The following is a 125,075-nucleotide window of genomic DNA, read 5'->3' as shown; positions in this document are numbered from 1 at the left end:
GTCGACCGGCGTTAAATCTCAATGTTGAGACAGTGATAAACCAATATATATATATATATATATATACATATATATAGAATATTCATTGTTAATAAGAATAGAGTTTTATTCTTATTATTTAAGATGCTAGATATATTTCCTAAAAATCATTTGTAATTATTCATTTGCTTTCATAAATCCATAGCTAAATATATAACATAGTCTAGAATTAATACATTCATAAAGACCTAATGTGATTATGTACAAATGAGCACTTTAGTATAAAGAAAACAAAACATTTTCACTGATATCAATTAAATAAAACAAAAAAAAAAAAATATATCAATTAAATTTTCTAGATTTAAAGTATAAAGAAGTGTCTAATGTACTGTACTGTACGTGCCAATCTTTAGCCGTGCTAAAGATGAACAGGGTCGAGTGTTTCCTCCGAATATTTCTACCGATAAAACGGTTATTATTGTTATTAGAGTTGAGTAACCCGACGTCCCCTCCCCCCGGTTTGGTAGAAGGACTCATTCGAAATATATCTCCACGGCACTCTTTATACATCGATACCGAAACGACCAGAGACGTAAACTCTGTCGCGTGGTACGAGTGTAGATTCCTGTAATACCCGTTTCTTCATTTTAGAAGAGACGGAATATCTCGAGCCACTTTGTATTGTTGATGTAATTAGAAGATTGGAATTGAATAAAAACAATAGCTATATATAAATATATATGTATAAAAAAAGGAAAAAAATAAAATTAATTGTTGTTTAATTGTTTCTTCTTCTTCTTACATTATTGCAAGTATCGAGCTGCCAATGATTTTCCGTCTTCCCGACCTATTTTCTTTTATCAATAATTGATCAATTATATAACTTTTCCAGTAACTGAATTATTTGGTTAATGTTACCCTAGGTATACAAAATGGCGGCTCGTCTCCGATCCCAGCAATCAGAAGACAGGGAACAATGGGAACGCACGTTCTAACCTAACCTAACCTATTCTAATAAATTACCATAATTATTAGTAACCAAATTATTAGAATAGGTTAGGTTACCTGGCTTCTGATTGCTGGGATCGGAGACGAGCCGCCATTTTGTATACCTAGAGTAACATTAACCTATTATTCTAACTGGCAAGAAATTTTATATTATGTAAGACGTTAATTATTAAAAAATAAATCAATACTTCTGTATTGTTTAGTATCTATCCACTGGTTTGTTCTAAAAGTTTTCTAATAAAGTATCAAAAATTCATCAGAGGTTTACTTTTTTACACAGATGATAAACTTCACTCTGTGCAGTTGAGATTTCTACAGAAAAATGATTAGGTGAACCATCTTTGTTACACACTATATAATGTGTATGGGACATTTCCGGCTTTAATTATTGTCGGTGACAAATAAATGGATAACCACACCTTTATACTAAATTCATAAATAATTTCTTCAAGTTAAAATTAATATTTCTTATAAAAGAAATCTATTCCTCATTATACTATTAATATGAGACATTATCATTGAATTTAAAGTCTTTTATGTAGAATTTTGATATCCTTATCTTGCTTTGTATGGATAATATGAGTGTGCTCAAACAGTTTTCGTTTAATCCAGTGATTTCTGCCATACTATTTTCGTGTCTTCAATTTTATTATCTTGCCAGATCTCCTTGGTCGAGAGCAGCATCGACTCTAATTTTATGTACAATCAAATTGTATGGATACATGGGACACCGAGAGAAAATAGGTGCAAAATTTTCACTATTTATCAAAATTTCTTGTACAAGATTCAGGTAAGGGCAAAGACAGTACTGGTCAAAAGAAAGTAAAGATGGTATCCAGTAACAGATAACAAAGCATGCTTTACAAAATACAATGGCACCTCGATCTAATGTTCTATCAATGATCATTTTCCACGTTTGTCATTTTTGGTCCCAAATGAAGTTCTGGCATATAAATAACGTTATTTATCCCCTTATCCATCATTCGACTGAACTGTTGTGTTACTGTATTGATCGTTTGTAAATTACAGTTCCAATGTATATTTCCCATGTGGATCATTTGAAAAAAATTGAAGCAAAGTATTTATTATTTATGTTACCTTCTCTTTAAACTATAAACACGGTAATGCGGTCCTGCTTTGCAAGTGGTGCTAAGCTCCCCGTCTGCATTATTAGCATCATTTCCTAACTTAGCTTTGTTGCGAGTGGTTTGGAGCTTTCTAGTATTCGGTTTATTTGTTTTCATTAGTTTACTCCCGTTCATTTATTCTTTAATTAGTTTTCTTTGGACCATGGCTCGGCCGAAGAAGCAAGTGAGAACTTTGCATAACTGGTTAAAAATAATAAAGTAGAAAGAATCCTAGTGAGAAACTTCAGAATATTGCAAAATGAATCCAAATGTACACATTAAACTCTATATTCATCAAGAAGGATGAGATCTGCAAACAAATAGAGAAATGTGGTAATGTGTGCAAGAAGAGAAAAACTGGCAAGGAGTCGACATTTGCCGAATTGGAAATGGTGCTCTTCACTTAGTATCGGCAGGCATGGGCAATCGATGTTCCGATCGATGGCACCACAATAAGGAAAAGAGCAAAAGTGATAGCCACTCAGATGAACGCAGATAATTTTAAGGTGTCCAATGGTTGAATAAGTAGATTCAAAGATTGGCCTGATCTGGTTTTCAAGAAGATAGCAGAAGACAATGCTGAACTAAGTGTACAGAATACTGATGCGTAGGTGGAAAGTCTGCCATCTTTAAATGAGATGGCTATTCTTCGATGTGCTTTCCGATAGAACCTTGGTACACAATGGAGAGTCTTGCCATGGTGGAGAACATTCCAAAGGACAGACTCATCATGCTATTATGCATTAACAGTGATGGGAATGACAAACAAGTGCCAATTGTGATTGGGAAATCCTTAAAATTAAGATGCTTTAAGAATGTCAAAAAAAATTGCCAACTAAATATTATGTGAACAGTAAAGCATGGATGAAGACAGATTTTTTTGTTTGTTTCTCCATTCTTTAGACATGCAAATAGAGATGCAAAACCGATAAATTATTCCTTTTGTAGACAATTCTGCAGCACAACCCAAAGATACATCCTTTTTTTTAGAAGTGTGAAAGTGGTACAGTACCCTGAAAACTGTACAAGTTCACTCCAGCCTTAGGACTCATTCACAGTTTAAAAGTGTGCTATAGAAAATGCCTTGTACAAACATCCATTTGCCTTATGGAGTCAGGAAAGGAAGTAAAGAAAAAATTAACATACTTAAAGCAATGTACTAAATAATGGTAGCATGGCAACAAGCAAACCATTCAAACTTGCTTCTGTAAAGCTGGGCACGAGATGGACGGTAACGAAATAGCAAACGACGACGACGATTTTGGCCGATACCGGAAAGAACTGCATAGAGTCCAGAAATACAATTTTCAAATCTATATTGTCATGTGGCAATAAGTGGCACTGAAATTGTTGAAGGATTATGCAAAGCATTGGGTCTACAAGGAGTGTGGAGGAAGGTGAAGACAAAAACGAACGAGAGACGGTGCCAAGCTTCGCCTAGACTTACAAAGCTTTACAAAAAATTAAAATGTTTTTCTAGGTGCAAAGTGGAAACAACGCAGACCATAATTGAGGCAAAATTCTTCCAAAAAGCAAAGAACAACGTAAGACTTTTTAATAAAAAGTATTTGTTTAATGCCGTATTATATTTGTGCCAAAAGTAATAAATGTTATTTATTTACAACTTACATTGGGCATGTTTCCTCATTCGTCATTTATTCTCTATCTCCTTGAAAAATGATGGGTCGATGTTCCACCGTACTGTAAACCGGAAGCAATAACACAAAGAGTAGCCAAGTAAACACTATGTGATCACACAAAAACACTTTTATATCATAGAAAATTGTTACAATTAAGTAATTTATTAAATCTTTTTGCTAGATTAATAATAATGCATACTCCACTGTTTATATTACACCATTTTGGATAAATTCAAGTAAAATATATGAACAATTTCCTTGACATTTTATTATTATTTTTATCATCATTAACAATAAAAAAATTATAAAATATGAAGAAATTTTAACAGATGACATTTAATCTTTAATGCGAGCAAACTTTTTGACACTTTCTTGTGGGCATTAGGATGGTTTTTTCTCGTACCCATAATCAATTTATCCGCACCCGAGTCGGGTGTTTGAACACTTTTATTTAAACTCCGAGGAAAACTGCAGACTCGCAAAAAGTGTTATTGCACTTTGGATGTTTTATGAAATGCAATAATACCTTTTGCACGTCTGCAGTTTTCCTTAGAGCTTAAATAAGGGCATTCAAACACCCAGCGTGGCTTCCAAAGGAAAGATGATATAGGATTGGATTGATGGGATAGGGCAATCTATCAAAGAGATCAAGATCACTTTCTATGAAAATTGCCTTTACTTAGGTGTTAGACGTGTGAAGAAAACCCAGAAAACTTGACGTGGCCGGCCCGTCAATCGAATACAAAGCCACTACCAACTTCGCGCATAATTGGTCATAGCTACTATCTAAGAGTAACTGAGAAAACTTTTGAGTATGTCTATATATATATATTTTTTAGAAGCCACATAGTATTACTTAAGTAAGCATTATATAAATGCAACGTATTATTTTAGCTCAATCTTCAAAACATATTATTACCTAGGAGTTTAATGAAGAACTTTCTACAAAGTAAAGTAGGCGTAAAGCCATCCGCAAGATTACATCCGATTTCTCCTAGTTCAAAAATATCTCGATAAAAAATTCGGCAACCGACAGTTTGGATACAGACCCGATACGGGATTACTCCCTAGAGCCTGACTTGACGCATTAATTTGTTTAGGGACTTTGCAAAAAAGAATAGTTTCTCACCCAAGGATTTTAAACTTTTGCAAAACAAAAGATGTTACAGATGCATCTCTGTAGCAGAGATTATAAATATCTTTATGCATTTTTATTGCATTTAATTATTAATCTATTTGTAACATATTTCAAACGTAAGACCTAAATTGAGTATGAAATTTTATCGTCGGAATCCGAGTTAGAAATTGCAAATGTAGAATCGAAAGCACGATAAAGAAATATACTCTGACTACCGTATTATCGGTTTCTCCAATTGTTAAGGTTTCCGACATTTTCAGAATTGTGAACAAACTTAAGATAGTTTACCTTTCGACACATGAAATTTGGCTAAGCCGCACCAGATATTGGTAAATAAGAATATAACAAATAAAAATACATAAAATTTTTAATCTAATATGTATTTTCATTCCTTATAAAATTGCAATGGATATAAATGCAAGCATTGTTTCACCTTTGAACCCAAACTAATTTTTGGAGATCGTGCAATTAGGAGCGAAAAGCTTTTACAGCAATTGAAATTTTGGCTTTATACTCTGTAGAAAAAGGTGAAATTCTAGTTGAAAAATTTCAGCAATTTCAATTACAAAATTCTAGAACGTACACAAAAAATAATGGTAAAAATTGAGAAATCTATACCTTATAAGATAGCAATGGTTGCAGATGGTATAATAAAACCATTAGATAATGCTTTGTTATTTTTAATGGATGCTAGGATGGAGTTTTGTAACAGGCAATTGCGAAAAATACGGCTGTATTCGTGGAACTCCGACATGTATACGTAACATTGAAAATATTAGATTTTACTAATTTAAGTTTCACTATTCTTTCCATTTGAACGTCTTATTTAAACAGGAAGAATGGTGTTTAAATGTTAAATCAAAACATATTTGTAGGTGTTCTAGTATAATTATTACCCAGAGCAGGTTAAAATCAAACTCTTGGTCATTCTCATCTTCCAGAATTTACGTTATTATTTAATTAGTTTCTGATTATTAATCTTACTACAAGATGTTCTCCCTGCCACACGTCTCTCGCACCAATTTTGTGACGTTATTCGTAAAAATCGCTTTACATACCTCGATCGATCGCCAACGGACATCTGTCGATGATCAAGCCCCAAAGAAATCGAGTAAGACTGTGGATTTCCTCCAAAAGGGTGCTTTATCATTTTTGACAGTTGTCATTGCACATCTTCCAGAACTGCGACGGAAGTCCTTTGACTAGCTTAGGTATAATTTTCAGTATAAAAATGTCATTTCGGTATAATGCATACTTCTCTTTGCAATATTCGCTACCAACGTTTACTTTCCGATCGATCTGTGTATTAATCTGAGCTAATTCTATTTACGATCATAAAAAATTTCCTAATTTAATATTATGTTGACTCGCATTCTCGCAATATTATATTATTGCGATATTAATAGAAGGGCTTCGTCTTCTCCGAAAGCTTCAATCCCTTATTTTCAATATAGATTATTCATAACAAAGCTTTTGTGACGATTCGTCAATGTCCGATGCCTCCGTTCTTTTTACGACAGGAAAACATTCACACAATTTAAAGCTAAGTATTTTATATATGGTATACAGTTTTCTTCTGATTATTAGTGAAAGTAATATCGTAATTTTATAATTTAAAAAATTCCTTTTTTATTGTAAGATTAACTTCCATTTAAATAAAAATTTAACATATACATATATATATACATACATACATATCACAATAGAAGTGAATATGTTAATTAGTCCACCAAGCTAATAATCCTAATCCCGACTCAGCAATGGTTCCCTAAAAAAATAACAATTACAAATAATTAAAGTAATTGTTTTTAGCTATCTTTAATTACAGATTCTCTTTTAGTATATTAGAGGGCAACAATGCTATGTGATAATGCAATTTGCAATTCACTTTACATCAGTTTACAATTTGCGTAAAAGAAAAAACCCACTAATTTAAATGAATAATTAAGTAATTTTTCTAAACGACAACTAAAAGACAATACTTACAGTTAAAGAATACGGTATTCTTTTCTCCTTTTCTTCGACTTCGTTCATGTCCGGTCCACTGGGAGAGGTGTCGACGAACGTCTCGTCCACTACGCGAAACCTGTTTAAAAAATTTAATCTTGTTTACTTTTAGGTTTTTATCGCATTTTAGTATTTATTTGTTTATTTAGCATTCTATATCAAACTATTATTTCAAATGTAGAAATCACCTTTTAGAGAGGACAACAGATTAATTCTACAGCAAACATTTCTACTTTCTCAAGGAACAGTGTATTATTGGTTTTGAATTACAATATTTAAATGATACGACATCATCTACGGAATGAATTATCATCGAAATGTGGGAGGCTTGCTATAATTTAATAAAAACTTTCGTAAGTAGTTAATGACGTAACTCTGTACGTGAATTATATGACGGAAATATTTGTCGATCAATTAAAGAGAGATCAAAGTTAAAATACCTGTCTTCGACACTGTCTGAAGGTACAACAGTCTAAACTCAACCAAATTTTCTACGTCAATGCTTGTAGTAGCGTGGGCTGATCCGATTTTTCTATTCTACTGCCGGAGGAATCTACTGTCAACTTTAACTTGCATTTTATCGTAATTATTTGCTTTTGTCCTATTTGTTTTAAATTAATAATTCTTAATAGCTACTTTTAAATTTGCTATGAATTTGGACTTGTCGTACCACAATTTTCAATCGGAAAGTTCACTGAGATTTTATTAAACCGATACGTACATTTTGGGCCTATTATTACCCTTTATTATCTATCTGTCTATTTGAAGGACCTATCATACCTGCTTATCACATGATAAGTCCTTCAAATTCATAAATCAAATTCAAGTCCTTCAGTGTCCTTTGCAGAAGCTTTGTAGATTTCTAGCCTTTCCAGACATTTAAGATGAGCCTAGTCTCTCTTGACGAGGCCTGCATTTTACGTCCCGTTATAGACCGGGCCCATCTTAAACATCCGGAAAGAGTAGAAATCTATAAAGCTCACCAAATCTTTCATTTTTGGTGAGTTTATTTCGACATTGTTGCATTCAGTTATATAAGTGGTACAGTGTTAATGTATGCTCAAAATTGTTTCTTGTGATGCCTAAAAGTTTAAGAAAATTATTGCGTTACCAATAGACAGCGTTAATAATTTTCTTTCTCTTTGTGTTTAAGTATTTTAATTTTATCTGATGTCACGAAATTCCAGAATGGGGAGTCATTGCGATGGTGTTAAATGCAGTACTGACAAATGTTCCAATACATGGTTTTGCTAGATCTATAATAATTGCATAAATGCCAGTCATGTGGTATGTGGCAGTTGATATTATATTGTCCAGCATTGGTTAATGATTTTTTTCTGGATAAAAGATCTAAATAAAACTAAATGATAAACAGTTCGGCAAAATGTCGGACAACTGATCGGCTACGTATACAAGATTTCTGAGAAGAAAAAACTCCAAACCACACATTACAGTTTGTAGTTCTGAAAATGGCAAAAAGCCCTGGTGCAACTTTGTAGGGTGTCGTAACTCTTGAAACCCACTCGTGGCATCGGCATTATTTTCATTTAACGGTTTCTCGAGAAAGACACATTTAGGCACTGCTCATCTGCTGTGATACAAATGGTATTTCACATGCTGTAGACAGTTTTATACCCAGAACTTGACCATAGCACATTTGCTATATATCTTTTTGTCACTTACAGTTCCATTAATTTCATAACTGACAAGTTCCTAAACTAAATTTTTCCCTGAGAAAATCTCTCTGTATTTCTAGAAATGTCACCATACAAAAGTTGATCGAGTTTCGACTGTTACGTATCTCTCCGGATGGTATCAAACGGGATTTATGTTAATCACGATCGCCCGGTATAAATAGTCGACCGATCAATTTGTCGACACAAGGCACCAGCAAATTATACACTATAAAAGCAGCTAATGGGATTGGCTAGATTAGTAACAAACAAGACCTAATATACCCAAATAAGACCCCGAGCACTTTTGGAAAATTATGAAAATTCCAGATTAAAGATACGATCTTCAGAGTAAGAAGATATTTTTATAGTCTGTTAAAACTATAAAAATCTCTTCTTACTCTAAACTGATATACAGCATTATTATTATATTATACTGATATAAAAAAACCTAGTTCAAAGGTTGGCAAAATAGGAATACAAAATTCAAAGGATGAGATAAGAGAAAAAGCCGTTTAAAAAGCTTAAAAGCTGTCAAAAAATACGATTATCATACACACAATACTTAATATTAATTAACACAAATATCTGCTAGTTCTGTTCTGAATTAATGTATATTTGCGCCGCGATTTGAAAAAATTATAGATGTATAAATTCTCGCTGTCGTTCGTCGACCGTCTTTCCTTAATCTCGAGAATGGCGTTAGATACACAAAATCCAAGACCGGATATGGAAACCTTCGGGGCGGGAGGTCCCGATTAAGTATATACAAACTGGAAGTCGTGTTATTTCAATTCAAAAGTCTTCCCCCGAAAGCAGTTAATAGATGACAGGCACGACTCCACTGCTAACAGGAAAAGTATAATGTACAGGGGCAAGACATTACTACTAATTTGAGATGAAGCACGTATATTTTAAATTCAAAAATTAAAAATATGATTAAAAATTGCAGCCTGGCATTGTGACCACGTCACAATAAATAATTGCTTATTTGATTTAAAAAATTATATACTTATGAAATTTTCATATTTACTTGGTAGTAGATCTATATAAAGACTAATACAGCTAAAGTCGGAGTCCGTAACATTTAGTGGGCACCGAGACACGATGCAAAGAATTTAATTGTTAAATAAGTAATAAAACGTAGAAATGTAAAACAATATTAATGTCGAAATTTCTTGTTAAAATTGAAAAAAAAAAAATAATAATAATAATAATAATAATAACAAGCAATTATTTATTGTGACATTATCACAATGCTGGAGTGCAATTTTTAATTATTTTTTAATTAAAAAAATCACGTGACTTCTGCTTCAGACTGTTAGTTCGTGTATAGTTAATCAGGGTATCCAACCACTAGCTTTATGTATCTATCAGAATTTTAGTAGTGTCTTCCCCTGTACATCACACTTCTCCTGATAACAATTGAGTCATGCCAGTCATTGTCAAGAAAATTTTGAACTGATATCATGTGACTTCCGGTCCAGACTGGAATTTCGTATATAGTTAATTGGGCCTCTGGCCCCTAAGTTTTCTGTATCTATTCTCAATTTTCATCTATCTAATTCCCTTCTTGAGATTAAAAAAATATAATAAACAGCCATAATAGTATAAATGTATTCATTTATAGAGATTAATGACTGAAGAGGACTGCTACAGACACTCAAAATGCATATTATTATTATAAAATCTTAATAAAGTCATTGTATTGGGTTATGCATTGGTTCTGTCTTACATTTCAGATGAATGAAGCAATTTCATTAATTTTTAATAATTAAACCATTCTTTTATTCATTGACTAAGCATATTCATTGACAAAAAGTTCGCACCCAGATAGAATTGTCCTATTATTCTCGGACAGCTATATAACGATTAATGGTTGTGATTCAACTGTATGCTGGATAATGCCACTAGAATGCCTTAAAATTGCTACCAGTATCCTATAAAAAAGCTTGCAGAAGTTCACTGTGAGCCAGAATCTTCAGTGTGCCTGTTATTTGGAATTCTTTAAATGCCAGGTATGCCCGTTTAAGAACATTATGCACAGCTGATGGAGTTTGAGAAATGCCACTTCATCTGACTGAAGATGGCTGTTTTACCGAATTGCCTACCATATGGCATTCTGGCCTGACTGTGAACAGGTGTTGGAGCTGCGGATACGTCAGAACAAACATACATGGCAGGCAAGCTCTGGATGCCCCAGACAGATCACCAGGAGAAATGACTGATTATGACACAAGAACAAACAGCTGAAATGACATCTTTGTCCAGATTCCAGAGACAAGTGAGAAGGCTTGCTATAAAATTCTCTCTCTTCTCATATCATTAGTAGGTGACCAGCAGAGACAAATTTGAATGCATAGCAACAATTATATATCCTACCGTTAGCTTCATTTGCAGTAGTGTCGTGATAGACAAACATGGACTTCTAAAATCAGGGAATGTATGTATGGGCATTAGCTACAAATCCTGTTCTGTTTAATAATGGTCACCACCATATTAGAGGGTAGAGGACCACTGATGAGCACTTAAATCCTGTCTTAACTGCTGAATGGTACACTGTTTCCACTGATGGCATGCTGATCTGGAAATCATCTTGTATGGAAATCACTCTTAGCAGTTGTACAAGAGACATTGATAACACAGTTGTGCATTCGGGAAATACTGCATCCTCATATGTTGCCTTTCGTGACATGACTGCAAACACTCATTTTCTGTCAAGATAACAACCATTAACAGCCAGGGATTCCGGGAATGTCTGTGTTACGTTGCCATATTTCCTAGTCCTGTCCATTCTCCGGATTTATCATCCATCGAGCATTTATGGAACCAGATGGGTTGCCAACTTTGGTTATCCATGAGCATGAAGTATCTGGAGTGGCGGTTATAATATCTGTGGGCAAATCTTCACAGGCTAGCATACAGTGCCAGTAAAACTCCATTACTGACTGTATCATTGCACGTATCCAGGCAAGAGAAGGCACTAATGATTCCATTGTTTCACAGATAATTGACTCTTTAAGGCTGTCCATAAATTACGTCTGCCATTTTTTGAAATTTCTACTCTTCTTTCCTCTCGTGTCCCAGTTTGTCAAAGTTTCCATAACCCTTTTCTCTTTGGATGTTCAACAAAACCTCATCCCCTTTAAAACCTTTATTACTTTACGAATGATAAATATCATAAGTAGAAATGAAACATATAAGAAATTTTGAAATAAATGTAATAAAATGTATAAAATTTAATGAAATAAATAGATGTCTACCAAAGCTCGACCCATCCCCTCCCCGTGTCCGACTTGTCTTAATTATTAAACTTATAATTATATTAAAACCTTCAATTCAATTACAAATTTGTTAGTTTGTGAGATGAAATTATCACTTAAAGTTTTTTTTTAATTATTCCAAGTAATAATTAAGACAGGAATCAACAGCTGAACTTCTAATATGAAAATCAAAAATTAAGTAGTGTACTAAATATATTGGGTTGTTTGGAAAGTTCGTAGCGATTTTTAAGAGAAATAAAAGAAATTGTTTTAATACTAAAAATATACTTTTATTCCATTATGTATGCGCCATTGTTTTTAATGACGTGTTGCTATCTACGGGGCAGCTTCATGATACCCTCTTCGTAGAACTTTCCAGTTTTTTCCGCGAAAAACTGATCCACGTGGTTTTTGCAAGCTTCCAAAGTATCAAAGTTTTTATCATGAAGGGAATTTTGTAGAGAACGGAACAAATGGTAGTCCGACGGGGCAAGATCGGGTGAGTAAGGGGGGTGGGGTAAAACATCCCAGCCTAGTTCCAATAATTTTTGGCGTGTTCGTAAAGACGTGTGAGGTCTGGCATTATCTTGGTGAAACACAATGCCTTTTCTATTGGCCAGTTCCGGACGTTTTTTTTTAATTGCCATGTTCAGCTTATCCAATTGGGAACAATACTTATCAGAATCAATTGTTTGATTCTGTGGAAGCAGCTCATAGTACAGGATTCCTTTCCAATCCCACCAGACAGTGAGCATGACCTTCTTTGGATGAAGACCGGCCTTTGGAGTTTTTAATGGTGATTCATTTTTCTTACCCCACGATCGTTTTCGGCTGATGTTGTTATAAATGATCCACTTTTCATCACCTGTCACTAAACGCTTCAGAAAAGGGTCATTTTCATTTCGTCTTTCAAGAGAATCACAAATGGAGATGTGATCCAGTAAGTTTTTTTCCGTTAAGTCGTGAGGTATCCAAATGTCATAACGATTCACGTATCCGAGCTTCTTTAGATGTTGAAATACAGTACTGTTTGATGACTTTACTATGTCTGCAATCTCTCGAGTTGTGTAATGAGGGTTTTCATCCAATAATGCTTTGATTTGGTCCTCTTCAATAACAGGAGGTCTTCCTGAGCGAGGAGCATCTTCAAGGCTGAAATTACCCGTTTTAAATTTTGCAAACCACTTTCGAACAGTTGATTCTGATACAGCACTCCCACCATAAACATCACATATCTTTTTTGCTGTTTGTACAGCATTTTTGCGTTTACGAAAAAAGAAAAGAAACAAGTGTCGATAATGCACGTTGTTCACATCCATTTTTGCAATAAGCCAAATTAAACGCTATTTGAATAATCTTAACGGTTTTTTTGTAACGGACGCGTCTCAAGGTCATTTATCGTAATATTCATTGGTTTGTACAATTTTAATCATTTTTGCGTCAATCGGTGTCTCAACTGTCGGCTATCAAAAATCGCTACGAACTTTCCAAACAACCCAATAGTTATAAGTAAAATTCTCTTTTCTTGTTACCTGACAATCGCATACACAAATGCCATGATTTTGCATTGACATTTGTTTTAAATAAAAAGACCGTTTGCTTTGGAATAAGCAACATTGGCAACGATCAAGGGAAGCTAAAAATGCTTTTAATCGGCAGATCAAAGCCAATAATGCGTTGTAAACTAATCGCAATTTTTTGTTTATAAGTTCACATTAATTTATAAAATGCTGAACTTCTTTTGTAGATAAATGTTAAAAATATACTTTTTTTCATAATCTTTTCACTTTGTGGGCATTAAGAGAGCCATTTTAACGAGTCCGTTACAAGTTTGGCCCGGTGTGGGGTGACCGGATGTTGGTGAATGGGCCCGACATACACGGAGGGACTGTCTCCTGAAAAATTCCCAAAGTTTTTTTTAGCCGTCCAGATTTGATCCTCAGTACCTAAGAACCGTAAACTGCCACCTTAACTGCTCGTAAACAATACAGTAGCATCTCTGGGAATCTACAAATCGTACAAAAATCGTAAGCAAGCATTTTAAAACAATTTTGGTCTGTGCACGGTGAAGCATTTTATACATTAGAAACAGTGTCGACATTCAATCCAAAATGGATTTTTTGACTTGTGATGAATAAGCGGGCCGGGGATTAAGCAACATTAATAAGAATAAACTGTATAAAACAAAATGAAATATGCGTCGTCTTTAAAAGAAAAAACTGTAATAAATAAATTTCACGTGAATAGTGTATTTCATTTAATATTAATTTTACTAGGATATAGTTATAAGCTTCATGCTCTATTGAATTACATACAGTAATTATCTCAAACTACCAATCGGTGGAGGTATACAAGGCTTATCAAACTTTATTGGAGTGTTAGAAAATTGAAGTCATGTCGATAACAGACTAATTTTACCCTGCGGGATGCATTTCGGTCTTCACTAAGACCCTCTTCGGTCACTGTAATATAAATACCGATACCTACGACAATTGCAAAAACTTATATTTAACATTCAAGTTTAACTTAATACATTAAAAATTACAAAAGTTGAATGTCAAATATAAGGGGCTGTCCATAAATTATCTGCATTTTTCTTGAAATTTTCACATCACCACATCTCCTTCCCTTTGTCCCAGTTTGTCCGTGTTTCCGTAACCCACCTTCTTCGGAGATCCAACAAAACTCGATCCCCCTTAAATCCTTTGTCGCTTTATAAAATAAGGATACCATGAGTAGAAACGAAACATACAAGAAATTTGAAATAAATATAATAAAATGCGTAAACTGTATAAAATTTCACAAAATAAACAGATGTCCACTGAAGTTCAACCCCTTGCCTGACTTTGTCCAACTTGTCTTAACCCCCTCTCTCCCTTCTGATGTGGACGTCATTTATGGACAGCCCCTAAGTTTTTGCAATTGTCGTAGGCATCGATATTTATGTAATAGTGGCTGAAGAGGTCTTACCGCAAATAAAATTAGTCTTTTATCGACGTGATCTTGATTTTCTAACGCTCCAATACAATTCGATAAGCTCCGTATACCTCCACCAATTGGTAGTTTGAGATAATTATTGTATGTAATTCATTTTACTATTTGTATTTTTCTACTTCATCAGTAGGTTGTAGCTTGCATTGAGACTAGTGCTCATTTTTTTTTTTTTTTATAAATTAGACAATTTTTTCATTATTTCTTTTCATTTGTATGTATTAACTTTCTATGTCTTAGTCTTTTTGTTTTTACTATTGTACTAGATTTAAAATTTTTACTTTATTTAAAGTATTTATCTTTTCATTCTTCTTCTACCAAGTGTGATCGGATGTCCAAAATTGTCCCACCCCATATACCATTTGTTTTGTACTGCCACATACAAAACAAATGCTTTCTAACATCCATATTAATGTTTTTGTGACTGAGATGTGATATTTGAAACATTTTGCATCCTAATATGATAATTTATTACATGTATACAGAGTTTTTACTGTGTTTTAGTTAGTTAAATGGGGCATACGTCTGTATACGTAACAACTTAATTTTTTCATCAGCCAATCGAAACACGATAATCCATATTTTACAAAAGCGTAAATAATATTTGAAAATAATTTAATAAAATAGTATAATGCAAGTTGTAGCCAATTTGCCCGACGATATATTCCGTGATCATTGCGTCAATAAAACCTTCTAGTGAATCTGAAGCGTAAGTTATTGTTTTCCTATTATGATAAAATAAACACTACATATTAACAAACTGTTTGACATTTTATTAATTTTATTGTTAGAAATCAAATAAAAACTTAAGAAAATTTAATAGAATAAAACGCACGTTTGTATTCGAAACCAAGGATCAATGGTTAGAGTTAAAACCAATAAGCATTTGTGCGCTAAAAGTAAGGTAATCAGTTAACTTCTAACTCTTAATCCTCGGTTTCGAATACAGTCGTTAAAGTAAAACTTATTAACTATATATATATAAATACCTGATTTGTTCGCCCGGATCCATGAATAATTTGTGTTTATTGTCTTCACTTTCGTATTCCCAGAACCAGACTTGTTCTACCTCATCGCTATTCTATTATTAAGAAGTATTTAATGTCTATTAGATTTAACTTTAAATTAAATAAACGATACCGTTGAACAGTCCACGAATTCTCGAAAATATAACTCGCGATTCCTTTCTGCAATCAAAATCTTACAATAAAATTTATTTATATTTCGGTATAACTTCATTTTGTAACATTTCAAATAACTATTACTATAAATTATGCTAACAAGTAAAAGAAATTACTTGTTAGCATAATTTATAGCATAAAAGTTATGTATACAATACTGCATGGGAAACCTGAAAGTCGTATGCAATAGTGTACGGTCAACTAGTACTGAATGGACTACTTATAGGTTTCCTATGCAACTTTGTATATATATATATAATTTATAACTTTGTTAACACTGTATCTCACTAAAATACTTTGAGAATGTTTTGACAACCCAAAATCTAGGACTTCAGCAAACTTATTTCATTTCTGACAAGAAATAAGTTTGACTTCTGTTGAAATTTCAAGGGGTTGATTTAAAACTGCATTGAAAGACTTTTAGTACACCATTTTGACTGTCAAAATGTATTACGACATTCGGAAAGAACTTTCTGTTTATCGTGTTATGTTAACAGCCGCATTAACGCATGAAAATTAGCAACCCGGAACAACAGAAAAGTCGAGACAGAGTCGACTCGAAGCGGCAGCATTTTTCCGTCGTGGAACGACACGAAAACCACTCTATTTTCTGCCATAATTCTGCACAAGTAGGAAATGGCCTTTATAGAGAATCAACTTTATATATATATTATAATTAAAATACAAATATAATCAAAATTTTAAATCAACAAAAACATAAAAATAAGGATACAATTGGGAAGGATGCTGCAGCGAGTCTGCAGGAATTAAGATATCATCGAAAAATCCAAGCGAAACTAAAAATAAAATTTACTATATTAATAATTTTTATAATATTTAATCTATAGAATAAAACATAAAATCTTTATTTACGATTAAAGTAGGCACCCGCAGTGCAAAAGTACACATTTTAATTCTTGCAAGAATAAATGAGTGCTAGCAAGTAATTCCACCCAACCATTCTGAATTGCATACTTTTTTAGATGTTTAAGAATTTAAATTAACACACAACCATCTACTACAACTGATTGATAACTAAATGTATGGTTTATTTTTCTTGAAAACATTATAATCCTAATGTGATATAAATATTACAAAAGCACCACCATGATTCTCAATTAGACATCATAAAACACATTGCTTTATTCAGAGAAACACTTCCAAATACATAAATTCCCATAATCCAAGCACTTTCGGAGCCGCGTTCCATCTTCGGAGTTTTACTACCCATAAAAAGTTACCAAATTCTTTATATCAAATCCTCTTTATTTGAGTTTTATTTTGGGAATAATAGTAATTGAGGGTTAAAAGAAAAAGGTTTTATATGAAATATTTGGTATTTTTAAGGATGGTAAATCCCAAGGATAAAGCACAGTGCTAAAATCACTTGATTTATTGGAAACAGCGTACTCAATCGACTACATACAATCTTGTACAGCAACAACTATGTTTATTAAACTAACTTTTCAATCATCTTTGTCAAGTTTTCTATTCGAAAAAGTAACTCTGATTTTAATTGATTGATCTACTGAATAACTCAGTGGTATACTAAAGTAATTATTTTATGTACCCAATGTATTTGGAAGTGTCTATTCGAATGAAGCAATGCGTTTTATGATTATATAAACATAATTACAGTAAAACTTCTCTAACTCAAACGTCTGGAATATTTTTTTAACTCGAAGAAAACTAAGCACTTGGTAGGTCTTGTACACATAATAGCAAGGTCAGAGCCAAAGTTTTAAACACGAAAACACGTACGTCGGACGTTCGGCACCGCTTTCCTGTAAGCCTAGAAGTTTGACAATGGCGTTTGGAATGTCGAGCATGATTTCACCGACTTTCCAAACGCCGTTGTCAAACTTCTAGGCTTATGGGAAAGTGGCGCCGAACGTCCCACTTACACGTTTTCGCGTTTAAAACTTCGGCCTCAACCTTGCTAATAATTTACATCTACATCTACATGTACTTAACTGAAAATTACATCTACATGTAATTTTCAGTTAAATTTATCTACATTTAACCTTAGTTATGGCTTTTAAAGAAGTCCAAGTGAAATCAGTAATATTAAACAATTCATATTTAATATAAGCTTAAGTTTCTAGAAAATTATAATACTTTAAAGGCATAAGAAGTATGTAATTAGTGATCCACAATGTATAGTCAAGTTTAAATTACATCACCTCTGTCAGTCTGATAAAACAAACCGACGGGCTTTGAAACCAAAAGTGCAAGAATATTATACACTAAATACTAAGTTTCACCTCTAAGCCTTTAGATTTCCGGTACAGTTCGAATATAATAGATGAACAGATGTTTTTGATTCTTCCTCCGGAATCTGCTTCGGGTTCACAATCGTTCTGAATGAGAAATGTCAAGAATTTTGAACATTTTTGAATGAAAATTGCTTGAACCAGTAATAAATTGATAATAAAGATTTGAACGAATGTATCCCAAGACTGTGTTTTAATGCTGTGGGAACCCACAAGGGAATAAAATATAATTATTGATGGGTATGGTGTTTGCAGGTGTATCTCCATGTGTACGATATCGCATTACTTTCCTTGTAGTTTACGCAATTCCTTGATTTGCTTGCCTTGTAAATTTCAAGTGTTTATAAGGCCCCAATGTGGTCTATCTGGAAGGTTTTCTTTACGATGCTGTTGTTGTCCAAGTCAACCATTACATCAGGGTTGGTGGAGTATCTATTATATTCGAACTGTACCAGAAATCGAAAGGCTTAGAGGAGATACTTATTTGTACCGGTATTTTCTCTAGAAAGTGGTACTAAATACTAATTCGGCATTAGTACAACATACATATTAATACCAAATTAATCAAATATTTTATTTATTTAGACATGGCTAATCAGTTGCTAAGATACTAAGTAACTTGTACTAGAGATAGATGGTAAGCTGCCATTTTGTGTCTAATTTAATCATTAGAAGTGAATTAATTTAGAGTCCAACTCAAACTCTTTACTTCTGCATACCAGTGTAGATGCGTTTCCAGTTATACTATCAGACCTCTGTTCAATATTTGCTTCTAGACAGACTAATTTGGAAGATATAACAATACCGGTCATTACCGGTATTGTTACATCTTTCAAATTAGTCCGTCTATGGTTGATTAAGCAAATTACAATTTGATAGAAGTCCGGCCGTAACGTGATCTGTGTTCATCAGAAACAGTTATAATGTTTTTTAACTGTTTCCGACGAAGGAAAAGGCACCATAAATCATAAGTTCGGTTCCAAAATAAAAACAAAACAAAATAAATATATTGTTTTCTGTAGGCAACAACATTAATACAGAAAATATTTTAAATGTTTACCGTGTACTCCATCCTGACTACAGTTTTTGATTTTTCCTACTAATATTTCGTCCAGAAACGGGCGGAAAACGATATATCTGAAATGAACTGAAATTAAAAATTTATGTAAAGAATTTCTTTGCAATTTAAAACGCTTGATATGTAACATTAAAAATTAAAAATAAAATACAAATATAAATTTTCAAATAATTAATAATTATAGAGACCATCCAAATTTACAAGTACAGTTTTTGAGTCACCTTTGACCCCTTCTTTCCCGTTGCATCAAGTGACGTATTTTTGGTAAACCTCTCCACTTTAATTATGTGTACGATAGTTTAAAGACTCCCCGACATTAAAAAGTTCTGCAAATATTTTCTAACTGATAATTTATTCACGACTTGTAAGCAATTATATAACTTAAGAACAAATTCGTATGACATTAATATCGCAGGGAAACCGGTTCCTATTTAGGCATTAAACCCACAAAAAAACACCCAGGGTGAATGTAATTATGCTAGCTTCTTCACAAGTTTAAATCATAAATTGTTTTAAGTTGGGGCTTGTTAAACTTTTCTATTCGCAACCCCTTTTTTATCCGAAAAAATTTTACGCAACCCCTGGTATATAGATATACGAGGTTATTCAGAACTCATGGGACAAACTTTAAGGGACAGTAGAGCACACAAAAACGTATTTTGTATAGGAAAGTATGGGTGAACGTGAATCATTAAGAACAAACATGAAAGAACACATGAAGGGAAACATAGACTGCATCGAACTTCTTACGAAGACATCCGAAGGCCCTCATTTACAAAAATCCGGTCGACTCTGTCAAGAACTTCGTCACTCGAATAACCGTTGCGGCTCACGTGGGCGAGAAATGCTCGGCATTTTTTAAACTATGCCAATCACTCCGTTGACACTGCCAAGCGTGTATTGCTGTTGGTGGATGCAATTTTGATCATTACTGTAAAGACACACTTGTCAATGATGCTGTAAGCCAGGGACGGGCAACGTTTTTCTATGTAAGGGTCGCATTTCAAAACTTTTGAACTGTCATGGGCCGCATACAAGAGAAAATATAAAAAAAATGCCAGTAAATCACAATTATTTATTCATGTATAATTATAAATTATCATAGGTATACTTAATTTAGCTTCTGGAACTGATGTAAACGTAATATATCGGAAATATTTGGTAAAATATTAGTCTCTGCTAGCTTTTGAATTTTTGCTGTAAACTTCCTTAAGCTGGGAAACTGATATATTTATTCATATTTTATGCGACACGGGCCGGAAAAAGTATTAATGCGAGCCGCAGGGTTGCCCATCCCTGCCGTAAGTAAACAATTTATGTTTCCTTTCATGTGCTATTTCTTGTGTTTGTGCTTCAATGCGTCACTTGCACCCATACTTTCCTATACAAAAAATGTTTTTGTCGTGTGCTCTACCACCCCTTAAAGTTTGTCCCACAACTTCTGAATCACCCCGTGTACTGTAATAAGTAATGACATACAAATAAAATCACTTACTAATAATAAATCATAATGATTTATTCCAAACCAATTCTTTGATATACGTAATATTTGACCATTCATTGCCGTCTATTAAAAAAAAGAGCAAATTTGCGTACTAATGAGATGGACCTGTTGTTTATTTTTACACAAAGAATTAAAAATCTTAGCTGAAAATTTGATACTGTGAGATAAAGGACATTTTCAATGTTTTTCAGAGTTGACCGATATTTGATTTGTATAATCATTGACGCCAAAAATGCCACTTCACATAAATACGTGGCACAAAATTTTACTGCTTTTTATCAGTTTTTAGACTAAACAGGTAACATACACTTACATATTATTATCTATAGTACAACAGACTTTCAATTTAACAGACAAAGAGGAAAAAAATGTCTATTAAAGCTGTGTCTCATCGCTATGAAAGTTTATTTATTTAAAAAATCCATAAAATAATCAAATATTTTCCCACTGCCTTTGAATATTATATTTACTCACTTTTCTGCAAGTCCAACGACAAACTACATACAGATAAAATTTATTTCACAGAATAAATACAGTGCTTCTTGCTATCAAGTTATAGAAAATACAGGATAATTTATACTTTAAAGATAAAAAATACCAAACCGTTCGTTAAAATCATAAAATTAAAAACAAACGATATTACCTCGTGTGTGAGATGCTCCGTCTCCGGGAAATATGTACGATTCTTCTAATTTTGTAATATCGAACAATGCAATGCATAAACCAACGTTCATCATCACCTAAAACACAAATTTTTCTAACATTAGCAAGGTCGAGGCCGAAGTTTTAAATGTGAAAACGTGTACGTCGGACGTTCGGTGCCGCTTTCCCGTAAGCCTAGAAGTTTGACAACGGTGTTTGGAAAGTCAGTGGAATCATGCTCGACATTCCAAACGCCATTGTCAAACTTCTAGGCTTACAGGAAAGCAGTGCCGAACGTCCGACGTACACGTTTTTGCGTTTAAAACTTCGGCCTCAACCTCTCTATTTATTGAATATTAAATCTTATAGAAATCATCAATGCCAAAATGTCACTTCACATAAATATACGGCACAAAAGTTTACTGTCAAACAAAAATTACAAAAAATATATGTTATAAATTATTTTAATTAGTGTTTTTTATGTATAGATGTTTATTGACTGCTTTTTGGACTATATTTCTCATTAGAAGACATTTAATGAACATCAAGATAATACTGAAGTTGATTTTTGTGTTAAGCTTCATATATACATATTAAAAAATAATTATTTTTAACACTTTTAAGCATATACGAGTATATGCTACTTAACAATGGGGATATGTATACAGGTATGTATACATATCCCCCATTGTTATGTATCAATGGGGATATGTATACAGGTAACAATGGGGATATGTATGCTACTTAACAATGGGGATAGGTATCTTAACATAAATATAGAAAAGGTACAGATGGTTGAAAATTCTTTAGCTCTACTTTAATCTTCACTGTACAGGGTCTGACAGAAAAAAAACAATTTTAAATAGAATTATTAACTTTTGATTATGTAAAAGCAAATTTTCATGTACAACAGTTTGCCATTTATGTTTTGAAGATGACACAAGTGATTCTCATTCGTGTGCAAACACTCTTCATGTCTGAAAAGTATGTGATACACAGAGTGGTGCAACATATGTTGATTACATGAAAGATTTTTACCTTGTAGATAAAGAATGGGGTACTATATAAGATCATAAGCAAAACATTGAAACTCTTATGGCAAAAATTCATTATGCAATCAACATACCCAAGAATACATTGCACTACTATAAGTTTGTATTTTTAACATGACATATGACATCGAGTCTTACATGACTTAACTGTAAGACTCGATGTCATAAAAAACATCAAAAATTATTAAGTAATAATTGATTTTTTAATACGTCATTGAGAAAAATGAGAAGAATAAAACCTCTAATGAGTTTAAGATCATCTTAATTCCTGTAAGTACAGTAGAACAACAAAATGTATTATGACCAATAAATACAAGTCTTGGCTAAATTTATTCTCTACATTCGTTTTTAAGATTAAGATATATTTTTCCACTTCTACATCTCGAGTAATGAAGATTTTTCTGTCTTTATTAAAGAGGCTGGGATGAAATTTCGATACGATTTCAATCAACATAATTTGATTAATTTGTAGTATGCAGTAATAAGTTGTAATATAAACATCAAATAAATGGACTTTCATAGTAAAATCTACTCTTAAATAAGATGCACAAATCATACGTCTTATCAAATAAGAGGTATTACTTACGTCAAACAGAAATTTTATTTCAACCATTATGTCGAGCCATTCGAGATTATATACAAAAACTAAGAGAGATACATATGCTTATACAGGTAAATTAACTAAATTATTATAGAAAGTTAGAGACAAAAGGAGAAAAATTAGTGACTACAGAATCACTATGCAGGAGACTGTATTCTAAACTAAATTAAGTATGCTTTTAACCCAAATACACATTAAAACAAATAGCTTATCAAAACACTGCTAAATGAGAAGGATTTATCGCATAAATTATTCAAATATAACTTCTATTAATAAGGGAATGCATTTAGGGTGCTCAGACCCCTTATCAGCCTATTTAAAGAATAGACACACAGCAAACACAGACACATGTATACAATTATATAAAATATTAAATTAACCATCAATTAGTTTTATTATTGTATTGTACAATTTTAATTAGTTTTAATTTAGTATTTTATGTAATCGTATACACAGTAAGCCAAGTTACTCTGATATCAGTCTATAAAGTTTTTGTTACAATATTTTAGATATGTATTGCATTTATCGCCACGAGTCTACTCTTTAGATGGCCCGACAAGGGATCCGAGCACCCTAAATGCATTCCCGTATTAATAGAAGTTATATTTGAATAATTTACGTGATAAGCCCTTAGTGTTTTGATAACCTGGTTAATGTTACCTATGGTAGCGAACATGGTGGCTCGTCTCTGAAACAGTGGGGACGCACATTCTAACCTAACCTAACCTATTGTAATAAATTACCCCTATCTAATAATTTGGTTGGCAATAATTATGGTAATTTATTAGAATAGGTTCGGTTAGGTTAGAACGTGCGTTCCCACTGTTTCAGAAACGAGCCGCCACGTTCGCTACCACAGGTAACATTGACCGATAAGCTATTTGTTTTAAAGTATTCTAGAGTCGTGTTTATTTGGTAAGGCATCAATATGATAGATACTAGCAATAACATCTCAGAGAAAAGACATATTACTGTATTTAAGCTTATAGTCTTTTGTCAGGAGTGATTGTAAATACATTTCTCAACTACACCAAGCAAAAATCTTAAAACAGCTAGACTTTTAATTCAAACCATCAAAATGAAAGATTTGTGCAGAGAATCGAAGAGTGCATACAAGTAACGTGTGTAAGAACTTCGTTGTTACTGTACATAAAAGATGGTCCCATACAAATACTAATAATAATAATCACGTGCACAAAATAACGTAAATTACCTTATTAGCTAATTTTCTATTTAGCTCCTTTTCGATAGCAATGTTTTGCTCTAAATGAAACAGCCAAGGGGGAATACGCACCGTGTCTTTCATTTCGGCTAACACAAACATTGTCAACACGATTTATACCGTAATTCCTTAACTACCAATTAAAAAAACATATATATATATTTATTTATTTATTTTTAGAACTTAAATTACTTCGTGTTCTTACTATTTACGAAATATTTCTAATTTTATGCATTTATTTCGTATTTTTTAAAAAATATTAAAGGTACAATTACTAGACATTTCAAAAAATTTTAAATAAAACACGTGGTGAGAATGAAAATGGTTTTCATTTTTCTCCAGCAGATGGCGCTTCGATATTCCTTATTTTCAAAATGGATACTTTATTTTTTTATTTTTTTTAAGGCTAAGAAATCAGTTAGAATAACTTCGACGAAAATAATGGAAATTCGGAAGAAAAATGAAATAAAATATGAACGGCGCGCTACAAAAGCAAAATAATATTAATTTTTGTTGCAATGAAAATTTAAAAAATCTACTAAACAATAATATAACTACTTTTTATAAATATATATTTTTATCGTCAACAGTTTTTAATGTAAAAATATAACGAATATTTAAAAAGTAAATTAAATTTTAATAAACTTTCAAATAAATTTCTAAAATCTTTTTCAAATAAAAGAAATAAAATCTGGCAACGTTGTCTCGTCGTCTTGTTAAAGCGCTGCGTGCTTATATTTAAATTGATTTTAATGGTTTTTAAAATCATCGCTTATATTATTAACGATAATTTTTTTTAAATTTTAGTTATTTCCCGAGTAGAAGTAATTTACGGAAATTCGATATTTTTTTTTTTTTTTCATTTTGTAAACTTTTGGCGCTTCTTCGGGCAGTGAAAACATTGTACCACGCTCATCATGGGTCGTCCAAGCCCAAGGTCCAAGCCCACAACGGAGCGACCACGTGGTACAGAGAAGGGACCGACGTATCCAGGGGAGTTTGTCCATAAAAATACGCCGTGTTTCCGCTCGGATTCGATGCCGTGTCCCCGAAAACCGACCTCGATAATCCGGCTTTCTATATTTCTACACTTCAAAAATTTTGTTAGCAAGCCCATTATGGTTCGGCCAGGTTTAGAATGGAGTGGCCGGTCTCGGGTATATCTGGGGGAGTCGGGGTCGAAAAATCCCCGGAAATTTTCGGGGGTGGTCCGTTCCTCACCGCCTGACCGCCCCATTGTAGGCGTGATCGAACCCATAACGGGCTTGCTAAGAGAGACCCTCCTAGCAAGTCCATTACGGTTTCCCACAGGGCGGAAAGAGTTTTAAAAAATAAGTCCCGCGGCATCTATCAGGAGTAATTTATTTTTTTATTTTTTTGCATCATTATAAAATTAAATATAGAAAATTTAACTAAGGATCAATTGTAACTTGTGTATAAATTTTAGTTTATCAAAACTTTTCGGCATTCCAATCTCTGCCATTTTCCAATTTGAATCTATTGTTATCATTATTACCACCGATTACAGATACATTGTCACATATTTGTGAAAAATATTAAAATCTGTGACGGGCCTGGAAAAGTCCCTCGTAGTTCCCACCGAGCAGAGTCGAAAAAAGTTATTTTTGGCTTTCTTTAGTGAATTTATCATATGTAAATCAATTTTTGTCGCCATTCCATTCTTCTTCGCAATTTTTAAAGTATATAAGCGGCTTACACGAATAAAATGTACTTAATATTCTCAAGTGTTTTTAATTATTCTTTTATAACCCGATAAAACTTTATTATAATATAAAACGGACATTGTAATTGACGCAAAGTTAGTGTTTAATTTAATTTTTGATTTTATTCGAGCCGAAAGCATTTATAATCGGTTTGTGAAATTAAATTTATGAAAAAAATAATTTTTATATAGTTTAAATAATATAAAAAAGCACTTTTATTGTCATGTTGTTTTTTCTATATTGGTATATTGGGGTATGTCCACACACCAACTAAATACATTGTCGTGATGTGTATGCACACACAGTGTTTATCGGGTTTCGGGTGAGAACGTGATTTTAATGATATTCGGGTGAGAACGTGATTTTAATGATATTCGGGTGAGAACGTGATTTTAATGATATTCGGGTGAGAACGTGATTTTAATGATATTTTAAGCTGAACCTTAAAATATCATTAAAATACATCATCAGATTTTGTAGGTCCTCAAGATAGAAGACCGGAACTTTAATTAGAAGTGGACGAAATTTGAGTTTGAAGATTTGAGATCATTTTATATAAACTATAAACTAATAAAATATAATAGATGGCACCACCAAATGTCGCCGGGAAAGTTAAGCAACTCGTTGCCGGATTTTTTCATTAGGTTTTTAAATTTTTTTCCGGTTTTCTCTTAGCGAATATTAAATGTAATCAATTTGTATAATTTAGTTTGTTTTGGTTGAAACTGGCCCCCATTTAGGTGTTAGACACGTGAACAATACCCGGAAAACCCGTCGATCGGGCTCAACCGGTTGTTTTATACGCTCGGCCACCTTCGTATAATTTAAGAATCTTCATCAGTTCGACATCAGACGCGATAACGTGTATATTAAGAGTAACGGTGGAATTTTTCTTGGGCGGCAAGACCCCGATACGCCGTCCTCCTTACGGGTCCGGCCGAACCCACGATTATACAGATCTTTTTAGTGTCCACAAGGTGGAAAAGTGTCACTTAATACCCCGGCTATAGAGTATAATGTACGCGAAAAATGTACTGTACAGTACATCGAGCACATCGTGTGACGTGCATAACTAATCGTTCGAGGTAGTCAATTTCTCGTGAAACTACGACCCTAAATGACGCGTCACACCACCCCCTTTCCATTTATCGTTTCGGAGTTGCATTCAATATGGCCGCCATAAGATGGTGGCGGTGCGAGTAACACACATCAATCTGTTTCCCACCTGGTCTAACGTGTCCCCGACACCAGGCAATTAACATCTCGAGTGCCGAATTTTATCAATGGAAAGATGACTTTTAAATACCGTTTATAGACGTTAACGACCCGACACCATCTTCCGTTTCCTCCCAATAAAAAGCTAATCTGCCCGCTGGTGTGACGTAGAGATGGGATTAAAAATTGTTTTTGTCCTCTCAATCCATATACAGTCAAACCTGTTTTTATGCGCTCTTTTTATGTGCGATTTTTATTTGTGCGATTTTTTTAATGCGAATTTTTAATTTGTGCGGTATAGTTGGCGACTAGTCTCGTGCGATTCGTCATGTCTCACGTTGACTTATTATAGCTAAATAAACTTATTATAGCATAAATGCACTTATTATAGTAATATTATTGCATGAATATGCGAAAAATGAAATAATTTACTTTTTAAGTCAACAAAACACCACCTGGACAAAAATATGTAAAACAGACGATAGACCAGACGATGCAGTCAAGTGCTGACATCTGTTGTCAATAAATTCTATTTCGTACGGTTTTGAGTTATTTTCTATGTGAGACTTTTTTATGCGGTCCCTGTTGACCGCATAAAAAAAATATTTTTTTAAATTGTGTTGCGAAAACTATTTTTTACAGCCATTCGTGAAGTTTCGTGCGATTTTTTTTAATGCGTCTTTTTTAATGCGGTCCCTATCCCCCCGCATAAAAACAGGTTTGACTGTACTATTAGTAGTAGTACTAGTCGGAGTGTACCGCTCGGTCGATTTTAATTAAATTTTATCCATAATGGCGGTTTTAATTACACGGCTAGTACTAGAGAGAGTTAATTTCCTTTTAAGATGCGTAAATATTGTAAACTGTAAAGAAATTACACAAGAAATGATAAAAAGGATATTTTATTTCGTTTCCAAATTTGTTTTTTTTTTTCCTTTCTTTTGTATATGAATAGCAAGAGTGAAAAACTGTTTGAATTCCAAAAACAGACACTAAGATTTGACCAACGGTGGAAAATCTCGTTTTGTTAGACTGAAAATCTCTTCCAATATAGACATTTTGTTTTTTTTTTGTTTAAATTCTTTTTTTGTTTGAAACGTTCGATGATAATCGCGATAAAAATATGAATGAAAACTGACCATTAACATTAGAAAAGATCGGATCGGTATAAACATACAGAAATTTGTTTGTTTTTTTTTCGAATAAATATATTTGGACGTCTGCGATTGGCAGACGAAATGCTTGATCCGTGATTGTTCATTGGCCGAATGGAATTGACGAATAGATTAACGAGTCGGAGGAGGAGCTCCGACTCTGGACAACTATTGGTTGAATGTAAAATTTGAATTTCAAAATAATCAACGCCTAATCCTATAAAGTGAAAAGTAGTGTTTTTTTTTTTTTTTTTTTTTTGTTTTGTTGTTTGGAACGTCCCCAAAAATTTTAATTTTAAAATAGTTTATTTTTATGGCTAAATATCGAAGTTCTAAAGATTAATTTTAACGACTGGAAAAATATTAAAAAGTGAATTTAAGAATATCAATTATAATACAACGATTTTCTTTTTTTTTCCGTTTTAAATGTCTACCACTAATCCTACTTAAAAAATTAATTTTTTTTTAAATATTCGAAAAAATTATATTATTTAGAAAGTTAATCATAGAAAAACTATTGTTTTTTTTATTTTTTTCATCTCTCCCCCGTTGGGTTTAGATTTATAAGATTTGTAAAAGTTGTTCCCTACGTATCCTTTTTTATTTATATTTGGAAAAGTTGTTTTTTTTTTTTTAGTTGTTAGGGACAGACGGGTAGAAAACTATTTTAAAACGTCCGGATTTTTCCGCTCTCTCCGTGTTTAAAATACACCAAACGACACTCGGCACCTCCGCCCAGCCGCCATTATTTTTTTCTTTGCGTGGAAACGTATGGCACTACCGAGACAGAAACGATCTGTTAGAAAGAAGCGTATTTACAGTGAATTGTTTCAAAGAAAAAAAATATATATATAAATATATTTTTAAAGTAGGGTAAAGTCTAAACCAATATGACAAACCACCGATCAAGCATTCTGCAGGTTCGACCGAGGTACCGATACATCGAATTTAGCAAAATTCAAAATACTGTGACGTATACGTTCGGGAAGGACAACTTTGTACAACTTGTTTCTTCTCACGTTTTGTTAGAAATATTAAGGGTTATTTTCTTTTGTTTTTTGTTTTGTTTTGTTTGTTTTTTATATGTATCTCTGGCTGTACAGTAAGAATTCATATGATGGATTCTTGGTTCCTTTCGTTTATGTCGGGGCTGTCGCTGCTGGTGGTGGTGGTGCCGCTGTTTCCGCCGCAGATGTGCATCTCGATTTCTGCCAGACGGTTCTCCACCTCCCACTGTTGTTGGTTCAGCTTCATGCTCATGGTCGCGTTCTCGGCTTCCAGTATGACCAATCTCTCTCTGAGTCGCTTGATCTCCGCCAGGAGAGCCTCTCGTGTGCCGTCGGTGGGGGTGGGAGAGGGGAAGGAGAAGCGCGTGTAAGACAACAAGTTCATCTGAGACAGCGACGTCACCGTGGTCTTGGGCTGTTCCGTCGACAGATCCGTGGCGTACGAGTGCAGACTGTCCGAATACGGCGTGTACATGACGTGCGGTGTGGCGGACAGGGGTTCGTGTTGATCGGTTTTGGTCTCCTGGTGGCTCTCCATGCTGCTCAGACTGGTCTGATCCCGGAGAGGGCTCGATTTGTCCCCTTCCGACATTCTGCTGCTCCTTCGTCCCGCCATTTCCATCTCTTCCAACGGAACTTTCCCTCTGGATTCTACTAATCCCGGGGTGCTGCGGCATCTTCCCATGGCGACTGTAAAACGTTCTGGTATGAGTATTACGCAAATTCCTTCTATTCTACTTAATAAGACTATCGTTAACATCAAAATATCAATAGAAACCCTCGTGCACGAATTTCCATCAAGTACTTCTTGGATTATAAAGTAAATAACTCGCCCTATAAAAGTCTGCAAGTCCATTCCCTTTTTCGTGGTTACGGGCAATTTTATTTTTTAAATTTTACATGTAGAAGGCAACGCATCTTCTGCATTAAATGCCATTGTTTAATTTGCCGTAACCCAAGTGAAGAGCCAATCTCTACGCTTCCCGTTTATACGAGATAAACGTCTTTTTATTCGTCGAATTGCTTAACAAAAGGAATGATAATTGGAGCTAAAATAATTCACAGAAAAAAAATATAAACCATTTATTAAATTGATGAAAGGAACGAGAAAGCCAAGAGGTCTACGAATGTAACAGAACATTCGGCGCTTCAAAGAAAGACAAACGAGTATTTTCGACTCGTTTGACGAAACACTACGAGAATTTTAACATTAAACAATGCCAGGCTGCAATTTTTAATCGTATTTTTTAAATTTATTTAATAAAAATAAACGTTCTCCATCCTAAACTAGTAGTGTCTTGTCCCCGTACGTAACACTTTTCCTGTTAGCGAGCGCCTGTACATCATACTTTTCCTGTTCGCAACAGAATTATGCCGTCATCTATCTAACCCCTTACGGGGGAAACATTTTGAATTGAAATAACGTCACTTCCGGTTCTGATCGAAAGTTCGTATATAATTATTCGGGGCCTCTTTCCTTATCTGTCTCGGATTTCATCTATCTAACATTGTTCTCGAGATTAAGAACTAAGTTATTAAGGCTACAATTAAAACATAGGAAATGCAATTACTAGTCGTGGACTTGCAGGGCAAGCTTCGAGAACGACGGAAAGGACAGAAGCGCGAATAAAACGAGTTGTGTAAAGAAAAGAAAGAGGGACTTACTCTTCCTGAGCGGTTCCTTTTTGTATTTCTCTAGTCTCTTGACGGCGATGGCTTCCAGTCGAACGCGTGCCGCCGGATAATACTTGAGAACTTCCCACATGTCGTGCTTGTAGAGACAAAACAAATCGGAATAGCCGACGGATCTGACAGAAGCGGTCCTTCTGTTACCGGCCGTGCCCATGTTGAGAATGCTAATCTCTCCAAAATAGCTTCCTGCTCGAAGAGTGGCGAGAACCGTCCTTCCGTTGTCTGCAACGACTTGGAGTCTCCCTCGGTTAACTATATACATCTCTTTGCCTACTTCTCCTGCGCCAACCGAACAATTAGCACGGACAATTAGTACAAAGGGCGGGGAGAGGGGAAAGAGTACTTACCCTTTCTGCAAATGTAATCCCCCGGACTGAACAGAACCGGTCTCAGTCTGAGTACGAGTTCGCAAAGAAAGCCCGCCTCTGTATTCTGGAAGATTTCTACCCTTCTTAGAGTGTCGAGATGGACGTGGATGGCAATTTCCGCCTTCAGCTTGTCGGGTAGACAACCCACGGACCTCTCTTCGTCGGAGCACTTCTGCGTCATCCACAGGTAGTCGAACCAACGAATCACCTTGTTCTGGATGCGATCGCTCACTCTTCTCATCCTCATGTAAGTCTTTACTGCATCTAACTTTGCTAAAGAACCAATCGGAATCCGCATCTCAGCCCTCGAGTAACGGCATTTAAACGCTAATCCTTCGTCTTAATGGCTAATCTCTGCCAGGAAACGTCGCCAAAAGCGAAGTTTCCCGGAAAATCGAACGGACGACGCCTTTCCGGAAATACCGGAGATAAGAATTTTGGCAGCCTTTCCGACAAGAATAAAGATATTTTCATTTTTCGCTTTCCCTCGGAGGGGGGAGGACTAGCGAAATTTTATTGCCGTAGTGGCGCAAAATAAAATTTTGCCCGCAATCGTCCGCACTGCACTCCCTTAACGTACCAAAATGTCGGAACGCCGCCCGAATTAATCTACTTCCTCTACGTCACTTCCGAACGCACCCGTATCCAGGTGTATTATTTTACCAAGCACCTTTATCTTCGGGTGACGTGACGTCGTTAATTCGAGAAGAAGAGAAATTTTGAGTTTTTAAAACGGCGTGTAGAAATCATCTTGGAGAATTCGAATCGATAAAAACGAAAACTTTAGAAGAAAAATAAAAAAAACCGCAGCATTAAAATTTCATTCCTTCCTTCTGGAAATTTGTTTATTTATAGAAGGGAGGAGGAGGAGCGATCCTCGATAAACTCGTTTTTCTGCCAACCTATTAAATTATTCTCTTCGTTTTAGAAAAAAATATTAAATGGCAGGGATTAAATTTCTCTTCGTTTCTCCAATTCTTCGAAATAACGCTTGTAATAATGTTATTGTTTTCGATATAACGGCTACGTTACTTCAGTTTTAAACTCGCTCGATAACTAAAATACGGTCCGATTTGGGGGTGGCTAAAAGCGCGAGGTGCTGTACCAAATCAGAATCTGGAAGTTACGTTTTTACGTAACGAACTGGTGGCGATATTATGTGACTCTAACGGAAGTGCGTGCCCAGTTTTCCGGAAAGGCGTCACTCGTTACTTACGCGCGTTTGTTACATAACGTTAACTTACGTAACGCGGAACGATATAAAACATTTCGTCCTCGAAACTCGTTTAGTAATTCCTTAACGTAACGTAACGTAACGTAACGTAACCCGAGTAAGACAGCCAATGACAACTTCGTTTCGTATAAGACGAACCGTCGTTGGCCCTCTAGCAACCTATTTAACCCACCCGTCGGCGACGTCTTTCTTTGTTAAACCGGTGTAGCAATTTCGAAACTTCTATTTTTTAAGTTGGATTTTCGGCAGAAAATTCGATATTCTCGAATACGAGAAGAGAAATACTCGCGGCGAATGGAAATGTCAAGAACCTCCTTATATATTGGATAACGTTACGGTCTAGGGCATTCTTACTCGGCTCGAGACGATTCGTTACTCGGAATTTCGAGAATAGACGCGTGGCACCCCCAATTAGATTAACTATCGTGTGTAGAGATCCGTTATTTTTGAACACGTGACATCTGACGGTGTGTAAACACGTCCTAATTGATGCTAATTAACTTGTCTAATAAAGAAAATCGATAGATACAATCGAAAGACTAAACCTTATCGATATACCGTTTTCAAAACACGGGTACTCTGTTTTTACGTCAGCTCCTCAATTTTACGATAAGAAATTCTAAATGAACAGACCAAATAATAATTGTAATTCTTACAGAGAGAATCGCGTCTTCGATTAATTTGGATATACTCCTGCGGTTTTGAGTAATTTTACGGACTGTGTTAAATTTCTCGTGTGTTTATTATAAGTAAAGATTATCGAACTGCCAATTGCGGCCGATGGGTGGAAAAAAAGGGATTGTTTGCCAATACACTGCGCTTACAACACGCTGACTTTCCACCGGCCACTATCGCCGGTAGCATCGAGTTGGTGTTTGGAGGAGGGCTCGATAACATGCCTGTGTTCATTCTGTATTGTTCGACTTAACCGACAAAGAACGAGCGAGTGTTAATCGGACGAAATCGATGTTGGCCAACGAAACATAACGCCAGCAGCGAATAATATAAATAATAAATAAATAGCCATTTGGACTCGGGCGCGATTTTGTGTAAAAATTGGCAAATATGGGAATCGTGACCGAAAATTTCGGGAAGCGTTCCAGGAACGAACACGGGAAACGGCCAGGCACGGTAAGGCGTGTTCAAAGACAGAGAGGCTCGAGCAAATCGGAACCTAAATTTAGTCTCGAAAGTACAACAATGGCCACTTAAATTTGGTTCGGGTTTTCTGACATGGAAGAGGATCTGTTGCGAAAAGTAAGACGTCAAGACATTTAAACTTATAGACTTGTTATTAGATCTATCGAATTCTCCAAAAATAAACCGAGAAAGTTAAACAGTGGAAGAACTCCCAACAGAAACATCATACTTGCTTCGTGTGACGTATCAACGACGTGGAGGCAAGAATTTGATCCCGTCTGCAGTAAAGAGGTAGAGCGAAAAAGGCGTGGAGACCATTACACTACCAAACTCGGAAATAGAGGTACGACAGAAACCTTCGCAAGGTGACACGAGGCAATTAATTCCCCCGCAGTTCGATTCTGCCACTTTTCTCGCATTTGTTAAATACGAATAGAAAGGTCTCGCGCGTTGCAGCATTCAAAGGTTACGTTTTAAATCAAACTCTCGAACACACTTCGAAGCGAACTTGGCTTAATCTGGCACAACGAAGAGCCAAGAATATTCTCTACTCTCTGCGAAAATGTAGAGATTCGTCTTAACCGATTTAGCGATTTCGATCGCCGATTAAATCGAGATATTATCGTAGATTTAATAAATTGAAGTCGTGTTTAGGAAACGAGAAAAGAACACGAGATAAGGCCAAAAGCAGTAATTAAAAATAAACTATAGAAAGAGAGAAGAAATAAAAGGAAAGTACGATTCATTTCTAGTGTCCGACTTTCCCGAATCGTAAGACACAAAGCAATCAATTCAGGTGTCATCGGCCGTGTTGCGACTGTTTTCGTAAGGATAAGGAGATCCATTCGCAGAGAATTCTGTGTCGACCGAATCGTCGTTTAGCACTGTCGAAATCGGACAATTGGCCGAAATTTTATGCGAAAAGATTATTTTTCGAAGAAAAAGCGGGTAGTAGTAGTTTGGGAAACACTACCTCTACCGTATTCTCGCGTTTAAAGGACAATGGAACGACACACGATGAAATCTCAATTACCCGACGCTACAGCACTAAGATTCGAATTTTTGAGGAGACGAAATAAGTTAAAAATCATATTTAAACGTCGAAAATAATTCGTAATTAGAACAGAGTAAAACTATTTTTTTTCTGTCTTTTTAAAAAACGAGTCGACCGACGGCAGGCGGCGCCACTCGTCGATTCCCGGTAACAATGGCTATGGTGACGGGTTCGGAATTACGTAACGAGTCTATTTTACTTATTATTAATTAAGAGAACGACCACCAAATGTCTCTGTCTCTCTTTCCTTATTTTAATTAGCGAATTTACTAGAATTCGTCTCCGGTATTATACTAAAGACGCGTTTTAGTGTTTACGAAACGGAAATAATGATAATTGTGGCGAGGGATTTTCGGGGGCGAAAAGAAAAAGGCGGCGGGAGACTGACCTTGAAACTCTTTCCTGGCGGCACTGACGTTGGTGACGATGTTGGCCACGTGTCCCAAAACGGCAGAGAACAATAGCAAACCGAGTATGAGTTCCAAGACGAGAAACACGTATTCACCTTTAGTCCTCGGTCCCGGTAAGTCACCTATGGTGGAGAGAGCTAAGGTGCTCCAGTAGAAGGCATGGAGGTATTCGCACGTGACGTCGGTACATCCGTCGTCACGAGGTCTAAACCAGTCGCGCGATCCGAACCCACCGTTCTTGGAAATTATTTGGAAGAAACAAGCATTCCAATGAAATATCACCAGGAGATAGTGAACGAGCGAAAGACCGCGAAAGACGTTGGGGTAATTGGTGTGTCGTTCGGTTCTGTCGAGGAAGGCCCAAAACTTGTAGATCTTGACCAGGCGAAAGCAGCGAAGGATCGAGTTGAATCCGATGGACAGATAGAGGAAGTCGAGAGGCAGAAGACACAGACAATCGATGTAGAAGGTGGTGGAGTTCATGTAGTGCTGTCTCAGTTTGACCGACTCGGTCTGCAGCACCCCCTCTTCCAAGTATCCGGTGCGGAAGTGAAAGACCACGTCCAGAACGTAGAGGAAGTCGGCGAAATAATCCAGGGTGAACCAACCCACCACGTTGTCCTCGTTGATCTCCCGAAAGGCGAACCTGTAGATCATAGCCCAGAAGTTGTACAGGAAAGCCACGCTGACCACCATCGACCAATAGTAACACAGGCGACCGGAAGGGTCGAAGACGAACGTCCAATTGCAGGCGGGCCCGTCGCTGCCGGACGTCGACGTCTCCCACTTCTCGAACTCCCGTTTGATCTCCTTCCTCCTCAACTCTCGCGTCTTTCGAGGGATCTCCAGGTCCGAGCCCACGTGGGCCCTGTTGACGTAGGCCATGGACTCCAGCGCCTGGGGCTTGGCCTCGCCGCCGTAGAACCTCTTGGTGATGGTCTCCAGCAGCGACTGTCTGGACCCCGACTTCTTGACGTTGTCTCCGCTCAGCGCCGAGTACAGCGACAGCGAGGTGTAGATCCTGGCATTGTTCTTGCCGTCCACCAGGCACGAGCGCTCGTCCCCCGACGAGGTGATGATGCCCGGCACCAGACGGGGCCCGTTGGCCGTCAACCCCCCGCTACCGTAAGTGACGTTTTCGGGCGCGGCGTTGCTGACCACGGCTATTTCGTCGCGGTCGTCGTCGCCCTGCGACTCCTGCTTGCTGCTGCACGGCGTGTACTTCACCAGCTTGCTGACGTCCCGCCCGTGTCTCAGCACCGGAATCTTCCTCATCCTTCCGTCGATTACCACGCGCCGTCCGGAAGCGGACGATTTTCACCCCAGAATTCGCATCCGTGTCGATGGAACGGCCTGGAAGACGACATTACGATGCGGCGGCGGCTGCTCCACCGGAAATCCATGCTCTGTCCGGCATCCTCCGCATCGCACCTACCTACTGCTTGCGCGTCATGGCGGACGATTCGCAGCGCCTCGTCGCGTCGCCCGACCACCGCCTCCTCCGCATCCCTCCTTAAATTCTAATTACGCTTAATACGTTAAATTCTTAATTAATTTAAACCTCTCGGCCCAATTCTCTAAATAATAATAATAAAATCATTTATTAAAAATCGTCTCTCTGCCGGGAAAAAAACCGGTGCAACAATTTTTTTTATTATTTCTTTTTTTTTCTTTATAAGAGAAATTCACTCGACAATTTTCTAATATTAACAAGAATAAATACAATTAAGTGTCGCTGCAACACTCATGATAACATCGATTCTTTTTGTCTCGTTTAATTATTTTAAGGGTGCAGAATGTTAATCAATCAGTCTCGTTATTTATTAAGAATATATGTGTGTGTCTGTGTGTATATATATATATATTTATTTATGCGATGAGTGTGTGTATACGATATACGGGTGTGATGTATCTACAGCAACCAGTGCGCATTTTTGTATAAAATCGCCTCCTACACGTTATATAAAATTCAATTTACACGGATTAATAATTTAAAACGTTGTACAAAAAAGTACGATTGCGTAAAAATAACGACGATGGGAACGGCAAACTCAAATGTATTTGGAAGAGGAAGGGCCCAGGGAGCTGCTCTTGATCTTGGCGCCGGCCTTGGGCACCTTGCCGGACACCGAGGGATCCTGAAAAACAGACGAAAAATTTTTAAAAAATATGCAACTCGGGGAGTGAGGGCGCCAAACGGAGGAGTTCTTACCGTCAGGTCGACCAGGGAGGGAAGATGGAGACGTCCGAGGGTAGAAGAGGGAGACTTGGTGGTCCGCAGGGGGCTGATGATGGTGGACATGGCCCTGCTGAGGCCCCGCTTGGTGGGAGTCTTCTTCATGGACAGGGCTCTTCCCAGCTTACTTTTTGTTTTTGAAGCTAGTCTTAAAGTAAAAGACAATCCTACTCTATCATATAATGTCGACTTTTACCGCGGGAATGCGAAAATTCGTCGGAAAGACGAAACGGTTCGGGTTTTAAACAATTATTTACGTTTTACTCACTTGATGGCTCTGCTGAACGTGTTGCCGTTTTCGCTGACGTTGGCGGGAAGCTGCTCCGGATTCAGTTTGACCACCAGATTTTCCTAAGAGATTTATTTTACGGGTTATTAATGGTAAATGCCTAAAATTAGAATGTTTTACCAACGATTCCGTTAAGATAATGTTAAGAAATACACCCCATTGTATCGTCTACCATACTCGTGCCGTAACGATGCCGCACTTATGTACAGTACGAACGGTCGGACTCTTCTACCAGTCTGGCAGATAATCTGGAATCGAAAACTATTTTCCTCTGTGATCCGTGCACTGCACGTAGTGTGACCGAGGAAGTTCGTGGGAAATTTTCGGCTTATTAAAAGTCGTTATAAACGACAGAGATGGACACCGACGGTTCCCAAAAGGTACTCTGTCGTTGCCTGGTTAAACGAATGTGGCCATAGGACGAAACATACGACCGACTCTGGCCCGACCCAATATTAAGCTCAATAGTAAGCCCTGACGTATATCCGAGGAACAGAGTCTGTAACGTTTTGTCCCATGGTCGAACTACGTATCATTTGTGGTTATTTAAATAACTAATATGAAAAATGAGTGTTATTTTTTAAAATCATTTCCTCACTTCTTTTTACCTCTATGTATTTAATGTTTTACTTTTTTATTTTTATACTGTCTACTTGGACCTTGTTTATAAACAGGACTTATTACACAGGCATAGTTTCTGTCTAGAAAGAGAGGAAGTTTTAGTCGAAAGGTAAAACAAAATACCTTTATTTTCTCCCCATATTTTGTTTTATCTTTTGACTAAGAATTCCTCTCATTGCTGGTCAGAAACTATACCGGTATAATAAGTCCCATTTATAAACAAGGTCCAAGTAGATAATATAAATACAAAAAAGTAAAACCATTTCTTTAAATTAAATATTTATATGGCACAAAATTAATTTTGTTATTGTTAAGCATCAGTTAGTTAACTATTAATTATATAATTTTACCAGACTATTTTATTTATCGACACAATTCCGACAAAGTAACGTTTAGTTTGGACGAGTGTCTATACTCTTTCTCTATCGAGATTATAATTTTGTTTCGTCTAAAAAAATATAGCTATTTTGCCAAAATATTGTATATTTAACTGACACTAAAGCCAAATTGTTTGACTAATAATAATAATAATAATAATAATAAAATCAAAATTGATAGGATTTCGTCTACAGATCCAAAAATATATTTCGAATGGGTTTGTTCTAACGACAAAGGGTTCGACTGCAGAATCTGACAAACTTCCGTTTCTTTACATTATTGATAGTCGAAATTTGGGTTTAAGCATTGTGTTAATATTTAATAAACTGCAGCTATTACAGTAAGAGAATTACAAGAACTGAAAATGAAAACCTTTCCTTCTTTTATTTTTCTCTTTAAACACAAAATGAAAGCCTTTCTAGTACAACAAATTCAGAAAAATAGAAATTTTAAAGCTAAATTAAACAAATATGACAAAGGAATATTTTATTATTTAATAAGTAGATTAGTAAAAATTGTGCTATATTTATTTTTAGATAATTTAAAATGCAACGGTCGATGCCGAACAATAGGTAATTAATAAAGTAACCATTTACGGGTAGACAGAAGGGGGGGGGAAAAATCACAAATTTAAAATCCAGATATGGAATAATTTAAAACACTAAAAAATTTTTTAAATACAAATTACTTCTTTTGATAACTCGGTAAAAAGAAAACCTTTCATATGGGAAATTTATTATCATTTCTACAGAGTAAATGGCAGATTCTTCCAATAAATGGACCGAATCGATCACGGCAGTAAGAACGAAGGCACAGGCCCGTCAATCAAAATGCTATTAACGTCGGGACCGTCACTCGCTCTTCTATTATTTGATTCCGACGTCGTCAATTTTATTTATTTTTGGAAAAATTAATGATCCCGCACTGTTGGGACAATACCGAAATATATAAAAAGTAGCAGGAGAGAATCTCCTGCTACTTTTTATATATTCTTGCATCCCTCTTGCATCTTGTTGCCTTATCCCGTCAATCTATCAATCAATCGTTCTAAATTCTGCAGTATGCAAATTTATGTATTCTAATCATTTCTATAATATATCATCATCATCATTCACATTCTGTTGGTTGTTTGACAACCAACTTATCGACACAACTTCAAAAGTAAAAAAAATGTTTTGATGCTTTGTATTAATTATTATTTAATTAATTGATTTTTGTGAACTTTATCTTAACCAAGGACATTAATATAAATGATAGGTGCAGTCGTATATGTTGGTATATCAATGCTTAAAAACAATAAATTTCACTTTAGAATTATCAGAATAACTTCTTAAGTGTAAGAAACAAATATAATATTACATTTGTGTTTCATTTTAAGGTAAACTAAGTTAAAAATAATACTTACGGAATCTGCCCGACAGTGTACGGTCGCCACGCAACGACATAATATGTATAAAAAATTATTTTTGTTCGTTTCCACCGACAATAATATAAATTTGCACACTCGTTCTTTCAGTTCGTCGTTCGTTCTTATGATCAGAGCAAATGCATTTTTACACTCTGAAAATACGAGTAATTTAAAATAATTAACTTAAATTTACAGATAGTCTTAATAACGATTTTATTCAAATGTCTACTTATTTTTAACCAAAATAAATAAATATCCAGTCTCGTAATATAACACTTAATGCAAAAATTAAAACACTATCGTTTTTTATTAGCAACCAAGATCAAGAGTTAGAGTTAGAAGCTAACCAATAAGTACTAAGAGCACTTATTGATTCGTGCAGTAAAAGTAAAACGAATGGTAATTGATTAACTTCTAACTCGGGCTCTCGATCCTCGGTCGCGAATACGACCATATAAAAATTCGAAAAAGCGATCGGATTTTATATATAGGTTATCTATTCGTAATGCATTAGAAGAATGAGCAAGCGAGCAAAAATCTTTTCATTTGGGAGGTCAACAATTACTTTTGTCTGAAAAAAAATTGGTTCTACATATTTTGGAATGCTGTAATAATAGTGTGGATTTCTGAATATTACAGCACTACTGAACATCATGTAGTGAGTGAGTATGGAATGTATGCCTAGGGGTATCAAAAGGTTCTTTCACATTATTATTAAATTTTTAATGAAAATTCCTACATTTTCCAAACTGGTAACTAGCTTTTGTAATGTCCCATACTCTCTCCTTAATTAAATTTTTAAAAAAATTAGGTTTTCACTGCTTCCACAAAACTAAAATATTTGATTATAAAGCAGAGTGATAGAAATTACTTTTGAATTAAATTGTTTAAAAAATTTTCTACAGTGTCAAGGGTGCAATTTTAAATTTGTCCAGCAACACTGGGCATCTCTTCTAGTAAGTAATTGTCATCTGGATCAAATTGTTAATGTAAAACTATCTCAAAATATTATAAGGACATGTCCTTAATGTCTAGGATTGATGATGAATCATAAAAATGTTTTGGTTTATTGTTTTCTAGCATTAAACAATAGTTTTAAATTATAAAAAAGGATATGAAAACAATTTGGAAAATTTTAAGAAATTGTAATAGAATCATCATACACATCCAATAATGATATAATTTATTCTAAGTTTATGTGTAGACACGACATTCATCAGATACAAATGGTGACAAACAACTACAAAATATTACGAATAAAATGTAAATTGCATTTCAAAAATAAGAATGTCCCTTTTTCCATTTTTAACTCATTCTGTACCGAGGCGGCTTTCTACTGAGCCCGTCGAGAATGCAGCAGAGTCTGCAACGTCAACCTGTGACCGGTGCAAATGGTCTGATTTATCAACATGGACCGCCCACGAAATAATCTGGGTTCACTTTGATTCTGGGTCCCTCCGAATGGTAGGCCAATGCCTCAACCACTAAGAATGCATTTTTATACAAATGCATTTTATTATTTTAGTATTTAATATTTAGCATTACAATATTAATTACTTGTTAATGATAAATTTTTTAATTTTGTTATTAAATTTCAATATCTAATTGCTGCAAATGCATTTTGATTTTTGTATATTTTGTTTTTTTTTGCTATATACAATAAAAAATGTTCATTGAAATCAATTTAAACATTATATCTATAAAATATAACTTATAAACGACACCCACGTGAACAACCTTTATATCATTTCCGACAAACTGCATCAATTGCAAAAACTCACCTTCCGTTTCTCTGACGTCTATTACTTTTTTGATGTGTGAGAGATGTAATAATTCTATGTGTTTGAAATTCTTGAACATGCTTCTGCTGTTTGCACTTAAATTAATCGTGCCGGGACTTTTTACTGTGCTCGATGTTTTATTTCTTCTCTTGCACATCTAGAATTGAGATTTGCAAAGTGTTAGATTATCGGTTTTTATTTTAATTATGGCAATTCTCCCATTTACGCAATTATAAACATAATAGATTCCAAAAACGTTTAAAAACAAATTAAAAATTATTTAATGGCTTATAAGGAAAAGAGATAATTAAGTGTTATCATCTCATTTCTTTATTCTCTTTAAGTATTCAAACTGTATAATTTCAATGTAGTCTTACATCTTAACAGTAAGCAATTTTCAACTTAGATTTATGCTCCAGAAAAGGCGCACACATTTATTTTTATACATTCAATGTTGTTTTGGTGAGCACCAAAACAATGTATTGAATGCATGAAAAAGTCATATTTGATTTATATGACTATGTAAAAAACTAAGACCGAATTATCACGTTGGCCCAAATATTAGTCGATGGATTTTTCTAGTTTTAAAAAAGGTGTTAAAAGTTGCTCTCGACCAATACTTGAACTCGATTAACAGTTTTCTTTGATTTAGATAACCATCTGTGATTACAGAGTCAATCAAATTCAAAACTCACTTATGCCAACTGTATTTACAAATGTCCGTGGTTCAAATTAATGAAATAGGAATGGGACGACAACAAATGTTCTAACAAAGAAAAAGGTGACAAAGTTTTGTTTCCAACTTTTTAAATGAAAATTGCTAATTTTTCACGGAGAAAAAAATTGAATAATAAAGCATTAACTTATACTTGGGCCCCAATTATCTTTCAAAAAGTAAAGAATTTCAAAACAGCAGTCGACTCGTATTCGGGCCAATGCGGTATATTAATCATCCAGCGATAAAGCTGGATTTATAATTGAGCCACAACTATAATTAATATTTGGAGCGATTTAAAAAATGTTAACACTTATAGGAAAAAGCATATGTCTGCCACAGTGGAGATATTAGAGCCATACTTTTGGAGAATTCCACAACTGTGTTATGACTTGCTGCACACGAAAGAACTACACAGATGATGCTACCCTAAATCTGGCATAACAAGTTACTTCATATTAATGTTAACATGTTTTTAAAGTATTCTGTATTAAATTATATAATAATTTAATATATTTAGGCTGAAATTTCCAAATTGCAACCTTTACAATCCCACTGTTGTCTGTCTGCCCTTTGTTGTTCTTAAGAATGAAATCAGATAAAAATTCAGACCAAAGCCTGGTAGTCAGAGGCCCCAATTTACTATATATGAAATTCTGGGCTGAACTGGAAGTCACATGATTTCAATTCAAAGATTTTCTTGAGAAAGGCGTTATATGCCCCTGTACATCATACTTCTCCTCGATAGCACTTGCTGTAAGGAGAAGTATGATGTACAGGTCAAGACATTATCATGTCTGGTCTCAATTTTAGTAAACTTAGTTTAAATTAAAGTATGATTACAAAATAGTAGTCTGGCATTGTGACAAAACCGCAATAAATTTGTCAATTTTTCTTACTGGAATGCCATTTTCGGATATGTTGAGTGAAGGCAGAGACTATTCTACATCAGTGGTTCTTAACCTTTTTATACATGCGGCCCACCAAATATTTCATAAATTTTTTGTGACCCCCCCCACTTTTTTTAATAATAAATAATTTATATTTGTTAAATTATCTATTATTATATAAAAAAATAAATTTATTAATGTAAATCATAACTTTATTATTTACATTTAAATAACATTCAAACTTCACAGTTAAACATAAAAACTCGTTGATTTTTAACAAAAAATAAAATAAAAAAACATGTCGATAAATCCGTCCAAAGTCGAAGCGAAAACTAAACTAAAACTCCCACAACTTGTCGTAAAGATTTTGCATATCTTTTGCAAAAATATTTAAATTTTCACAACCTACTACTAAGCCTACTATTTTTCCTAATTATTTTTAAAATTTCAAGCGTTAATAGTTTCTTAGAATTGCTTTGGAATAAAAGAAGTAAATATTGCGGTGTAAGTAGCATATTTGAATTTCTTTCTTCTGTACTAACAAAGTTGTATGTAGGAAGAAATAAAAAAAACTAAATAGGAAAACATTATCTTTCTTATTTCACTTTTCAATACAATATTCGGTTATACATCAATTTTCTTTTTATTATATTCTGAAGGAAATTTTGCATAATTTGGCGGGCTCCCGCAAACTTGTTATGGACCCCCAAGGGGCAGCGGCCCCCTGTTAAGAATCACTGTTCTATCCTATTTCCACAGTAATGTTCACATGTACCAAAACAAGGAACTGTTGCATCATCGAATTGGCAGTGTCTTGGCACATTAACTGGCTACTTGGGTCACCAGACTCGACCCCGTGCGACTTCTTGTGGGATTACGTAAGGAAAAGAATGTACATACTACCCTTACTACAGGATCTCCGGGATTATGACATTGCATCATAGCTGCCATTGCCACAATCAATCTCAGATATGCCAGGCTGGGTATAAAGCAAAATGAACTATAGGATGGATGGATGTGCATCATGTGACTAAAGATGGACACATTGAACATTTGTAACATGTTCAAACATATTTCGGCTGGAACATCTTTCATTTTGTGGGCATTTGACCACAAGCCTATGTCTCCTTGTGAAAATAAATCCATCTGTAATGCTTCATGATTTTGTGAACATCCCATATTACAAATAGCAGCAGTGACAAGCTAAGTATACTTTGTGAGCAACACTTAAAAAGCAAGAGAGAAGGAAAAATCCCAAAATATAGTAAAATTTAAAGTGAGACAATTTAGGACTGCAATGTTTTGTGATCTAACATTATTATTATTATTATTAAGGGCATACAGAAAATAAAGAACATTTGGCTATAAAAAAGGAAAAAACAGTAACGATAGGAAAAAATTTTAAATAATTAGTACAAGACCAGTTACTTTTCTACGTGGTCACCATTACGATTAAAGCGCTTGTCATAGCACAACACACATTTTTTTGATTCCTGCGTCATAGACTTCCACTGCCAGTTCTTTCAGCTAGTTAGTGATAGCTTCTTTCACCTCTCATCCATTCCAAAATGTTCCAAATCCATCCAAAAAATCTTTCAGCTTGGGAAAGAAATGGAAGTCACTGGGGACCAAGTCAGTATTGTATGGTGTGTGGTCGAAAACATCCCAGCCAAATTTCTGAAGCATAGCTTGAGTGGCTGCAGTAGAGTGCGATCACTCATTATCTTCTTTAATTAAATATTAAATATCAATTTCTCACTCTTGCTTCATTCATAATGTGATTGCCATTCACTTCCATGGTTTGTTTATGAATTTCTATAGGACAAACTTTCTTCACATTTAGAAAACTAACAACACTTCGCACTTGGTGGGATTTTCAATTTTTGTACACATTTTAACCCCTAAAAAAATGTAACAATAAATACTATGATACACTTCTTGTCTAGCCTTGGTATAAACTTGTGAGCACTATTTTGGCCTTTCTTTATTACTAGACTTATTACAAATGTCGTGATTTTACTGTACATTTTGTAAATGTGGTGGTATCATTTTCATAAATATTTATATTATAAAAAACTGATGAGGGACTTAAGGTTCAAAATGCATTCTTTTTCAAAAATAAAGTGATTTTTGAAGGCTGATCTTGTGTCGAGTTGTAAGGAACTGAGTCCGAGCGTTATTTTTATTTTATTGTTATTTTTATTTTATTATTATTTTTCCGTTTTATTATATTTTGTTTGGGGCTTATGTTTATTTAGGACGAAGGTTCCCCACCACCCTCTTGTTAGTAACAAAAAAAAAAAAAAAAAAGATAAAACAACTCACGGAGAAATAAGCGCCGTAGGAAAAATCTTGCGCACTTGTGCTGCCCAGCGGAAGTAAACGGTCCGCAGAAAAAAAATGGAGGGGGGAGTCTCCACACTCACTAGTAAAGAAATACTTGATAAACAGTCTTAACATCCCAGAAAATTATGATAAATACTTTGTAAACGGTTTATAAGCTTTGTCGGAAACTTAAAGCTGCCAGAAAAGAAAATTAATGTTAGCAACTAAGTATGTAAATAAGGGGAGTAACTTAGCGGAAGTGTGACGTCACCTCACAGTATAAAACCCGTACGTTAACCAAAGAAGAGGGAGGTGATTTCCAAATCGAGGCGACTTTGAGAGCGAGGTGAATTCGAAAGCGAAGTATTTTCTAATAGAAGTCCAGATTGATAATTGGACGATCCAAGGTGTTAAAGAGAAATTCGATTGACGATATCGAAAGGATTGAGGAAATAGGTTCTTCGTATAGTGAGGTGATGGATAGACGTTTAATTAGTAAGAGATTTTGTTCATAGTTTCTAAGTATTTGATTTGTCGAATTTTCAAAGGGGAATTAATATTAAGTTAAGCTAAGTAGCTGAGTTTATTGTCGGGTTGACTTGTTGAATTTCGTTAATAAATTTTGTTTGGATTATTGGCATTTTGTACGTAGTACATTCTAGTTGCTAATTAAATATATTTGAACTTTTTGATTTGACTTGATATTTATCTTATTGATTTGACTTGATATTTGATTTGACTTGATATTTATATTACTAATTTTTCGGTGCACGCTTAAAAGCCCAGGCCTGGCAAACTAATCTCGAATCCGCGTAAAGTACCCATTAGGTTAATGGAAGTTTTACCGACTGCAGTTAGTGTCGGTTTCCTAAGATACTAAAAATAGTACTTTACAGAGTGACTGTGTAATAAGTCTGGTAATAAGGAAAGGCAAACATAGTGCTCGCAAGTTTATACAGTAACAATAAGTCTGCCATTATGGAAAGTCTACACTTGCTAACACATCAGAGAACAAATTGACCTTGTATCAATGGCAGTAATTTACCCTCACAGAGTGCCACGTGCGAACGTTCTTTATTTTCTGAATGTCCCTTGTACATTTTTAAAATCATTTTTGCACGCATCCCGTAGTATAATACAGCTAAGCCACAATGCTTGTTCATGGACGAAAAAGTATCATTAATAAGTATTTTCTAATTTCTTTCTTTCCACAAACACATTCACACACATTAATTTCTATATATTGTATATTACAGTAATATTTGAATCTTTGCAATTTTTTGTTACAAGCTTACAAACACATTGTATTACAGTTATTGAAAAAAGAATTTAAGATTATCAATAGTTCATGCTATCATCTTGTTTTACAGATATAATAACATTTAAATTTCTTGCACTCTAGATGTTTTAAGATGTCAGAAAGTGTTTTAATATGAAAAAGAAATGTTTTTGGAACATTTACAATTTTGGCATCAATCTTAAAGTCGACTGATTCAACTTTCTTTTGACAGATGATAATATAATCTTTAATGAAAGCGACTTTAACATTTAATTATTAACAAAATGAGGGCTTGGTATTCTATATGACAAATTTTACAAACATAAGTGGCACAAGACAAAAAAATTTCTCGAAGTATCGTAGATATGCAAGAAATAGAATGGCCAATCGATCATTCGCCTAATCTGAACTACATGGATCATTTGTAGCAAGCTTAAAAAAATGTATATTTGAATAATCCATTAAACCCAGCAAAAACTAAAAAAATGCACTTCTTAATTAAAGAATGAATAACATTATCAATTATTGCCAATTTAGTCTCAGCACAAATCACCACATATATAGATGAAAAAGTACAAAAAAAATTAATAATATATTTATCATATTTGTTTCAATATTTTATTGTTTTTGAGCTGCAATTTGAAAAAATCATAGTCCTAAATTCCTGCTGTCATCAGTCTGCCCGTCCTTTAATCTTGAGAACAGAGTTAAATAAATGAAAGCCAAGATATAAAAAGCTTAGGAGCAAGAGCCTTGATTGACTATCGAGGCCTCTTGCTCCTCGATTGAATTGAAATCACGTGACTTCCGGTATGCAACATAAATCACGTGATTTCAATTAAAAAATTTCCCCCCGAGAGGAGTTACACGGATGACCAGCATGACTACTGCTAACAGGAAAAGTATGATGTGCAGGAGCAAGCCACTACTAGTTTGAAGTGAAAAGCATATATTTTAAATTAAATAAATTAAAATTATGATAAAAAATTGAAACCTGGCATTATGACGATGTCACAATAAATAAATGATTGTCGTATTATGTATAAAGGATAATCTTTTGGAACTACAGTATTTTGATGGTTAAGTTCATATCAATTTTTTACAAACAATATTGAATGAAATTTACTAGACTATATTTTTATATAATTATTTTATTTAAAAGCAAGCAATAATGTATTATTATAAGACAATAAATAAAATTCTTACCTCCAGCATATCTGTAAATAGGAACATGGTAATTATGTCACCTTTGTCATTAAAATTATCTTCCATTTCTTGAACTTCTACCTCCATGATAAAACTACGATGTGAAGATAACAAATGAGCCTAGAATTCAAACAAACAGTTCTGTTTTAAATTTGAAATTCAAATCTAATCAAAATAACAATATTTTAATGGGAGTATGATGAGAAACATTCAATTTAATTCTTTCACATAATGTTCAATACTGACTGGCACATACAAACCATCTGTTACTCCTAAGAATCCAAACAGATTCTTAGCATATACTTTCTTCAAAAGTAATCGATATTCATTACTTCAAAATTGACATGACAAAGGGAGAATAATGTAAACCTTAATAATTTGTCTATATCCATTTAAGTAATTTGTCACACTGAAGTTAAGATTGGTTAATAACAAAAATTAAAAATAGTTTTGTACTAAAAAGTTTTAAAGGATTAATATCAACTCTTGATATTTATAACAATAATTTATTATCTTGTGAACTTTCAGATGCTCACACACACGTGCAGATATTCCAAGCGTTTGGAAAATAATGCATCACAGGAGTGCCCGATAAAGCAAGAATGCCATCTGGCAAGGCACCGATGATGTCGGTACTGCATGGCATTCTTAATATCATTGGATGCTTGTACGGTGCACACGACAACATTAACCCGATGGGTGGTCGTACGTACCATCTGTCTGACGAGTTTGCAGAATATACGGTTGCAGAGTGCTTTCAAAAATTGCCGACGTAATTTCCAATGTCTATTTTCAATAATTAGCAATAAAGATGCACATTGCAAGCATCCATTGTTATAATAATCATTTATATCACATTCTTATATTTTTTTGAATGTTTAACAAAGCATAACATAAATACATAACATTTGATACTGTCAAACAATCTGCTAAATTAATTATTGGTTTACATCAGCGGTTTCCAACTTATTTTTATCGTGGAACCCTTTTCGTCTTAGTGAAATATGTTGAAATCCTGACAATTTTTGATGATTGTAGATAAAACAGCAAATAGAAACATCAAAATCAATTTATTGAAATTGACTTCAGCAAATTATTTTTTTTTTTCATTTTGTGACAAGAGTATCACACAAAAAAAAAAATAATAATAATAATAATAATAATAATAATAATAATAATAACTCTCCCGTGGTCACCACCTGGTCGTGGTGGGAGAGCCCAGTAATTTTACTGATCCATAGGGCAATGCAGGCTGGAGCACAAGCTCCTGGTAGGGACACCCATGCCAGTAAGGTCTATGGGGAGAAATGAAGCTAAGAGTGACCACACCCACATTCAGTGGAGATATTTACTATGGTGATAACTAGATCAAAGTGTGATACCGGCTCGGACGTCGCCCGGGTTAACAAGGTCCGCGTTCGTGGGTTAGGCAGAGGCTCACGTTCGAAAAATAGGTCACAGTCTCCCTTGGTTACCGGTGGCGAAAGCAGCACCGGCCCAAGCATGGCTACTGCAATGCCCTCAACAGATGTGAGAAACCAACCCAGCCTTGGTGTTTCTGTGGCAATGCATCCACAGACCACAAAGGCTGGAAAACCACGCCAACGGATGAAATGGACAGTAGAAATGAACGAGTTTATCATCCGTACTTATTACACCATCACAAAACTCGAAACAAACATGACAGCATACAGACAACAACTACACCATAGATTCACACAACAGTATCCTCATCTCACTGTCACCGAACAAAGGGTTGTTGATCAAAAAAGAACAATTATACACAACAACCTTATTCCACAAACAACACTTGAACTTATCAAACAACAGGTTGCTGATCAAATACATCAACAGACAGAAACATCTAACATTAATGAAGATCATGTAACCTGTCAGGATAATCCAGCAACAAGCATTGATAATAACACACATACAACAATTACCACTAATGATACTACAGACACTTCTTCATCCATCACTGATAACATAGACATGAATTTAGTTAATACGCTCTCACTTATATTTCAGGAAACACTCACTAAATATACAGGTACAGATCCCACACAACGACCACGAATACCAAAAATCAACACGTCAAAGGAAGTAGGAAAAACACTAAATTATGTAAACACTCACTTACTACCACACTACATTCATTCAATTTCTACACTCGCAGACATTCATACATTAGTTTATGCTGGGGCAGTCACAGTAGTGACACACCATGGACTGAAAATACAGTCACAGACAAATACACAGAAAACACAATACTATCACAAGCCTGCCTGGCAGAGAAGAATAGAAACACAAATAAATGACATTAGACAGCAATTAGGCAGGCTGACACAATACACTAAAAACAACATAACACCCAAATTAAGGAAACAGCTCAAAAACATTTTCAAGAAAATAAAAACACACACAAAACATGAACATCACAACACACGCATTACAGAATACATTGATACACTAAAACAAAAACTTGCTGCCAAAGCACATAGACTCAAACGATACAAAACATGTACACTACGAAAACAACAAAATAAATTATTTACAAACAATGAAAAACTTTTTTACAGACAAATTAATAACAAAGCAAACACTGATACACAGCACAGTGGCACACCAACAGAAGAAGAACTCACAACATATTGGTCTTCTCTTTGGTCCAGTGCTGTCACGCACAATGCTGATGCAGGCTGGATCGAGGAGGAGAACAGAAACTTGCACAACATACCAACTATGCCCTGTGTTGAAATAAACATACATGATTTCCAATACACTGTTAACAGAACACACAACTGGAAGACACCTGGTGTAGACAACATTCACAATTTCTGGTACAAAAAGTTTACATCACTGCACCAGGAACTAGCTAAACATCTAACACACATCATCATCAATCCACAAGACATGCCAAATTTTCTTACTCAGGGCATCACCTACATGAAACCTAAAAACAACAATACCACAGACCCCACACAATACAGACCAATTACATGTCTTCCAACACTCTACAAATTATTGACATCCTGTATTGCAAACAAAATATACAAACACGTTGAAGAACACAACATTCTAACAGAACAACAAAAAGGTTGTCGTAGAAACCACAGGGGATGCAAAGAACAGTTACTCATAGATTCAGTCATTCTACGGCAAGCACACAGACAACACAGAAACATACACATGGCATATATAGACTACAGAAAAGCATTCGACAGTGTTCCACACAGTTGGCTGCTACATATCCTACACATGTACAAAATACATCCATCACTCATTGCATTCTTTCAAAACACTATGCAGCATTGGAGAACAACACTACATCTCAGGGCCCATAACACTTCCATACAAACAAACCAAATTTTTATTAGGCGAGGAATTTTTCAAGGAGATTCCTTGAGTCCTCTCTGGTTCTGCTTAGCCCTGAACCCATTATCCAACATGTTAAACAACACGCAATATGGTTACAATATCAGACACAAAAAAACAACACAGTTTACACTGTCACATCTCATGTACATGGATGACATAAAACTTTATGCATCCACACAAAAACAACTTCATCAACTCCTACAAATCACACATTCATACACCAAGGACATACAAATGGAATTTGGCCTAGATAAATGCAAAACAGTTCACATAGAAAAAGGAATCCTGAAGAAAGAAGATTTTGCACTTGGAAATGGAGACGTTATTGAATCCATGGAAGAGGGCGAGTTCTACAAGTATTTAGGATTCCAACAGGCCAAACTAACAGAACATACACAAATAAAGCAAAGATTAATTAAAGAATACCAAAGTAGGTTAAATGCTATTCTCAGAACACAATTAAATGCAAAACACACAGTTAAAGCAATAAACACATATGTCATCCCAGTACTCACATATTCTTTTGGAGTTATACATTGGACTCACACTGATCTTGAGCAACTCCAAAGGAAAACAAGAACAACACTTACTAAGCATAAACAACATCATCCTAAATCCGCCACAGAAAGATTAACCCTTCCACGTAAAGATGGCGGACGTGGCCTGATTGACATAGTTAACCTTCACTACAAACAAATACAGTCACTGCGAGAGTTTTTCTACAAAAAACAAGAAACATCACAATTACATAAAGCAGTAACTCTAGCAGACTCGAATAACACACCATTAAACTTACACTCACATCATATGGACACAACACAACATATAAAAAGCATAGACACCATTAAGCAATCGTGGGCTCGAAAGGCACTCCATGGCAGGCATCCTTACGATCTGGCCCAGGATTCTGTTGACAAAACTGCGTCAAACAGCTGGTTAGCTCGGGGATGCCTCTTTGGGGAGACGGAAGGATTCATGATTGCCATACAGGATCAGGTCATAAATACTAAAAACTACAGAAAACACATACTCAAAGATGCAACACTCACAAATGACACATGCAGAAAATGTCACATCATGCCAGAAACTATACAACACATCACCTCTGGTTGCAAGCTCTTGGCACAGACAGATTATTTACACAGACATAACCAAGTAGCAAATATAATACACCAAGAGCTTGCAAAGAAACACAAATTAGTAGACATCCACGAACCATACTACAAATACATTCCACAGACAGTATTGGAAAACAACACGCACAAAATGTACTACGACAGAGCCATAATCACAGATAAAACAATTTACCACAACAGACCAGACATCACACTCATTGACAAACACAATAAAATCACATACGTTATAGACATATCCATTCCAAACACTCACAATATACAAAACGCATGCACTGAAAAAATTAGCAAGTACACAGAACTCGCCCAAGAAATAAGGCATCTGTGGAGGATGGATAGGGTGCTTATTGTACCTGTTGTTCTCTCCTCTACAGGTGTCATACCACACACACTACACAAAAGCCTGGGCACATTAGAATTGAATAGAAACACATATATCACTCTACAGAAGGCCACTATATTGAATACATGTCATATTGTGAGAAAATTCCTGAATACAGACACACACACTGATACACTTCTTTAATTTCTGTTTTGGTTACTATGCCTTGACTTTGGTCCGGCATAGTACTTAGCCACCGGTGTTAACCGAGTATATCTAACTTAACCCAACATAATAATAATAATGAATTTAAGCATATGTAGAGAATAAATCATAAAGTAAAGAATGAAAACAATGCATTTTGTTTTGTTTAGCAACATCTTCCATAATTTGCTTTAGTACAGAGTAACTACTAGTAATCAAACTACAAACAAGAGTATTTGAACACTGTTTCTTGATAAAATTTTTGTCGTTGACTGAAAAATTGCTATGCAGATTTTAACTGTTTAGGCTTTAGCTAGAGTTTTGTGTATCAATCGTTCGTGTAATTCTCTACTGAAGTAACATTTTTTGGAAATAGTTACTTCAAAGATAAATTTTATAGTTTTACCTTATAATATATAGTTACAAGTTAAAACCATTAACTTATAACGACAAACTTTAAAAAAGTACTTACGGGACAATTTTCGATGTCATTGATTATGTCGAACATCACGACTTGACTTTCGGTTTTCCGTTTATTCTCATTGATATGACTATAAAAAACAGCAAATCGAAAAATGGCACATTAAGATTATTCATTTAAGAATTAAAAACAAAACTTTGTTCAAAATACAATTCTGTTGTATTTTTATACACAGTTCAAATTCAAAACTTAAAACTTTAAAAACCATTATGAACAAAATGTCTATATATACAAATGCCTAAAGGACGAGACAAAAATGAAAAATAAATATTTATTTACCTTTCATTTTTGTTCCTTTCTGCTCTGAAGACACTAAGAGAGCCTTTTCTCTCTCTTACTGTGAGTTCACAAAGGCCCACAATAAGGTAGCAAGTGGGTGTATAAATACAGAGAGAGGAAAAAGAAATGAATCAAATGGAAAAAATAAAAAAACTGTTTCTCACTATATAAAGCATACAGCAGAAATTTTTATTCTAACTCAAACACTGTCCAAAATTTCTAGATTAGAATTTAATTAATTAATAATCCATAAATTTGGATCAACAAGCAAAGATATCAATAGTAGATACTAAAATGTATTTTCTTCCCCACAGAGATACTTACTTTGTAACTTCTTTCAAAGACAAAATTGCTTTCTGTAGAGCAGCGTGATCTGGATTGCTTTTTTGGGTGTGTTTCAAAATATCTGTAAAAGGTTTTAAATAAATTAGTGTATATCAATTAAATAATTTAATCATCAAAATACATACAGATTAAAATAAATTTAAGTTATTAAACAATTATACAGTAGAGCATCGATTATCCGACCCCCGATTAACCGACTTGTCGGTTAACCGACCGCGTTCTAGTCGGCAAATTCAAATGTCCGCTAGTGATGTGGCGCTACAATGTTTGGTTATGTCTTGGCTACTTTAATATTATTTTTGTTAAATTTTTGCATGTTTTAGATGGCAACACTGGCTCGACCATGAAAGGGAGGCTAGTATTTAAACCAGGCCTAATACACTATACTAATAATGTATTTTTTCATACTTTTCGGTTATCCGATCAACCCCAGTCCCCATTTGAGTCGGATAATTGATGCTCTACTGTAATTAGATATATTAAACTATTCAAAGATTATGATTGACAGTTTATGTCGTCAAACTTTGTCAAGACTTTAATTAGATAAGAATCACTTATTACAAGATCAATTATCAATACTTTATATTTTACCAATAATAACTACGCATGAAAATAAAATTGAGATTTCATATAAAGACGAATAACATAAATGCTTTGAAATATTTTGGATTTGGATTATTGAAAATCTATTATCTTATAAGAAACCATATAAAACTTGGACTAGTCCAGCTTTTTACAAATATTTTGTATTCCTTAATATTACAGTTCATTTTATTATACCATTTTACATTTATTGAAATTCCCAATAAACATCTTGCATCATTATATTTTTCTTTTATATACAAATAATTATACATACGACATTATATAAATCTAGTAAGCATTATATCTCTTTAATTCATAGATTTACGGTACGCACGATATGGTAATAACTTTACTATTACTGTCAAGTTGCAATTATATCCTTTTGTAGCTATTAAAATGACAATGTAATACTACAAACTTATAAAAAACATGAAATTTTTATCCCTATGAGAAAACAATGCAATGTATTTTTTTCAGGAGTTACCCAGATACACAACTCAGAAATCTTAGATTCTTATTTAAGTGGAAATCATAGATTCTGTAGATGATGATAAACGATGAGTCATTCGCTCCATAAATATAAAAGAACTTCTTTTAAATGCATGAGATTAGATATGTGACAACAGAAATTATTTAACAACAAGAGAAGAGAAAATTGGTAATTTCTTTTCGCACATATTTGCATTAGGCAATGTTTTAATTAGTATTGTAGCAATCAAATATGGTGTTGAATACGTTCGATTCGTAGTCGAATTTATGAATTTTTAAATCTTGGTTGCTTGTTGTTCTCTATTATATGTATTTTCTTAGCACAATGTTGCCGTTGAGAACATATCACACAGGAAACACTTTCAGAGGAAAAAGGTTGGTTTATTGGTGTGAACGGATATGCATTTCAGGCTTAATGCCCCTCTTCAGTCCTGAGATAATGACAGTTAAACCAACATGACTTGTAAGAAGATATACACGTAGTTGAAGAGAGGAGGGGAAAAACTTCTGGACTTCTTTTTAACCTCTCATATCTTGTCTATGTTCTCTGTACATCTCATCAGAATTATTTCACACCCTACAACACATGTTATACTGTCCTAATGTGTATGTGTGGAGCCAAAAGAATTTTTAGCTCCCTTTTCCCCTCCTTTTTTCAACTACGTGTATATCTTCTTACAAGTCATGTTGGTTTAACTGTCACTATCTCATAACTAAAGAGAGGCGTTAAACCCGAAATGCATATCCGTTCACACCAATAAACCAACCTTTTTCCTCTGAAAGTGTTTCCTGTGTGATATGTTCTCAACGGCAACATTCTGCTAAGAAAATACATTATGAATTTTTGCTTGAATTCAAAATGAACAAAACAGAAAAAATTATTATTACAATAGACTTTTCATAGTAGTGTCTAACCTGTTTGTCTTTTCCTGTTCTATTCATGTTTTTATATGCATTGTATTTTTGCAGAATAACCGGCATGCCATATAAAAACAGAGGTTACCAGCATGCTAATTAAATTTCAACTAAAATATAAAATTAATCAGATCTAACAGAACTAGTTGTTAATTAAACATTAAAGGAAAAACATTTTATAGATGCTGTGAGTACAATATAATATTAACATTGTAATTTGAGTGACTTAAAATCAGTAAGAGTGTTTTCTTTTATAAGACAATAAAACAATTAACAACTTATTGACAGTAGCTCTCAAATTTCACACAAAGCCAATGTTAATTGGTGTAAGCTGAGATAATTTACGTGAGTTTGTTAAATTTAATATGCTTAATTTTGCATTTTTGAATCAAACAACAATAAAATACACATAAGAAAAGCATTTTTGAAATTCCACAAGTATTGTACGTAGTTAGAAAGAAGACAAAATGTAAAAATTAAACATATAATTGTAGCTTTTGATGTAATGCTGACAGTTTCACAGTTTTAGAATAAAAACATTCATTTTTACATGACGTAACTCGTTTGTTTTTTTTAATGCACCCTCTAGAGAGGGATGTATAGCCTCACTTAAACTGGCATGCCAATTTTTACCATACAGAAATATCTGATTTTATTAGATAGGCCCTGCGACATACGGTCATTCCATAAAAATATGGTATTACCGTGTATTCCTATGTTTAACCATGTTTATTTCTGATTCGCATGCACAATCCCAGAGATTAAAATCTATCGATATGTCGGTTTTTGGCCAACCAACTAAACACCCTTCAGGTTATCCGAGATCTGGAAATTTTGGATTCTTTTGCAATTAAAACAATACTTGAACTCTTAATTTAGACCATTTACGTCGCCAATCAGTCGGGTTTTGGTTTGACTCCAAAGAACCATGACAAATTAATTAATGAAAATTCAAAAATTCTCATACAACTAAGAATGACTAAGGATGAATGCACATATTTTGCAAATATAACAAGGTTTAATATCTTAAGAAAATGTTTTATTATTATTAAAAATTGCTGCAAGTAGTTAATCTAAATATTTACCAAATTTTACTATTTTTATCTTTCATTATCTTGTATTGTTATATCATGTAAATGTATGTTAAGTAAAGAAAAAAATAAATAAAATATATTGGTTATCATTAATCTAGTTATATTATATATCCAGCATTAATATAACAATTATCTGTTTAACATCTTAAAATATTTAGAAACTTTTAGATATAAGAATAATTTAAGGTTAAAGGCAAGTCTTTAGTACTTAAATTTCATAGCAAGCATTTTATTTAAATCATCCAAGAATTTGAAATTGTTTTCTATTTTATTTCTTAGTTTACTGGGCTTCGTTTCCTATTCATAAAATAGGAATGTCTAACTACTTATAACTTACAAACCAGTTCTAAGGCAAATAGATAATTCTAAGCAAAATAACAAGAAATTTAACTTACCATTTAACAATAATATCATACTGGGTAATCTTTGAACTGGGCGAATCATTAACTCGTCTAACGACTGTCTTCCGCATTCGGGTTTACTCTGACACCTCTAACAATAACATTATATAAAATTCATCAAATTAAACATTTTAGTCACATCATCATCGGAATACATTAAAATAATTTATAATGTTAAAGTAAATTACACCTTTTCCAGCACCACACCTTGTTATTAAAAAAACGTTTTGGATCCCTTTCGGAGGCCTATCGCAGGTTCAGGTCAACAGATATAATTCAAATGTTTAAACAGAGATTCCTCTCTGTTTGAATTATATCCATTTAAAACTTGAAGCAAGCCTCTAAAAGCAATCAAATGCATTTGTCTTAATAAAGAGGTGTGGTACTGAAAAAGATGTGATTTTCTTTCAGCTGGTTCCAGCTTTAATAGAAGCGTCTTTTGAACATTAAGTTAATTCATTTTAAAGCAATGACAAAAAAATGTAAGCATAGTAGTCATATAAACTAGTAAGCATAGTAGTAGTTCATATAAACTAGTACTAAAATCATATATAAAAAATAAAATTAAGTGTAGTAATCAACGTTTACTACATTTTAATTTTATTCAATTTTGAATAAACTAAAATAAAGATAGAAATTTTAACAACCAACTAAACAGACTTATGGGAAACAGTTGTGATTGATGTAAATTTTGTAATAATAGTTTAAAAACATGTTTTTAGTTTTATTTATTTATTTGAAGCGACTTATTAATAAAATTTTTATGAAATTTATCTGGTTTAAACTGTATGCCATTTCAAATTTTTAAGATTCTTTGCATTAATATATTTACATTGGGTTTAGTTTTCAAATTTTCATTCTTCAATTTATTTTTATCTGTCAATTTTGGATATCATTCTAGAAAATATATAATCCACATAAACAATTTTTCCCCACATTCTTGCTTGGCTAAGAGGGCCTTTTCTTCCATACCCATCACAGACTCACGATGAAGGTGGCCAGGCAATGTGAAAGACGGGATTCAAAATATATGGAACTAACTACCCGTGAAAACTTTAAGAGAGCCACTCGTGGAAATTGAACTTGGGCACCCAGGATGGTAGGCCATAGTCTTAACCACCTTGCCCTTGTTGCCACCAAATATTATTTTTGTGGTTTAAATTTTTTAAATAGATTTTTTTTTTCGTTTACCGACATTTCTAATATTTTTCTATCTGTTATATTCAAAATAATCAAACATAATCAAAATACAAATTTTAGTCAATCTATTCTCAGATTTCAACATTATCTAAGATTACAACAAATTGCATCTTTTACGTAAATATATAAATATATGTTAACAAATTCTAATAAAAAGAAAATACATATAATGTGTCTTACTATCTTTAGAAAATAATTAAAACAATAAAACTTCTTACTTTTAAAAATGCATGAAATCTCGGTTTAGTTTGATCACAATGGATTAACACTTCCTTAGTTTTTTCAAAATAGTTAACGAACGGTGGATAAGCTTTTAAAAAGTCTTTAGACTATCAGAGGAAAAAGATAATGTATTATAACATGTTATACGTTTTAAAATAATAATAAATTAGACTTACGTATTTGAGAATAATATTTCCGACACTTTTCTCTTCTTTCCAATTTTGTAATAAAATATATAAATCTTCGCGCAATTTGGTATGTACTTCGTACAAAGGTGGAATGTTTCCGAATATTATTTTCAATTCGGTTCCGTCTAGTAACGTTCCTCCTACTTGATCGGGTTGTTCGAGAGGTTCTTTAAACATCTTAGTTTTATATACAGATTGAAAAAATTAGTAAAATGTTTATGAAAATAATTTAAATAATAAATCATATATTTATGATATTCTTAAGATTTTTATAAAATGTATGGCATTACTGCAAAATTTCTGAAAAAATTAGATGATATGTTTTTGATTTATAATATTCAATACTTAAATTATCAAAGTACTGAATATATATATATATTCTCATTGCATTTAAACTTGTTGCACCACATGCATGCACACAAACAATTGTAAATTAATGAACAAGTTGAATAGTAGTGTATCTAAAGAAAATCTTTAATTATATTATTATTTATTGATTCATTCATTTTAAATAACAAATACCTTATTTACTTGCATATAAGATGAGGTTTTTATTCATTTTTCACTGCTTCAAAAACCTAGGTTGTCCTATACGTGTGAGTGAAGGATTATTTTCATTTTTGTACAATTTTTGTAAACTGTGTATTCGCATTTTGTACTGGATTCTTACCTTCTGGTGTTTAAAAACAAAAGTATTTTATCTGGATCGTTTGAAATCGTTCTTGTGTATTGTCAGGAGTAAAGATGAATAGCAATAGGAAAAGCAAAGCTTTTGAATTGAATTTAAAAATTACGTGGGAACACGATATAAGTTTTAATTCATTCCCATGTGAAAACATATGTATATTTGAAATCAGAATTCTAAGAAACTCTTAAGTTTAATCAACGAAGAGTGAATTCCACTGTTAATAATTGGAAAAAAGGTTCCCGATTGTCCAGCTTTACGTGAACAAATTATATGTCGACTTTACAAGATTTTTCCTTAAAGTTTAAAATGCTAGTAATTTTTGTGGGACAATGTGTGCATTTATGTGCATTTGATATTTTATTTGTGATTAAACAAAATAAAATTAGAATTGTATTAATAAATCTAAGTTTCTTTATTTTGATCTTTAAAGTCACACCTCGTCCTATATGCGAGATCATCTTATATTCGAGTAAATACGATACTTAAGTTTAGTAAAAACTTAAGTATTTACTATTTAAAATGTAGTATTCAATGGCAATACGAGTCACATACTTACCGTAACAATAGTTTTCAGAATACCAACATAATTAGTTTCGGTCTGCAATAATTCTGTACAAACTTGCTGCCTGGGTGTCATAAGTTTATAATCTGCAATGGGTTTTAATGGACTTAAATAAGAATTTTCTAAAGGAGAACCTATAAAATAAAAGAAAAATTTGTATATAAAATGTCCATAAATACATGTATATAAAAAAATTAGATTAAAAACAAATAGCATTTAAAAAAAAAAATTGAGTTGCCTAACTTTCCTGGATGCTATGAGATTTTATTTTAAAATCACTTTTTAATTATTAATCATAAATAAATAAAACAAATTGTGTGTGACACCATCTATTACTAAATTTTCTTATAAAAACTTTATATATTTTTAATCATCATAAAATAGCAAAGGACTTCATTTTGAGGGTAGAGATGAGTTTTATAAAGGTCTGTAAATGCTAACAAGTAAAATCTTCATTAAGCCTAACTCCACATGACAAATGACACATAACCCCTATCTATCTCCCCTCCTCAACCTTTCATCACCAAAATTTAATAGCATCAATGGCCCATGTACACAAGCTACCATGCTAAATTTTATTTCTTAATTTTCACTCCATTCTAAGATATTAAACAAAATAGACGCAACACACACACATGGATATTTTTTCATTTTTTGGGTTTAAGGAGTCTCAAAACATGGAGATTTGCAAAATCTCAAAGGGTAAAATTTGATACGATTCCAATATTTTCCCTTGTTATGTATACATAACCAGGAAAGTAAAAGAACTACATTACGCCAAAAATAATCCTTGTAAAATTAAAACCAATTAATATATACTGGTATGTGACAGTAATACACGACATAAATGGTATTCTTAATTTGGAAATATATATTAATGAATCTTCAAATTCCAAGTGGTGCTTTCAAATATTGGCAAGTACTACTAACTAGCTATTGACTTATTCAATAGCATTTTTAAAAAGACTGCAACACACGTGATCCAATTGAAAGCGATTAAAATCAGATAAATTAGTCAAGAAATTCATTACCTTTATAACAATCTCTTAGCACAGAGATATTTGACTAACAAATTACTGTAAAACTAGCAAATATGCTGGGCAAAAAGTATTAACAAATATTAAAATTATAACCACATTAAAAGTTTGGTTATTTTAAGCTGCACATATATATACACACAGCCTAAAATCAGCCTAATATAATATCAAAAGTGTCAATTGAATGCCATTAAAAACTCTCTTTAGATAAATAAATTCTTAAATTATTATTAAAAAGTACATAATTTTAAATAAATTAGTAGTTAAACAAAGCATACCTATGGAAAATGAAACATCCGGTGAATATATGCCATCAAATGTCGACGAATTAATCGTGGAATTATTTCCGTCGGCATTTTGTAATTTGGACGGCTGCAGAGAATTTTCTTTATCCGACGATAATCGATAAGCAGCATCTCCGAGTTTCTTTCTTTTAGGGTAATGTGATATTGCTGGAGATGGCATGTGACAAGCTGCTTGTTCTTCCTAACATAACAACAAATTGCATGAATTAAATCACTAACAAATATAATTCGGAATAATAAAGTAAATACAAAAAGAAGTAAAATCAATGTACTCCATGTATCTTTTTTTGTACAAAAGTTTCTTGTAATTTCAAAATCTTTTTAGATTTGTTTAGTTTAAACACATATTTAACTGAAATTTTGTTTAAAATGTGTTTTTGAATATAAAATATAACTTATCATAAAATATTGGAAGTACAAAACCCAAACTTGGCTTCCCGAGCAAAACCAATTGGTGAAAAACCAGCTAAAATAAAGTAAATTTGATGGTACCCAGGAGAGCATCTGGGATTTGCGATTATCCATGTTGGATTTCCTACATTAAACAAAGGAATTAGACAAAGACGGTACAACAAAAAACGAATGGCAGATGAGAATACAGCAGAATCTCGAGTATTGAACTATATTATAAATATCGATCAACTGGAAAGTGAAATATTAAATTATGATGATCTCGAATCACTGATTATCAACCTCGTCAAATTTATAATATATCTGTCAATATCTAGGCAAATAAATGAAATTGAATTCAAATCAATATCATCAGTTAATAAAGCTATCAGCTTGTTAAAATAATCTAGTATATAAAAGGGAAATTTTGTTAGTTTGTGGCAGAACTTGACCTTTGTAGAAATGTGTGAGTTTGGATTGGCATTGAATTTTGCTTTCTTTCTCTTAACATTTTTTAAGAAATTTTTCTTGTTTACACGCTTTCTTACAAACCTGTTCTATTGTATTTTATAAAAAGAAATTTGTGAAAGCCCATGAATAAATGCAGAATAGAGTTTCCATAGCATGTATAATCTGTTTGCATGAATTTCTTTTGAATGACCATAAAAATTCATTTTAGCACACAAATCCACAACATCCCTATATATTTTTCTGAGCCTTTTTGTTAAAAAAAAATCACTATTCCAAGTACTAATCAAGCGTGCATACTCTCATTGTTGAAGTGTTTACGAGAGAAGAAATGAACTAAAAGAACATTAAATCTACATCTAAAAAAGCATGGTTAAAACCTACATCAATAAACATTCACAAGTCTGCTACAACTACTGAGTATTACAGATTTTACTAAAAAAACAAATATTACATTAGCTAGCAATTAGGCAACACCTGTAGTTATCAACTAACAAAACACATGTGTAGTTTCTAAATCTGTTCAATGTTTTCTTAAGGTAATCCAAACATTGCCAAGCACATTTAAAAAAAAAAACATATTTCTAGTCGATTTCCTTTTCTTGTTTTTCATTATATAAAACTTTTGAATTCATGTATTATTAAACTGCTTATATATTTCTATTTACATAATTTGTTAATACAGTATCCCCTTGTTATATCGCGCTTGTCGGGAGACAAAGAAAAAAGTGATATATCTAGCGGCGCAATATAACAGAGTAATAAAAATCTGGGCATATACTAAACAGATTATACATGCTATGGAAACTCTATCCTGCATTCTTTCATCAGGAAGTGTTTCTTGATGTACAGTAATTGGAAATTTAAAAAATAAATATCGAACATATAATAGAACTTCAAAACTTATGAAATTACAAAAAGCAAAATAAAGTTAATACGGTATGAAAATTTTAGAACTTTCTGTTCAGAAATAAAGAAATCTTTTTTTTTACACATTTTGTTGTAGATTCAAAATTTCACACCTTTATGTAAATTAATCCAATACTGTCAAATTACAAAAGGTGTAAAATTTCGAATTCACAGAAACTTGTATATGAGGAAACAGTACTTAAAACCAACAAACAAATAATAATAATTGATCTGCCCATTTGTTCTTCTTATTTAGATCTTGACAAATTTATTGTTTCACCTGCAGTGGTAGTTTCAAGAACAATAATAGGAAGAAAATTCCATATTTTGTTTCGAGAAGAAATTCAATGGATATTGATATTTTAAAATTTACCGACTTGAACGCTTTTAAAATTTGGGAAACCAAGAAAAATACTATATATCTAAATCTGCAACATAACAAGGGGCTACTGTTTAAGCTAAAATTAATAAGAGAAATCATACTTTTGTATTATAGAATTTTTAAAAATCATATCCTCATTCCCAGGAAAAAAAGCAGTTATTAAATCCATTGTATAGTGTATAATAAAAACTATGGTTTAAAAATCTGTATTTGGCAGAAGATAAATTTAACACAGCTTGTAAGACTTAACACACAAACAGAGCAAACATTTCGAGTGAATACTTGATAAAAATTAAGACATTATAGCTCACTATATATGGAGATTTAAATCTTAATTCGTATATATTTGCATGTATTATATCAGTAAATTCACAAAATTTTTAAATATAAAAAATTTACCTGTTTAAAATTATAAATTACTTCGTCGGCACAAGCATCCATTTGTATACTGGCCCAAAACCACTGAAAATAATTGAAGAAAATGTTAATAATAAGTCCTTTCACAATAATCTCAAATGATAAATTTTATATCAATTAAATATACATTTTTAATGTATAAATTTCCCAAATAATTTGATATCTTTTTATCATAAAAATTAATATATAGTAGTATGTGCATAAAAATTATGTACAGCAAAACCCGTGTAAACTGAAATCACACAACACTGAATATTTTTTCTGGTTTGACAGGTGTCCGCTCTGAAAAGTTCTTTTTTTAACACGAAAAAATTGCTCTGTTTTGAAGAATTTTTCCAATTTAGTCACGTTTCTATTTTATTCAGATTTTACCATATTACATAAATTAAAATCCATTTATTTCTCATCAATTCATTAACAGACTCTTAAAATAACATATTTTTTTTAAATGACCAATAAACAAAAATCACTCAATATACATTTCTTTGACTCCCTCCATCCTTTGGACACTAAGAGGTTCCCAACCCTTTCTTAAATCATACCCATTATGGATTTGATCCCCAATGCAGCAACCTGTTGGTGAGGAATGGGACCCAACTTATCCCAGATAGACCACCTCCAAAAAATTCTTTTTGACTGCCCTAATTTGCGGACTTAAGCCCAATTGGTCTTGGTCTAATAAATGCACTTGTCCCTGAAGGTCGGAGCTCTGATGCATGTATATGCTTGTCTCGAAGATTAAGCCATGCATGTCTAAGTACATACCGAAATAAGGTGAAACCGCAAATGACTCATTAAATCAGTTACGGTTCCTTAGAGTGTACTTTCCTACTTGGATAACTGTGGTAATTCTAGAGCTAATACATGCATCAGAACGCCAACCTTCAGGGACGCATTTATTAGACCAAGACCAATTGGGCTTAGGCCCGCAAATGGTGGCGACTCTGGATAACTTTCCAGGTGAAAAATAAAAAAAACTGTTTTTTCTGAATTGTTTCTTAATTTGCAGAATATCGTCACCAGTATAATAAGTCCTAGTAGGCAATTTATGTAAAAAATAGCAGTATTGATCTTTAAACTGGCCGTATAAACCGTTCCATCATTCTTTAGGTGTCAATACACTTTAAAAAACAACAAAGTAACATATAGATGGACAGATGGCTGAGATTGTAAAGACATCAGCCTGTCAATGTAAAGGACTTGGGTTTGTGTCCAGATCAAAAACTTCAGGAATTTTTAATGAGCCCTGTACATGTTAGGCCCTGCTCCCTTACCTGCTATACATAAAATTAAAAAGGGCCTCTTAGTGCCCTTGGGTTGGAAAGAACCTACAGAAAAAGACTGATTTTGTAAGTTTCAAGCATTATTCGTATGCTTTTATATTGTAATATGTATTTTCTTTAACAAGTCAATTAATAATAATTCATAAATATAAATTTAAACAATTTGTTTATAGATTACCTCAGAAGTTACTAAATGGGTTTTATGATTCAAACTGTCAGATATACTTTCGGGAATTTCTGTGCGCTCTTCCAAAACTAGATGTGTGCAAGAATGATCAATTGTTTCGGATACTTTTCCACCTTAAAAACAATAAATAAAATGAATATATAAACAGTTAAGAATTAATTTATATAGAAATTTTTTAAAGTTACACAATTTTTTAAATAACACACAAGAATTTCAAACAAAATATTTTTATCAAATATTTTAAGTTTATTCCAGAGTATAAAATGTAAAAATTTCATTATAGTTTAAAAAGCAATTGAAATGTATATACACAATTAGTTTTACTATTAATTAATAGTATATAATTGCAATTTAACGTTTTTCAAGTCTACATCAGGATAAACGAAATTGTGATTTATCTTCTATTTTATACAATTATTATAAAGTAACATCAAATTAAAAATATTAATAAGAAGAATAAAATAAAATTTTAAATGAACACTGATGACTCCCTATTCAATTGCATGTCAATTAAAATTTCTCTAACTTATTTCCGTGTGCCATATTGCTATAACTTTAAAATTTCTAGTACACTTCACAAACTTTTTTCTTGTACACATTTTAAAATATGTATGCAGAGTATATGAATGGAAATTACTATACATATTTATGTCACATTCTAATAATTATCAAACTGTAGATCTTTAGGATATAAATATGAAATTGACCAACAAATAAAATGAAACATTAAAACACAAACTAAAGTGCAATTAAAGAAGTGTGTATATTTTGTTTAGATTTTAATCAATCAAATTATACAAACTTGCATTTGTTGATACAATTAAAACTCTAATTTCATATCAATTAACAATTTTAAAAAAACACAAATGAGATAGACAGAGGACCAAAAATACTAAATTGAAAACAATGATAATATAAGAATCCAAAGACTACAAATATACAGGGCATTTATAATTAAAGTTCCATTTTAAAATGGCCATAAAATGAAAACTACTGGACAGAATGTTATCAAACTTGGTAATATAGTGTACAGGACATCGTGGGATTTCCGCAAAAAAAAAATAGTTCAAGAACTTACCACCAGCAGGGAATGGCACTGTACACAATATTGTTAAACAAAATAAGACAGGAAGACTTTAGAAACGATTAAAAACATTTTCAACCAATATGTGTTACAGAGCATGTTCAATGTGGCATCCACCATTTTCTGAAAGCAAGTTAAATCGCATTACTGTGTTCTCAACAGTAGCTCTTAGCATATCAGGAGGAATTGTTGGTGTATTGCATTTTTCAATTCTGCCAAATTGTTCATTTTTATTTTCAACCGATGTCTTCGTGTCTTATTTCGTTTAACAATATTGCATACAGAGCCATTTCCCGCTGGTGGCGAGTTTTTGAACTACTTATTTCGCGGGGAAATAAAATCCTATGACATCATGTACACTATTACCAAGTTTGATAACGTTCTGTCCAGTAGTTTTCATTTTATGGCCATTTCAAAGTGGAACTTTAATTATAAACAGCTCGGTATCCCTCGTATAACATGGTAGTTACATTCCGAAAAAGTGTAGTGTTCTGCAAATCTGTACTATATAAAACAAAGGACTAATGCAAAACCCAGGGTTAAGTTCCAGAAGTTAACAAAAGTGTACTATTCTTTTTTGTTACAAAGGAAATAGGTTTATTAAAGCAATCGATAATTAATTATTGATCAGAAAGAAATTGACAATCACAAATAAAAGTACTGTATTACACATTAATATTAATTTTAGTTAAATGAGGGCATTTTCTTTTAATAAAATATTGTCATCTTCTTGGTTTTTTTGTTGATCTTAATCAGCATTATTGGCAACATTTTTATATTTTTTATTTTTATCATAAAAAGTTTTCATGGACAATGAAATAAAAGTATGTTATTAATTGAAAATTTATTCTAGCAGGTTGCATTTGGTTGAGTGCAGAGTGACTTTTTGCCAGAATTTCTGTTTGAATACTGAATTGTTCGAGTACAGAGATACTGCCATATTTTGTTTGCCATTTTACGAACGATTGCTTACCTACAGTTAAAAAAAATTTAATAGTGCTTATCTAAAAAATGTTTAAATAAACTTTACTAAATATCAAGATTAATGTATAAAAACAAAACACAGTGATAGTGTTAAGGGTTAAAGTTCAGAAGCAACGATGATGACACCTGGTTGATAGAAAAGGTAGGACAAGAAAAGAAATTGTACTATCAGTTTTCATTAAAATAAACCTGACAAAAGACTCAAAATAATTTGAAAATTTCAATTATTCTAAAATTTGTGGGTAAATTCGAGATGACACGTGTTTACTCGAATAGAAAAAAATATCAAATAATGAAGTTTACACTTAAAAAATTGTGAAATTTTGTACGGAGGATTTCCAAAACAGTTTCAGAGCGGAACTGGAAGTCATATTGTATGGGAGATATCCTCAATAATTTTCACAAATGTTTTATTTTAGTTATTCTATTGATTCCTAAAAAATGTCTTCAATAGTTCTGATAGATTATTGTACTTTAGGACTTATTCATAAAAATGAATTAACTTTGATCAGATTTTTACAATTTCTTACATCCCAATAGAAGATATTCCACATTTTAAATATTAAAATTATGAATATTTGAAAATCACATTAGAATGAATCATTATTGGGAATTGAAATCACGATAGCTTTACTATTAAGATTAAAAATGTCATCAGATTCTACTGATGTGATAATCCACTATAATAATGTACTCACTCTAAAATTCTTAAGGGTAATTTATAGAAGAAACAAATTATAAATTAACTGTAGTCATTAAATAACAAAGAAATACTATAATTAAGAAAGTCAAAAATTACAAAAAATCTTAGAAATCATCAGTATGAAATTTAACAGATTTCTACTTTACATATTGACATTCTGCAACAAAATGCAAAATTTATTTGATTTATTTAACAACGACATTTGCCAAGTTTTTGTTATTTTGTTTGCTTGATTTTAACGATTATATTTCGTATCATATTCATTGAATCCAGAATTAACTATTTCAATTTAACAGTTCATCAATCCAGCACATCATGTAATCTAGTGTCCTCTGAAGAGCAGCAAATAATCTAGAATTGTCTGATAATAGTCTGGTTTGTTTGAACACACGGTGTGCTAAAAACAATGTAGTCTACATTGTATTACGCCAAATAAACATTGCTCTGTTACAGCTAGCACTTGCTTTACATTTAGTAACATGTATCACTGATTTATTTCTTCCTCACAGGCCAATGTAAAGAGCACAGCAAAGAAGTTTCTTATACTCAGAACATGTTTAGCTTTTGAAACCATATATATACAGTACACCTGGAAAATATTATATGCATAAGAATTATTGTGAATATTGATTTTGTGCACTATTTTTGCAATTTTTTCAATCAATCTTAACACAGTATAGTTATGCATTGTATTATGTTCACTGTGATTAAAGAACGTGTGTAAAGAAATCAGCAGCATACAGCAGCATGCATGCTTCTGATTTCTTTCATGCATGCTGCTGCTGTACACTGGTACAAAATATATGGCAATATCTGCAACATTCAGATTGCATACAACTTACCAAATTTTTCTAAAAATATAAAAATATTCAGTAATCTGGTACCATTCTGGTCCCTTGGTTGCCAAATTAACAAATTTCTTTTATGCTTAACATAGCAATATTATATAAAATTTTACTTGCCATTCTGAACAGCAAGTTCTTCCATATGAAGTTTCTCATCATTCTTAAAGCCCAAAAATGTTATATTACATCCACAGAATGGCTGCAATTTTAACTTCATCTGAAAAATTATTATTTACAATTTAAAAATATATTTAAGTTAATATTTAATATATTAAAAATTATTTCGAATCTTTAACTAAACAGATTTGAAGGAGTTTAGTTATTAGTTATTAATGAATTCCTAAATATTTCAATAAACCTAAGCAAATCACAGAGATGCAAATGAAAGTACAGTGGACCTTCGTTATAGCGCTGCTCACTATACCGTGCACTCGGTTATAGTGCAGGCGATATTCGCAATGCGATAAGCTCAAACACGTTTATACAGATCGATGCAGCATTAGCGAGTACTGCATTTTATTGTTACTGCATATTGAGTAATTGTGTATGTATTGAGTTCCTGCATGTATTTTGAATGGTGTTTAATTATTGTATGCATGATGAGTAAAAGAAAAGCTTGACATTATTGCTAAAGTAAAGAGGTGAACTGCGTTACATCACACCGCTCGGTATAACGCGGTTCACCTTATAACGCGGGTGTTGTTTCCCGCCCGACATGCGCGTTATATCGGGGGTCCACTGTATTAATACTTGAAAATATTAAAATTCATTAAAAATATCTCCTGGTTTATTTAGAGCTGTAATATTTCTGTCATATATGCTGGAAAATACAGTATTTTGAAAAATATACAAGATATTATTAGCATCTACATACCAAGTTCTCATCATTTATAAAATTACTTAAATCTCTTCTCTGTGACCACATTTCGTATATCCATTGTTCTTTCATAATTGGTGTGCCAAGACTAACGGCGTACTGAAATTACAAGATTTCAATATTTTAAAATTTAGTTACTTAATATAGGCTTTAAAGACAGACTTACCCTATATTTTTCTCCAAGCGTTGAATTAGCAATAACATGAGTTGTCTTAGAACTAAATTCTTTTTTCACGCAGCCTCCCATGTGATGAACTAAAGTTGCCATTTTATTCTGAAAAATTCAAAAATGCTTTTCTTATATATATATATATATATAAATTTTATTATTTAAACTAAACTAGTGTTAAATTAACAATTAATAAAATGAAAATAATTTTGAAGTGTACTTTATACTGTTGTAGTGTAATTATTTCATGAGCTTTCATTGAAGATTTTTAAGGACTGTATTATAATTATTTTTATATAGTTAACATTTTACTATGTACTTTTTGTGCCTCAATATGCCATTTGAGTGTATTCTAGAAACCATATTCTTGTATTGCTATAATGTGAACCTTACTGGGTTCAAATTATAGCAATTTTTATGCAACATTTTTCTATGGGAACATTTAATTAAGACTGTAAAACTGCAATAATTGACAATAATTTATATTCCTTATCTAGTCTATTAGTTTACAATATGTACCAAATCATCAGTAACCTGAAAAAGAGAGAACCTGATCTATATTGAAATTTTTCTATACATAAATTAAACTATTTACAATATAGACAGAAGAATTAGCTCATATAGCTGATATAGCTGAGGTATTTATTAGTGCACACTTACTATTAGAGGATGATTATTATTTCTATTCTTTGGAAATTGTGTATATTATTATTAGATTCATTAATAGTCAAAGTGGAAAAAAATTACCAAACTATAATGCAACACTCAACTCATACAAACACACCTTATTTCAACATACAATAAGAATGACAGTGCTAATTAGAAAGTGTAATTTTACAGTTTACAATAAGCCTTATCTTCCTCAAAAAACAGATGCTTATTATGAGAGAGTACTGTCTATAAGTACTCTGAATAAGTGAGTATTCTGTAAGTCTGAGAACTTTTTTCATCTTAAAATTGTGCTGTTTTTTAGAATATGGCATCTTTAAACTTTTCTTCAATAGTAAAAAACTTCTTTCACTAAAGAAATATAACTTAATTTTTTTTTGTTTTGACTCTGTCCTGTGGACATTAAATGGGAGTTTTCCCTAGGATCATCATGGGCTCAGTCAGGCAAAGGTACAGGATCCAACATACATGGGACAGACAGCCTGTATAGAACAAAAATTCCTGAAGTTTTATCGGCCTGGATTCAACTTGGGTCCTCCCAAGCGACAGACCAATGCCTTAATTGGCATTGGTAAAAACTGATCTGCCTGGCTTTCATATAAACAAGGAAGTAAGGCAATTATATTCAGTTAATAACCAAAACTAAATTGTCTATATAAATGTACAGAAAATTTAAAACATTTGATTCAAAAAACTAAAAATTTTTCCAAAATCATTGTCTTGTATAAAGTATAGAAAAACTTTATAAACTATTAAAATAATTTACAACCAATGTATTACCATAACTGTTTTAGAACGAAATCCACTGAAACAGATCACAAAGTCTTTCATCGAATTTGTATAAAGTGGACGGCTATTTCTTGGAAATGCCTATTTTTAAAGAACATATATACATGAATAAATACGTTTAATAATGTAATTTACAATTTATATAAAAATCAAATTGTATCTTACCAAATTGTTCTTTGCCGACTGAATTATTACAGTCGGACCAAGAATTGTACAACCAGCGTTATGCAGACGATCATAAACTTCGTCTTCAAATTCATTAAGTACAAATATCATTTTAAACTGGTTATCATTTATAAACTCTGTTCCATTTTCACTGAAGACAACAGGAAAAGCAAAATGCTACAAAATAAAATTACAATATTTCTTAATTTAATAAAATAAATTCAAAGAAATAACATTATTATTAATAACCATTGTCGGATACGATATACTGTACATACGTTTTTAACTGCCTATTTTCAGTAATAATTATTATGCTAAGTACTTATAATTCTAGAACTAATATAAAAATTTCAACATAATACACATTAACAGATGAAAAAAAAATTAAAGTTTAAGAATATTAATAATAATAAATAAATGTTAGATGCAGTAGCAAAACCAGAGGGGGGGCAGCAGACCCCTTTACCTTGTAAATGAAGAAAAAAAAAATTGATTAAGTATGGGAAAACATCTGAATGTTACATACAAACACACACAAATAATAATATCTAAGAGTTTACTATTCATCTACAGCACTAGTGGCCATATGCCTACATCTATAATTTCACAGGTAACTAAGTTTGCACATTCTAACATATTAAGCTCTTAAATAGTTACTGAGAGATAATCTAAAGCAGTAATTCTCGACCTTTTTTTCGTCACGGTACACTTTTAATAATTTAAAAATTTGGCGGCACATGCGGTTACTTCGGTAAATACTGGAGGACAACCGGTCGATTATTTAGGTCGCATTTTCTAAACGTCTTGGTAACTACAGGCAGCTACCGGTAACACCGATAACTGCAATTTCCAAACACGCCCTAGGAAGTAGGACCGATTGAACTACTGATGATTGTCTGACGTCACTTATGTATGAGTATTCGCAGCGGCGGCACACTTCAAAAATTTCGTGGCACACTAAAGCGCCGTGGCGCAGTGGTTGAGAATCACTGATCTAAAGTGAAGATAAAGAAAAAAGTTTGTATATTGGTTAAGGTTAGTTAGGGTTTCTCATTTCCCGGTCTTTTGCTTGTCCTGGGATTTCGGGAAAAAAGTGAACTGTTTCCTGGGATCCTGGAATATAATTATTTATTTTTAAAATATAAAAAATATCTTGAAATTGAATGACATAATTATTTTTCATTTTTTAAAGTAATTTAATATGTTCTGCAACATCCAAAATCATAATATTAATAATGCTGTGTAAAATATATATTAAAATTACCTTTGAATTACATAGAAATTTTCACAAATAGAAAAAAATTTATTAAAGTTTGTCGGAAACTGCTTACAAAAAAATGCCTTTGAATTGAGTTGAAAATTTAAAAAAAAATGGACTTAGAAGGTAATTTTCGTTTTTTAAATAAAACATAATATAAAAATTTACAATAATATTTTGTAAGATTTTGAAAACCAAAGATGGTCAATACTCCAATCACTCAATCTGGTTACTATTTTAATAATGAAAAGTCTCGCTACTGAAAATGCCCTTTTTGATTCAATCAATGTGAGTGAATAGTTTTTAATGCATTTAACAGAAGAAAGGTGTTATGCATTTTTTCACCCGTAGCCTGGAAGATTTCTAACAGTTTTAGAGATGCATTACGGTGCTTCTTTTGTCGTCTAGTATTCTTGATTTGTCTACTTCGGCGGCATCAAGCTTACAGCCCGATAATTTGGCAGTTTATTTGGCTTTAATAATCAGGTTTATGAAGAAAAACTTCATACTTGCATACTTCATACTCGTTGCCCAATTTGCACAACCTGGCATAATGCAGTTATTGAAGCTACTAGGCATGGTTAAAAATTAAGATAGCATATGAATAATTATTCCAGATATTATAGGTTCTGACAAGTAAAGAATTTTCAGAGTCCTAACACAAATAGGCTACATATTGATTATTGACAATCTGTGATGTGCCATAATAAGCAAAAATTTTAAAAATCTAATAAGCAGGCTTAAAATTAATAAATACAAATGTATTCTGACAGTTTATGAGTTAATTATGCTTTCTATTTGCAAAATTTCCTCAAACTTAACACAAAAAAAAATCCTGTTTGAGAAATCCTAGTTAAGGTTTACAAACAAATATGCATTGTAATAGAACATGTTGCTGAGAAAACACTATTTGACAAATATCGACGAGGCAATTTTGTATGGCATTAATGAAAATGTTTGAGAACAATTCAAAAATAAACAAAAACAAATCTGTCTGACTTATGACGAATACTACAAAAATTAATAATTAAACAAATAAAATCAAACAAATGTAAACAGAAGCCGAACAATCTGCCAGACGTTTAGTGGATTATATTACGTCTAATTAATAATCCAAAACGAAACAATTTAGCTTGACGTAGATGAAGTAGCCATTTAGTGATAAATTTAATAACTTTTTATTTTTAATCTAGAATACTCTAGAAGAAACCCAAGCTACCCGTACGGTTACATCAAAATTAATTAATTATTTAACAATTCCGAAAGCAAAGATAACATAATCGGAAATGCAACTGTACGGTAAGGGGGAGATGCGGGTTAGAGTCCAGCTTCAAGCCAATTCTTTCCTTACAGCATTCCTATTCTAAACTATAATTTTTTAATTGATTACAAAATAGCAGCTACCTCTAGCCAAACCGCTTTGTTTTGGATTATTAATTAGCCTTAATATAGTCCAGTAAACATCCAGGAAATCATTTGGCATTACTGATGTATAAGGTAATGTACATACATTATTATACATCAAAAGAAGAATTTGAATTTAAAATGCTTGTAGGAAAAAACTGATTAAACCGAATCAAAACTATAACATGCATTGTTTTTTCCATAAAAGTATATTTTTGTTTTAAATGCATTCACTATTCTATTAAAGTTTTTATAACAATAAACGCTTATTGTAATAATATTTCTTTAAAAAAGTTTTAAATAAATTTACCTGTATGGCTTCTTTAACTTCAACATTTTCTTTCAATTCAGAACCCACAAGACAAATTTTTATTTTTTTATCCTCTAAAATATTTAAATTTATTTTAATGTATAGATAATCGAAAAAAGAAATTTAATTATATAAAAATAAAGCATAGAGTTTTTACCTTCCATTTTTTCACATTTATTATGGCTATTAATATCTTGTATTGCCTGGAATTATTTTAAAAATCATTATATTATAATTTTGAAAGATTTTCTTTTATGACATTACGTTAATTTAAATAAGATTGAAATAAAAATATTTGCAACCGATAGCATCAAAAGCCAATTCGGGTTTAATGCCCGCATATAAAAACGACAAAAGGCTCGAGATCTTTACACGAAACTGCCACCAATAAACATAATCTTCAACTTAATAAGAATAAACTTCTGAAATTCAGACAGCACACAGTTTCAGCATACAAAAAGATGATTACATATGTATGTATTTGAATATGTTTTTTCACACACGCAAACACATAATATACAGAATTAATCAAAAACGACAGCACAAAAGCAAAGCCTATTGGTATGTCACCAACAGTGCTTACGTCATGCATGTGTAATGTGTATGTGAAATTTGGCGAATAATTCTATCATTACTGTTGCTATATGTTATTTTAGGTATAAATAAATCAGCTTTACTTTTAAACCCTTTTTTTTCAAATAATCCAGTATAGATTTATATATACACAACCCCACAAAATAACCTTGAATAGCATGTTATTTCAAATCAATTTCTAGCTTATCCTTCAATAATAACAAACAAAAAATTTTGTATACTTATAATTATTTTATATTAGTAAACTTTTATTATAACTGGAGATTTTACGTTAAAAAATTTTTATGTTGATAATACATAAAGTTACGAGCAGTCGAAAAAAGAGTGTGCGACAAAAAATACAACCTTGGACAGAGCCATTGCTGACAAACAATACTTTAGATAATGCATTAAATGACCTGTTCCTAAATATGTAAATGAGCCAAAATGAGTTATTTGCATATTTTTCCATATTTATATTATGGCGGTGTATTTGTTTAATGAAAATGGTACCCGGTAAGGGTGCAAGTGTTGATTTACGTGAAGTGATTATCATCCTTATTAGACAGGTTAAATCCTTAAGAAAATTGTAAAGGAATTAAAAATTGGTAATTCTACAGTATAGGGTATTGTTTCAAAATATCAGGAAACTAGTAAAGTTCATTTAGAAAAATCAACTGGAAGATCAGCAACTGTAACAAAGACTGATCACAAGCACCTTCGTGAAATAATAATAAAAAAATTGAGAGGCATCACTCTGAATTAGTGAATGAATGAAAAAAGTTACAAAAGAAATTCGTACCCATCTGCACAAACATGGCTACAGCTTCTACCAGGTAAGAAATTATTATTTTTACTTAACAATTGTAACATGTGATTTGTTTTCTTAGACAAAGGCAAAAATTACTTCTCACAAAAACACAAATAAAAGACCAATTGAAGTGGGCCAAATAGCACCAATGCTGGACACAACAGCAGTGAACGCAGGTTGTTTTTAGTGATGAAGTGAAGTTTGAAGTCTGCATCAGAGGCAATAGAAATAAAGTCAATAGAAAGCGAGGAGAGACAATCTGTCGCGAGTGTCTACGGTGCACTGTAATATTTCCAGCAAGTAGGATTGCACATCAGCCCAAGATGTGGGAAATTTGATTTCGTTGAGGGATCGGTAAATGCAGCAAAATACCAATAAATTCACGAGGAAAACCTATTATCATCATTAGAAAAATTACGATATCACAGACATTTTATTTTCCAGTAGGATGGTGCAAGTTGTCATACTGATAAAACCAACAAAGCTTGGCTCACCCAACATAATATTAACACATTAAAATGGCCATCGAACAGTCCCGACCTTTCCCCTACAGAAAATATATAAAATAAAATGAAAAAAGCATTGAGAAGTCCTCAAGAAAGTATGGATGGTTTAAAGCAAAAAAAAAAAAAAAGCAAGCAAATTTGGGATGAAATTACTAAATGAATGCCTGGCTCTTGTTAATACAGTGAATGATCATACAATGTTATAAAAGCCAAAGGTAAAATAACTAAATATTAATTTACTGTCTGAGATATTATTTATCAGAAATTAATCCTTTTTATGCTTTTTTTTTTTGAGGTTAAAAGAATGAAACAGTTTATTTGAAAATTTTTAAATTTAATTTTGTGTTATTTTTCCGTTTTAAATTTCTTTGCAGCAGTTATTCTTTCTATTGAAAGACTGGTTTTAAGGATTACACATTTCTAAATCAAAAATTCATTTATCTTTTTTAAGTACAGTACTATACTATTTGTATTTCAGAGAATCCTGTATGTTTATTTTGTGTTTCCTATGCTACCTTGTATTTACTATATTTACATACAAATAATGTTAATGATAAATGAAGTTAGAATAAAAAAACACTAGTGTTTCTTTTTTAAATTGTTTATTTTTTGTTCCTTTGAAGTTGTGGATCCTATCAGGTATTTTTCTATGGGAGTTTTATACTGTACTTTTTTTTTTAAGTGGAGTTCTTTGAATACATCCACCAGGCAAAAAGAGGGATAATACAAAAGTTTTCATTTGGCCACAATTTTATCAAATGTTTTTATTATAAACATGTTTAAGTTTGATTAATCAAAATCAAAAAAATGTATTTGTGAAAATGACAAGCAAAATTATTTGCAAGTAATTCTTGATGAAAGTGGACAAATAAAAAACAACTTTCCACGAATGCACGATGAGCAACATTTTTAGTATTTTTCAAGTAAACCGTTAAGTTTAATAAAGAAAAAAAATGTCATTCTTGAAGATTCTTTTTAAATTTATAAATTAAGCAAATGTTTATTTTGTTTACTAAAATATAGAATTTGTTTAGAATTATTTTTGATCTTATGTAACAGTTGCAGTTCACAAATCAACGTTAATCAACATTAACCATCAAAACTTATAATATTGAAACGTGTGATTTTATTACGCGAATAAAGGAAAGGAGCTAAAAATATCAAGTGTTTTATCAATTTCATTTCTAAAGGTTATTGTTTAATTGTTATTCATTCTACTAATAGATACTTTAGTGATAAGCATAAATTTTGCTCAACAGAACTAATCATATAAGAAATACAGATCTTTGATTATTTATTAATAAACAGTCAAAGATCTGTGATAAAGGATTAAAGAGGGACAGAAGGCCCAAAATGCATTTCCTTGTATAACAAAGCTGGCATACTCAATTACAGATGTGTTCCCTGTACAATTAGTTTCCTTTGTCAAAATTTATGTTTATCGCTAAAGCATCTAAAATTTATATTCTCATCCACAATGCAATCTGTAAAACCAAATAATGTAGTTTTCCTGTTATTGAGTTGTTTAACTCGAGCGTGTCACATATTTTTATTTAAACCTTACCTTTTATTATAATGTTCAAAACTTTCTAAGTTCAAACTCATTCGACCTTTGTCTGTATAAAAGTATTTATATAATAATTAATGCTAATTAAAACTAAAAACATTAATATATGTATATTTTCTACAAGCTTGACTTTAACTATTAATATAATAAAAAAGTCACTAACCGAAATGACAAAATGTTGGGTGTGTCACCTGGTAAAGTGGCTTTAGTATGGCCCAATAAGCAAACCGACAACATAGTTCATTCATTTGAAACAAATTATATCATTGGTTTGCTTATCCAACTGTATTCAAACTGCTTTACCAGACAATATCCTCCTTCCTCATGGATATTAAGGAAATGTGATTACCATCTACTTAACATTTTATGCCATTTATTAAAATCTATTGCTATAACATAAATATATAAAAAGTAAAACAAACCACATTTAGTTTTTCCAAGTTATTTGTACATTGAACAATCAAACATATTTACAGCACATTATAGACTAAGTAAAAATAACAAACATAGTCTCAGAGTCTTCAATTATTACTTTTTTTTATCCTTGTTAAATATTTATAATTGGTAATATATACAATTATTATAAACTAAATTTAATAAAACATCTGTTTTCCACACTGCAAATGGTGATCATGAAACAGATTTAAGCCAAAAGAAAATGATTCTAAAAGGTTACGTCCAGAATATTTTTCAGATTTTAGCTCCAGCTACACGAAAACAAATTCTTTGTCATTGTCTTATTCCTAGCGATAAGTAAGAACTTCTCGAAAATAAATAATTGCCATTCACTATTTAGGTTTGTTTTACTCTCAATATATTGAGAGACGAAAATTATTGTAGATATAGAAATTATAAAAACAAATTGCACACTGGGATGTATATAATAAAATATGACCTACTTGAACCTTTAACCGGTGCATACAAAATTTGATCATCCAAAACAAACGTTTTCCTAACCCCTTCTGGGTTCTTCTTCAGGTAAATCAGCTGGATCGAACTCGAATACAAAAATTTGAACTAAGCCGAACGATGTTAAATTTCAAATGTCCAGTTCGTTTGTGTATTCTGTCACGTGATGTGTTCAAAAGTGTTCGAATTTAACCATCAACATCCAAACGGTAGTGAATGTTAAGTCAAAATACATAAAATACGTGTCTGAGAGATGAGTCGTCGATAATAATCTCACAAGTTTCCAAGTTTTTTCTTTACAAAAAGTTAAGAGTAGAATGCTAACATTCGAAAACTTAACATCGTTCGGCTTAGTTCAAATTTTTGTATTCGAGTTCGATCCAGCTGATTTACCTGAAGAAGAACCCAGAAGGGGTTAGGAAAACGTTTGTTTTGGAGGATTAAATTATGTATGCACCGGTTAAAGGTTCAAGTAGGTCATATTTTGTTATATAGAAATTATTTAAGGAGTCTGTACTGAGACTATAATGGCAGTTTTATATTGTATAAATCACTTATGTATTAGTGATTAATTGATTATTTAGCAAGTTTTTGTTTCTTGATTGTATGTAACAAGCTTAAATCTAAGGAAACTAATGCACTGTGTATTCCATATTTTCAGAATATGGAGATGCTATTTTTATTATTAATTAATCTTTTCTTTGTTAAGACAATTTTTGAAGTTTTTGGAGAGAATATTTTAAGAATTATATACAAAGTAAAACTGGTCAATAAATGCTTTAGTAATAAATGTATTTTATTACATTTCTGCAAGTCACCTACTTTTTTTAATTAATGAATTATTAATAATATTAAAATAAAAATCGGAAATTAATGACACCCATAAACAATAAATTTGTATAATTTCTCATTTCATAATTCCTGTGCCCAAAATGGAAGATTTCAACCCATAATCCGCAAACTAAAAACAACATCTTAACATATAAACATCTCAAAACGACTGCCGTAATGTATCGGGCCCAATACATTAAGGCAATCGTTTGGCTTTAACATCTTAAAATATTCATTTGCCAATCTGGTGGAAGAACACCAAGTGATCTACAAAAAAATTTTAGAAGAAATATTAAAACAAAAAACTAATAATGTTTGTAAAACGAAATGTATTGTCAATGCGAGGTTATTTATTCACAAAGTACACAGAGTCGATGCTATAAATTGTTTAAATACAGTAAACTCTTTATTAACTTGGATAAATTTTTTTTGAAACAGTACTTTAAAATTTCTTGACATTAGAAAAAATCACAATTAACAAAATGTTTTTGATATTAAAAGCCTTTGCAATACTGTTCATTATGTTACTGTAGTTACTAAAGACTATATTGTCATAAAATTTGTTTGGCTATTAAATACCAGCAATAACAAATTACAGCAGTATAGAATTTCAATTCACAAATTTCTGTATAGAGTTGATCATATAAATCATTCTCATTTTCCACATCGTTGTTGACAACTCTCCACTAATTAAGACAACCTTCACCCCCATCAATCCAAGTTAGCAGCAGGTTTACACTATATGCAATGTACAAGGATTTAAAGGTCCTCTAGAAATGAGTCAAGGAAAACTTTTAAAAAACTAGAAACCAATTTTTGGGTGTGCTTGACCAAATTCAAAGGAATTAAGAAAAATTTTGGAGCAGAATACAGATATGTACTGCTTAACAATAAACCACTTATACTATAGAAATCCCACAAGATTGTGATCTCCATAGTATAAGGTATGGGACCAAAAGTTAATAATCATACATTTTTCTGCAACAGCCTGTACAGTAAAGATCCCACAAGATTATAACAGGGCTAATGATTTGTAGCCAACTATACCTTTTCTCTGTTTAGATACATATACTGTATATTTATCACCACATTGCACATATCCTACATATAGTAACTACGAATCCGTTTCCCAGTTCAATTGTTAAGACCGACATCGTTCAAAAACATTACCTATGAAGTTTCCGGCAATTTACCAGTCGCCACCAGACTCGCCAATATTCGAAGACAGATTAGAGAACGACCGACCGACATTTTGCAGAACACACCTCCGTCGTCAAGCGACACAAACCCGCATCTCGCCCACTTTTGATTTGTTCGTACGACGAAGGCCTAAAACCCAAAGTGCCGACGACGTCCAGCAGAGATAAAATCTAAATTTAAATACACCAAAATGATCTAATGTGTCAATTAATGACTAACTTCAATCAACTGTCAGTACATGAGTAATATAAAGTGTATTCGTCTTGTCTAAATAGTGTACTTCCACGTCATTATCTCACTTTTTCTGTTAAAAAAACCAACAAGAATGACGTCAAACTTACGTAATAATGTACATTATGCAAACAAACCGAATGTACCCATAATTCACATCTTCATTTAAATATTATATTGTTATTTAGCGTCACATTTATTCACTAATTCTTCTTAAAAATACTAAAATATTTTCTTTTTTATGTTAATTTCGGGTTAATTTACCTTTTTCGCTTCCCAAATGCTAAAAAAAACCCTTTTAAAAATGCATAAAACAATTCAAAAATACCATAACGTGGGAAATATAATTCAAACTTACCCGCTCCGATAACTTGTCAAAAACTGCCAAATTCTCTAACTGTTTTATAGCCGAAATATTTAATGGTGTCAAAAAACATTTTAAAATTTATTAAAATTATATTATTATTATTATTATTACTTGTCTATAAAATTTAATGTTATTTTTATTAAATATAAAATAAAAATTGATACTTAAATATTTTAAACGATAATTATGATTTGTAGGCCTAATAGGCTTACGAATAATTTCCGGATTATAATGTATTAATTTTTTATAACAAATATTATTTTACATTCGTAGCTATATTATTTTACATTCATATAAAATAAAGTTATAAATTAGAAGCGAACAAATTTACATAACGAAGGTACCGAGTTCGATTCCCATTCGAGGCTACTCAATTTTGAAATTGAACGTGTTTATTTTGGATAAAAAATGCTAAATAATTAGATAATTTAATAAAAGTTTAATCTGTTAATGCTCGAAATAGTAAAAATTCTTTAAATAGCTGTCGCCGCGGCGACGGCAATTTAAAGAATTTTTGATGCGGCGCGCCGCGTCAAAAATTTCGGCGGCGTTTTCAACTGAAAAGATTGTATCGGCTCAATTTGAATTATATAACGAGACACTCGAGCGACTAACAGAATAAATAGATTGATTAATTAACACGAGAAATGAAAACGTTCAGACTTTTTCGACTCTTTCCGCCCGGTGGCCACTAAGATGACCTTATAATTGTAAACATAATGGATTGGGCCAATGGTTCTCAACCAGTGTTCCGCAAATCTACTTCGAGTGTTCCACGAAAGAAAACATTTTAAAGTATTTATTCAAATTTATTCCCATTGCAATCTACGTAGACAATTCCATGTTTTCATTTCATTCAATATGTCAAAGTTTATTAGTTTATTGCTCCATTGTTTCCTGAGAATAGTAAACATGGAATTGTTTATCAAGTTTTGAATATATTGATGCTAATGCTCCGTGTAATAAAGAAGTATATTAATGATGTTCCACCGCCTCAGAAAGATTGAGAACCACTGGATTAGGCACACAATGAGGCAACCGGGTGATAAGAGTAAGGACACGGCGTATCTCTCCAAAAAATTTCAGGGTTTTTTGATCGCTCGGATTCGATCCCGAACCTCCAGAGCGCTTTAATTTGGTACCTTACCATGAAATTCTCGTGGAAATATTTTAAGGAGAACACTACATCTAGTAAGTAGTTCTTACACAACTTTCCGTGAAGAAGACAACTTTATTAACACTTCAAATTGCGAGTAACATATTTGATCTTCATGAACTGTACGTTCTCTAAAGAGTGGCTTACAATGGTCAAGAAGTTGGTGTAGTGAGTATTCAAGCAAGGTTCCCATTTACAAAATTCGTGAATAATGACATTATCGAGAGAGCTCATTCGCGAATACAGAAACTAAACAAATTGTATATGCAAACAAATATTTTGACTTATAAAATTCGGCAATTAAATAATTGAGACGAAGATTTGGGGTTGAGAACCGCTCTCACAGCTTCTTCGAACGCCTACGAAGAAACAAAAAATGTCTCTCGTTAATTAATTAATATATAAATTAATTTATCAAAATAACAATACTTACTTCTGTAACTCCTTCTAGTAACTTAGCAGAACAATCGACATATTTAACAGCTTTAATTTTAGCGGCCATCTTCCTTCCCATAGATTTTGTCACGAATTTCGAGCCGTTGCCATTTTCCCTCAGATCCGATTTCGTGCCTAGAAATTTGGAAAATTTATATTATATTTTTATAAATCTAGAAAAATAAAGAAAAATCTAGAATTAACCTTAGTTACCGACTAGAATATACGGGGTTGTAGGACAGTAATGGATGATTTCGGGATGCCATATTGTGGATATATTCTCGTACGAGTTGATGTTATCCACGCTGAAGCACAGAAGAAATACGTCCGTCTAGAAGGCAGAATTTTTTGATTTTTTTTTAAATATTTACAATTTAAATTGGTGTATGCAAGTTAGTCTACTCACTCCCGAATACGAAAGAGGTCTGAGGCGTTCGTAAGCTTCTTGACCCGCCGTGTCCCACAAAGTCAAACTGACTCTCACGTCGTCGCACGACATGGTACACGAATAATTATCGAAACTGTTGAAAAATTCATTTTTAAAAGTTAAACATACAAACATTTGTGCTTATTTCTAGAAAATTTCGGAGTATTTACACTGTAGGAACGTATTCTTCTTCGGGAAAGGCGTTGGTTGTGTAAGAAATCAGGAGGCAAGTCTTACCTACCGTTCCGTCACCTACTACTACGATTTTGATTGGACGATTTATGCGCGACGTCATCGGTTTCCTAGAAAAATTTTTAATTTGCTTAATTAATTGTTTCGTATTAATTCAATTATACTTTTTAAATCTTCCTGCTCTAGGGAGTGAACGCCAAAAGAGGCTTTATAATAGACCCAACAAAATAGATAAAGGTCCGAGCCAACTTGCATGGCCTATATCTCTGTCCTTTATATACCGTGCATGAAAACTTCCGAGTAACTTCCCTATTATATTCTTAAAGATCCACAGCAACCATTGAGTAAAACCATTGAACACCGGTGGTGGGTTCGTGCCTAATAAGCACCCCATACTACGTGATATTTTCTGGTTTTCTTTGTATTTAATACCTGAATAGGGGCCAGTTTCCAATAGAACTCCTCCGGGAGGCACCCTTTTCTAACACATTGCTCACGCGTTGGGTTGCCTTGCCTCGTTAATTCAATACAATCACACAAAGCCTTTGATGGCAAAACTACAATCCACTAATTTAAATAAAGAACTAAATATTTAATTTTTGAAACATACAACCAACGATTTTTGACATAATTCTCATTAATTAATGGATATAATTTTCTATAAACAATTAAAAATGTGTGCCAAGTCCCTCAATTAGGCACCAGTTGCACTAGTTTAATCTAAACAAGCTGCAGCTTAGGGCCGCGCGTTACTAGCCTAGCTTAGGGCCTGGCATTTTTAAGTGTATCGTCATTTAGTGGAAAGGAAGAGCTCTTTATACGTTACATCTTAGAGCCTCAGCAAAGTCCGAAGAATCAAATATATTTATATTAAAGAATAATCGAATATCCATTTACCTTTTCGGTACTTCAAATGATGAGGATTCGATGTTTAGAGTGGTCGAAATATGTTAAAATGAGTTAAAACATTAGACGAATGGATGAAATTTGCTTAAAAATTTAATAAACTAAGCGAATTATCGTAGAAATAGATGTAAATGTTGAAAAATCAGTACATCCGCTTTCTCACTACCCATTTCCTCAAAGTTCTTACAGATACGGATGTGGAAAGCCTAGCATTTTGTAGGGGAAATAATCATGATTCAGCCATCAAATTAATAAATATTATTAAGAAAACGTCGTTTTTGCTCGTTATTAATAAAAATTCGAGCTAATTATTCTAATATGCAGAGTAATAACTGTAGAAATCTGCCACCTGAAGGCGAATCTCGGCTATGGAATCAATTATAGAAATCGATTTTAAATGGATTGCAACAAGGAAACAAATACAAAAAAACAAATCGATTAAATTCTTAGATTTACAGGAATGATATGAATTTATCTCCTTATTTTCTGCTATTTATCAAGGGCCGGATAAGCTAAACAAGTTTTAGGCCTCGCATTACGAGTAGGCCTATATATATATATATCTTAAGGCCTCGAATTTTTATATGTATCATTATTTGGTGGAGGGGTGAGACCTGTTATGAGTTATATTTTATTGCCGCAATTCTAAGTTCATCCCTGCATTAATTCTAATGTAAAATTCCGAATTTGAAGTGGATTATTGTGTTACGAACAAAAAATTTAGTACAGAATTTCACCCCTCTGGCATTTTTGGCGCTTTGGATTTTAATCTGTATGATTTTTTTCGCCGGGGACATTTAAAAAGTGTGTTTTCTCGGGACATGTTACAAATTTAGCAGCCTTCTTCTTGCGAGAAGCAACACAGAAGCTCAATTATGGTTTCCCATTAAACACATAGTTCATTGTCTTCGAGTTTCCATTTCGAAGGTTACACCTCCAAAACGGGGGACCACATTGAGCAGTATCCTCCTCATTGCTAAGGTCTCTAGTATTCTTTATTATCAATTTATATCACGTCACACTTCGATTTACGTAATACAATAGATTTATTCTAGGCACCTCGCTTACAGACTTAAACGTAACAGAAAAGTCCAATTTAGTAACGCAACACGCCGTCACCGAATCGGAACTTTCTCGTTACGTAGAAGAGTTTAAGTACGAATAAATCCTAAAATATTAGTGTCCGAGGACCTCTCGGAAACCCCCAAATAACAATTTCAAATGGAGAATTCATTTTAAAACGAAGGTGAAAGATAAACGATTTATAATTGATGTTACGCAACGGTTTCCTCCAGAAACAAGGTCACGACGAGGTCATAAATAGGACGGTGACATCGTCAATTCCTACCATTCTCGCGTAACGTCTTCTCATTCGAATCTACGGGTAACATTCCTCTTCTAGTTTACACTTTCTAGAAGATTTTATAGCGTAACGCATCGATTACGTTACGTAAATTCGAATGTACTTTTCGTTTAAAAGAGAGGAAAAAACAATTGTTTATCTCGGAAGGGTTATATTAATATGAAACATTTCATGCGACGACCTCGTAAAAATTAAGACAAGGCTAATGACAAATAAGGCCAAACAACTCCACCCTCCCGTAACAGAACAAAAAGTAACGTTTTTAATTAACGGAATCTAAATTCCATATCATTCATCTTTAATGAAGAGATTTATTAGATAATAAACGGCAATTTTTAAGTTTATTTTCGTCTACACCAATCAAAAAATATAGAAAGTGAGAGTCAAGGATGCTAAGAGAAAGGATGCGGAAGGAGGAGTTTGGTGTTTCGGATTGGATTTTTTGGAAGAAAAATCCGGAAAAATCATTTTTGATTGGTAAAAAAAACAATCGTCTTTTTGATTGATTTCTTTAAAGATTAGAAAGCAAATCACCTTGACAGATATAAAACGTGAGAAGAATTTATTAATTATTATTTTAATAAATTTAATTCCGATACTTGAAAGTAACTCGTATCAGAATTTTAGATGAGTTTCGCTTTGGAATTTTCCTATTGTCGTGTTGTTTTTTCGTTCTCGGATCTGGATTTTTTACGCTGTTTTTCTTAAATCTGAAGGTAATGAACCAGATGTGGAACCTTGTTTTGTCACGCGACTGATTTATTAGACAACGTGACGAGGTTGACAAGTTTTAATCTAAGTACCCGCATCGCCCCTCCAACCTGCGTTAGATCTTTTTGTATTTTCCATGGAGTCTATTCTCTAACCATCTCTAAAGATCCGTGCTCTAAAGTGAGTAATTTTTTTTTACTATTTTGTTGTATCTTAATGCTTGGAAGCTTGTAGAGGTTCGACGTCACCTTTCCTATCCGTTCTGAGTCCCATTAATCATTAACTCGGTAAAAAAAAATCCAGATTTCTCTTTGAAAAAAAAAAAAAAAAACTCGATTTATCATCCTTGTAAATTGATGTGTGTTCTAGATTCGCACGTGTTACAATTTTCTCCTTTAGTTCAATATTAGAATGGATGAAATCATCGAATCCTGGTCGCCTCGCCACTTCAATTGTTGGTTATTTTTTTGTATGTAACACCGAAATGGGGGCTTGCTTCTCGGGTGGCACCCTCTTTGACAGATCGCCCGTCTGTCCCGTCGCTTCGTCCCATCGATTCGATCCGATTCCTTTCTCGTTTGCCTCCTGGAAGCACTTTTTAGATAGGGAACTGGCCCCTATTTAGGTGTTAGAAACGTGAATAAACCACTTGACCAGTTCGTTGGTCAGGCACGAACCCACGACCACTGTTCGGTGGTTTTATCCACACAATTGCTGGCGGGCTGAAACTACCGGAAAAAAATCGAAGCTAGTTTCTTTTGGAATACGAAACAAATCTTTAAGAAACGTTAATAAGATTTAATCAAATTAAACAAGTGTTTACAATTTGCTTCAGGGAACACAGAAGAAGTATTCTTACACATGTATTAGATAAGGGAACAAATTGTTCATTACAAAAATAAATAAAAGGTCAAGGAGTGAAAAATTACTTTTTTTTAATTTTTAAACAATAAAATAAGTGTAAAAACTGTATTTTACAATACACATTTATCGAGTTTTTTTTTTCCTTCTTTTTCTTTTGTTCAAGCAAGGATCGTAGCGGGATCCCATTTTATGTCTTACGTTAGACGTGAGGAGAATGCAAAGGGAGAGATTATTTTATGTTAATTAAGTGTAGAAATGCTTTCCGAGAAATGCTCCATGATAAAAAAAAAGAGTAAAACAACTGATATTTATCTTTGCTATAGACCAGATGACTGTAATTGAAGGTGAGGGATCCGGAATCGAAACCAGTCCGGTCCTTCCGCTGCCGAGAATAATCATGAAAATCGAGTAAAAATTTGAAAAATTATAAATGAAATTGTTAGAAGTTAATAAAAATAATGAAAATCTACAGAATTTCGTACGAAAATGTAAATATTTAATAATAAATTGAATAGAATCCAGCGCTTCTTCAATCACGTTAGTCGCGGTCGTTACTTGCCTAAGGTGGAACAAATGGAATATAATAAAGGAACATGTCTTGCCAGTTTGTAAACAATGTAGCAAAATCAATTTAAACTTTGTGTTTAATATAATAATTTGCATATTTTAACAATAGCGCGCTGTTATGCTGACTAGCACGTGTGTAAACACGCGATTAAGCACGTGGATTGGATTGATGGAAGAAGGAAACTCATCGCTTGGGCAATCTTCCAAAGAGATGCATCTTGGGAGAACTTTCTATGGGAAATTGGTACATTTAGGTGTTAGACGCGTGAAGAAAACCCAGAAAAGTGCACGTGGTCAGCTTGTTGATCGGAGGCAAACTCATATAAGTTAGCGGTTCTATCCACTGGGTCACCGGAGAACGAATAACCACCAGTTTAATTGTTTTAACCATAAATTATGAATTACTAAACTATTAAAAATTCGGTGTTAGGAACCTCGTGATTGTTTCTTTCCGGCGGATCTATCGGATCTAAAATAAAAAATTGTGTAATTAAAATTACACGAAGCATAAACCTGTTCTTTGTGGCGCATTGAATGAATCTCAATGCATTCGAATGACTTTTTCTGATTGTGAGAGAGGAACTCGACTAAACAGCTCTGCCGATCCCCTGTAAAAGGGGCCCTACAGATGCCAATCGGTCGGGCATCACGTTTCTCATGATTTAATCTATTATTGTAAGAATATTTACAACCGATTCGGAGAAAGGTTAAAATTTACAGGCGCAATAGGCTTCACTGCATGATATATTTGTTAAAACGTGAATCCTTCGTCACTTGTTTATTCTATAAAATAATATAAATAAATAGATTTTAGGTAGAAAGTAGTCTTAAATAATGCTAAAGAATATTACACAGCAGTTTTCTACAATATTCTAAAGACGATTTGATAAATATGCTGATCCTCATCCATACATTTACCTATCAGCGGTAGGTGTTATATAACAATTACTATGGTTGTTGTAATACTGAATATAAATGGGTGTTTGCTTGCAAAATCCGCGCGAGCGAAGTCGCGGGTAACAGCTAGTAATTCTATATTTGAGTTTACAAACGTTTAGATGAAGTTTTTGTCTGTGTACAACCTTGGAAACCTCGTTATAACGTATTCTATCATCGAATGTAACGTATTATGTGGGGTAAAACTGCCTTTAATACAGACGGATAAGCGAGCCAATGACAGATTCCGTATGTGACGGGCTCTGTCATAGGCTCACAATAAAATCTAACGATTTCTTAATTGCATTTATCGAATGGGATGATCAACAAATTATTGAGGCGGAATTTTCTATAATAATCATTTCGGCTGCCCAAATTCTAATTATAAATATTTACCATCGTGCAATGCATCTAAAATCATCCGTTGTTCGTTTTCCAATAATGCAAATATTTGGGATTGTGTTGATGGAATGTAAAATATTTGTATATTTTAATTAACAATAGGGCGCCATTATGTATATGAGCACGTGTGTAAACGCGAATAATCACATGGATTGGATTGTTGGAAGGTAAAGCAACACAAGGACGACCTTCTAAGGGGGTACCCCGGAAAGTTTTTCTACGGGGACATTTGAAGAAAACTTCGAAAATTCCACGCGATCACTCCCTGGTGAGGCAAGAACCCGTGATCAAATAGATTACGGTGGTTTCGTTCACTCCATTACTGGAGAGCCAAAAAGATTTGAGAATAAATCTTGTAGGGGACGTCACCCAAGTGAATTCCATGAATAATCCTACTAGAATGTAAGCATAGAATTTCACAGAGATTGCGAATTTCTATGATTACATCCGCATGTATGTCGCAAACGCTTTTGCGATTCTATTGTCGTTTCTTCTTTCATCCATTGTTTCTTCTGAGATAATTAAAATATTTAATCTAAATGACTTAAAACTCTAGTTTAATACATACAAACGTATTTTTTCTTTGCAGAATGAAACTTCCGTTTCTAATATTAACGAGTCTCTTCTACCAAAGTCGATCGACATGCGTTCAGTACAACGTAACGGCGGTACCTTTAATGGAATCTAGAGAACTGTTAACCAAGGGGTGTTCGGAATTCGGCTTCTCTCTCTTGCAAACTCTGTCCAATCACGTCAACGATGACGTAGGAGGGATCCTGATTAGCCCCTTTGGAATTTGGTCGGCTCTTCTGATCGCGTATTACGGATCGGCCAGCAGCACTCGAATAGAACTGGAGACCATTTTGGGTATAGACAAATTGAATAAACTAGAAATCAAGGAAGTGTATAAGGATATAATACGCGAACACGCGGGATATACTTTAGCCAATCGGATGTATTTGCAACGTGGTTTGGAGCTAAATCCGTGCTCGTTGGAGGAAGAGAATGTCGGTTACGTGGATTTCGAGAACGATCCCGAAGAAGCTCGATTGCTGATCAATCACTGGATAGAAAAACGCACCAGGGATAAGATCAAGAACGTTTTACCATCCTCCAGCGTGGATAGCCAGACTCGTTTAATTATAGCGAATGCGGTGTATTTTCACGCCACGTGGCACGTGCCATTCGATCCGAGCAAAACACGATCCAGACCCTTCAGGGTATCTCTAGGAGAGGAAACTTTAGTAGAAATGATGTCTATTACCGGAAGATATCCTTATGCCATTGACGAAGACCTACAATGTTCCATTCTAGAATTGCCATACGGTGAGATGAGGGACGTGTCGTTGACGATAGTACTTCCGGATCACTTGTACTTCGGTCTTAAAGTTCTAGAACCTGTTTTAACGAGTGGTAATATACATAAATTGAAGAAAAAGCTCAGGTATAGGAACATGCACGTGGAATTACCCAAATTTCGCATGAGTCCTAGTTACGATTTAATGAACGCCCTCGAATCTATCGGATTGAGGCAAGTTTTTCAGAGGGGCCAGGCCGACTTTTCCGATTTTTTTGCCAGTGACCAAAATTTGGCAATCGACGGGGTCAGACACACGGCCGCCATCGACGTATCGGAAAAGGGCACCACTGCAGCTGCTTCGACGGTATTCCAATTCTTATCCAGAAGCGGTCAACGGGCTCGTCCTCTACCATTTGTAGTCGATAGACCCTTTTTCTTCCTAATTCTCGATAAAGAAACGGACGTGGCGTTATTTATGGGCAAGGTCTGGCGCCCAGTGTTTTAAATTCTAGAAAAAAAAAACAATCTTTCTCCAAATTTGCATACGGAAACACGCGGAAGGTCGAACGTACCAATGAGGATTTAGAGTTTAATACTTTATTTAGATAGCATTTTGCAAAGGAAATAATTGAACTGAATGGTGTTTAACCATTGGTCATTCAAAATATAATTCATGTATAAGTTTACATGGAATAAAACGATCGAAAAAATTACCTTTTTTCTCTCTATCAACGTTATACTATCTTCTAAGAAAATTTTATATATTAAACAAGAGTAAAAACATTAAAGTCTATATTATTTTAATATATATATATATATATATATATATATATATATATATATATATATATATTATATATATATATATGAAGAAATGCAATAAAGATCACAATATGAAAATAATTAGATCGAAGTTGCAGTCTCTTCGTTCATTTGCGGGAGTTTCCTGGCAGGTTTTGTCTTGATTACAAGGTATAAAAAAATAACATGATACCACTTAAAGCTATCATGAATCCGGATACATAGAAACCGGGATCGTACGATCCTGTACCGTCGTAAAGCCAACCTGAAACAAAAGAATTTCGATTAATTCCTTGCTTAATGGGTTAATGTTACCTATGGTTCCAAGATGGCGGCTCGTCTCCGATCCCAGCAATCAGAAGACAGGGAACAGTGGGGGCGCACGTTCTAACCTAACCTAACCTAACCTATTCTAATAAATTACCATAATTATTACCAGCAAATTACTGTATTAGCAATAGGTTAGGGTTAGGTTAGGTTAGAACGTGCGCCCCCACTGTTCCCTGTCTTCTGATTGCTGGGATCGGAGACGAGCCGCCATCTTGGAACCATAGGTAACATTAACCGCATAATGTTATCTAAAGTACACGGGAAAATAGAACATTGCTTTAAAATATTATATCTTTCGAATGAGACGATTCAAAAGCTTTCATACAATCAATACACAAAACATTCGAAGGGGCACATGTTAACGGGTGTTTGCCATGGAAGGACATATTCGAATGTGCAATCATATTTTGTGGCTTTGAAGTGATTGCGAACTAAAGTAGACCCTTTGCTTTGTTTTCATTTTGGCTCCTACTCCTTCTACCCCGTGGGCATGGAATGCCTTTTTTTCCATACCCATCGTAGTTCGGTTGGGTCCACAATGGGGAGGATGGATGGTGAGGGATATTATAAGTTATCTACCATACAATTAGTGTTCAATGATTTTTGTAATTTAGTAAAATTAGGAATTCTGTGCTTACTTCCAAAGACAAACAATTAGCCTACATCAGTAGTGGCGTAGCGTCAGTTTTCGTGAGGGTGAAAATAAGAGGTCAAGAATAGAAACAGGAATTTCTCCATTCGTAAATTGGGGGAAGCTGCAGCAGATCTGGAATGATTGTTCTCTAAAAATGGTGCAGCTTGGTCTATATGGCTCTTGCGCCAAAAAACTCCAACCTTATTTCCCACAAGGGGTTCCGGGGACGGTATCTCCGGAAAGCTACCGGATAAAATGTTTGTTTTATTAAGTTACGGCAACGCAACACCTGGGCGACCTGCCTAGGGGGAGGAATGCCTTCCGGGTGGGCTTTTAAGGGTAACTGGCCCCTATTCGGGCGTTATAGACGTAGAGAAAACCCGGAAAACTCCATTAATCAGATTATTTCACAATATATTTTTATTACCTGTTATAGGTGGTCCCATTAAGCATGCGATTCCTTCAAACACCAAAAGTAATCCAAAAGCGTTTGTTAGTTTCTCTAATCCCAAAAGATCGACTAAAATGACAGATGTTAGACTGACGTAGGCTCCTAAGAAGTAAAAATAAATAATTATTTAATATTAAAATTTATTATATATTCTATTAAGAAGCGTTTTAAAACGAAACTTACCGGCAGTACCTCCAAAAATGGCGGAGTAAATAACGAGGGTGGTATACGTTGTGCAGTAACAACTGAAAGCTGTGGCTAGACCACATATTGTTTAAACTGGTATTATAAAGAAACAGACGATTAACCCACTTCCTGTCGGATAAATAACCCAAAGCAACACGTCCCACCGTGTTAGAGATTCCAATAACAGACAGCAAGATGCTGGTATGTTCGTCGGTAATTCCGAGCGCATTGGCTCTTACTTTGGTGTAAACATAGGGCACATTAAATCCTATGTTTGTAAAGAAGTTTGACAAACCAAACATTATAAAAATTACGTTTCTTAATAAAGAAGCATCCAGCATTTCCGAGAAGGCATCGGTCATCTCTCTGGGGCAGCACCTGTTTGGCTTTTCGGATTTTCGATTAGTACACTGATGAGACATGTCCATGCTTGCTCTGTATATGTTTGGATTGGACTTATAATCTGGCAAATTGAGCAAGCTTCCACTATAAAAGATATCTTTTCTGTAGAGTATACCAGAATTATGTTGCTTATGCATTATCAGAGGGGTGCTGTCACCGTTGGGTACCAGATGAGATCTCTGTTTTAAAGAATGTTCTCTTTCCAACGCTTCTGGAATTATATCCGATTTAAATCTGGTTAGAGGTAAATTACTTTTCGCGTGCAAATCCGAATGGCTGCCTCCGATTTCGTGATTCTGGAATGAATAGTTGTTGTTCGGTTGTACTTTCTGTAACCTCCAGTCGTCGTTACATTCTAATTTTTCTGGATCTTTGGATGGTTTATTGTCTAATGAACGAAACAGCGATCCGAACACACAACAGTTGAGGACCAAGCCGGAAATGATCAGCATAGAGCCCTTCCAGCCGTACGATTCTACCAGATATTCTGTCAATGGCGCTAAAGCGAAGGTTCCCATTCCTGAGCCACATACTGCAACACCGGTGGCAAAGGCACGTTTCTTTTCAAAATAGCACGTGACGCTAACGATTGAGGGTAAGTACATCAATCCAAAACCGGCCCCTGAAATATAAATTAAGTATAAGTTCACTGTCACACACTCAAATTTACATATTATCATATTATTTTATTTAAAAATTTGTTAATTTCGTTATTTTATTACACGAAAGCGATGGCAATAATTATACATAAGCCCTATCATGCAAGCCAAGGGAAGATACCCCACATTTATGGGGCCTCAGAAGCATCGCAATTATTCATTCCAGATTTTTCTCAATACAAAAGAAATAATAAAATATACAGTAATCTGTAGCCATACAGTGTGCGCGCATTGCCTAGTAAAGGGTCTTTAACACAGCTGAATAAGCCAGTCGATGACGTAGCCAGTTTCGTATGAAACGAGTTACTTCATTGGCTCGCTTATTCGGCAGTATTAAAGACGCTTTACTAGACAACACACCCGATGTCGAGTAATTTAAAATACGTCACAAATAAACTCTGCGTAGCAGAACCAAAAAATGTAACAAGTGGAAACACAATGTCTGTCGTCTTATACGTTAATTGCAAGCCACTAAATTTTAATATTTAACACATTTAACACCCCAAAAGTAGAATTTGAAATGAAATGATTTTCATTTCTTTTTTTAACTGTTTCCGCTCTTATGATAGTATAAGGACTTTTTGTAGCAAACCCAGTATGGGTTCGGCCTGGTCCACAATGGGGGCGGCCGGGTGGTGAGGAATGCTACCACCCGGCACTGGTATCCCCAAAAATTCGTGGGGTTTTTCTACTCATCTGAATTCGATACCGTCACGTTAACCGCTGGCCATCCGGCTTTTGCGTTAATGAATCAGTAAGTATGACTAGTAAATTTAACGAGTCATTTTCTAACCACAATATTCAGACTGTGCATGGGCTGTGGTTTACGGGCGATCTTGGAAATAGCATCCTATTTTATGTTTGACTTACGACTGTCCCATCTCTGTCGTAAGTCGAGACTACTTGTATTCTAAAGCTGTATATGTATCCAAATAAACGTGAAAAATTTGAAAAAGAATAAAAAACAGGGAAATCCTTTAAAGACAACTTCGAGGAGATCGATTATATAATGTCTTTCTATTAAGTTATAGGATTACTATAATTATTAAAACGAGAGTGGGACTGGAGGCACAGGAACCCCCTTACCCTTATTGTAAATAAACAAATGAAAGGTTAATTTTGAATGTGACAAATGCACTTATAGTGTTATACGTACGCGTAATACAGTATATACTGTACTGTACAGTACATCTAAGGGTTTACTCTTCATTCACGGCACTACTGGCTACATGTCCACATACATGATAATAGAGGGGTGACCTCCTAACATCGGTTCTAGTTACGCTACTGCAAATCACAAAATAGTACAGTAAATAATTGCAGTTTTCGGAAGTGCAAAAGGCGTAAACTAATGAAAAATTTTGACTCTAATCCAAGTAAACAACATCAATTTTTGTTTGGCATCCGCAAGCAAAGTTATTATAACCCAAAAATGCCCTTTATTTTATTTATTTTACTTTAAATGTTTATAAAAATAGATAATAAACAATCCGAGTGATCTATTTTCGAATATTATCGTTACTATACTTAAGCACAAGTTTTATTATTATTTTCTGAAACAAAATAGTATGCTTTCGCTTCTAGCACGAAGATAAATGCAACTCTAAACTAAGAAAACAGCGCTTTAATTATCATTTTTGTACGTAAGATTTGCAGTTATAGATAAATAAATTAACCGTCCGCCTATCCCATCAGTATAATCCTTTGTATATATCACTTTCTCATTATTCATTCCTTCCTGTGACCTGCCCAATAAGGAATATGATTCATAAAGTAACAGAAAACAAAACATACAATTCGAAAAATCAATAAAATATATGAATGTATTCATTAGAAAGATTCATGAAATAACATAATTTATAGGGAATCATTGTTTTGAATTTTAACGTCTAATTAATTTTGCAAGTATCAATAATTATAATTAATACTATAAAAAATTTGATAGACAGTGAAAATATAAATCACTATTATCACAAATATATTTTAATCATATTATTAGTCTACTGAATGTTTAATTCTTCAGTTTATCAATAGAATACTGTAGATGAATAAAATTAAACAATACAACATTTAAATTTAATTAACACAAGAAACGTCTTCTACTATTAACACTGCAGTAACACAAAGTCACTGACAAAAAGCCTTTACAGTGTTACACTGTAAAGGCTTTTTGTCAGTGTTACAGTGTAACAGTGTTAATTAAATTTGCCGACAAAAAGCCTTACAGTGTTACAGTGTTACAGTGTAACACTGTAAGGCTTTTTGTCGGCAAATTTAATTAACTTTTACTTTAAAATATTTGCCATTACACTATCTTTTCTATTTGACTTAGGATAAGCCAAGCAGAAAATAAGAGTATAATAATGCATTGGCATCTGTAAACAGTACACTGCTTTGAAGAAAATTAGATACATTTAACCAAATGCAAAATTAATAATCTACCAAATACTTTGGAATAATGTACCGTACTTTGAATTATCCTTTATATTTTTTTAACCCTGTATAAGATTGTTATACAAGTAGAGCATAAATTAGTTAACTACACTACTCTTGAAGGAACAAAATGAATTGTCTTAATTTATTAAAATTGCAAACTATTTTTTATCATTTTTTTCATTAGATCACAAGTTAGATATTAAATTACCAGCTGTTTTACTCCCAAATCATTTTAAGTATTAACTGATTTGGGAGCTTCCAGTTCATACTTAAAAATTCAAAAAAATATTGGTATGTTTGAACTTAAAGCATTTATACGGCAGCAATTAGACTAAAAGCTGTCGACGATTTTAAAATGATAAATCTCGCCTGCCGAGAAAGTTAAACAAATATTTTGAATAAATTTTTATGGTATCGAGTTATTTGATGATAATTAATGAATACAGTTTCCTAAATCTGAGATAATTCAGAAGAATATAGTAAGCTATATATTAAAACAGCCAGATTGCTGAGCAGTTAACTAGATTATTTCTTATATAAGACAAACAATTGCCAGATTAAATCGGTTTGTTTACCATAAAATAGTAAACTAGCCAGATATAATTTGGCAGTTGTTTGGCTTATATATGAAATAATCTAGTTATCTGACTTTGATTGATTTACAATGTAATATATATTTAAACTTATCAATAAAGTTTCAGAATTTAGTACAGTAGACCCCCCTATAACACGGTAGATAAGTTCCGTGTTGTATGAGTCACTTAAATACAAACACGGATTCATATAACACGGAACTTATCTACCGTGTTATAGGGGGGGTCTACTGTACTGGTATATAGAACTGATAACTTTTAGAAGTACAATACATCTAGCTTTGGTGGATCATCAATATAATGAATAATTTAGTTCAATTCAGTATATCGAGAGTTCATTGTAAATTATGTTAATGTACAAAGATCTATCTCAAACTAACAAATATCATTCCAGAAAGTAAAGAATCAAAATCTAGCAACAGTTTATTAAAACAAAAGTTTTAGACATCTTTAATGGCTATTTTTGGATTCTAGAATGGAATGATCCTATTGATTCAAAGTTTGGTGATGGCCAATGAAAATGGCTGTAAATATTTGTTTTTAATAAATTTGTTTAAAAATGAAATTCTGCATATAATGTTAATCCATAAATTGTAATGATTATAAAAGATATTATTAGAAATTATCATATCATAGAAATGTAGTCTTGCTGCTGATTATAAGTGGTATTGTCTTTTTAAGTTCTTTACTATGGTTAAATTATTTATTTATTATGATTAATCTGTAAATAAGAGCTGAATCATTATTTTATCTCTGTAATGACTCATTGTAATATTTAGTATTTAACATAAGATAAATATCACGGAGCCATTGCAAAGATAAATATCTTTTTATATGTGGATATGAGGTGTTATTTGCATATTTCCTAAATTCAAGAATAGCATTACATCAAATATTTAATAGTTTTTTTTGTAACTAATATAAATGTTCTTAAGTATAACTAAATTAATACCTTTATATTGAATTTTAAGAATAAAAGCTTTAGCAAGAGAAGATAATTAGGTCTGATTTTTATCTTTTTGCTAAGTGCCATAGCAATGTTTCTATTTATTGCCCTTGGCAAATACCTAAGCTGGTACCCCTTTTTTAACTTTTTTATTTCAAGTAGCAGAGTGATGAAGACATATTGTAAGAAATAATTTTATTATAAATAAGAATTTATTATAGAAAAACAAAACATAACTTCAAAATAAAATATTTAGTATGTATGGTACATAATTCAGGATGGGTGTGAATTATATAGCCTACTGTACCTACAACTCCAATGTCGGATCAGATATAGATGGACCACAAATTTTTAATTCATGGTGAATAAATAACTTTTAATCCACGGTACGCTAATGTTTGCAAAGTGGGAGGGACGTTTCATGCCCCTCATGTCTTGTCCCCTTGACACATGCCCTATTGCCAATGCATTGCTACAGCTTTGTCTGTCACTGAACCTTGAAATTATTTCCTACATTTATAATTTCAATGTTCAAACTGAGAATATTCATTACTTTCAAACAATAAATCTTTAGATGGATCAGAAAGAAGTTATCTTTAACAAATTTAGACTTGGATATTTAAATTTGTTAATTTTATAACTTGTTTAAGTGTCAAACTGGATTCTGATTCAAAATATATCAACGCAGCTTAATTTCCAGCAATAAAAATCCTTTTTATTACCATTTTTATTACCAAACACTAACATTTTGGATCGAAAATGTTAGTGTGTGCTAATAAAAAGGATGTTTATTGCTGAAGATTAAAGTGTGTTGATATATTTCTGTATTTCTTTGTATTATTTGAAAGTTGGCATATATTTTAATCTACTATAATGCATTATGTAAAGATTATTATTGTATATTAATAATATTTATTTATTCTTTAAAATGGCACTTAAAATGTAAATTCTTGAACTATGTGGCTAATTTTTGATAGATTAGACTTGAATATGATTAAGCAGAATTTATCAGTCATACTGTTCTAAGATGGATGATTATGACCAGGGACACTGAGAGCTTGTATGTGGCCAAGGATACAGCAGGACCATTTTACTTTTTTTTATAAAAAAAACTAAAATGGTCCTGCTAAAAGTAGTCAGTATGCATGCACGAATGCCTGTAATCTGGCTGCTTTACACCATTCGAATGTTTTTGCCATGGAAGCTGCCCGGTATTTGATAAAACAATAGCAATCGTATCACTGTTTTTCACATGTAGTATAGAAATTTGTAATAAGATACGTAATGCGGTTGTAATAAAATATTAATTTTAATTAATTCAAAGTATGTTAAAATATGAAAATAATTGCACAGTATGTATTTATATCTTAGAAAATACAAGGAAAGCGGTGCATGGATGGCACGCCACTGGAGTATATTGATCATTGGTGTGCTTTAAATTCAAAATGTTTTATTTAGAAGTATGGACTGCACCTACACTTTGGCAAAAGAAAGAAACACATAAAACATTCAAAAAGAGTTGGAACATTTTTTAAGACAAAAAGATGTGTTTTCATTCTTGCAAGAATTCAAAGATTGAATTCGAGGAGAATGAAGGTTTGAGGGATAACACTACTAAAACCCTGCTGAAAGGAACTGATTCTAAATGAAGGCAAAAGTATTTGTTTTATCTTTAATTAAAATTTGTTTTCGTATATATTTGTTGTGTATTCTGAGACCGTGTCTTCTTTTATTTGTTTTTTCCTCACGACTAGGTGTATTAATGGACACAAGGCATTCTTACATCATCTTTATTTCCGAGATTCGGAAATAAAGATGATGTAAGAATGCCTTGTGTCCATTAATACGCCTAATATATTTGTTGTGTTCAATATATCTCAGAAACTGGGGGATTTGTATAAATATTAATACATCACTCAAAAAACCAACACCAGCACATTTTTCTTTTTTTAATGTTATGTGCTGGTGTTGGTTTTTTGAGTGATATATTTGTCATGTTCTTTTATGACAAGAATCTGTGGGAGCTATGCTCTGTCAGGAGTAAAAATTACAGACTGAGGAAAATAGTTCTGATTTGCAACTTCTTGTTAAAGTTATACAGTATTATATAGACTAGAGTGACTAATCATCCCCAGTTTTGCCTGTTTTTAATATTTGATTGTAGAATCAATCTTTGAATAGAGCAATTTTATTAACACACTGATATATCATCACCAATTTATAGATCAATAAATAAATAAATGTTAAATAACCAAAGGTCAATCAGGTTTAGACCCCATTTTCACTGATTCTGAAATGTGTCCCTGTTTGAAGTGTAAATGTTATGGTCTACCTAATATTAGACAGTTGGATGGATTTGGTGGTAAAGGCCATCCAGTCTGCCCTTCTGATGATGATTTATAAATTTTTTCTCATAAAAGTCAGTTCTATCCAGGTGTTGAGGGAAACTGAGAGTTTTTCTCTGGCCCAAACAAAATTTAGGGATTCATAGTGCTTCCTACCCTATAAATGAATGTTATTTTTACTAACAAAAATAAGATCATTAAAATTTCTTTTTATTAATAAAGAAACATTCTATGTATTTCATTTGTTTAAAAAAATGCCAAAAGGGTCATAACAGGAAAAAGAGGTTTACTCTGTCCCCAGGTTCCATACAAGTTCTCAACAGTCCTGATTCTATCTTTCATTTTATAATTGGAACATTGTGAATTTTAAACAAACATTTAAAATTAAAAATTTTTTAAAACTTTGTCCTGTTTGTAAATTATTCAAATTTATTAGTATTTTCTACATTTGAATCTGATTGTGGTGAATTTAAGTGTTAAATCTGATGTGAAATACTGTTATCCAAACTGCAATTATCCAAAACTTTGAATTATCTGAAATGGTTAAAAAAAAAAAAAGAACTAGAACATATAGCATTGTACTGTACATACCATAGACTATAATACACAGAGACCAAACTGTTCATATAACTGGAAATCACTACATAATCTGTCAATTAAGCACCAAAAAACCAAAAAATCTAGCAGGAAACTGTTAAATTTAAACCAATCCTGCCTTCTACATTGCACCTCAAGAAGCAACTTAAATATTTGGATCAGATAGAGATTTACAAAACAGCTAGAAAAAATATGGCAATCAACTTTAAAAAGGCTGATTCCTTCTCCTGGTGTGGAAGATGTTCTATGACATTCAGTTTTACAACTCACTCCTATATCATCCAGTACATCAAGTGGACAGCAGCCACCAATCGTAGGAACTTACTATGTTTGAACCATTTGTTTTATCGTGTGTATCCAAGTTTTCGAAGGTCATTAGCTTGGCAATGACTGTCTAACATGAGTGAAAACATTTGCTAGTGTTATTTATTAACATTTTCCTGCTAGATTTTTGCTGTTTTTGGTGCTTAATTTATGTATATTCAGTTGTTTGGGTTGTTGAAGTCATTTGTCAATTGTAGCATCATGAAACTATGTCACACATGTAATGTTACTCTAGATTTTGAGTAAATTATTTTACTTTCAAATACAGTAATTGCATTACAATATTTATAGTCCACAAAACTTTAAATGCATGGTGCTTAATGTACCCAAAAAACAAAAAAAAACGAGTTTCTGGATTATCCAAAAGATCCTGTCCCATCAAGTTTGGATAATCAAAGTTTCCACTGTATTTACAAAACTTTTAATCTAAATAAACTGTATTTTGATTCATTGAATTGTATGGCATGACTTTTGTTTTAAGACTTACAAATTTTAAACACTAATAAATTTATAATTTTAATTATTTAAAATTTTTATACATCATTTCAATGTTTGTTAATCCATCTTTCTTGTAAATCAATTTTTTAAAATAATTTAAGTATTCTCCATGCAATTAATTTACAAAAGTTACAAAATTACAGTTAAATTTAACTGTGCAAATTCTTCATATTTTCAACTTATCAATAGAATTAAATAAAGAAAATAAAACATATTTCTTAATCATATATAATATAAATTGTTGTTGTGTCATTCTTTATATTTTGCAATATGTTAATGACAATAATAACGTTAATTTTGATAGATGTTGACTTGACAATTAAAGAAAATTACATCCTCCCAAGTCATATAAAGAAAGATTCAAAACAAAGAAAAAATGTAAAGTGAGAAAGAAAACTTTGATTGACATAAAATATATTTCTAATCTATATATATAATTGAAACGAGTTGATGATGATGATGATGATCATGATAATAATAATCAGCGCAAAGCCCAAACGGTTAGGAGTTGAAAGTTGAAATTTGGTACACAGTTAGGGTGACGTCACGAAGAACGCACACTAAGAAGGGATTTTTCGAAATTCCTCCCCACGGGGAGAGGGACAGGAATAAGGCTTAACACTTCCATCAACAATGGAAGTGTTACGTAACAATGGAATTGTCAACTATAAGAAGTGTTACGTGTGAACGTGCAAGACGCAGATGCAGTTTTTTTCGTTTTTGTGGGAAATCGAACATATTTTTAGACCCATCAAAAAATTCTCTAATAAGTCTGGAAACAGGGGAACCCAATTTTTGCATTCTGTGAAAATGGGTAAGGTTGACTATAATGTAATAATCTTAATCTTCACTATCGTTAATTTTGCCCGAGCAACACCGGGCCCACCTGCTAGTTTATATTATAAAAGAAAAAATATAATATATATACCATATACCATAATTATATTCTGGATATTATCAATTATTTTAAATGATGACCCCACTGTAACCAATCAAGAATGATAAGAAAGAAATGAAACCCACCAATGTTCAGCAGGGCCAGTAATTTATTTTCTTGAATGTAAATGAACAAACTAAAAAATTATTATAAATTTAACAGTTACTCTTATAGTCATTACAATTTATAGACAGTTGTAATAAATTTGAATTTGAATATAGTTGTTGTAAATCTAGATAAAAACACCTTAGTAAATCTAGATCAAAAACTCAACCATTTAGACTCTGTAAGACGATACTAAGCATGCATAGAAATGAAAGAACACATGGAACACCTATAAATATCAAAGTAAAGATCTGGAAGAATTATCTTTTCTTTTCACATAGATGTCAATAAGTCAGTCATGATACTAACATACAGAATTGTTAATATCTCAGAAATGGTTGTTTTCAACCTACATTTACTAAGATTTTCTTACTTGGTATGGTTTGTGTTATATGATGTTAATTTATTCATTTCTGTATGTTCATTGGAGTAACACCCATGAAAGAGTACAGTTAACATAACTGCAAAATAGCCATAAATGTCCATAAATTATGAAACACAGAAATAGGCGAGTGGATTTGCAGATAATTGTTACAATGTATTAATTACGAGGAGATGGAGATGTTTATGAAAATATTAGGTCTCAATGGGTAACGGAACAATTTGTTTTTGTTTCTGAAATGTTGCTTAGCAAACCCTACTGTTTATGCCACTGCTTTGTACCAAACATCACACTATTTTATTAGTATAAAATAATGTAATGTTTGGTATCTTGTGCTGTGTATCAATCCTTAATACAATTAAGGGATTGATTGAGAATGAATTACATAATTTTGTGGATGGATATGTGCAACATTACTGAACATTATAGGTGTGATGGCAGTTGAAAAGAATAAAAGTAGCATTACATAATTTACATTTGATCCCTATTGAATTGGCCCTGTCACATTTGAGTTATATAAGCATCTCATACATATCTAGTCCAAAAGTGATAATTGTTCAGTTAGTAATGGGACAGTCACCACTTTTAGATTAAGAATGCTGTAGAGTAAACATGTATGAAATTGATTGCAAAAATATTTAATGTGATAAGGTTAATGCAAGGCTATATATAGTCTGTTTTAAAACTATATAGATTCAAATTTTTTCATGTGTTATTCAAACAAATACAATAGAGTCAGTTGCTTAGTCTGATAGTGACTTACTACAGTACAGAAAAAAATTATAGCAACATTGCAGCTGCCATAACTATTTTATTTTAATTCTTTTGATTACAAGTCTAACAATGCAGAACAATATCATTATTATGTCAATATTAATATAATAGATTCCATGTCAGATATTTTAGTGAGAAATACTTTTTATGTCAATGTTGATCTGCATATACAGGATCCTTGCTTAATACAGGATTTGATTAACATGCGAAATTAATTGTGGCAATTGCTTTATATACACAGTAGAAATTTTAATTAATGCAGCTTTACCAGCTGTCTTTACTTAACATAGATATTGTATTTGATGAATGAAATTTTGATATATACAATGGCATCAATGGAATTGTTAAGAGAAAGCGACATGCAAGACGCAGACAGTGCCGTAACTACGGCAGTGCCAGCAGTGCCCAGGCACAGGGCGTAGATCCTGGAGGGCGTAGAAATGACCTGGACCAAGTTTTATATCATAGTTTTGGGGCGTAGTTACAGAAGCTCGCACTGGGTGCATAAAAGACTAGTTACGACGCTGCCTGTAATGTATATTGGGGAATCTGACCAATGACAATGAGTAAGAAAAATTCCTATTATCATGTTTTGAATGAATATAAAAAAATAAGGTGTAAAAATAAAAATATCTATTGTGTGCAATATTCATTTCTACTGCTAATTTTTGCAGTATAGTGTACATTAAAAATATGTTTTGAGGAAGAACAATTTGCTCGTACAAAAATATTGCAGGGGATATGTTCCTTCTGTCTTTTATGGATTGGCACCTGTCAGGTGTAAATTGATTATGTTTTTTAGCCTGTGTAACCAGAGAATGCCTAGTCATTAGCACCAAAATAAAAAGACAGAAGTTGAAAAAGGTTTGAAGTGTGTCTTGCTATGCCTCATTTTTTCAGTGTGTTGTTCAAGTATAAATCTTCAGTTACTTTATTCTCAGAAAAAAATAATGATCCAAGAATTGCATCCTCCATGACTAGACCAGATGTTCATTTTAAGACTGTCTATTACATGGTCATATACTTTTACAAATGAAATGTTACCTTGTCTAAAAACAGCCTAATGGAAAAGAAATTTGAATGTCTGTGTTGATTCCCACTGGCTTCTTTACAGCCAAACTCGGTTAGCTTCAGCTTGTCATTTGTTTTAATTTCATGCATAACTTGAATTTTATAGACATAGCAGAGATGCTGATAAATAACTTTAAAAATCACAAAACACGACAAAGATCAAATGGAATACTGATTGAAGTAGAGACATGAAAAATTAAATGCTATAATGAGAGTACGTATCACACAATTGAGTATAAAATGAGGAAACCTTTAGATTTCAGAAAAGGAAGATTGACATAGAGAAATAAAGATAAAGTGGTGCCACCATAAGATTCAGTACCTTCTCCTACAGTGACGTCATTTTAACTTCAGAGATAGTAGTTCATAATTGAAGAAATTTAACAACCAGATAAGGTGTTAACCTACAGCTCTGGGATCCAGGATTGAATCTGGGCAAACAATCCAGGAATTTTTCTTGTATATGGGGGCCCTATTACTCACTACCCAGCAATCTCACTATAGGAAAAAAGGCCTTCGTAGTGCCCAGAGGGCAAAAAGAGCCAAAAATAAAAACACTGAAGCAATTTTACCATTTTTAATAACATGTATAATTATTCATAATATCTCATTAATGTATGTTTCTGTATGTTAATAAAATTTATAGTTTAATGATGTATCTTTTGACATAACATTCATAAAAAAATATTTTAAATTTTATAAAAAGTTTACAAAGCTATTTTCTTCAGAGAATATTTTTCTAACTCGTTATAAATCAATATAAAAAATCTCTTTTCATCTTCAAACTTAGAAGGTTAAGTAAAAATTAAATATTGACAAGAGGTAAACACAATTATTCACTACTTGAAATATATGTGAACAAATACATTTAGAATCATAAATGTTTGGCAAACTGATGCTTAAATCAGTTTCGAAAAAAGAAAAAAAAATTTTTAAATTGTTTCATCGTTTCATAATTTATTTTCAATTATTTTGAATGATTCATTTGGAAAGAATCAAAAAATTGATTTTATTGATCACAAATGAATGATTATTTTTCACAAAATGGCCTTAAGCTAAAATATTCATCAAGTTTTTACAATTTAATGTATTATTATTTTTAACTGGATCATATTCTTAATTGATCATGTCTTTAATCTAGTAAATGTTGTTGGCCTGTTGTCTACGTCATAGCAATTAGCCGGTTGGTCGAAGCAGTTAAGGTGTCAGCTTATTGTTCTAGGAATCCAAAATCAAATTTGGATGAGCAACTCCACAAGAATTTTTCATGGATGGTCTACTTCAGATACAATGAGCACTATCCCTCACTACCTGTTGTTTCCATTGTGGATCTAGCCAAACCTCAATGTATATGGAAAAAAGGTCCTCTTAGTGCCTATAGGATGAAGAGTTAAAAATGGAAATTTTTAACTCTTCATCCTTTTAAATTTTGTTTTATTTTATTCAAAAATTAGAATGTGTCTTGAAATGATTATTATTTAAATAATCTTTTTTTCAAGCCCATTGTGTGTTCAGTCAGACCAACAATGGGGCAGCCAGATGGTAAGCATCAACATACTTAGGAGAGATGACCTTTGAAAAATTCTTGTGGTTTTTCAACTGCTACATTCAATCCCGGGTCTTCCAGAATAGTAGACTGATGCCTTAACTATTTCACTATCTAATCAGCGAATGCTAGACTTCAATATGATTCGATTAATAATAAATAAAATAGAAATAAATCATCAATGTATAATTTAAAAATTATAAAAACTAAATACAATTCAATGACTTAACAATAGATAAAATTCTGGATATAAGCAGCGCTTTAAAATAAATCTAATAAAATACAAAATGATTATGTTTTAGCTACAACTTTAGATAAATGGAGAATTCAGTATTATGTATTGAATATAATGTACATATTTTTAAAGAAAACTATTGTCTAATTAATATTTCAAGTTTTCAGTTCCAATATGTCGAAGGATAGTCTATCCAACATAAGTAAAAACTACAAATATTTTACTTTTTTAGAATTAAATAGTTGAGAATTATAAATGAGTTAATAAAAATCATAAACATTTTTTATATATATTCTAACGAGTGAGCAAAGCAAGAGGGAGATTAAACAAAACAAAGGGGGTGGCCTAAGAGGGAGCAAAACAAATGGGGGTTAATGGGGGTGAAAAGGTTGGGTCACCCACCCCACAAGAGGTAGAGCAAAGGGAGAGTGAAACAAATGGGTTGGCCCTTTGTGGAGGTTGATTCATCATAAAATTTTTGCTATGAATAGTCTATATTGGGAACAAGTTGGCCATGTTTGTGGGGTGTGCAAGCAAAGCAAACTATGTAACCATAGAATTGAAATATTTTTCTGAGATGTGCAAAAAAACTGTGATGTTTGACTGATTTACAAAACAAATTTTTTGTTCCGGAATCTTTATTCAATTTTGACAGAGAAAATCTGAAAAGTAAATTTTTAAGTAATTTGAATTATTATTTTTTAATTAATTTGAGTGTGAGGTGCATTTCAAAATGGATCTGAACTTAGTTTACTTTATGGAATCCTCATTTGAAATTAGAGAGATAAAGTATATAAATTGAAATTTTTGTTATGACTAGTCTATGTTGGGATCAAATAACACAGCAAGCAGGGAAGTGAGCCGGGCACGAAACGTAATAATAATATAAAATGCTAATATTACCAAATAATATCAGTGATACTTGTGATCAAATGATAAAAGATAAACCAAATAACATGTTTCATAACTTAGACAAGAGATGAAATGAAATCAATCATAAAAATCTCAAGTGCTTTCAATCCATGTCCATCATCAGGAGCCAAGAAAAAATATTTTTTATTGACTCTTAATGATAAGCAGGTTAATGTTACCTTAGGTAGCCAAGATGGCGGCTTGTCTCTAATTCCAACAAGGAAACAGTAGGATGCACGTTCTAACCTAACCTAACCTATTCTAATAATTTGGTTGCTAATAATTATGGTAATTTATTAGAATAGGTTAGGTTAGAACGTGCGTCCCACTGTTTCCTTGCTGGAATTAGAGACAAGCCGCCATCTTGGCTACCTAAGGTAACATTAACCAATAAGCATATAGTCAAAAATTCTAGTTTTCCAAAATGCTTCTGCTCTCAGAAAAACAATTTGAACACATTTACCTTTGAACTTCTTCTCATTGTTTTGAGTAATTATGTAATTAGGACCAGATATACAACTGTTCAAAATGCCTTTAAAATCTAGTTTCATAAAATTAATTATTAATTATTCTTATAATGTATATCCCAATTGCAATCAAGTTTAAACAGTAGAGCCAATATATGCCAATAAAGTGAATAATGTTGACGACAATCATTTAATATCAGTCAAATATAATCCAAGAATTATTAATTCTAATCAATATTGGTTTGTAATAAAACAATTGTCAAATTCAATAAATATGTTTATATATAAATAAAACAAAAATATATAAATATACTATTATTATTATTACATAGATAAATTACTAATTCAACAGAATTATTCAATGTAGGACTAAAATTTGCCAACACTTTATTTTCATCAGTTTAAATAGTCATTCTTAAAAGCCTAGTGTTGTTGGTATAATAGAAAAGTGAAGTTTAAAAGAAAAAAAATTGTTTATTGTCTTCTATAAAAACATTTTTTCAAAAGCATTTAGTAATAATTACAGATCGAAACTTAAGATGAAGTTTAGATCAAACTCCGGTTAAACGTATACCACGTCTCTGGCAGATATTCAACAATGTTTAATAATGGATGGTTGTATGCCAAAAGGTGTGACTGGGATTGACTCAAAGTTTAACATAAACTATTGTCTAAGTTTAGATACACTTGTTATCTAATCAACACTTAGTTTTTTTTTTTTTTTTTTGTATATAAAACAATACAAGAAAATGAAATATGTATTTGTTTACAAAACAGTGTTATGTTGACAAATTATAATACAATATTATCAAAAAATAGTCAATTTTTTAGATTTAATATTATATATATATATATTTAAATAAACTTAATTTAATAATAAATAATGGTATTAGATAAATATTTATCATAAAAGTTATCATAAAAATCCAAATAAACGGATTATACAACTAGCCATTATTTATTAATTTTAATAAATAAGCACATTTAATAACTTATTATTGTTTGAATTAGTAATAAATATGTGTAATAAATTTGTTTGTTTTTCTTTGTCAAGTACTTATACTTTTTATAGTAAATTATGATTAACAGAGCAGGAATGAATAAATCAGTCTAGAAGATAAATCTCTGAGAAACACAGACACATGTTAATTAACATGCAGAAAATTAAGATAAATAACAGGCTATAAAGTAATTTAAATACTTTAATTAAGATGTATTTAAAACAATTAAAATATATTAGTTCTAATGCATCATTCTATAAAATTACATTTGCTGTTTCATTCTAACTTAATTACCTGTACAGAGGCCTATTGTAAAATATAGATAGGCAACACTTGGTGCTAGAACACTAAGTAATAAACCACTCGCAGCTAGAAGTGAGCCTAAAATAGTAACTGCACGGCAGCCATATTTATTAGTTAAACCACTGGCAACTGGACCTGTCAAAATAAATTAATATCAGCAAATTAAAAAGCGTTCGACCGCATAGTAAATAAAGATAACTACGGTGTTTTGTAATTTTGAATTTACTTTTAGAAATTATTAATACATTACCAATACAAAAAGTTGTTCCAACCATAATAGAAGCAACCCAGGCAGTTGTTCCCTTACTTTCACCAAAATATTTAAGAAATTCTCCATAAAATATGCCAAACGTGTACGTCACGCCGTCTGCAACGACATGAATCATGAAAGACGAAAACACCACCATCCAGCCCCATCCTCCGTCCGGAGGAGCACTCCTGCTGACATCGCTATCGCTGGAGTGTTCAGCAGATTCCCGTTGTTTCGACGTCTTCATCCTAACAAGGAATGTTTCGGCCACTACATTCCTTTGTGAACAGGCTTATTGCAATTTTAACACGGCAAGAACTACTTCTACAATTCACCATTTACATTTTATAAAGGCTGACCTGCAATATTAACAGATTATAAAAAAATTAATTAAATATTTATTTTAAATTAACAAATTAAGAATTTAATCATTTTTAATTTAAAATTTGAGAAAAGTATATGCTTAATTTATTTATTTAATTTTCTGAAAATATTATGTATTGATTAAGCTATAACTTTGATATAAGATATTTAAATTAATAATATTTTCTTCAAAAATATATGGTTAATATAGAAAACACAAGCAAATAATGTTTGCTTTTTAGTAGAAACTCATTAAAATTAATAGATTTCAAAGCCTTATAGTTTCTATAGCTATGTGTTTATCTATTTTCTTCTCAGTAATTTATTTATTTAGTTTTTTAAATTGCAAAGTTTTTCAATTATTTTTCAAAATTTAAATTAAAACAATCATCACAATGCTGGGCTGCACTTTTTAATCATATTCTTAATTTATTTAATTTAAAATGTATGTTATCCATCTCAAATTAGTAGCGTCTTGCCTCTGCACATCATACTTTTCCTGATGAAAACAGAGTCATGCTAGTCATCTAAGTGATGGTTCGACCAGAAGTTTGTATATAGTTAATTAAGGCCTCCTGCCCGTATGCTTTCCATATCTGGTCTTGGCTTTCATCTATCTAATACCCCTCTCAAGATTAAGGAAGTACAGACAGTCAGTGAGAATTTATATGTCTACAGTTTTTCAAATTGCAGGCAATTAATCACCTAATGACACAGTCTTATTTAGACTCCAAGGGCAAAGGGAGAGACTTAGTTTAAATGAGATATGGGATGGGGAGAGGGCATAAGTTTCTATAAGAGAAAATTTTTAATTGTTTTGTAAATGGTGTAACGTCGGTTACATAAAAAAAACCTAGACAATTACAGCAGGTTCTATATAAGACTTACACAAAATGTTTTACTGATAGTACATTTTACAACCATACATGACACTTGTAAGTTGTAACATACAGCACACATCAAGGACAGAAAATGTAACATTGTTTGATAAAGACAAATAAAAAAAAAACTAAAACCTGGCCACGATGCATGCATCAGATTATGTTCACATTAGTAGCCAAATTATCCTTGGACCCATGTTATATATGTACAGAATTTCTCATTCAGCCTCATCATTTGCTCAACTTAACAGGATCTGTATTTGTAAGCTTGATTCGCTTAATTTTACGAGGACTTTAACCTTTGTAGAGAAAAATTCTCCCCAAGTAATGTAATGATATGTCATTGATTCTGAATTCCGAGACATCCATTGTTAATATTTATTTCATCGTAAACAGTTAATAAACACGAAGAAACTGATTTAATTATAATTAAAAATCAATATATTTAAACATAAAAATTTATATTTTAATATCATCATTAACTGACTCAAATTATCAAAATTTATTTCTAATTGTTTTTTAAACGGAAATATGTATAAATAAGTATAAGAAAATATTAAATTCCAAACTAAATTTAAGATTTACAAGCTCTTCTTTTCTAGGAACACCAAGAGCAGCAGCATCTTTATCTGCTTTTTAGATACTCCCTGCAGTTACATTAAAAAAAAAAAAATGAATGTCAAAAGAAAATGATAAGTTTTCTATTGTTTAACAATAAAATTAAACATGTCATTAAATAATATATTTGAATAAACTTACATATCCTAACGAATAGGAGCATCTTTTTGTCATACTGCTCATAGCTCGGATGTTATGCAGGAAAGCACCATTTAGTAGCGCTGCATCCCTAAAGATGACGCTTTACGATGACGTCAAAACGAACGATACCCTCATCAATTTTGTTCCGGTTTTATTAATTTTTTTTATTAATATATTTATTTTTATTAAAATCTCGAAAGTATTGAAGATATCGAATAACAAATCACGTATTGGGATACTTCGAAAACGTGTGTTGCTAAGGGGTAGATCAATATTTATAAGGGCGGAAGTGAAGGTTAATAAATTGCTGGTATTTATGTATGTGTGTGTGTTTGTGGTAGGTGGATGATTGGCAGATTTTTCTAGAAAAACCCACCAAATTACAAAATGATGTATTCGAGAATACTACTCGACCTTGAAAGCACTGGTAATGACTTGCACTCCACGAATTAACTGCGAGGAAAAGCGCAAAAATTAACACATATACCCCCTATTTTACACCTATTTTTCCCTACATACTAGTAGAATATAACAGCCAAATTAAACCAGTTAACTTATTATACCATTTTTAGAGCGATGGGGACTTTTCTAAGGTGATAAAATCACTTTAAAAGATACATCCGGTGCGGTTTATATTGAATTATTATAAAAAAAAACATAATTCAGGTTTACTAGTTCAGTTTGGTTCCGAGAATTATCGATCATGTCTGCAACCTGCAACGAAAGATCATTGACCAAAAGCATAAAATTAACATACGTGGAGTGTATATAGTGTATTTTTAAAGGATGTAGGACAAAGAATAGAAGCTGTATCGAATAAAAATCGCCGCCATTTTTTAAAACAGATAGGTTTGAGTATAGAGTAAATGTTTGAGGTTTGGCTTAGCCCCATATTTTAGTAACCTTGACATTACTGACACCGAGCAAACGAAAGGACGGATGGGTATTTTTGTTGTCGACAACAACGAGACCTTGTAAAAATTAAAAATAAATAAATAAATAATAATAAAAAAAACCCAACAAATTGAACTGTCCTTGCTTTAAGAGAAAGTAAACAAGGCAAGTTTAAGGGAAAGTGTATTGAAATTTTGAAAAATGGCACGAGTGGTGATGGGCAATAAACCAGCGTAAATAAAATTGTAGCTTGTTGCTAGGTCGTTCGTCTAAAACGGGGTTTCTATCTGACAGGTTGGTTTCGCTGTGACTCATACATATTCCGAAAAACGCGCAGAAGTACAAATCAACTAAAATTTTCCAATGGCAAAACTAAAAATAGATACACGGCAAATTTATGTTAATAAACACTAGGAACAGCGTAGAAAACACCGGATTCTGTATTAAATTAACCAAAATTTAGCACTTATTACACTTAGTGTAATAAATAAACACTTATTACACTAAGTTCAAAATTTAGCCCAGTACAATTTAGTAATATTAGTGTAGAGTAAGGGTGTAAAGTTTTTTCCATCCGACTGACTTAAGTTACTGTGGGATATTCGTTACGAAAGATTGATTTAAAGGAATTTCACCCTTAGGTAATTGAATAATAAAATGACTCTATTTACGATTGTACTAGAAAAACCTTAGCAACAAGCGATCTATAAAGACGTAGTTCAAACTGGCTACATTCCAGAATAAAGAATATGGAATTTATAAACGAATAACAATATTGCAATAATTGGAATAAATAAGATGGTGCGATTAAAGTTCGTTTCTATTGGCTAGAAAATAAAATCGTTCCAAGAAGGTTAACAAAGGATCGACGATAATTAATTAAAGATACACTACACGTAGAACAGAATTAACACTACAGTCAGCTGTTTCTAAAACAAAGAAAACACTAGGATAAAGCCCGTTACGTCATACTAATAGGGTGTTAAAAAGCTCTTTAAGTTAATTCGAACTCTACAAAACATAAGGATAATAAATTATCCTGTAAATAGGCTAAATCCTAAATTATTTTTTTTAATTTTTACGACCTAATTATATTATTAGACACTTTAAAAAAACAATTGTATTATATCGATTTTAAAAAATCGATATTATTAAATAGAATTTTTAAGAAATTTCTTTTATATTTAAAGAAAAACAATACGAAAAGCAAGGGTTATTACCTTTCTTTTGTGTGCCTGTCGATTGTGTTGTTCGGTTCACGTGCTTAACAACTGACAAGAAGAGTCAGCTGTTAGTCTCACTAGTGTTGAATCGTACGGGAAGTCTCGCGGTTTGACGAGAACACGAGATTACGATGACTATTATGTCAGGTGACGGTTCACTCAACCCTCACACTTTCGTCGTAACACGTTTAGAACCTTACCGAGAATAAAGAAGAAAGAAAAATGCCCTTTTTTTTCTCTACATATTAAACCCGTTTGCTTAAACTAAATTCCCATTATAAATTTAATTAACTCCGCTGGAATGGACACTAGTGGCGTAATTGGCGCTCTCTTCCATCAAATCTAATATTCTTCTCGTGTTTACTCGATTATCTTCAGTTAATTTCGTTGAAATATTCGTGGATTTTAGGAATTTTTCGCTTTATTTTCACTCCTTTCGGGAAATTTTGTCCATTTTCCCGGCTTTGAGTAATGATAACTGTATAATTAATTGTATATTTTCATAAATAGTTATAATTAAAGCTTATTTTTCGTGATAAAATTCTTAGAAGATTTCACTTTTAACATTTCTTATAATAACTTTAGTTACTTAAGCTAGAAATTCTATGAAATTCTATAGCTAAACGCATTTAACGTGTGGGTTCCCAGATCTTACGTTAGATAATGACGCTTGTGTATAACGTTCCTGGCAGTAACTGGGATGATTTTTACGGGGGGTCGAATTTGAGGAACGGATGAGGATGATGCAATACGTGACTCAGGCCAATTAATGCCAAAAAAACAAAAATTACTGTCGTTTGTTGCTATTGGCTACATTTTAACAAAGGTTAAAAATTCGGTTTCTATCAAATATAAGGGATTTAAAAAGTTATAAATAAAAACGTCGGATATAAAAATCTGTCACGTGCTAAAGACTTCCCTTTACGACCGGATATTTCTTTCCTAATTATATGATTTATTATACTTAATGGCGAAATTAATCGAAGGACGATATTTTATTAGTATCGTTTACTTTTTATATAAGAATTAGTATAAATATTGTATACGAACTTGGACTAAGCTATAAGATATGGCAGGTCCTTCCCTCCGTTTGTTTGAAGGAAAGGGCCTGTTATATCGTCAGCAGCTTAGAGCCTCGCATGTAAAACTGCGAGGTTCTAAGCTACAGCTTATTTACGCCCTTAACTCAATAATGCTACATTTCTAAAATTCTTTTAATGTCTTACCAAATTTCTGCTCATTGACAGGAGTTAAACACTTTCTACATTGTTTAAGGGAGAAGGGGCGTTAAAAGTGCGTTATTATAAAGTGAAGGGGACAAGGCATTGTCTGCATGAACATCTTTAGTGATTAGATTTGTGAGAAAGGGCAAAGCACACGTGGGCTATCTGCCAAGAAAGAGTGTCTCCCGGAAGGACTTTTACAGGGAACTGGTCCTTAGTTAGATGATAAACACATGGCCAGCACGTTGGTCAGGCGCGAACCCATTACTAACCAGCATCTAGTGGTTTTATCCACGTGGTCATTGGTGGACCTTTTTTAGTGACATAGAATTTGTTCTTATAAGCCTACTTACAACTAATGCGAATAAACTGCAAGTAGAAAATATTTGCAGACCTTCAACTTCAGGGATCTACAAATTATTGTATACGTGAAGGGGAGAGAGTTTGCCATTGTATATCATTGTACACAACAAGCAGGGACGGTCAAAAGTGGCTTAAAAACAGTACAAGCAATTAATGGACAACGCCTAACAACACACTCTCTACGAACGTAACCTAGAGAACTCTATGAACAATACACTTACAATGCGCTGAAACTTAGAACAGCATGTTTTATAGTATATAAACTAGCGTATATCATCATCATCATCATTTTAATCAGTGTCACTTGTACCCGGAAGAGTACAGTATTTTCGAAATAACATTTCACTTCCTAATTCCCTATTTACCAATCTATTACAGTTAACTATCGCTAACTAGTTCATAAACTATTTATAGTATGACGTCGTTATTCTAGTTTTTGTAATTTGAAACTGAATTTACTGTAATACAGTAATACTTGTGTAAACCGGAGTCGCATCGTACCGAATTATTTTTTCCGTTTAGGCAGCTTTTCGTTATATTCGGGTTCCGTTTAAGACAGGTTTCATTGTACTTTCAGTACATAAAGTAATAGAATTTTATTTCCTCTTTCTGATAAGAAAATTATAAAACAAATTGAATAAATATGAAGGTTGTTTTGGCATACAAATTCGTATTCGCGCACGGATTTTATATAATTTATATGCTAATACAAGAGAAAAACGTGCTTTAAGAGCATTTAAAATTTCTTTTATATAATTATTATTCGTATTTATTTTCCAATTTTGCCAAATAAACATTAATTATATCTCGAATCACGGATCACCTTCAAACAGAAAATCCATTAAAAATGTATACAAGTTCAAACTACATCGAATTGTATTAAATTATAATGTAAATATTGTAATAATTCTATATATAAAATGGCATTCGAACCCTTTGTGGGTGGCCGAGACGGTTATGAAGTCAACCTATCACTCTAGGGAACCATTTTGAAATACAGTAAAACTTGTCTTAAATGGAACTCGAATAAAATGAAACGGAAAAATTCGATACGGTAAAGGTTTTACTGTATTACTGTGGAGGGATGCGTTCATCAATGTATATAGTCATAGCCTCATTCAGGCAACGTCCGACCGCAGATGCATCCTTGGTTCCGTATTGGAAAAAGTGAAGGTTTGATTACCAAAAATCTCGGGGGAAGTTGGCCAAATCTGGTGGGAAAAGTGCTGACATGGGGGTAAAGCTTGTTAAGGACTTGGCAACATGATCTAATATCAATTGTGTATAAAGACTACGCTGCCATGGGTGACGTTTACCTTGGAACCAGTAGTAATAACGGTAGAATTTTGGCGAACACTCAATTCGTATGATGAATAAGACCACTGAACTTACTCGAACGCAACACAATAAAATCAAATAGACAAACCACACAACACTGATAGTTTGTTGCAGGTTCGCGGGTTGGCCGCGTAAAATTTTTCGGGTTTTCTTCGTGTCTAACGCCTAAATGAGGGCCGGTTACCCGTACGAAGTTCTCTCGGGAGACATTACCTCTTGACAGGTCGTCCATGTGTTGCAGTATCCCACCAAGACAACCTCCCCAGAATGATCAGTACAGGTAGACGTAAATAAATTATATCAGGTGGGCGGACGAGTGGGTTAGCAGTCACCCTTGCCCCATTAGCTTTACCAGATCCTAAAATTTAAGGTTTTCAGAATTTTTTTGGGGGGCTGTTTTCCTTCGGCCTATCCCCTACTTAAGTAAACACTTCACTTATTAGCCAGAAACTATATACCCCGAAGGTGGCCCGAATGTAAGTGATGTTTAACTGTATTTAATATGGAGTTCGTACAACGCCCTATTTCGCAGAACATATATTGGATGGTAAACAACAAGCGACTATAATTACAAATATACATGACTAATTTTTGGTTGTCGTATTTCAATGCACAGTAAGCCTATACAAAGATATTAAACCTCCATTTCTATGAACGCCCTTTTATGACAGTGAATTATAGATTTTATTTTATTTTTCTATAATTCAACACCATTGCAGACAATCGCAAAACAATTTGAAATCAGTTATTTATTTCTAAAAACCATTATACAAACTCAATGTTTTGATTTTTGTAAGTTATCTCCTTGTAACTGTCATTGGGTCATAAGGCTTCTCTCGTGTCGCCATTTTGTTTTGTTTTTCCCCAGTTCTTCCGTATACCTACGCTGTCGATTTATAAATAAAACGATGGTTGATTAATTATTTTAATAGTTGATTTAGTTGAATATAAATATATTAAGTTGTTATTAACGTGGAATACAACTTAATCGAGCGTCTAAGAATCATCTTTCCTTTTTCGTTTGTTTTTAGATATGCCATTATTAACATAAAAAAATAAATTAAATAAAACTTCTTTTGCTTTCATAGCTTAAGAGCGATGCATTGAACTACTATTAAAATTTTTCAGAAGGAAACCATTTCTATATAGCGATAGAATACAACCTAAGCACTCCTCCTTTCGTGATTGGTCCAATAACGCGACGTAATTGTTAATTTGAAATTCAAACTAACAATGAACTAACTTCAATGAAATTCAAAGTAACCAATAAGGCATTTTTTTACAATGTATGTAGCGTATAAAATCAAGAATTTTTCTATCCCTTTTCAATTCAATAAATAAGAATTTGTTCATTTTTCTGGAATTATGTAACAAGATGTAGATCAATCGATAAGGATTGATGACGCAACACATGGAAAATTAGTTAAAGAAAAACACGTGGGATCTGTCAAGGCACTTTTCTTTGACAGATCGCCCTTGTGTTGCGTTGCCGTAGGCTACCTTAACACGTGTTCCGGACTTGAGAACACATGGGATAAGTCAACGTAACACAAGACTCCTGTTGAGATGTTACACACGTGAAGAAAGCTGACTGAGGTCGTAAAGGCAGGCCTAATTACGTCTACAAATACAAACACTACAGCGTAATGTATGTAAAATCAGTTATCGTTAGAAATAAGAGCTCGATTGTCTCACCAAAAGAAGTATTGTTCAAGTATTAAGAAACTGTAAAGAAAATAACTTAAATCAGAAGGGAAAATAAATAAAATTAAGAAACAAACAATATCGAGAAGTAAAATATAGATTTAACAACGATTCTTTCACCATTTGAGAAACTAAAGTGTGTTTAATTACATTACATTAATGAAAGTATTTTAAAAAAACAATTAAAGGTTAAGAGGTGCGAGAGAAATTATAAAATGATATATTTGCACTTAACGATAACCTTCAAACGTCGTGCTAGTGCGTGTTATACGCCGACGAAGACCCTTCAAAATATCAATAAGTGACATTTAAGATAATTGCCGTTTACGGAAATAACATTAGAGAATAAAAAGTATATTTTTTACTTTTTATTATGAGGCATTGTGTTGTAAATTTTGCTTTGTTTTCTTCTAATTTCATTAATTAGTTTTCTTTACAGATTTTTTTTTTATCATTCTGTATACAAACGGTTACAAATAAAGTCATCGTGACTTACTATAAAGGGGACTTGGAGAGCTTGAAACAGGCCCGGGGTGAACCGGCTCCCTTTAGACTTATTTTCGAAGAAATGAAATACGTAGAATGTTTCATTATTAATAAAAAGCATCCTTAAAGATTATTTTCTATTAGTAAAAATAAAGTTAATTTTAAAGGAGTTGAAATCAGTACAGGTCCTAAGTTTTAGGAGAGGGGAGCCATTAAAAGGCCCCAGCTCCTCCTTTCGACGGTCCTTGTTATATTCGGTGGCGCGTTATGGATCTCGGAATCTTCAAAGAAAGTAAATTTCGGAGATCCTTAAATTGTAATTTAGAGAATCGTCAACTTGTAAACAAAGAAAATAGCTAGAACAGTATCATACTACTACTTTTCTGACAGAGAAGTTATTTGACCTTGACACAGGGCTAACAATGTGTTAGTTGTGTACATTGCCAAGAGGCGTAAGGTAAGGACAGCAAACCAATCGAAATTTATTTGTGGCGCCCTTAGAATTGAAGCCAATAAACAAATATACTTTATGCCCGAGGGATAACGCGTCATTGGTTATAACTACGACGTAGTAGTTATTGCAACACCTGGTTTTTGCGAAAGTTGTTTGTTTCGTTCAATAACACTACTGTCAATCATTTCTCATTTTTATTTTATAAAAACAGTAATTACAGTTAACAACCGTGTAAATAGAAACAATATAACAAGAATGAGAATCAAAACCCCGACAAATTAACCATAACTAAACTCTAAACTGTAATAATATAAACACGTAATTGTTAAAATTACGTGTTTATATTAACTGTAAAATAACTGTAATAATATAAACACGTAATTGTTAAAATTGAATATCAAGAACATAACATAATCGCTTTTCGTATTTCTTAATCTAGCTCTCAACAATTTACCACAATGGCACGTTATCCTATGGGCATAAAGGGCAATTGCCAGGGCCCCCACCAACAAGGTCCTAATCTTTCAAAAGAAAATACTTACTCCAAAAAATTCCCCCGAAGAAGTGTCCGAAGTCAACACTGTACATGGACCCCCGAAATTCAAATAGCCCGGGGCCCCACGAAGCAATAACGCGCCGCTGTACGGATTGTATTATTGGGTCCGTTCCTCACCACTCGGCCGTCCTCATTGTGGACCTGGCCTAAACTCTGATGGGTATAGGGGAAAAAAAGGCCTCTTAGTACCACAGGGAAGAAAGAGTTAAAAATATATCTTGGTTAAATAGATTTTGGGTCCCCTTATATTATATTTGCCATTTACGACGATATAAAATTTAGCTCTTTTTTTTTGAATTTACGAAGATTCCTCGAGGTATAACGTGCATATAACACATACTGTATAACGTAATCGTTACGTCGGTGACTAGACATCCCCTAAAGGAATGTAACCTTCCGAATTTTAATGTATTTCTATGGCGTAATTGACTGTAAGTAGACCCTTATTCAGAGATGGCCGAATGATAAGGAACGGGGCCTAAATTTTTCCAGGTCATCGTCTGAGAAATTCCTGATGATCCAAACAGGATTCGAAAACGAGTTTCCAGAAAAGAAAAGAATAACCTACTTTCTCGAGTAACGAATACAAAGGGCGGCCACCCTATGTAATGTACTGTACATAAAATACAAGATGATCTAATGGCATTATTTGAAAAATATGTAAATCTAATGAAACGTATCACAATTACTTTTTCTTCATACAATTTAGGATTCTGTTAATTGTACGATGTTCTTATAACTAGTTTGATGTTGAAGAAAGGAAGACAAGATGGTCGGAGACGCTAATTTTGTGATTGGTAGAAGAGCAATCACAAAATCCTTTGTAGGCTAACTGAATTTCTATCTCTAACACATGGGCACATTGTTTCCCACTTTATTCCATCATATTATTCTTAATAACAACAGAGTCTTGACGATCATCTATGTGTTTCCCTCCATTGGGGAAAATTTTTGAAATTCACATAACTTCCAGTTTAGGCCGGAAGTTCGTATATAGTTAATCGGGCCCCCTGTTCCCTAAGCTTTCCATATCTGATCTTGACTTTCGTTTATTTAACACTACTCTCGAGATTAAGGAAGGGCAGACATACAGATAAGTAGACGGACCGAGGACAGCGAAAATTTATCGGTTTACGATTTTTTCAAATTGCATCCCAACAATAATCTTTTATGCGTTTTTTTATACATTGTGTTTTATATGAGGGTGTATTTATTTCCGGGATTACCCTCCGAAAGGCCTTGGCCAAGGGGAACCACTGAACACAGGAGCCAGTTTGTCATAGAAAGTCGTCTTTGGTCCTTCCTTTGGCAGATAATCCATGCGTTTTATATTGCCTTATCCTATAAATTTTACACCCTTTGTTGAAAAAGGAAGCATTGTGCGTTAGTCGAAGGGTTGCGCCATCTGTGGAGTATTAATTAAAAAGTTTAATAAAGGTGGTAAAAGCCATGTGATTGTTACTAACACGATCTCGTGTTCAACACTTCTAAGATAATACAACACGGTTTCACAACAAATTAAAAAGTTTATACCTGCACCTACGATTTTCTAGGGCCTATAGATAGCGATGTAGAACAAATCTACACGGTAAAGTTGACCTCCTTTAATTTAATTTGAGAATCTCTTCCTTTGGGTTGTGAACAATTTCGTCTGGTTGGATGGTGTAGATCCACCCACAATGGAACGTACGGCGGTAAAGACTTCGGCCTATCATTCTGAGGATCCAGATTTGTCCCGATCAGGAATCTGAAGGATTTATCCCGATATGTCGATCACCACCCCGGTCACTTTCGCTGTGGACCTAATCGAACCAGTGGCGTAACGTAGTGGGGGCGGCAGGGGCGGTCCACCCCGGGCGGCATTTTTTTACAATAAATAATAATAATATCTTGTAAAAATTTGAACCATTTCATTTCATATTTTTGTAGCACCTACGATTCGGACCGATTGAAATGAGTACGGAATTTTTTATTACTTATTCTGTAACGAAACTGGGGAATCCCCTTTCTTTAAATGAATGTATAATAATGACATCTTGCTCGTTGTAGCGACTGTCAACACCGTCTGTACTGACTTGTAGGGATTTCCCGTATTTTATTTAAGGGGGCGACATTTTAAGGTGGCGGCGAAATTTTAAGGTGGCGGGCCACTGAATCAAACACTTGATGGGCTTTTCTATTGTTAACTCTTTGCGTCCTGTGGGCAATAAGAGGACGTTTTAGCAAGTCCATTATGGATTCGACCAAGCCTACAATGAGGCGGCAGGATGGTGAAGAACGGGGTCCGACATATCCATACGCTCTGGGGGACCCGGGATCGAATCCGAACGGGTCGAATAATCCCCAGGAATTTTTCGGGGGGTGGTCCGTTCGGATATGTCGGGCCCCGTCCCTCACCACCCGGTCGCCCCATTGTGGGCCTGGCCGAACCCATAATGGGCCTACTAAAAGAGGCCCTCTTAGTGCCCACAGGGCGGAAAGAGTTAAAAAAAAAAAAAAAAAAAAAAAAAAAAAAGACATATCCATACGGACCACTCAAGGACGACGCCAGCCAATGGGTAAGGGGGGGCAAGATGATGTAAATTGATAGAGGATATGAATTGTATGTAGGTAAAATAGAAACGATTCATAAAGTTTTAATCATTTACTATGTACCGGAAAAGAAATATCTCAAATAAAACATTTTCTTTAACTTACAAGAAGCCTAAGAAGATTATTTTAATTAAAACTTAGCATTTAAATAACTTTTTCGAATTTCTAGGGGAGGGCAACTGCCCCTCTGCCCCTCCCCCTGGCGACGCCCTTGGGACCACTTCGAAAAATTCCTAGGGTTTTTATGATCCCGGATCCCCCAGAGCAGTAGGGATCAGATTTTAGTCACTCGGCCGCACGGTCGTCATCAATGATGAATATGATTAAACAATAATTAAATATTCAAACGTTTGGAAATTTTAATTTAAAAATAAGAATAAAATGTTTGGATCTAACGATTTGAACGCGATTTATTGCATTTCGAAAATGAGAAAATGTCAGTAGCCTTTCAGACTTCTACTAGATGCTTTCCAACGTTTTCAACAAATAATGTTGCCAATTTTCACTAAATAAATAGTTAGTAACTTATAAAAACTAGGTTACAAACTAAATATCCACTGAAAAGTTGCCAAAACGTTCTCTTTAAAGCATTGCTAATTGCTACTTCATTTTGAATAACTTTTCACTGTACTGTGAATTCAACAACACTGAAATTAAACACGGAGAAAGTTTCGACCTAAATTGAAAGTAATTCACACAAATAAATGAACGGCAGAGAAGGAGAGGATTAATGGCATAATATAATGCAACTCTTGGACGTTCTTCCAAAGTGGTGCTTTCTTCCCGGAGGACTTTCTATAGGAAACTGGGTCCTATTTAACTCCTCACTGTCAGCCCATTGTTCAGGCACAAATCCATGATTAGTATATAGTTCTTTTATCCATTCGTCCACTGGTAAGCTCGAAGTATTCGAACTGATAACTTATTTCGGGCAATTTGGATCCGGACAATATTTCGTGTTCCTTCATCCGTTCTATCCAATCTCATTGCAAATCACATCTGTCCATTTTTAATTGCAAAGCAAAAATCTTATTAAAAAAAAAAAACGTAGTAAAGTGAAGAGTGGGCTACTTATCACAGATACAATATTTTAAGAAAACAAAATAAATTTATTAAAATATTCAATATAAAAAATTTTAATATACACATTTAAAATAATTTGATACACCAAACT

General features: G+C 33.0%; 6 protein-coding genes across 6 annotated transcripts; 1 reads left to right on the top strand and 5 right to left on the bottom strand.

Moving 5' to 3' along the window:
* Positions 1-6,496: 6,496 nt before the first annotated feature.
* Positions 6,497-24,638, bottom strand: Polr3H (RNA polymerase III subunit H). Its single transcript, XM_067271710.1, has 8 exons — positions 24,585-24,638; positions 24,371-24,512; positions 21,506-21,602; positions 19,341-19,427; positions 16,741-16,804; positions 15,816-15,902; positions 6,879-6,978; positions 6,497-6,660 (listed from the first exon to the last, which is right to left on the bottom strand). Exons 2-8 carry the CDS (start codon positions 24,479-24,481, stop codon positions 6,610-6,612), a joined length of 597 nt encoding a protein of 198 aa, XP_067127811.1. The 5' UTR covers positions 24,482-24,512; positions 24,585-24,638; the 3' UTR covers positions 6,497-6,609.
* Positions 24,639-29,011: 4,373 nt separating this feature from the next.
* Positions 29,012-36,914, bottom strand: LOC136976735 (cyclic nucleotide-gated channel alpha-3-like). The gene is made up of 4 exons (XM_067272098.1): positions 35,356-36,914; positions 31,519-31,812; positions 31,145-31,450; positions 29,012-30,169 (listed from the first exon to the last, which is right to left on the bottom strand). The coding sequence occupies exons 1-4, from the start codon at positions 36,650-36,652 to the stop codon at positions 29,583-29,585; spliced, it is 2,484 nt and encodes an 827-aa protein (XP_067128199.1). The 5' UTR covers positions 36,653-36,914; the 3' UTR covers positions 29,012-29,582.
* An 80-nt stretch (positions 36,915-36,994) lies between these two features.
* LOC136977207 (protein ECT2-like) lies at positions 36,995-82,663 on the bottom strand. The gene is made up of 24 exons (XM_067272675.1): positions 82,613-82,663; positions 75,784-75,829; positions 75,627-75,700; positions 72,655-72,831; positions 72,481-72,570; positions 71,029-71,136; positions 70,860-70,961; positions 70,103-70,202; positions 69,983-69,991; positions 66,361-66,482; positions 64,882-64,944; positions 62,307-62,514; positions 60,986-61,125; positions 59,730-59,918; positions 59,550-59,660; positions 58,126-58,222; positions 54,627-54,708; positions 54,015-54,093; positions 48,506-48,625; positions 42,091-42,247; positions 40,307-40,461; positions 37,882-37,964; positions 37,590-37,761; positions 36,995-37,515 (listed from the first exon to the last, which is right to left on the bottom strand). Exons 2-24 carry the CDS (start codon positions 75,788-75,790, stop codon positions 37,429-37,431), a joined length of 2,532 nt encoding a protein of 843 aa, XP_067128776.1. The 5' UTR covers positions 75,791-75,829; positions 82,613-82,663; the 3' UTR covers positions 36,995-37,428.
* A 1,169-nt stretch (positions 82,664-83,832) lies between these two features.
* LOC136976428 (ras-related protein ced-10-like) lies at positions 83,833-85,833 on the bottom strand. Its single transcript, XM_067271697.1, has 6 exons — positions 85,729-85,833; positions 84,810-84,941; positions 84,619-84,733; positions 84,426-84,543; positions 84,211-84,347; positions 83,833-84,136 (listed from the first exon to the last, which is right to left on the bottom strand). Exons 2-6 carry the CDS (start codon positions 84,932-84,934, stop codon positions 84,062-84,064), a joined length of 570 nt encoding a protein of 189 aa, XP_067127798.1. The 5' UTR covers positions 84,935-84,941; positions 85,729-85,833; the 3' UTR covers positions 83,833-84,061.
* Positions 85,834-91,242: 5,409 nt separating this feature from the next.
* LOC136977035 (leukocyte elastase inhibitor-like) lies at positions 91,243-92,485 on the top strand. The gene has a single exon (XM_067272468.1). It carries the CDS (start codon positions 91,258-91,260, stop codon positions 92,383-92,385), a length of 1,128 nt encoding a protein of 375 aa, XP_067128569.1. The 5' UTR covers positions 91,243-91,257; the 3' UTR covers positions 92,386-92,485.
* A 245-nt stretch (positions 92,486-92,730) lies between these two features.
* LOC136976940 (monocarboxylate transporter 12-like) lies at positions 92,731-115,617 on the bottom strand. The gene is given in 8 exon segments (XM_067272338.1): positions 92,731-92,862; positions 92,864-92,946; positions 94,073-94,198; positions 94,280-94,370; positions 94,372-95,306; positions 110,807-110,950; positions 111,066-111,424; positions 115,183-115,617. Coding segments are annotated over 7 exon segments (1,722 nt in total). The 5' UTR covers positions 111,313-111,424; positions 115,183-115,617; the 3' UTR covers positions 92,731-92,766.
* Positions 115,618-125,075: the final 9,458 nt, after the last annotated feature.

This window comes from Centruroides vittatus, unplaced genomic scaffold (genome assembly GCF_030686945.1).
Source record: "Centruroides vittatus isolate TY-2023 unplaced genomic scaffold, ASM3068694v2 contig_1112, whole genome shotgun sequence".
Classification (NCBI taxonomy): Eukaryota; Metazoa; Arthropoda; class Arachnida; order Scorpiones; family Buthidae; genus Centruroides; species Centruroides vittatus.
The sequence above is the reverse complement of the archived record's forward strand: the minus strand, read 5'-3'. Positions and strand labels throughout refer to the sequence as shown.

What these genes read in the sequence shown, in the direction of transcription:
- LOC136977035 (XM_067272468.1), top strand. Translation starts at nt 91,258, where the DNA reads ATGGAATCTAGAGAACTGTTAACCAAGGGGTGTTCGGAATTCGGCTTC.
- LOC136976735 (XM_067272098.1), bottom strand. Translation starts at nt 36,652, where the DNA reads ATGAGGAAGATTCCGGTGCTGAGACACGGGCGGGACGTCAGCAAGCTG. An exon ending in CGCCAGGAAAGAGTTTCAAG is followed by an intron (nt 31,813 to 35,355) that starts GTCAGTCTCCCG and finishes TTGGTTCTTTAG; the next exon opens with CAAAGTTAGATGCAGTAAAG. An exon ending in GGATTACATTTGCAGAAAGG is followed by an intron (nt 31,451 to 31,518) that starts GTAAGTACTCTT and finishes CGGTTGGCGCAG; the next exon opens with GAGAAGTAGGCAAAGAGATG.
- Polr3H (XM_067271710.1), bottom strand. Translation starts at nt 24,481, where the DNA reads ATGTTTGTGTTAGCCGAAATGAAAGACACGGTGCGTATTCCCCCTTGG. An exon ending in CTGCAGCATCCTTCCCAATT is followed by an intron (nt 15,903 to 16,740) that starts GTATCCTTATTT and finishes ATAATAGAATAG; the next exon opens with CGATGAGGTAGAACAAGTCT. An exon ending in GATCCGGGCGAACAAATCAG is followed by an intron (nt 6,979 to 15,815) that starts GTATTTATATAT and finishes TTTTTTAAACAG; the next exon opens with GTTTCGCGTAGTGGACGAGA.
- LOC136976428 (XM_067271697.1), bottom strand. Translation starts at nt 84,934, where the DNA reads ATGACGTCGCGCATAAATCGTCCAATCAAAATCGTAGTAGTAGGTGAC. An exon ending in GACCTCTTTCGTATTCGGGA is followed by an intron (nt 84,544 to 84,618) that starts GTGAGTAGACTA and finishes TCTGCCTTCTAG; the next exon opens with ACGGACGTATTTCTTCTGTG. An exon ending in AACCCCGTATATTCTAGTCG is followed by an intron (nt 84,348 to 84,425) that starts GTAACTAAGGTT and finishes CCAAATTTCTAG; the next exon opens with GCACGAAATCGGATCTGAGG.
- LOC136977207 (XM_067272675.1), bottom strand. An exon ending in CGCTTGGAGAAAAATATAGG is followed by an intron (nt 70,962 to 71,028) that starts GTAAGTCTGTCT and finishes TTGTAATTTCAG; the next exon opens with TACGCCGTTAGTCTTGGCAC. An exon ending in TTCTGAAAACTATTGTTACG is followed by an intron (nt 59,919 to 60,985) that starts GTAAGTATGTGA and finishes TATAAAACTAAG; the next exon opens with ATGTTTAAAGAACCTCTCGA.